Source organism: Adiantum capillus-veneris, chromosome 13, assembly GCF_014529385.1.
Source record: "Adiantum capillus-veneris isolate H3 chromosome 13, ASM1452938v2, whole genome shotgun sequence".
NCBI classification, from domain to species: Eukaryota; Viridiplantae; Streptophyta; class Polypodiopsida; order Polypodiales; family Pteridaceae; genus Adiantum; species Adiantum capillus-veneris.
Window position 1 is genome coordinate 115,857,118 of NC_140943.1, and position 144,179 is coordinate 116,001,296.

At 43.5% G+C, this 144,179-nt stretch overlaps 1 protein-coding gene and 1 pseudogene across 5 annotated transcripts; one reads left to right on the forward strand and one right to left on the reverse strand.

Moving 5' to 3' along the window:
* Positions 1–58,263: 58,263 nt before the first annotated feature.
* LOC147444707 (bidirectional sugar transporter SWEET7b-like) lies at positions 58,264–107,393 on the forward strand. 5 transcript variants are annotated; one of them, XM_086527925.1, is made up of 7 exons: positions 58,264–58,379; positions 58,695–58,802; positions 58,893–58,929; positions 59,855–60,086; positions 106,437–106,598; positions 106,683–106,802; positions 106,894–107,392. In XM_086527925.1, exons 2-7 carry the CDS (start codon positions 58,754–58,756, stop codon positions 107,068–107,070), a joined length of 777 nt encoding a protein of 258 aa, XP_086384051.1. In that variant the 5' UTR covers positions 58,264–58,379; positions 58,695–58,753; the 3' UTR covers positions 107,071–107,392. The 5 variants fall into 5 exon arrangements, with proteins under 5 accessions (XP_086384051.1, XP_086384049.1, XP_086384050.1 ...); XM_086527923.1 differs by having other exon boundaries at positions 58,297–58,383; positions 58,589–58,802; XM_086527924.1 differs by having other exon boundaries at positions 58,303–58,383.
* On the reverse strand, positions 84,404–87,065 carry LOC147444708 (uncharacterized; annotated as a pseudogene).
* Positions 107,394–144,179: the final 36,786 nt, after the last annotated feature.

The window sequence follows — 144,179 nt, forward strand, 5'->3', positions numbered from 1 at the left end:
CTATCACTTGTGGGCTCAGATTGCATTGAGACCCCTGGCAAAACAACATATGGAGGATCCATTGGACTTATCGAGGGAGTCTCCATTTGCGATAAGGTTGGTTGTTTAGCCTTCCCTGTATCCAAGAATCTCATTAGACCCGTTGAAGGCCTTTGGATCCCCTTGTTCTGTCTCTCTAGCTCAATAACCCTATGGATGACCTCACAAAGTCTTTGTTGTTGATCCTCCACACTAGTAGCACCCGTTGTGGATTGTAGGACATCTAACCAACCCATGTGATAGATGTGACCTGTCTATCCTACATGGAAAAGCAAACAAAAATCAGATGCGTACTTGGAGGTTGAACATAGTGTTTACTTATCCTATCCAAATTTCTTGCCTACAAAGGCATGGGAACACTAATTAAAAATCAATGAAATTCAAGTAGTATGACACATATAACCCTAGGTGTTGCCGTTGCCATCCAAACCCCTTGGTGAAAATGGACATTATCAAACCCTTTGGTTAAACTTTGTAAGAAAATGCCAGCCCTTGGCCTGTGTCTATGACCCCCCTTGGGTTTTCCCACATGACTTCAAAAGCTTAATGTATCCACTACCCCTTAGCAGTTGGTGGACTTCGTTCCTTGAAACCGCAAGTGTAAAGGGTCCAATAATTTACCATCAACACTTAATAAGTGAATTAGTAATCACGAGCTGGGTCTTACCCCAAAACTGTACTCATATAGACACTCTTAGTGCTATAGATAAAATAGGACAGCCATTGAAGTTGGAATCGTATTCACAACGAGATGTTTTGCAGACCCAAAAATCCATAATCTTGGGTTTTTGTGAACGGGCATGGTGTCTAAAATGTTGACTTCATCTATACACCTTGGTAGATATAAGCCCTTACGAGTTTAAGACTTCCAAAAACTCAACTTGATATTTACACTTAAAGTGTGAAGCGTTAAAACAATAGCCCAAAAAATTGCTAATGGCAAGACTCTTGCTTGTCCATTAGAATCGATGGGTACTCAACTTATAGAATTGTTTGATCACTAATGGATGACAAACAGATGGCTCTTAGCCATTCAAAATAGGTGGTAATAGATGGTGCGTAGCCCTTTATTTTGGCTCTTAGCCCTTCCTATTACCGTATTGACATTAAAAGATGTCAATAATATCATACCTAGTGTCACCTTTCCCGCATAGAAGTTGAAAAGAGAGAGAGAAAGAGAATGCGGGGTGGAGGAAAACTCCTTATTTGAATGTGTTGTATACCCCATACATATGATCCAGTGCAGACCGTGTCTTAGATTATCCTATAAGCATACAACAGGGTCCTTGTACAATGCCCTCGTAGGGAGAGGTACCATAAGTCACATTTTGACCACTTATCGAATATGTGATTGTGACTGTATCAGGGTGCATATGTATGGTACGTTTCCCGTGAATAAACATAAAACAAAATGTTTAAAAACATCAACAACTGAGCTCGTCCTTAACAGAGTAGCTAGTGCTATAGCACTGCATAAACATTTTGTTTTCATCTGTTTTTGCTCTTCTGACAAGGTCATGTAAGTGTGAAGAAATTTGGGCTATAGTGTCCAACATAAGTTTCTGCATTATGTAGTTATAAACCCACTTGTAGGGTTTATTTGGCACATGTTGTCACATGGGATACAACATGGTCTAGGAACTCAAGGAGTTCGGTTTAACCAATGTGGAGTGTTTGGTGGATACGAGCGTACAAGCGTATGCACACCAAACCCGGCGGATACTTTATTTTTTGGCAAAAACCTTGTAATTCAGCATAAAATGAGTTGTAATCATAATGAGGTTAGACCATACTCTTTTTTATTTTCTCTTAGTCTACCCCTTGTAAGAGGCCGGATGGCCATGGGAAAGCCCCCTAACTTTTAAAGTCAAAACCCATAGTTTTGAAAGGAGGATTATCATTAGCTGGGGGAAGAAAATGTGCGCTGCAAAAGCTTCTTGTGACTATAATTTGTAATCATCATTTCTCCTAAACGGGTAATCAAAATTCTATTCCGAATAGTACATTGTGTTCCTTGGCTCTTGCTCTTCAAATTAAGTGTAATCATTTCCAATTCTGTTGTGGTTCACGACGAGTCGTTTGTGAGCTAAATGCATTGATTTGGGAGTTAAAATGGTTGTTTTTTGATGTTTTGGCCATGGATAAGTGTTTCTTTACTTAAGGTGAATCTTTCCAAGTACTTCTGTTTCAGTTTTCTGCACATTTTTTGTAATGGATCATGATTTATGTACCTTCTCAGATGGTGACAGAACTTGGTAGGATTGAGCCCATAAGTGTTGTGATACCTCTCCTTAAGTTTCGTGACATTCCGGATTCGTTTGGATACCGAAACGACGTGATTATGTTGAGTGTTGAGGATGGACGCATATTGATTGTCTGACTAGGAAGTGGTTGATTTGCTTCTGTTGTAAGAACGAGTAGTCTTCGAGTTCACTTTGGTGAGATTGACACTCTCATTAAGTCTTCGTGCCCCACCCCAAGTCGCTTCCTTGCATGTTGACATTATGTTAGTACAAAAGAGCTATGCTGCAGACATCCGTCACGGCGACCCGCTAACATTGGTGTCGCTGCCGAGGAAACCGATCCTTAGGTGGTGAGTGACTCAGTGTACAAAAAAAAAAAGAAAAAAAAAATCTCCCTTCAAGCTTTTGATACCCGTTCAGTTTACCTATAGACAGTGAAGCAGCTAGACGTAGGTTTAGTGCTTAATAGCGACTGGAGTCCGAGACTAGCCAACGCTATTCCTTAAGAGCAAAGGAAGCTGTGAGTGAAGTACAAGATAGTATTTCGTTCTTTGAATTTTCACATGCTTGAAAAGGGGTCTTCCACCACACACATTGTTGTTATTTCTGTACTGTTAAGTTCAGTTATGTTTGCACATTCATTTCAGTTGTAGGAGTAGGTTAGGTAACAAATTACACCATCATTTGTGGCCAAAAGGATCAAGGGAAAAAAATGTCAAAAACCTTATTTCGGTGTTGAAGACCATAACTCGGAAAAATTGAAGAAGTGATGGTCAGAGCTTCAAAACTGAACCAAATCCAGTAAAACTTTCAAGAAGGGGATAAAAACACTTGTTGAAAAAGACTGTGCAAAAACCTGTCAAAAATATTGCCCAACATGGATCGCGATCCATGTACCTTTTTGGCAAAATGTGCTAAAATTATTTCCTCTGCTTAGAACAGGCTCTCAGGCATCAGAACATTGAGTTTGGTGAGAAGAAGAGGACCAGAAGATCATAAAAATCAAGACTGGGGTGAGCAAACCAAAAAACTTGGAAAAAAGGGGAAAACAAGGAAAAATTGAACTTTTAATTGCCCAAACCCAGAAAGAGATGAGAGTTGGGCCCAACTAGAAGCAAGAAATCCACTGAGCCAAATTTCATTCCCACGTGCTTCCCAACATGGATCGCGATCCATGTTCCAGGTAGACATCTGACATCAAGAGTTGACTAGTGTACTCCTAATTATTAGTTGAACAACTTTCCCAAAAGGAGCCATAGATAAAAAGTGAAAAAAGCTGGTCAAAATACCAGAAAGGGAGTGGTTTGCAAAAAACCGCAAAACAGACACAAAACTTTGCTTCTCACTTGGAAAAAATCGACCAAATCCAAAAATACTTGGGGAATAGCATCATCATACCTTGTGTGATCAGCTCACAAAGTGTCAGTCCAAAATCATTCCCAACATGGATTGCGATCCATATACCTTTTTGGAAGTTTGAGCTGATAAAAGACAAGCAGGGAATTGATAACAATTGGAGCACTTTCTCCTAAAGGACCCTTATCAGGAAATCTCAAAAAGAGGGCAAAAGGTGGCAAAAATCAGGTCAAGGGAGGAAACCACTGACATAAACCCTAAAACTGACTTTTGTCTGTCCTAAAAAGCTTTGAAGCATTCAAAAACCATATAGGCAGCATCACTAGGCCAAGGACTAGCTGTGGGACAAAATTCAGTGTATTTTGACACAAAGGAACATGGATCGTGATCGACACAAACTGACACCAAACTAGTACCATAGCTAGAGAGTATCACAGAGAGTCTAGTGGTCCTTCCAGAGTTGAAATTGGGTGCAAGAAACCCTTCCAAAAGCTCTGAACTGACAGGAGCTCAGGCAAAGTGACAAAATCAACTTAGCTTCCAATCCAGAGATTCATTTCTAAATTTTTTGATACCATAAGATCCCTTAACCATGCTGAAGCTGAGGGTATCAACAAAAGTTCAAATAGCTTCACAACATGGATCACGATTCATATACCTCTGAGCCAGAACAGAGACAGAAACTTACCACACAAGGAGCTATGCTATAGCAACCAAGTGCTTCTTTCAAAATTGAAATTGGATCAAATTGTTGAGGTTGTGTAGGGAATTGTGTGCCAAGTTTTGTCGAACAAAAGCAAGAACTAACAAGAACAGTTGTAAGCTTACAACTATCAAGCACATTGTTGACAGGTTACAGGTACTAGAAGATATTTCCAGCAAGCAAGAACAAACGGGAGATTCAAACTATTTAATGAGGTAACTCGGTTTGGATTTTTCTTGTTAACCATTATTCATGAATCTGCGATCAGGAAGATTGTACCAAAATAGGAACCACAACATCTTTGATGAAGGGAGTAATCACTCAACAGAAGAAAGTGTGAATCAGAGGCCACTACTGCCTTTGGAACCCATTTTAGAGGAGAGCTTCTCTGACACTTCGCCTGAGAGATCATACGGCCTCATGACTAAAGATTCTAACAAGTCAAACCCTAAGGGAACAGATTCGATGGGTGCAGGTCCTTCACAGCCCACATCTGATGTGAAGTTGTTGTATCTGAAGTTTCAATTTGAAAATGTGCTTAAAGCCAAAATCTATAAGGATGGAATGGACCGCTACTGTGTTAAGTTGGAAAATAGGCTGAGCGAGTTTAGAGACCTTGTAGATGTTGATTATGACAGGGATAGGTATTTCGACCGAGAGGGAATGATGTACTTAGTGGTTCATAACCCGTATATTGTGGATAAATGGGGAATGATCGGCACCAAGGACAAAGTAGATAATGAACCGGTCGATGCACCACCCAAAATGGAGAAACAAAACGCGGTACTCAGATGCACCAATGAGATTGAGCGCCTTAACATAGACAACACATATGTGGGGCTTTATAAGTTCAAATATGGCGACCAAACACTCTATTACAGATGTGACGAGCCCCGCATCAAAGAATTAACCGACCGAAAAAACTTGTATGTTTACACTTACACGGAGGGTAGAAGTATTCAGGTGGTCATAATGGACAAGTATGGCCGAAAGTACTCCCCAATGGACCAGAAGGAGCTAGAGAGATATACATATTTTGGAGGAGCACTCCACCAGTACTATCTAAATCCGAAAGCTGAAAAAACCACGACTACTCACATCAAACGTGAGACTGTACTTGAGAGTCCTTCGAGAACAAGAGCGAAGGATTCTTATGGACATGAACGAGTTCCGAGAACAGAACCCTTAGGGTCAACAGTGACTAGGGCTTCCATGAACACACATAGGGGCAGCTCTATTCCTGAATTCACTTACACCACTGGAATCCCTCCGACTATCACAAGAGATCGAATTGATGAACGTAGGGCGGATAGGATATCACTGTTAGTACCAAGAGGAGATTACGAACCAAGAGAAGCCATCCCAGGGGGATTAGGAGTTGTTAGAATGGTTGCAGAGGCCAGGCGTATGCAACCGTCCCAAGTGGCAAAATGCTTACCCAAAAAATATAATGGATCTGGTGATCCGTATATGCCCATGTTTCAACCTTCAAACAAGTATTGAGAGCGGAACAGGTGACTGATTTCCACACTCAGTATAAAGGATTTGGGTTGACATTGGAAGGTAATGCCCTGACTTGGTTTCAACCATTAAACAACTTAGAATTCCCAAGTATTGAGCAACTTCTCCGAGAATTCGCTGAGGAATTCTCAAAAAGAGGGATCAAGCATAACACTGTCTCCCAGATTTATGCATTTAGGCAAAAGGAAAAGGAAAAAGTGAAAGAAGTATCGCTTCGTTTCAGGTAGTACATTGAAAGATGCCCTGCTCGAGAACTACCTCAGGATGAAAGACTGTCAGTCCTCTTCGTAGAGGGACTACGAAATGACACGCTCAAGAAGGACTTGCACCTGAAAGCCTGTGTCACCTTTGAGCAAGTCACAAAAGAGGCATTGTATCTTGTAGATAACTGCAAAGCATATGGGGAGGTGACTGAAGACACAGATCAGGGGACTAGTAGCACCTCTTCAACTACGAGTGAGTCCACGACAAAATCGGGAGAGCAAAACCCAACTGTACCGGACATTGATCGAGTGATTGAGGAAGTGATCAAGAGGATGAACCAAGGAAACAAGACGAACCCAAACACACGACAACCGCCCACCCGAAAATGCGATACTTGTGGAGGTGACCATCCAACCTAGTGGTGCAACCTTCAACAAAGGCCAGGAGCTAATGCACAACGGATATTGAAATGGTGTGCTATAGAACAAAAATGGACAAACCATGAAACTCATGAATGTTTCTAAAATTGGAACGATGTTAGAGAGAGACAATACGAACCACCTGGAGGACAACAACTTCCACCCCCTCCAAGGTACCAAGTGGGGCCAAATAACTCAATCTTGGGTCAGGAAAAAGCTCAACCGGTGTTGGGACATCAACCTCCTTTATCCCAGGAAAATAGGGCTATGGTAAGGATTTCTCAACCCATAGAACCACCATCTGATCAAAGTATGATCTAGGTAGTCTCACACCAAGAAGATTCAGACAGTACTTATGAAAGGGAAATTGATAGGAATGCATATGCTCCAGAGGGATATAATCCATGGATAATTCTAGTAGAAATGCCCGAGCCCTCATACATAGCACAACCAACCAAAAATCATTACCTGGTCGATGAGAATATGCTAATGTTTATGGAAAATCAGGGCTACAGTCCTAGAGGCTACCCTCCTAGAATAGGACAATCAATGGGAGCTCCTCAAGCTTCTCCGCCACCTGTAGGACCATGGTATGATTGCGTTGAGGATCAACTGGCTAGAGTGTGTCCAAACAAAGGAGAGTGGGTGAAATTTTTTGTATTCTGCAACGGATGTACGATGGACCATCTTATTCCACACTGCCCAAAAAACCCAGAAAATAAAGGAAAAGCAAACATGAACAAAATAGGGATTGTGGCAAGCTCAAGTGGATCAGAAATAGAATGGAACATTCCAATAAAAGCAGTCACTAGAGCTCAAGCACATGAGGTAGCAAAGAGTGTCCCGGCCAGCCAAACAGAGATAGACAACTTGTCTGTCCGAACCCGTAGAAAATCCTGGAAGGCAAAACAAAACAAGATGAAAGCCAAAAGAGAAAAGAAAGAAATGGCATTGGAGACCAAATTGCGAGAAATGAAGGAACAACTTCAAAGGGAAAGAGGCCTTAAGGGAAACAACGAGACAAAGAAACTGTCGAAACTGCCATCTGGGGGGTCAGTCCTAGTAGACACGGTGGTTGAACCCTTGAACACAATTCTGAAAGCTTACGAAGCAAGGAGAAAGCCTAACCAAACCCAAGAGGATCGATGGTTAACATACCCTCATCTAGGCTATGAGAAAGAGAGGCTAAAGATGTGCAAAGAGCTCATTCAAGCTGCTCAAGCGCTTATGGAACCATCAGTTCCTATGACTCCAAAAATCGAGGTACTCATACGAGAAAAGATTCGGGAGTTAAATGAGAGGGGAATTGAAGTGAATAACCCACCCAATCTGGTCGATGAAACGCCTTTGGATACGAGGGTGGTAGCCAATACAACAGATGGAACGCATTCTCATGTACCACTACCAATTCCAGAGGTAGAAGAAAAATGGTCTCAAGAGCTATGGGAACAGATCAAGAATAGGAAGGACGGAAGTGCCATACTTGTGTCAGCTCCTATCCCGAAAATCCACCTGGAGCATGAGCTCTACCCAAATGACATCCAATCATTGTATGGAGATCCAGGCACATCGATATCGGAAGACAATAAACCACAGCCGTTGAAGACTTTACCTTCATTTATTTGTAACCCTGAAACTCGATCACAGGTAAGGAAAGTTCCATCTCAATGGAAAGCCAATCCAAAGATGATGGACACTAAAACTCTTCACGAGCTGATGTCATCACCTATCCGTTGTACACTGACTTTGTCAAAGTTGCTGAACATTAGACCGCATCTTTGGGATGAGGTCGCAAAAAATTTGGAAAAAATAGGGCTTGTAATTCCTTCAACCGAGGTTTCTCGAAACACGTTAAAAACACAACCCTCGAAGCAAACTAAACATGAGCCAATGAAAGTAAACAAGGTAGGGGACTATTGTGAAGGTGAAGAAGGAAATACTAACCTACCGGTAGAGTACAAGGATGTAAAATCGATAGCGATATTGGATAGTGAAGCCGGAATTGCCATAGCCACCAAAGCAATGTGGAAAAAATGGAGAAAACCTGCTCTAAGAAAAATGAGAATGAAACTTCAACTAGCAGATGGGTACCTGGAGAGACCTATTGGCATCTTGGAGCAGATTGTAGTAACCTCTTGTATGATTGCATACACACCTTTGCTATTATGAATTTCGATTGAGAGTAGCAATTTCGACATCATTCTGGGCAGACCATTCATGCGTCAGCTCAAAATGATCCAAGATTGGGGTTACGACTATATCTATCTTAGGAACAAGGATGTCACTACGAAAATTAGTGTCACAGATCATAGCTATAAGGATGTAGACAGAGCCCCAGGAGAAAACCTGAATTCCACAACTGACCAGGAAGGAGGAATACCGACTTGGCTCCATAACAAAGCTTACCAATGGACATGAGAAGCTTCGAATTCTGGAAGTCTAAAAAATGAAGATTGCATTGTGGATAGGACTGCAAGGATGAAGCATACATACCAGAGCCTTTTTCAGAGGAGATGTTCGAACCGTTTGGATGGCAACAAATACTAGCTACTCTTGATGTTTGTGTCAACGAAATGACCCTCACCAAATTTTGTGACGAGGAAGGGTACGATATCATTCAATTCGAGATGATGAATGTTCGCCTAACTCCGAAGACTCAGGAAGATGTACCTCACAAAGAAAGGGTGACCGAGTGCCGACGCATAGTGGACGAAATCTCTGTAAGGGACCTTGTCCAAACGAATGACGAAGAAGAGTTTCAAGACTCGACTGATAAGACGCTGGAGGATAACGTGGACGATGAGTTGTCCAGTAGCTTGAGCTAGAGCATCAAACGGAAGGATCGCCGAGTGATCGACTATGATTTCCCAAACCAAAACCCTTGAAGACAACGGAGGTATCGAGATAAACGCAGAAACAAACACAACAAGCACCACGAGGACTGAGTAACTCTGTTAACTGACAAAACGCAGTACTTGAGATTAGTCGAAGCGACTGACTGCCTCAAGGACAGGATATCCAAGCGATATATGAAACATGACTCAACCAGAACAACATCAAAACATAAAGCAAAAAAAGAGAAAAATACCGAAAAACCATCTAAATTGTCCAAAATGGAACGCAAAGTCAAATACAATGATTTAAAACGGGCATTGAAAGAAGTTTGGACAACCGAAATGGAAACTGACAAGGAATCAAATGATGATCAATTCGATGCACCATCCCACTATAAGAAGTATACCATTTAGGATAGGAAGATAGTGGTGCAAAAACCCAAACGAGATCCCAAAGAACCAGGAACTTCATATGATGGGCCTGAAAACACAAAACACATCAACTTTGCAGAACCCGAGGAGGAGCCTCAACCGGCCTATATTGCCACGGACCTTAATGAAGAGAAAGAGCAACTTCTAGTCGATACGCTCAGGCAATATAAAAATGTCTTCGTATGGTCTTACAAAGATCTAAAGGGGATAGATCTGGAGATATACAGCACATGATTCCCCTTAAGAGTGATGCAAGACCACGCAGACAACGTCCTTACACATACAATGAAACTTTTGCACAGAAAATCAAGGAGAAAATAGAAAAATTAAAAGATGCCGAGTTTATCTACGAGATTGAGCACACAGAGTGGGTGTCCCTGATTGTGGTGGTACCCAAAAAGAATGGCAAACTGCGGGTTTGTGTAAATCTTAAGCAAGTAAATGCAGCCACCATTAGGGATAACTATCCACTACCAATAACTGATCATGTTATTGAGAGGGTAGCAGGGAAAGAGGCCTATAGTTTCTTGGATGGGTTCTCAGGCTACAACCAGTTGATGACTAAGGCGGAAGATCAGCATATGACCGCTTTTGTGTCAGAGTGGGGTATATTTGCAAATAGGGTAATGCCTTTCGGCTTGACTAATGCCCCAGCCACATTTCAAAGACTAATGACCCACGCATTCAAAGAATATCTCAGACAATTTCTGGAGATCTACATGGATGATCTTTGTGTTCATTTTCAGCGACAAAGTGACCACATCACTCATCTGAGTAAAGTCTTTGAAAAATGCAGAACGTATCTTATTTTCTTAGATTCGAAAAAATGTGCCTTCATGGTGAGACAGGATAGAATTTTGGGCCACATAGTGTCAAAAAATGGCATTTCAACTGATCAAGAAAAGGTGAAGACAATTGCTGCACTACCGAGACCAACAAAGATAAAAGAAGTGCAAGCATTTATGGGGCATTGTGGATACTACTGGCGATTCATATATATGTATGCTGTAATAGCAAAGCCATTGTACGCCCTCATAACTAAGTTTGAATGGACGGAGGAATGTGAGCAGGCTTTCCAAAAATTGAAGCAACATTTGATTTCAGCTCCAATTTTGCAAGCCCCTGACTGGAGCAAAATCTTCCATGTCCATGTGGATGCGTCGGCTTATGCCATTGGGTGCATATTAGCCCAGCCAGGAGAGAAGAAAATGGATTTTCCCATCTGCTACTCCAGTCGACAACTAAAAAACGCAGAGAAAAAATATACCACTACGGAAAGAGAGGGCCTGGGAATGATCTATGCGGTCAAGAAATTTAGACACTACCTTCTAGCAAACAAGTTTGTCTTCTTCGTGGATCACCAAGCACTGCTATATCTAGTAAACAAACCTTGCAACATTGGAAGAATTGTTCACTGGTTTATACTGTTGCTTGAGTTTGACTTCACGGTGATTGTAAAAAAGGGAACCACACACCAGAGAGCAGATCATCTTTCACTACTATTTCATGGGGAAGCACCTGCGGGTGTCGATGATGAACTTCCTGATTCATATCTGTTTAACATAGAAATGGTGCCGGATGGAGGGAAGAGGTCATGCCACTACTCACAATCGGCTCTTTGCAGATAGAAAGACAACTATCAATGATCCATCAAACACGGAATCTCATCCTGTTAGCGAAGAGGTCATGCCACTACTCACAATCGGCTCTTTGCAGATAGAAAGACAACTATCAATGATCCATCAAACACGGAATCTCATCCTGTTAGCAGGACGACTGTACAAACACGGTAAGGATGGAATACTGAGACTATGTGTACAACCTGAAGATACCACCTACTACCTCAAACAAGCTCATATACAAAACACAGGATTTCACACTAGTGAAATACAGATAGGCCAACGGTTACAAAGACTGGGCGTTTACTGGCCAAACATGGAATACATTGTCTATAAATATGTAAAATCCTGCGATAAATGTATAATACAGCCACCAATGGAGCATGCCACAATGTTTCGAGTAGTACAAGCATCGAAATGGAGTGCTCACATCATTGAGTACTTAAAAAACAAAACCTTTCCAGAGGAATGAGACAAATCAAGAAGGAAAACTGTTGAGGAAGAGTCCAAACACTATCTACTCATTGCCAACCAATTGTACAGGCGGGGGAAAGACGAACAGTTACGGCTGTGTGCTACAAAAACCGAATATTACGTCATCCTAGATCAAGCACATGCAGGACAACCCGGAGGACACTTCTTCGCTGATAAAACGGCAAAGCTAGTGATAAACTCAGGTATATGGTGGCTGACCCTATTCATGGATGCAACAACATACATCAAACGATGTGACGAATGTCAACGCACGAAACCACCCCTGTGGAGAGATGACATGCCACTCAGGCCGATGATGGGAGTTCGTGCTTTTGCCAAATGGGGCATTGACTTCATTGGTCCCATCAACCCTCCAGGATACAGGACACACACACAATATATTATCGTAGCAACAGATTACATGACGAAGTGGGTGGAAGCCAAAGCAACCCAAAAAAATGATGCAAGGACTACAGCTCAGTTCCTTTTCAAAAAGGTCTTTACAAGGTATGGACTACCAATCGAAATAGTAAGTGATAGAGGAACACACTTTGTGAACGACTTCATTGAAATTCTCCTTGACAAATTCATGGTGGTCCATCGAAAGTCAGCACCCTATCATCCGCAATCCAATGGACAGGCAGAGAGCACCAACAAAATCCTATGCACCGTGCTCACCAAAATAGTCAGTGACTCAAGAAATGATTGGGATCAAAAATTACACACTGCTTTATGGGCTTACCGCGTAGCTTTTAAAACTTCCATTGGCACGACTCCCTTGAACCTGGTCTTCGGAATTAATGCGATACTACCATTGGAATTCCTAGTCAAATCCCTCAGGGTGGCAACACAATTAGGATGGACGGGCCATGAGCTATCGGAGAGACTAGACACCCTAGAACAGGTAGATGAAATTAGACTCAAAGCGATAGCTGGGATATATGCTTAGAAAAAGCAAATGAAAGCTTTTCATGATCAACATGTGATTGGTAAGGAGTTCCAGAAAGGGGATTACGTTCTCATGTACACCCTGAAACAACACTCCAAAAAACTCAAAAAGCGAGGAGTGGGGCCATTTGTGATCCATGATATATCGCAAAGTGGTGCCGTTAAACTTGGAACATTGGCAAGAGAGGAGATGCCTAATTGGACGAGTGGTTGCAGGTTAAAGAAATATCCTCTTCCGCTGACACCAGATGAACTCGCAACACTCCATGCAACAGCTCAACGCAGATGTCAAGCACAGAACATTCGGGAACAAGCACAACAAGAGGCCAAACTCAGACTATTGAAATGCAGGGAAAAATCAAACTTCCAGAGGAAATAACAACAGGTAGTGGGTAATCAGCATGCTTCGATAGCGTCCATACAAACGACAACTACATGGTTAGGAGGAATGGATCTACTTATTCAGTTATAACTTGCCGAGGGCACCACCGAAAGAGCGTTAGTGGATACAGGGGCCAGAGCTAATGTGGTTAACTACTCCACTTTCAGAAAAATCACACAGGAACCTATAATGCCAAACACTATGGGGTTCAAGGTCGCCAACAGAGGTACTATGGACAGTCTAGGCCACATAAATTTGCAAATCAACATTGATGGAACAGTGTATCCACATCAATTTCATGTGGTCGAAGATCATCAGCTAAATGAAGCAGTTATTTTGGGAGTGCCATGGATGTGCACTTATCAGGCGACACCAAACTGGCAGGACAACACTTTACGCATCGAGCATGAAGGCCAATCTTTAGCCATGCCATTCGTACAAACGGACTATGAATGGGAACCTCTACCTTCGCCACATGCGACAGCCCAACAATCATCCATCACCAAGGTTACAAAAATATGGGTCAAGAAATCAATCATGAAAACCAAGCCGAGGCAATTGTGGATACCTAAATGCCAAATCAATACCCGTAAACCTACATTGCCTACAAAAAAATTAAACCATCCCAAATTGCTCACCTCTGTTGTCAAACGGCCTAAACTGATGGACCACTCTCTTCGTCATCCAACCACACTCAAATGAGTATGGAAACCAAAAAAACATCGCGTTCACGATGCCTCTTCTAGTGGATCCACACCTCGGGAATTTTGATGGCAACCCAAAAAATACCAACAACCGACACCATCGGCAACATCAAAACTTTTGTAGTTCACAGTCAAACATAGAGCATGCCTTCTACAATTACTATTGTTCGGGCCACACAACTTCCAAGGAACCTCGCCAACAACAGCCACTGAATATATTGTTCAGCACCTATCTCTTGCATAGCAATTTGTTTTCCCATGCATATCCTCCATGAGCATCATAGAGCCACACTATACGGCTATGCATAGACACGTGCTTTATTCCCATGCACTCTAACACATGCTTGTCACGGATGACTCACTTTAGGAAGGGGGGAAAAGCGATTGGAGTACCACTTGTATATACCATTATTATCATCCTATTTCCTTTCTTTCTCGTTTCCTTAAAAAGCACAAGTTTTTGGAGCCTGACAGACTCTTAGTTGGCGTAATCATGAGCCATACCGTCACGATCTAATACCAGAATAAGAGTATGTATATAAGGGAGGTGACACTCATTTTGGTCAATTTTTGGCCGACTAATAATCATTGTAAATAATTTTCTTTTACAAAAATGTAAAAAATGACAGGTGATCAACAAAAAATTGATAAGTCGAGCCAAGAAAGTCAGAATCGACTTTTGAAAGCAAACGCCGAAACTTCAAATCAAGGACTACAAACATGGCAAATATGGAAAAATTCAACACAAAATGAATTTTGGACCAACTTCTGAAGGATCAAAACTGCAGATCGGACGCCATTTGTAAACCGAGCGTCAGAATGATGAACGGTTCGAACCGCAGGTGATGTGCCCAACAAGATATGAGCAATGAAGGTAAGTATAAATGGGGCAGTCTGGGTAGACTGGGATCATATAGTCAAAAAAGGGCAAATAAGCTCATTTGCATTCAGAAAGAGAGAGAGAGAGAGAGAGAGAGAGAGAGAGAGAGAGAGAGAGAGCCACATGAGCATAGGGTTTTTGGATTTGATTCTACCTACTGCGATCACCTCGGTGGATCGCACTACACCAGATTTGACAGGTATGATCATTAACCTTGCAAGAGCATGTGTGTGTGACCCATACTACATCAACAGTACCAAAACAACAAATCAAAGCAGTACAAGGTCACAAAATCGGCAAACTCACAGGGCCAATGTGGGAGTCCAAAACCCATCAAAAACAAGAAAAACTTCATCAGTAGACCCCAACTACTTGGCAGAATCAGCCAAACTAAGAACAGTAGGAAAAGGTGTTGAAACATGGATCGCAATCCATGTTCCCAAAACCCTAAAATCAAGGAAACTTCTACAGGAGCAACTATAGAGGCCCGGAAACAAAGCCCCATGACTATTTTTGCAAAAAGCTTCCCAACATGGATCGCGATCCATTTACCTTTTTGCCAAAATCAGGATCAAAGAGGTTCACTAGCTGGACAATGTACCAATAGTCTTGGGGTTGCAAAATGATCACAAACAATGCTCTAAAGATTATCAGATCCACCTGGATTGCTACAGTCAGTTTGTAAATAGTCTTTTGGTCAAAAGTACTGCTAAAGTAATTTGAAAAACTTCAAACTTTCCTCGAAGTCTATCATCAAGCAATTGTAACCTAAGAATGGTGATGGGATCAAAACCAAGCAAAAGTATACTTGCAACATGGTGAAGCTTGCAAGATTCAGTTTGCCTTCCCAAAAGAATTCAAAGTCTGGGGAAACTTGCCAGGGAACCAAGCAAAGCTATGACTTACAGACCTCAACCAGCAGAAATCAATGCAAGGAGAGATTTCAGGCAAAACATGACTCCAAAAGTGGTGGCCAGAAACAGATTTGGTCAAAACGGAAAAAATATGGCCATAAACTAAGAGTGGGGAAAACTATGGAAAAACATGTCCAAAGTTGAAAAAAATTCACCAGTGTACTAGGAAAACCTATAGGAACCAATGTGCACAAGAATTGTGTTCAAATGCTTCCCAACATGGATTGCGATCCATATACCTTTTTAGCCAAAATAAGTAAAACCCATGCCAGCTGATTCAGGATGATCAAGAAAGCCGAGCCATGAAGTGTCAAGCCATTTGAATCCCAAAAATCCACTTCCAAAAGCCAAAATTTCTGAATCTGTACATGATTTTCAAAATTTAGCCCAAGTGTCAAACCATTGATCCAAATCCCAAACTTTTTGGACCAAGTCATAATCAAGATGAACCCTACCAAATGGTATCATCAGTTTTTCAAAATATTTCCCAACGTGGATCGCGATCCATGTACCTTTAGCTCTAAATCCAGAAAAATTTGCTCAGTAGCATCCACTTATGCCCAGGGACAACTTCCCAAAGTTAGAATCTTAAAATGCTTTCCAACATGGATCGTGATCCATGTTCCCTTTTGCCAAAATCTATCTGTTTCATTACAGTTTTGCGCCTATAGTAATCCTAGGTGCACTTGTGAAATTTGGTCAAATTTGGAGTAGTTTTGACAGAGTTAAGGTCACTTTTTTATTTTATGGTCAAGTTTACACTTTTCGACAATTTTGATCAATGGCTAAAACGTGATTTCACTTGCAAACTGGAAACAGGATGCCTCGAAGGAAAGCACAGAAGGAGTGGCATGTGGCACCCTATGAGATAACCGATATCTCATCCAATGAGAAATCTCATCTCACCGAACAAGTACTTGAAGCGATTCCAACAAACATTTTCATTGGAAAGTTCCAAGCCGCAGACGGATAAATTGTCAAGGCCACCATCTTTTCCTAGGAAATGTGGACTTTGCACCAGAAACCAGAAGTGCAAGCACAGGTGAGGTGTGTACAGCTCGACAATTTCTTAAGGCTGCCTCCTTGGGGAACGGATTTCAGACGGGCTCACGAGCTCATAAGCACAATTCAGTACAATGGGGAAGCAACTCTAACAGACAAGGACAAGGCAATCGTTAAGGTAAAAATTACAGTTGAAATCATCAATGAAGCCCTCCATCTGCCGCAAGAGACGCACAACCTCTTGCAAAAAACAAAGGCAATCGACAATGATAAGGCCTTTTTGAAGCAACGCGGTCACAAGCTGACATATTAGGACCTGATCTACTCAGAGACGGAACTGCCCTTGCATCTTATATCACAACATTTAAGGTGCAGAAGCCACCCAGATATACTGAACCCTTGTTGCATATGGCAATGGTGATGGCGATGGGTTTAGCTGAAGGCAAAGTGGTCAGTTGCGACATCGGCAACTACCTTCTTGACACAATTGTGGAAGAAAACCTAAAGGGCGGTCAATGAAGTAAAGCTTACATGAACGGAGGACCCATGCTCACACGAATAGCCTATCAAGCATTGGGCATGATTGATGATCTACCACCTGACCAAGCGCAAATAGATCTAATCCACAGGTCCAAAAGAGTTGTGAGACCAGTGGTGGGACCTTCTACAAGACCGAATCCTGGAGTCAAACAAACTAGGCAAAGTGCACCTCTAAGGGATTCTGACAGTGAGAAAACAGATTCGGATGCTCGGAGCAGCCAGGAGGAGGGATCCAATCCACGAGATACTCCTTCTAAGTATCAGTCTTTGGAAGAAGAGAAGGATACCCCTTACACCCTGGGATACACTCGATTAAAGAAAAAGGCTACACATTTGGCAGAAGCTATCACCATCACTCATGCTAGGAGGACAATGGAAGAGGCACAGGCATTGAGGGAAAAGCTTCGCCAACAAAAGAAATATCACCAGCAAACCCAAGAGACAGAAGCGGATGACAAGAAAGAAGATGATGAAGTCGAGGATGTTCCGCTGATACCCAGGCAGACAGAGGCCTTGGAAAGGATCAAGCAACAAAAGAGGAAGGAAGCTGAAGAGAAACAAGAAATTGCTAGTGCCATGCGGCAAAGAATTCACAATGAGCTCAAACGAAAGATGGAGCAGCGGAAGCAAGAAGAATCAAAGAAGCAACGCGTTGATGATTTAGAATCATTTGACGAATCTGGAAAAAGTAAAGAGGAGAAAAGTATCTTGCAAGGAGAGGGACAACACGAGACACAGGAAGGACAAGACCAAGACCTCAGTTTGCCCAAGGATGCTGAGACAGCTTCAGAGAGGTCAGAACAAGAGAAAGGGGAAAGTGCAGGACAATCGGAGCAAAGAGTCGACGAAAAGCAGACGGAACAGCAAGGCAATCAACAAACAGAATCACAGACAAAGCCTGCCACGACCTCTGACACAATAGAGGGTTTAAAACAAAGGAAAAGCAAGCTGAAGTGGTCGAGCATTCAGATCAGCAAGGGCCAAGAACGCAACGCACTCAAGCGGCCATAAAAGAAGGAGCGGAGATGGTTAGCTCCTTTGATATTCATAGTCACCTAGATCATATCAAACTGCAATTCCAATGTCAAAGAGCTCTGTATAACCTCAAGGAGTTGGAATTAGAAGATAAAAAAAGGAGGTATATCAAGCAACAACAGAATTCGAGCAATTGAAGCAACAAATAGAGGCACTGAAGAACGCACAAGTCCAGGCGCAATTAGAGCTGCAGAGAGAAAGAGAGAATGCAAGCTACTATTATAAAGAAGTGCAACAATTCAATGGGGTGAACTCAGCTTTACAGATCGAACAACAACGCCTCGAGGAGGAGCTAACCAGGGAAAAGGAACAAAATGAGAAGCTACAAGGCTCGTATGCCGTGGTTACCAGGTCTCTCACTCAACTCTTGGCAATACAGAAGACACCATCCTCTTCGACTATGCTTGCAGGCTCTACTTCCTTGAGCCAGGAGATCAAAGAGTTAAAAGAAGCCCTAAAACAATAAAAATATGATAGACAGATCATGACAGCAGGTCATAGGGCCCTACAACAGGCAAAGGATGAGGAAATTGAAGACTTGAAAAAGCAGCTGACTGAGGCAAGAAAGGAAGTAGAGGATCTGAAAGCAAATCAAACAAAGGATCAGCAGGACATAGGAGAATGTGAGCAGGGAGATAGATTCTATCACTTCGATTTTGAAACTTAACAAACGGAGATGGCAACTTCAGGCACTGAAAAAGGCACTCAAGAGTCTGCAGATTCAACCACGACATCCTTCTCGAAGTCGGCAAAAGATGAAATTCAGCGTTGGATCTCAGAAGTCAAAGACTCGTCACACAAGGCATATCTGCAATATGAGTTAAAAGTGCTGGAATCAGCTGCCCTCCTCATGATCACTCCAGATGAGGTTAAAAAATTTAGGGTACGAAACGATGGCACTACCGTTGATGCGGCAAGAAGTTCGATTATGGCAGCAAAAAATGCTCCCAGAAATTGAACCAAATAGCAGAGGGGATTATAGAGAGGTTCCAATTACAGCTCTTCAGATTGAAACAATCCTTGACAATCAACCCCTTTGGAGAAAGAAATGATTCGATCAGCGACCTATTGACGAAACATATTACAAGAATGCACCCGCAACATCTCAGGATCGACCCCACTTACTGTCCTATCAACAAGCGGCGATCCTGGGACAGTTTTAACAGTTGGCAAAGCAAAGACCGGCAATGCTAAACTACCCTGTAATAACCAAGCCGATCAATAACAACCCCCCATCAGAGCAATACATGGTTCAAACTCTGAAAGGAGTCATCAATATGATGAAGGAGATCCCAGATCTCGCTTGCCAGATGCTGGTAAAGATTGCCAAAATGCTCATCACGTGCATTACAGCCTTCAGAGACATTGAAGCGGTAGAGCATCCATGGCAGGTGTTTGTCGAGGGCACACGGGGTATCTGTTGGAACATGGAGACTGAAATCCCCAATAGAAATATTATCATGGGATTATATGCAAGAGTCATGTTTCTGCCATCTCAATACATGCAAACCTTCGAAGAAGCTTTCATGATAGGTTTGTTCCAAGTGGACTCTTCCATATTCAATCCAATGACAAAAGATCTAACACCCCGTCACATCGCTTATCAAAGCACCATCGCAAATAATCCCTTCAGAGAATTGGCAACCAAAGTCAAGATCAAAGCCAGAGCACAAAAGTTCATAAATCTCACTGCAACACTCAAAAGAAGGCACTAAAGTGAACTCCCTTAGCTGCAGCTTGCACGAGGGCGTGCAATGAATAGGAAGGGGGGAATGTTTGGTGGATATGAGCGAACATGCGTATGCAGACCAAACCCGGCGGATACTCTATTTTTTCAACAAAAACCCTGTAATTCAGCCTAAAATGAGTTGTAATCATAATGAGGTTAGACCATACTCTTTTTTATTTTTTCTGAGTCTACCCCTTGTAAGAGGCCGGATGGCCATGGGAAAGCCCCCTAACTTTTAAAGTCAAAACCCTTAGTTTTGAAAAGAGGATTATCATTAGCTGGGGGAAGAAAATGTGCACTGCAAAAGCTTCTTGTGACTACAATTTGTAATCATCATTTCTCCTGAATGGGTAATCAAAATTCTATTCCGAATAGTACATTGTGTTCCTTGTCTCTTGCTCTTCAAATTAAGTGTAATCATTTCCAATTCTGTTGTGGTTCACGACGAGTCGTTTGTGAGCTAAATGCATTGATTTGGGAGTTAAAATGTTTGTTTTTTGATGTTTTGACCATGGATAAGTGTTTCTATACTTAAGGTGGATCTTTCCATTACTTCTGTTTCAGTTTTTTGCACATTTTTTGTGATGGATTGTGATTTATGTACCTTCCCAGATGGTGACATAACTTGGTAGGATTAAGCCCATAAGTGTTGTGATACCTCTCCTTAAGTTTCAGACATTCCGGATTCGTTTGGATACCGGAACGGCGTGATTATGTTGAGTGTTGAGAATGGATGCATACTGATTGTCTGACTAGGAAGTGGTTGATTTGCTTTTGTTATAAGAAAGAGTAGTCTTTGAGTTCACTTTGGTGAGATTGACACTCTCATTAAGTCTCCGTGCCCCACCCCGAGTCGCTTCCTTGCATATTGACATTATGTTATACAAAAGAGCTATGCTGCGAACGTCCATCGCGGCGACTTGCTAACATGGAGCAAGGCTAATGAGGGTCCCTCTCACTCCCATCGTATGGTGTTTGCAATTACCTCCATGCACAAGTACATTTTTTTCTTGAAGGATGTTCTTTTTTCACACATTCTTACATGAGACATATTCCACATGTGGAGAATATGAGTCTTTGGGACTGACACTGACGCCCACTATTTCAAGTTTGTGTCACCGCAAAGTCCCTAGGTGTTGATTCAATCCGTTTTATAAATCATTTTCAGCATGATGTGTCAGGAACAATTTCAGTGCCAGAACTTGTCGAATACTCAGAATGACTTGTTAAACGTACAAGTGCTGCTAAACAACCTTAATAGATGGTTGTTTATACATATAGCAAGGCTATGAGTTGTTCATGAAAAAGTTTCATTTTTTGTACCTAGACGTGACTTTTGTTTCACCTTCTATTATGGTTCTAACATTTCAACAAGGCTTGCAAATGGTTGCAATAGCAAGTACTTAGTTTCTTTTCAAAACTATTTACACTTCTCTTTCTTGTGTGCTAGGAGCATCACATTTGCCATAAGTATTGGCAAGTATGATCATGGATTCACAACTTCAAATATATTTTTGCTAAATGCATGGACACTAGGTGTTATGGGCCCTAGTGTTTAGCAAAGGCTGATTTGGAGCGGCATGCATATTCATCACATTAGTGCTATGAATCATTCTGCACTCTGTGTGCAGTATTTGAGATTACCTTTGGATCTACCAATCACCAATAGAGGTCATGGCTCAGTTTAGGTGCTTGTGGATCTTTCAAATTACCAAGATGATTATTTATAATATTGCTGATTTCAGCAATGTTGTGAGGAACTATGGTCCCTATTTTACTAGTTCTTTTGGAAGACTATCTGTAAACCGTGGGAAAACACACCTCATTAATGTCGGTATCCAAGGGGATAGGTAGATTACAAAGTGTAATGTTGGCCAAGCAATCCAATTAGTAAGAATTTATTGCTCTAGTTGGAGCTTCATGTATAATTTGGGTTCTCAACTTTGAACACTAGTTATGGTGGGGTTGTTTATTGATACGAGAAGCTAACAAGTGAAAGACTTGAACTTAGTTGATGAATTACGTTAGCAAGTTACTTTCATGGAAAGTGAAAAGTGGTACTCTTTCAGGTCCATCTTAGTTGTGACAACTCATTTTGCATACTCAAGTGAGTTCTAAATGGAGTCTACACGCTATGTTGTATATGAGCCGGTTCCACCAAGACGGTTGCAAAGGGACAACAATGTGGATAATTCGGATGTTATTCATGATTTCATTGAACCTCCTGCTGAACCATGTTCCAGTCAAATGAACAATTGGATCCATGAAGGATGCCACTATGGAACACATTAGTGTATCACCACTCTTGTTTTTAGGGATGATAATTCTGTTGTAATGAATCAAGCTTCTTGCTTTCAAATACAATTGGCCTCCCCTCCTATAGAAGGATTGATCCAATAGCACAGTTACTAGCATCTGTTTCCAAAATGAAGGAAACGTTTGAACCATAATAGAAGGTGAAACGTGAATCACTTCTAATTACAAAAAATGAAACCTTTTCATTAACAACTTATAGCCTTGCTATATACATAAACAACCATCTGGTAATGTCGTTTAGCAGAACTTGTAGCTTAACAAGTCATTCTAAGTATCTGACAATTTTTGGCCACGGAAATTATTCCTGATACAACGTGCTGAAAACGATCTAGGGACTTTGTCGTGATACATAATTGAAATAGTGGGCGCTAGCGTCAGTCCCAGAGACTCATATTCCCCACATGTGGAATATGTCTCATGTAAGGGTGTCTGAAAAAAGAACATCCTTCAAGTACGAGATGTACTTGTGCATGGAGGTAACTGCAAACACTCTACGATGGGAGTGAGAGAGACCCGCATTAGCCTTGCTCCACACTAGCTAAACCAAAATCCTTGAGTTCCTAGACCATGTTGCATCCCATGTGACAATATGTGCCAAATAAACCCTGCAAGTGGGTCTATAACTGCATAATGCAGAAACTTATTTTGGAGACCATAGCCGAAATTGCTCGGCTCTTACATGACCTTGTCATTTCTCTGAAGAGAGAAAATGGATGACAACAGAGTTTATGTATCCTACGTAGAAAAGCAAACCAAAAAGAAACAAAACCGTATCAGATGCATACCTATAGGTTAAACAAAGTGTTCACTTAGCCGGAGTGAAAGGCACCTGCCCAAATTTCCCACATGCAAAGGCCTAGGAACACCAATTGAAAATTAGTGAAATGCAAGTATTATTGCACATGTAGCCTTGGGTTTTCCCTTTGCAATCCAGACCCCTTGGTGAAAATCAACATTGTCTAACCCCTTGGTTAAACTTTGCAAGAAAACTGCTCAATGAGCAGCCGACCCTTTGGCCTATGGCGCGACCCCCCGTGGGTTTGCCCTTGGCATGTCATGGATGTGGAAGTTGAAATTGTTCACTACCCCTTGGCAACTTGTGGACTTCCTTCCGTGAAAAGTGCAAGTGTGAAAGTTCCAAGATTGAACCATCAACATTTTAATAAGTGATGTAGTAATCACGAGTTGGGTTTTATACGCACTCTTGGTGCTGGAGATAAAATAGAAGATCCACGTAAATTGGAATCGTATTCACAATACTCCTATACACACTCTTAGTGCCGGAGATAAAATAGAAGATCCACGCAAATTGGAATCGTATTCACAATGGGATCTTGATGAAACTCAATAATCCATAATCTAGGAGGGTTGTGAACAATCGTGCTGGCTGAATTGCTTTCTTCATCTATACACCTTGAAAGAGAGAGAGACATTTTTGAGTTTGAGAGTGGCAAAAACTCAACTTGATCTTCACACTCAAAGTGTGTAGTGTGCAAATAACACCTAAAAATTAGTAATGGCAAGATGCTTGCTTGTTCATTAGATTTGTTCGATCTTGAAAGCAATCACTGATAAATTACCAACAAATGGTTGCTAGCCATTCCAAAATAGGTGGCTCTTAGCCCTGCAAAAATAGATGGCTCTTAGCTCGACCTGTTACCATATCGACATAGAAAGATTATAGAAAAATCATTCCAACGAAATGTCTCGTGCATATGATCCCATGCATACCATGTCTATGTCGTAGCTTAGCCTATAAGCGTAAAACTACATGCCCTCGTAGAGAGAGACTTAGCTTATCCTATAAGCGTACAACTGTGTACTTGGACCAGGCCCGCATAGAGAGAGGTACCATCAGTCACATCTTGACCCACTGACCTTGTATGTGATCGTGATTATATCAGGGTAACTTTAAATACGACACTTTGCCTGTGAATAACATAAAAAATGTTAAGATAGAAGTTACTTACCTTGTCCTTGATATTGTATTTAGTGTTATAGTGGAAGCATATACAATGATGGAGTGTCATACATCCAACGGACTAGTACGCCCTTGCATACATAGCAAAAAATAGAATAATAAGCCCATGGCTTCAATGACAGTCTCAACCTTGTGAACCGTTGGTATACATGCCGTGCACGATTACATTGGCATGGATACATCACAGTGCACCGTTGCATACTATGAGCTTATATCCACATAGTGCCAAAAATGTGTGCCATTATCATTGATCTAAAATCAATTGATAATACCTTGGCACATAAGAGAAGCCGTAATTCACATGAAGGAAGGCAAAGCACTTTGCTTTATACAGTGGCTTCTTATGGAGTCGGCCCAAGCACTTTGCTTTGCACAACAGAGAGGTCCTTCCCAAAAAGGAAAGTAAAAATCGAGATAAAAACAAACATAACTTGAAAATTGCCTAACCTTGTTGCCCACTTGTGGCAAACTTTTTGGTAATTCTGTCGAATCCAGCTCATAGCCATATGTACCGCTTGAGTGAGCTAGCATATGTATCATATACACCCTCTTGTGATGTAAAAAATTACAGACATCTAGGAAAGTTTCCCTAAGTTTGGATGCTCCTAGCATATTCCAAACGTGGAAGTCTTGTTGTCTTTGCATGATATTTCTCAGTAGACCCACGTTGGATGCTACCAGTGCTCATAGCTACAGATACTCTTGCTCATAGACAAATGTCATAGCAAAAGAAAGTTGACCTTGTTGAGCATACACAGATAATCAACCTTGTTGAATTGTGCAATGTGTTGAAAATAGAGAAATACTTGCAAGAGATGTACCGCGTACCTGCTTGGCTTGATTGTTGTTATCGTGAGGATTTGTAGACAGAGCCGTGCTCCCATGATGTCTGTCATAGCATTGGAATACACAAGACTGGGAAAGGAAAAGAAACTATGGATTATGTAGTGCTGCTTTGCATGCAGCCATTGCCAATTACCTTAGAAAACTCATCGGATCATGCTTGTCGAGAATGGGTTGGATCTTGTCAATGACAGACAACTGGCCTAGGAGCCATGTGCTAGCAAACTTTGTGTTAGAGCTTCTTGAAATGGTAATGAATAATTGGCCTTGCCAAATTCTTTTGCCTTACATGTCACAGACCTTGCATGTACCTAAAGATCGTACCGAGTTGAGATACTCATTACAAAGTGTTTCCTAGGGAGAAGCCATGCTTCTTTCACGAAAACAAGTGCAAAGTCAAGCCTTGTGTGACTACTAGCGTCATACTAATCTTACATGTACCTAAAGATCGTACCGAGTTGAGATACTCAGTACTAAGTGTTTCCTGGGGAGAAGCCATGCTTCTTTCACGAAAACAAGTGCAAAGTCAAGCCTTGCGTGACTACTAGCGTCATACTAATCTTGAGTTGTTGCAAATACTAAAATTGCACAATCAAGTACGAACCTTATTAAGTTCTCTTGCATATTGGACTTGCCATCGTACGAAGCAAATAAGTTACAATCAAGAACAAACACAAGGAATGATTTGCCAAATATCATCATGGGGGTTCCATAGGAGCTCCACTTCTTGCTGTCGAGGGCCTTGCCCAAATTGCAATCGCATTGATAGCTTGGGAAAACGTCAATGCTTTAAAAAAATCACAGTCGTAATCATGATCCTACCATGTCGGCTCGTAGGGGTTGTTTAGTGATACGAGAACATAACAAGTCAAGGTCTTAAACCTGGCCTCAAGCAAGGTTCAAGGCAGCGGTATCAAAAATTTGACAAATTCATGCAGTCTCAGGGTTACATAAGAAGCCAAGAGGATCATTGCTTATACACAGAGGTTGAGCGATGGTTCTTTAATCATCTTGATCTTGTATGTAGATGATATGCTTATCGCAGGCAAATCAATTGATGAGATCAATCAATTGAAAAAGATGCTAAGCACTTAGTTTTCCATGAAATATTTGGGAAATGCCAATCACTTTCTTGGTATGCCCATCAAGAGAGATAGGCAACGTGGAATTCTTGAATTATCTCAAGAAAAGTACATCCACAAAGTCTTGCAATGTTTTAGTATGCAGGGGGGAAAGTCACTAAGTACCCCAATGCAAGCATACTCCAAACTTATCAAGGAAGATTACGTTGCAGACAGTTGCTGAGAAATAGGAAATGGAAAAAGTTCCATATGCTTCAGCAGTTTGGCAGTTTGATGTACGCTATGGTAGCCACAAGACCAGACATTGCACATGCAGTGGGAGTGGTTAGTAGGTACATGGAAAACCCTGGCAAGAAGCATTGGAAAGCAGTGAAGAAAATCCTCAGATACTTGATGGGTACAACTAGCAAGTGTTTACGCTTCAGAAACAATGATGCATCTATTGTAGGTTACATGGATGCGGATTATGCGGGTTGTGTGGATCGTAGAAGATCCACATCTGGCTATGTGTTCATGTTTGCTGGAGTAGCTATGTCTTGGAGATCGTGTCTCCAAGACTGCACCTCTTCATCTACCACTGAGGCAAAATATGTTGCTACATTCTGATGCAAGCAAGGAAGCAATTTGGTCAGCTCGTCTAATGGGAGATTTGGGCATTCACGAGGTTCCATGACTGCATTGTGATAGTCAGAGTGCCATTGCTTTGGCAAAGAATCTGGTGTTTCACTCAAAGTCAAAACACATAGAGGTCAAATACCATGTCATACAAGATGCATTGGCTGGCAAGTGCATCAAGCTTGTCAAGGTTCACACTGACGACAATCCCACAGATGCTCTCACAAAGATCCTAGTCTTAGAGTGATTTACACATTGCATAGAACTTATGGGTATGGGTGTAGATGAAGCCTATGTGATGCTTCATCAGACTAACTATACTGATGCCACTATTGGTCACCATGACCTTCAAGTGGGAGGTTGTTGGGAGAAAGTGAGAGAGTTGACTCTCTCTCACTTTCCTCTCCACTAACCCAACTCCCTGTCTGTGCTTCATCCCCTTCCCCAATCCTCTTCTCCTTCCCTCTCTTGCACACTCCACACAAGCACCAACATAGGATTGGAGTGCTCAAGTTCTAAGCATGCCTATCTTCTCAGATCGCTAATCAGAGCTCTAGATTACAAGTTATGGCCATCAGAAGATTTGCCTGGGCCAGTTATGGACCGGATTGACTGCATTGGGGGAGGTTCCATCTGGAATTTTTTGGGCCTTGACCAAGTTCAAGAAGGTAGTACATGACATATGAAGTCCGTAGGAGTCAACCACTTGTCAATCAGATTCCTGATCAGCAAGATACCGCTTCAAGAAATCAGCATCAGTTGCAGACGGTGCGACATCAGATGCTTTTTGTGTTCTTTTGCGGCCTCGGTTTGTGAGCTCAGGGGAGTCGAGGTAAGGCAAGCACGGAAGGGATTGAAGTCAAGGACCACCTCTACCGACCTAGCTTTGCGGCTTGGGAATCTGATCTCAAAGCAGAATATAGCAGGCCTTTGAAGGTGGGAGCAAAATTTGATCCTCAGAGAGGGTTTTTTTGGAATTTTGGGAGCATGGAGGGGGGGGGGGGTGTCAGTTGCCCAGGTGTTGCCACGTGGCATAGGTTTATCCCATATGCACAAGACTAGCTTAGTAGCATGGAGTATGAGACCTACCTCGCGACCTTGTGTGGGGTGTAGATGTGATGAGGGAGCTCCCCCTTTCGTGAGCCATGGAGTCGGTGTTGCTGGTTCTGTGCACGGTGGCACGACCGGGAGAGGCGACGGTTTTGGCCAAGGTAAGTGATGCACGATGGTGGCCGGCAGCTCTGAGCGGGTGATTGCAAGATGATGTGGCAAGCCAGTGATGGCGTGGGTCCCACGACCCGATAGGGGCCCATCTTTTTAAATGTAGCCAAGGGAGGGTGCACTAGCAACCTCGCTAGTGCCCCCCTGGGTGGTTCCTCTGAGAGAGGGTGAGAGAGAGAAAGAGAGAGAGAAATACGAGGGCTCCACATGGCCATTCCAAGGGCGGACCAAAGGGGCAATTCAAAGGCAGACCATGCCGGTCAAAGGGGCAAATTGGGAGGCGGTCAAAGCTAACCAAGTGGACAATTCCAAGGGCCATTCAAAGAGGGCAAACAAGCAACTCCAAGAAGCAGTCCAGATAAGGTCAAGGGGTAAGTTCCAAGGTGAAAGGAGAAGAGTAAAATAAAAATGAAAAATAAAAAAATACCAAAACTAGCAACATCGCTAGTTTGGATGTGTGTGCCCCCCTAGACCAACAGTGCTTTGTGTGAGAGAGTGAGATTGAGCAGGCATGTGCAAGGGTAGAGACGGACTAAGGTAGTAGGTATGTGTTGTGTGGTGGTCTTGTGGAGTATACAAGCATTGGAAAATAAGCAAGCAGTGGTCTGCTAATGTAGAGTGTGTTTTTTGAAGGTGTTTTTGAGAGGATAGGGGTGTTGTGGATGCCCTGAGCTATAGAGAGGCCTTTGTTTTTGTGCCGGATGTGTTCCCCCATTCCCCCTCTCCAACGTGAAACATTGGCTATCAAGTGCATCGAGCTAGTCAAGGTCATACGGATGACAACCTTGTAGATGCTCTCATGAAGGGAGTACCCTCTCAAAGATTTTCACATTGCATGGAGATGATGGGTGTAGGGTGAAGCCACAACATTGCTTCAAGGTTGTACATTGGCCTTCAAATAGGAGATTTTTAGGGTTCAAGCCAACTAGTCGGGCACCCATCACACTGATCGTAGTAACCTTACCTATTCTTTTGATCATATAGAACAATAAGGAGTAGTAGGCACTCTAATCCTCACTGAGAGCTCTTGTGTTTTCTCTTCCTCTCCCTTGCACTCTGCATGCACCACACACTCTTCAAGTCACACTTGGATTTTTTTGTGTATAATTTGTCTTGCTACACTGAATCAAACACATGCTTTATATGCTATAAGATCTCTTCCTCAGAGGCACTGTACACTAGAATGTCATCGAGAAAAACAATGACAAATTTGCCCAAATATGGTTTCAAGGCACTTTCCATGAGCATCATGAAAGTAGCTAGTGCATTGGTTAACACGATCGGCATAACCAAAAACTCGTAAAGTCCAAACCTTGTTTGAAAAGCAATTTTAGGTATATCAACAAGTCTTAATTTGTACTTGATGATACATTGACCGCATACCTATTTTTGTAAAAATATGAGCATGGGTGAGTTTATCAAATAAATCATCCACTTGTGGCAATAAGTACTTCTTTTTCATAGTAAACATGTTTAAACATAATAATCTATGCACATGCGCATACTACTATCTTTTTTCTTCACCAACAAAATGAGAGATACCCATGGTGAAGAACTAGGTCGAATAAACCCTCTACTAAGGTAGTCAGCAAGTTGACATTCAACCTCATGATAGCCTCAAAATGACTCATTCTATAGGGTGGTTTACTAATGAACTTACTACCTACAACCACATCTATGTTGTGTTGCACTGAACATGTCGAAGGTAACTCTGGTGGCAAGTGTTCTGGAAACACATCTTTGTATTCCATTTAATTTTTTACTAGCAAGAGATGGAAGAGAAGAGAGTGTGAGACAGAGGGGATTGGGGACCATGCAATTCTCCACCTAGCCTTGCTATAAATAGGCTCCAATCCATCCAAACATAGCACCCCTTGATCACATGTCCATCCTAGCCCTTGGCCTGCCCGATCTTACCTTAGGCATGACACTATCAATCACCAATAGAGGTCATAGCTCGGTTTGGGTGCTTGTCAATCAACTCACTAAAGTTAACCAAGATGGTTGTTCTTAACACTGATGATTAATCAACACTATTGCAAATAATTGTGATCCCTATTTACCAGTCATTTTGGCATACTGTTTGTAAACGATGGGGAAATACATCTCAATACTATCAGTCATCCAGAGAGGATAGGCAGATTACAAGTGTTAATCTTGTGGTAAAGGATATGCTAAGCACGTATGTTAGCACCAAGCACTACTATTGGAATTTTTATTTCTCTAGTTGAATTTTCTTTCCATGAGGCAAAGCATGTTGCGAGGCTAAGTTTAGTCTCTTCATGTTTACATCAGGCTCTCAACCTTGATCAACTATTACTATGGGGTTATTTATTGCTACAAAGTAATAATAAGTCAAGTAATTATACTTTGTTGATGAGTTACATCAACCAGTTACTTTCATGGAAAGTGAAAAGAGGTACTTTTTGAGGTACATGTTGGTTCTGATAACTCGTTTAGCATGCTCAAGTGAGTTCTACATGGAGTCTACAAGCTATGTTGGATATGAGCCGGTTACACAAGATGGTTGCAAAAGGACAACAATGTGGAAAATCAAGATGCTCTTCTTGATTTCATTGAACCTCCTATTGAACCATGTTTCATTCAAATGGACAATTGGATCCATGAGGAATGCCACTGTAGAAAATATTAGTGTTCTTTATGAAGATATCACCACTTTTGTTTTGGAGGACAAAAACACTTCTCCAAGGGGGGAGTAAGCCTAGGGTAAGACCAGCTAGGCTAAGGGCCATGACGGACATGTGGTCAAAGGGTGCTATGCTTGGATGGCTATGAGCCTATATTTAGTGAGGCTGGGTGGAGATTGCATGGTCCAATACCCTCTGTCTCACACTGATCATAGCTTAGGGAAAAGGGGAGATATGGAGGAGGGGGAAAGCAGGGAGTAGCTTTGCATGGGGAATGCCTCTCTCTCTCTCTCTCTCTCTCTCTCTCTCTCTCTCTCTCTCTCTCTCTCTCTCTCTCTCTCTCTCTCTCTTCTGTGTGTGTATGTGTGTGTGTGTGTGTGTGTGTGGAGATGGAGGTGGGAGGCATGATTTTGGGCAAGGCAAGGAAGATCGAGAGGGGCGTGAGACCAGTGGCTTGCAAGAACTTGGCCCGATGGCAATGGTTGCAGGAGTGTTCACCTACAAGGAGGAATATGAATTTGTGAACCTGCACCATTTGCAATAGGCCTTGCACCAAAAAGGAGCACCTCAGCAGGCTCAACAATTTTTGCTTTTGTATGCAGGGCCAAAAGGGATCGACATGGGAGCCATCTTCTTCTTCCACGTTGCCGCCATTGATCTCTTCCTATAGAACTTGTTGAGTTCCCATTGGGGACGCCCAACGTCACCCAATTACAGAACTGCAACTCAAAATTCTTATGCAAGGGTAGGTGCTCACGGTGCCCAAACCCTCCCACTTTCTCTCTACAAAAAACACAATGCAAGCTAACAAAGGGCGAGCATAATTGGAGCAACACCTTGCCAAGTTTCTGCTACAGGATTTAGAAAACTTTTTTAAAAAAAATTAGAGAATTTCTCGTACGACCCTCAATGCTGTAATAGTTGGCAATTTTGGGGCTCATGCTAAGGCAATAGTGATCAAGGAGGCCATGGCATGCATAGCTTTGCAAGGCAGGACCATTGCTATCGAATGGTGAGTTGAATAGACGACACAAAGTCCATGCATGGGCGACAAACAAACCTAGGCATTGGCAACCCGCATTTGTACTTCTCCTTCGTTAGCCATAAGGGCAAGGCTCCTATGCAAGCTCGAACACTCGGAACATGCGATCGCCAAGGCAAGTTGCTTGAGGACATTTATGAGGTAAGCAATCAATTTCAATTTTGTTTGTTACTTTCCTCAAGAACATGTTGCATCAAGGCACAAGCAAGGCTTGTGCAAACAGTGTTGTTATCAAATTCACGTACAAGCATGGCTTGTCAAAAGCGTAAAGAGCCAGCAAGGTTGGACCATGCTCAGGTTTTTGTTTAGTAAAATTTTGCTTTCCAAAGATGAATTATTGATTTGAAGACCTAAATCGAGCACAACTTGAGTACAAAATGGTCTCAATTTGAAACACGGCCTCAAGTACACCATAATCAATCTGCCCCCATCAAAGAGATATGCTTGTGGTTTGCATTGAGCAAGAAATTGGGGGATAGACTCAAATGCCTTTTGCAAATTGGGTATGACACAATTGGGCCAGATTCCTTTCGCCTATATCCAAGGTATTTATTGGAGATTTTTTGACGTATGACAAAGCATATTGGTGTATCCGACAAGATTCTAGGTACTCATTTTCTAGTTTAAGTTTCAATTTCAAATTGTTTCTGCATGGATTTGCCCACAGGAATGATCGTTACTTGCAATTGCACATGCATATGAATTACGCCAAGATGCATTCAGTTACATCAAGGCTATAAGTAAATTGGACCACAGGAGAATGGCTCCATATTTATGCATATGCATTGGGTCCATAATTACTCGAAATCAATTACAGCTTGCCATAGTGAAGGCAACATAAGTACATAAAGTACATTGAAAGCACAACCATGCCACATGATGCTATGATTTGCGATGACAAGGGTAATGGTCATAGAAAATTGATAAGTGCCTTAAATTTAAGTTTCAAATTTTGAACGTCTTATTTTTACAGCATTGAAGATTCCAGCTTGATAAACAATTGTTGCTTCAATCAAGCGGACTTTGATAGTTTGATGATATTTGATAGCTAAGCTTCACAGGCTATCTCTTTCAATATTGGGCAATCTCATGATTCTTAATAACATGTAAAATTTGGCGAGGCCGACTCTCTATGACAACTTGACAAGGTTGATTCTCTTCTACTTTGATATGGGTGACTGTTAGCAAAGAGCAATTACACTCATTCTATCTTATCTTGTTGATGAACTTATGCAAAGCAAGGCTTCAATTTGGGGCATTTTTCTTAAAAACTTCCAAAGTTTGGAATATGCTCATAGCATACGAACTTGGAAAATTTTGGCAACATGTCTACCTATTTTATATTGAAAGTCGGTATGAACCAAGCCACAAGGGCATAGAAGGTACATTCGTTGATAGCACTAACTTTATCAGTATGCATGGCTACAAGCCAGCCTCAAGTGTGAGACAAAGGGGACTAAGCCATGAAATTCTCCACCAAGCCTCACTATATATAGGCTCCTAGCCGTCCAAACATAGCACCCCTTGATGGCATATCCGTCCTAGACCTTGACTTGCCCAATCTTACCCTAGGCATGAGAGAGAGAAGAATGTGGTGTCAAGGAATCATCATTTATTAAACTATTATCCACATTTGACAAGGACACATAGAGTAACACAAAAAAGAGCTTCTATTTCATCTTTAGAAGAGAGATTCATAAGCTCATTTGTACAAATAAGTGGTGAGAAAGGCACATCCTTTTCCCCCAATAGCAACACATGCACACCATTGGATTTGCTCATAGCTACGATTTAGTGAGGACCCTAGCCCGTATAACCAGTCCATATTTAGTACCACATTTTCCCTATCCATATTCATTATTTGAAAATACAAGGATATATGATACCCTTGATTCTCTTAAGGTACATCTGTTACTTGTGCATCCGACACTCCTGCATTATGGTTGTTAATCATGGCTACCTTATAGCGGTGGAAACTAGGTGTCTGAGGCAAATTGAGTTGCTTCACTAACTAGCACCACTGTCTACCAAGATTCTCACATTGTGACCTTGGATAAACCCATGCATACACACCAAGCCATGTAGATCAAAGTTCAGATGCCACATAGAGGCCGTAAGAAAACACTTCCACATTGGAAAAACAAGAAGAAGACTCTAGGGAAAGCAATTGCACCATGTGCAATGCTTTCTCTTTACCATGGCAAGGGATTTCCCTTGAGACAATCCTTTTCCGTGTCCACTTCTTATTAGTTAAAACATAACTTATCTTTTTTTTCTTTCTCAAAATCTTCACTTGATAGATGGACCCTATTCCCTTTGGGCTTTTTGGATGCATCATATGCAATTACAATAGAGTTTTACTTATTATGACAATGAGATGCATGTGCATTTGAAGTGTCAGGCATGTGAGTGTTATGCAATTATTTCATCTGGATCATCATGGATATGAGGCTGCATTATAGCTTCCTCAAGTGTCTTGGGATCCTAAGTTTTAACGGGATTCATAAGCTATGGTGTTAACCCACATATGAACCCACACACCTACTAGAAGGCATCCAGACCCTCCAGCCTGAGGATCACATTGAGATAGTGCGAGATATATTGAAAAAGTGTCATATGCTAATGCATAGAGCACTTGTCCCATGCAGTCCAATTTCTATCTATCTCATTAGTGGGCATAAATTCTTTTTGAAACACAACTAAAAGCATGCCCTTGTATGTGGTATGATGCCTTTCTCCTTAAGCAGCATCCACCATTTATAGGCTTTACCCTCTAGTGTTAGATTTGTTTGCAATGCCTTGATTGCATTTGGAGCTCGTCTAAAATCATGAATTCCATCCCATTTTCTCAAAAATATATTCATTGTATCTTTGTTGTGCTCCTTTTCCTCACCTCGCAAGGTCGGTGACTTAGTATTTTTCAACAAATCATCCACCTCTTTCTGAGAGAGAAGGGGCAACATATTCGGATTGGAACCTTGCTCCTACGAACCAAGGGTGTTTATTCCAGTCACACAAGCCAAAGAAACCCAAGACTACTTATAAACTGGCCCTTAGCTAATTGTTGCATGAATTGCACAAGTGAATCAGATATTTTACTCACATTTGCACATTCAATTGTGCAAAATTAGACTCCAAAATAGACATGAGTATTTGTACTACTCTAAATTCTTGCATATCAAGAAATTATATGCTATCTTCATGGCTAATTATCCTGTGGGCACCCTCCGCGAGAGTAGCTGACTATGGGGATACAATAGGCTGAAAGGATGTAGGGGTTTCAAAATCAAAATATGATGCATGTCTATGTCTGAATCCACGGAGCCACCACGTTATGTAAGGAGGCAATAAAAGGAATACCTTGTTCCACCAATTGCATGGTATAATGCACCTTGGCCCAAGGGATATTCCCCACACCGCGTAGTCAAGATTCTTCTTCCTCTTCTCCATAGTTGCATGCATACAAAGATCATGCCCAAGTTAGCCTGTAACTTAAGCTTTGATACCAGTATAAGGCCTGGGTTGTAAAGCATGGCTCTCCACCAATTGTATACCCATTTATAGGCAACTCTTGAGCCACTTCACATTGGCCCAAGTTTCCCAACCATTAGCTCATTCACAATGCGTTTCATGTGAGCCTACTCAAGCCTTACAAAGGTGAACCACCAAAAGAGCCAATAATTGAGGACCCACCAGAGATCGAAGATCAAGAAGACGTGTTGCAACCCGAATCGATTCTTTGACACAAAGACAAGGTACTAAGACATGGTATGATTATCCGACAATATCTTATTAAATTTAAAAACTATCCTTTTATAGATGCTAGATGGATGCAAGGGACACAACTTAAGGATAGTATGAGTCTTAAAGGCAGAGTCTCATGTAGGAGTCGTACATGTGCGGGTGTATGAGGTGCACATCAAGGATGAGCCCTCCTGCACATGCCCTGATTTCATCAATAGGGAGACCAATAAAAAATCTTATTTGGCTTGCAAGCACTTGTATTTCATTCTCTTGAGAGTGCTTGGATTGAGCCAAAATGAAAACATGTTTTACATCAGCCTGTGCTAGGCAAGGTAGATGTCTACAATGCTCACACATATCGAAACTTAGAGTAAAGCCCAATGACTAGATAATTTTGTGACTTCTTTTTCCCCCCATGTATTGACTCTGGCGAAGTTGGTTTGGATTATTTGGTGGTTTAAAAATACTTAAATTTATCTTGGTGTGAACAATAATCTTGGTGTTAAATGATTTGGTGTATACTTGCCCTTGTCTGTGTGTGTGTGTGTGAGAGAGAGAGAGAGAAGAGTGGATCCTCAACTATCAAGTGTTGAGAGAGAGAAAGAATCATTTTGGGAAATTTGCTCACCGAATTCCAAAACAGCGCTCGCAAGAAAATGCTCACCACAAAAAACCCCCCTCTACCTGTTATGATGATGAACCCAATGATAGTTTGGGCCCCCATGACTAGAAGACCCCAAACCCAAATTCTTAGAGAAAATGTTTGTTTCAATGTGGAGGCATCCATTGGATGAGAGACTCCTCCTACAATAAGCAAACTACCTAGTGTGTAAGTGAAGAGATATTGTGGGGAGTGCCATGTCACCCATTTGAACCAAAATTTCCCACATAAACCAAACGAGGACAACCCTTCCAAGGCCACCTTAACCTAGTACAAGTGATATGATCTCCATGTTTGTTGGAAGTGGAAGAGGAAGTTCACCCGCTATGCTCACAAAGTAATCTCACAAAAGTGCTTCATTTAATTTCCTAATTCCGCTACTCCCAAAATTCATAGGCCATTTTCATTACATTGGTATCAGAGCATTTGGTTTCTCTTTTCTTGCTTAAGAAGCGAGGTCCTTAAGTAGCCTATTAATGGTTGTTTTTGTTAATTATGTTAGGGTAAGTGGGATTGGCATCTATTATCGGTTTTGTTGAGCCCACTATGTGGGATATGGTGCACACCTTGGGAGCTTTGGTCTTAATAATGGAGTCTTTTTAGACTTGCCTACGGCTTTATCACTATTGAGCCATAAAAAGTCCGAAAGGAGCTATCCCTCGGCAACTTCGCTATGTTAGACTCACTCCACTACTCTCTATAATTAACCAATTCGAGCCGTGGGTGTAGATACTTAAGTGCCTATTTTCACAGGCTAAGAGGAGTAGCAACTAAGGTTTTGAATTGCCAAAGCATACACTAAGTGAACACATAAGTTTAATTAGCATGGCTGGCAATAACCAAGAGAGTAGAATGAACATTGATAACTTTGATTTTACACATGAAGGTGCCAATGATGATGCCCCCATGTTTGTTAATTATCTTGTCACTAGGTTACAACAAGCTATGGGCAACCCTGCTTTGCAAGACGAAGCTACTCAACAACTTTGTGCTTATGGAATTTCTTTTCCTCTCCAAGGGGAGAGAGAGCTTACGAGGCCTCTTGATGAGACCCCCAAAATAATCTCTCTCCCATACGAGAGGAGGAATCCAAAGATCAAGAAAGCAATGAATCCCTAAATTCCTCCGAAGGTGTGGCTCCATGAAGAAGGCGGACTAAATGATCGCCAACTCCTCCCAAGAGGAATGGTTAACCCATAGTCCTTCTCCTCGTTACTCCAAAAGGGAAGAGAGGAAACAAGGAAGAAAAGGGCAAGAAAGAGGTCACCCTCTTCTCCTTCTTCTTCACCTTCCTCCTCTACCGATGAAAGCTATGGTTATTCTCCTAGAGAATATAAGAGGGGAGGACATCGCAAATCTTATCTTGCATGGCAAAGGTCACAAAAGCTCAAGAAGTTCAAAGAGGGAGGAAAGAGTATCTCTTTTTTCACCTATGATGGCACCTTTGGTGCTATCGACAAAGTATTGGCCTTCATCCAACAACTTGATGCGGCCTTTGGAGACGAGGGCTTCACGGAGTCCTCCAAGCTACGCCATGTAGCTATGCACTTCCAAAAAAAATCGGCTCGTCAATGGTGGTTAGCCTTCGTAGCAATGGCGAAGCCCCAAAGACATGGAAAACTCTACGAGTTTCCATCATGAAGCAATTCCTTGCAAGCAATGTAAAGGACAAAGTGCTCACCGAATGGCGGAGTTTGAGGCTTCTCTCTCATGAGTCTATCCGCAAATATGTGGACAAGTTTTGGGATTTACATCTCAAGGCTACTAGTAGGTCTTTCAAAAGATAGACTTTGCTGAGCAAAAGCAACAATTCTGTGTGGGATTACTTGAAGAGATGGGATGTTGTTAAGTATGGAGCCTGATTTACCCCTGTAATTTTCTGTGGTAAAAGCGTACATTTGTAAGGCCCCCATTATGAGGAGAAGCCATCGTGCGTGAAGGAAAATCACTCACCGGAAACCAAAATTTTCATGGACAAGAATCAGGGGCAACTTTAAAGGCCTCCGCCCCCGAGACTTTTTTTTTTTCGCTGAAATATTCTTTTTCGCCGGAATATTATGGCCGGACGGCGGCCGGAAAGTGGTCGGAAAACAACCGATCGGTTGGCCGGTGGCCGGTAGTCAATGGCCGATGGCCGGTGGTCGGAAGTCAATGGCCGGTGGCCGGTGGTCGTAAGTCAATGGCCGGTGTTCGAATTCAATGGCCGGTGGCCGAATTCAAAAGCGGATTTGTCTTCTCAAGGGCGGCCACACATGGGCGGATTGGAGGGTCCGATTTGGACTTATTCGCACAAGGGCGGCTACACATGGCTGTCTCTCATAAGGAGGGCAGCCCTTTTTGCCTATAAAAGGAGGCCATTTCTACACACATTTCATAGTGTGAAGTTGATGCAACAAGGTGAGTGTGAGGTGGTGAGAGTGAAGCAAGGCGGGAGCTCCATTAAGGGTATAATCCCTTTGTAAACTACTTCTTGTTTTGAAGTACTAAAGCCATTGAGTGGCTGCTTTCTCGTGGACGTAGCCCACATTGGGTGAACCACGTATATCGTGTGTACTCTCTCTCTCTCTCTACTCTATAATCTCGTGTATATAAATCTGTCTCTCTCCATTAAGTAGTCTACTCAATTATCTATTTAGCTACGTCTTATTTCCTAACAACTGGTATCAGAGCAAGGTTTGCTCGTAGCTAAATTATCTCAAGGAAAGGATTCCTTGAATTGAGTGGGAGTTATGGCGGAGGAAGGGAAGCTCAAGATTGAGAAGTTCAACGGCAAAAACTACCAACATTGGAAGATGCAGATTGCAGACTATCTCTACCAGAAGGACCTCTATTTGCCACTAGGCGGTCTTGCGAAGAAGCCCGCAACAATGACAGATGAAGCATGGATTGTCCTTGATCGAAAGGCACTGGGAACAATCCGGTTAAGCTTGGCGTCAACGGTGGCCTTCAATGTTTTGGAGATGAAGACCACGGAGGACTTGATGAAGTCACTTGACGACTTCTACGAGAAACCATCGGCATCCAATAAGGTATTTCTTATGAAGCGCTTGTTCAATCTAAAGATGGCAGAGAATGGTTCAGTTGCAGAACACCTAAATGACTTTAACACAAACATAAGTCAACTTCGATCAGTGAAAATCAATTTCGATGACGAAGTGCGAGCTCTCCTTATACTATCATCTCTACCGGATAGTTGGGACAGCCTTGTGATGGCTGTAAGTAATTCTATCTCTGGCACAAATACTCTTAAGTTTGATGATGTTGTGGGTGTTCTCCTAAGCGAGGAAATGCGAAGGAGAAGCACAGGAGAATCATCAAGTGCTGCACTATCAGTGGAAACAAGAGGAAGGCTTAAGGAGAGGTTCAAAAACCAAAAGGGTCGTGATCGCTCAAGGCGGAGCAAGTCACGCACAAAGTCAGTTCTTTAATGTTGGAACTGCGGCAAGAAGGGCCACGTCAAGAAGGATTGCTGGTCCAAGAAGAAGAAGGAGACAGAGTCTCAACACAACAAGCCAACATCGGAGGCCAATGTGGCAGGTAAAGTAGAGCAAGATGCTCTAATTCTCTCATTAGACAATGTGTCTAATTCCTGGATAGTAGATTCCGGGGCTTCATTCCATGCGACACCACACAAGCAACATTTCCAAGACTACACCAAAGGTAATTTTGGGTATGTATACTTGGGAGATGATAAAGCTTGTGAGATTGTCGGTAAAGGTACAGTTTCTGTCAAAACTGCTAACGGAAATGAATGGAAGCTTAAAGATGTTAGGCATGTTCCTTCTCTTCGCAAAAATTTGATCTCTACAGGACAATTGGACGATGAAGGTCACAACATTGCATTCGGAAACAAACGGTGGAAGATCTCAAAGGGATCTTTGGTGGTTGCCAAGGGTGAAAAAGTCAGTACACTTTACTTGTGTACTGTTAGCACGCAACCTTCAGCTTGTGCAGCAACTACAGAAAATGACAGTGCGGTGTGGCACTACCGACTTGGGCATATGAGTGCCAAAGGAATGCAAATCCTTCAAACAAAGAAGCTTCTACCAGGTTTGAAAGAAGTGGACTTAGAGTTCTGTGAAGATTGTGTTTATGGTAAACAAAAGAGGGTAAAATTTCAAAAATCAGGAAATGAAAGAAAAAATAAAAAACTTGAGTTGGTTCATTCTGATGTTTGGGGTCCTGCAAGTACACCATCACTTGGTGGCTCATTGTACTATGTAACATTTATAGACGATGCGACTAGAAAAACATGGGTTTATGTCATGAAGAATAAATCCGATGTATTTTCCATATTTCAAAGGTGGAAAGCCTTTGTGGAGAATGAAACAGGTACCAAGGTTAAATGCCTCAGATCCGACAATGGAGGCGAATATTGCAGCCAAGCTTTTGAAAGCTTTTGTGCTATCAATGGCATTCGGAGGCAAAGGACAACCCCAAGGACACCTCAACAAAATGGGATTTCGGAAAGGATGAACAGGACAATCATGGAACGAGCACGAAGCATGCGGCTACATGCACGCCTACCGCTTGAGCTTTGGGCAGAAGCTGTAAGTACGTCTGTGTACTTAATCAATCGGTCACCCTCAACGGCATTGGATGGGGGAGTTCCAGAAGAGGCATGGACAAGTAAATCGGTGAATTATGCATTTCTCAAAGTGTTTGGGTGTGAGGCTTTCATGCACATAGATAGAAGCCTAAGATCAAAGTTAGATGCAAAGTCCAAAAAGTGTTTCTTCATTGGCTATGGAGAAGGAGACTTTGGGTATCGCCTATGGAATCCTGAAGATGGTAAAATCTTAAGGAGTAGGGATGTAATTTTTAACGAACAAAATATGTACAAAGATTACTTGGAAAGAAAACAAACAAAAGAAGCAGGTGATGAGTACATGGAGCTTGAGGACGGTGAAGACTCAATGACTGCAAACGATGACAATGTGCAACAACGTCAACCAAATGAGAAGCCTCAACCTATTCCCCGAAGATCTACAAGAGCAAGTAGACCTCCAAAAAGGTTTGTTCCTTCTTTCAACCATCTCTTGATCTCAGATTCTGGAGAGCCGGAATCATACGAAGAAGCTATGCAACATGAATCCAAAGAAGAATGGACGAAGAGCATGCAAGTGGAGATGGACTCACTACATCGCAACCAAACATGGGAGTTGGTTGAGTTGCCTAAAGGTAAGCGGGCACTTCAAAACAAATGGGTGTACAAGCTAAAGGAAGAAGAAGGTGGGAAGAAAAGGTACAAGTCTAGGCTTGTGGTAAAAGGTTTTTCTCAAAAGAAAGGTATTGACTTCAATGAAATATTTTCTCCTGTTGTAAAAATGAACTCAATTAGGATTGTCTTAAGCCTTGTGGCTGCTCATGATCTAAATCGCCAGCAAATGGATGTAAATACGACATTCCCTCACGGTGACTTAGAGGAGGAAATCTACATGCTTCAACCAAAGGGGTATGAAGTAAAAGGTAAGGAGAAAATGGTTTGCAGATTAAAGAAGAGCTTGTATGGTTTAAAGCAAGCATCAAGACAATGGTACTTGATGTTTGATCGATGGATGTTGGATCATGGATTCACAAGATGCAACTCGGATCACTGCGTCTACACGGAGAATTTGGGAGATGGGAAATTCATCATCCTAATGTTGTATGTTGATGACATGTTGATTGCAAGTGCTAACATGCAGGACATCAAAGACCTAAAAGAGGAGCTGTCCAAATCTTTTTCAATGAAAGATTTAGGTGCTGCAAAGAGGATACTTGGTATGAAAATATCAAGGGACAGGACGAAGAAGACAATAAAGCTATCTCAAGAAGATTACATCAAGAAGGTACTAGAAAGGTTTGCAATGCAAAATGCAAAACCAGTTTCTACACCTTTGGCTGGTCATTTTAAACTAACGAAGGATATGTGTCCAAAGACACAAGAGGAGATAGCCTATATGTCTAAAGTTCCATATGCTGTAGCGATAGGTTCTCTAATGTATGCTATGGTCTGGACAAGGCCAGACATTGCACATGCAGTGGGAGTTGTGAGTAGGTTCATGGACAACCCAGGTAAAGAGCATTGGCAAGCTGTGAAGTGGATACTTAGGTATCTAAAAGGGACAACAACAAATGCCTTGTATTTTGGAGGAACTGATATTTTTCTAGAAGGGTATGCTGATGCAGATATGGCAGGTGACAAAGATACTCGAAGGAGCACTACTGGCTATGTGTTCACGGTTGGAGGCACAGCAGTAAGCTGGGCTTCAAAGCTGTAGAAAGTGGTTTCACTTTCTACCACGGAAGCAGAGTATGTAGCAATGATGGAGGCAAGCAAAGAAATTCTGTGGCTTCACAGATTCTTAGAAGAGCTTGGATTCAAACAAAACAATTGTGTCTTGTACAGTGATAGCCAAAGTGCTATCCATCTTGCGAAGAACTCAGCCTTTTATTCAAGGACAAAGCACATTGAGGTGAGATATCACTTCATACGCACTCTTTTGGAAGAGGGACAACTAAAGCTAGGAAAGGTGCATACAAGTGAAAATCCTACAGACATGTTTACAAAGGTGGTCAACAAGGAGAAGTTGAGCTTTTGCTCATCTTCAATCGGCATTCAAGGATAAGAAGCCAGAATGGAAAGCAGTCACAGGTTTGGTTTGTAGATCAGTCTCCAAGTGGGAGATTGTTAAGTATGGAGCCTGATTTACCCTTGTAATTTTTTGTGGTAAAAGCGTATATTTGTAAGGCCCCCATTATGAGGAGAAGCCATCGTGCGTGAAGGAAAATCACTCACCGGAAACCAAAATTTTCACGAACAAGAATCAGGGGCAACTTTAAAGGCCTCGGGGCCGGAGGCCCCCGAGACTTTTTTTTTCGTCGGAATATTATGGCCGGACGGCGGCCGGAAAGTGGTCGGAAAACAACCGATCGGTTGGCCGGTGGCCGGTAGTCAATGGCCGATGGCCGGTGGTCGGAAGTCAATGGCCGGTGGCCGGTGGTCGGAAGTCAATGGCCGGTGGCCGGTGGTCGAATTCAATGGCCGGTGGCCGAATTCAAAAGCGGACTTGTCTTCTCAAGGGCGGCCACACATGGGCGGATTGGAGGGTCCGATTTGGACTTATTCGCACAAGGGCGGCTACACATGGCTGTCTCTCATAAGAGAGGGCAGCCCTTTTGGCCTATAAAAGGAGGCCATTTCTACACACATTTCATAGTGTGAAGTTGATGCAACAAGGTGAGTGTGAGGTGGTGAGAGTGAAGCAAGGCGGGAGCTCCATTAAGGGTATAATCCCTTTGTAAACTACTTCTTGTTTTGAAGTACTAAAGCCATTGAGTGGCTGCTTTCCCGTGGACGTAGCCCACATTGGGTGAACCACGTATATCGTGTGTACTCTCTCTCTCTCTCTACTCTATAATCTCGTGTATATAAATCTGTCTCTCTCCATTAAGTAATCTACTCAATTATCTATTTAGCTACGTCTTATTTCCTAACATATGTCAACTCTCAACGGCCTGGTTCTATCAGCAAAGTAATCCACCATACCATGGTTGCTTCACGCATCAATTTCCAACAAGGGGTTAGACAGAATGTCAAGCCCATGGAAAATAAAGACAAAAGTGATGCAAAGGGAAAAATTAATGCCCAATTTTTTTTCCCAAGGCCATTCCAACAACAACAACAACAATCGGTCCAAAGAGAAAGGAGTTTACAAAGGTAAAAATGAACTCTCTCCTGTAGAGCTTGAAACTTTTCGCAAGGATCACAAATGTTTTAAGTGTGGGGAGCAAGGACATGGTTATCGTTCTTGCCCCAAAGAAATGCTCGCAATGAGACTCCTAGAGCTTCCACTATCGAAGCTCCAAAAGAGGATGCTCATTGTAAAGGATCACCTCTCTCCTATGCTTGGGGAAAGGTAAGGGAGCATGATGCCTTCATCTTGTTTGACCCTGGTTCTACTCACAACTTCGTATCAAAGGAGTTGGCCACCAAGTTGGGCATTCAAGCTTTTGAGATGGGAGATGCTGTAACTACCGATACCGCTTTCAAGGGACAGCAAGCCTCCGTTACTCCCTTGATTGGGAAGTTGAGGCTTCATGTCCAAAGCTATGTCGACAAAGAAGATTTCTTTATCTCTCCTCTCCAACATGAGGATGCTATCCTAGGGGTACCATGGTTCAACCGCATGGCTACCAACATGAAGTTCCCTGAAAGGAGAATCTACTTCACCTACAGGGGAAAGAATATGTATATAGATGCTAATGAGTTTGGACGTACTATACCACTTGTAAATCCTCTTGCACTTGATAAATCAATGAAAAGCTCAGTTTCTGTGTACATGATTTTGTCAAAGAATCCCTAAAAGGTCCTAATGTTTCATCAAAGGTGAATGGTAGGAATCAAGAAGAGTTAGACTTGTCTAACTTTCTAAAAGGATTGAAAGATGTGTTCATCAATGATATCCCTATGGGCTTACCTCCAAAACAAGGGGATGATGACCATCGATTGAGCTCCTATCAGGAAGCTCACCGCCTAACAAACCTCCCTATCGAGTTTCACAAGCTCAACAAGAGGAGATCATGAGGCAAGTACAAGAATTGGTAGACAAAGGGATGGTGAGGCCTAGCTCCTCTCCCTTTTGTTTTCCAGTCCTTTTAGTGCAAAAGAAAGATGGTACATACCGCATGTGTGTGGACTATCGCACACTAAACCATATCACTATCAAAAATAGATTCCCCGTACCTCGGATAGAAGATATGTTTTATAAGATACAAGGCTCTACCTACTTCAGTAGGATTCACCTTAAAAGTGGCTACCATCAAAGGATAGTGAATGAAGACATCCTAAAGACCGTGTTTCGTACAACATTTGGCCTTTATGAATATCTAGTCATGCCTTTTGGTTTGGCTAATGCACCAGCTACATTCAATCGATTGATGGAGAAAATTTTTAGACCTTATCGCAAATTCATTGGAGTGTTCTTTGATGATATCATCATCTACTCCAATTCCTTGGAGGAACAAGCAACATCTCCAAGTGATTTTTCAAGCATTAAGGGAGAATAAGCTTTTTCTCAATCAAAAGAAAAGCGAATTTTTCCTTCAAGAGATTCAATACTTAGGTCATATTATCTCTCGAGATGGTATCCATAGATCCATCAAAGTTGGAGGTAATAAAAGCATGGCCTAATCCAAGAAATCTACATGAGCTAAGAAGCTTTATTGATATGTGTGCATACTATAGACGCTTCATATATAGCAAAATTCTCTCAAATAGCAGGACTATTACATGACTTAACAAAGAAAATTGTTAAGTATTCATGGACAGCTAAGGAGAAAAGTGCTTTTGACAAGCTCAAAGAGAAGCTTACCTCCCAACCAGTCCTTATGCTTCCGGACCTCTCATAGCCATTTGAGGTCCAATGTGATGCTTGTGGTTAGCAGTCTTGCTTCAAGAAGGGCATGCCATAGCATATGAGAGCCGAAGGCTCAACACGGATAAACGGGTCTTAGGCATTTATGAGAAAGAGCTGTTAGCGGTTCTACATGCCCTTGAAACATGGAAGCACTATCTATTGGAGACTCCATTCATTTTATGAACAGACCATCAAAGTCTCAAGTACTTCATGACGCAAATAAAGCTTTCCGACAAACAAATGAGGTGGGAAAATTTTATTTCGCAATTTAATTTCCACATTGCTCACATTGCTGGTAAGCACAATCACTTTCACGACGACCAAAAGTTAATGTTGTGTCAATAACATTTCACAATGATCTATTTTCTATGATAGATGAGTATGCTACTGACCCTGACTTTAAAGACATAATGTGAGCCCTTGCTTTGGGGAAGAAAGAGGAACCATTCACCTTGCAGGATGGTTATCTTCTCCATGGCAACAGGCTATGTGTTACCCACTCCCTTCGTGAGAAAGTCATGTATGAATCCCATGATCCTCCCTATGCGGGGCATAGAGGCATTCAACCTACTCTTCGAGGAGTAGAAACGTACTTTTATTGGCCTACCATGATAGTGGACATACAAGAGTATGTTTCAAAATGTGTGGTATGCCAAAAGACCAAGTATGATAGAGGGAAGCAACCTGGATTACTCTAGCCATTGCCAATTCCTAATTCACCGTGGGAGAGTATATCGATGGATTTTATCTTTGGATTACCCAAGTCTATCCATGGGAATATGGGAATATAGACAATAGTCGACAAGTTTAGCAAGCAAGCACACTTTATCCATGTCAAGAAGACTATTAAGGCACACCAAATGGCAACTCTCTTCATATCCTAGATTTTCAAACACCATGGATTGCCAACATCCATCGTGTCAGATAGAGATCTTAGAATGACCAGTAATTTCTGGAAAGTTCTCTTCGAAAATCTAGGTACAAGACTGAATTTCTCTTCAGCCTATCACCCACAAACGGATGGCCAAAGTGAGATAGCTAACCTTATGATTCTTGATCTACGAAAAGACCTATGTTACAGAAGTAGATCAATGCTCACAATGGGAAAAGTACTTACCTCTTGTAGAGTATGCGTATAATAATCCTATCCATACTTCTATGGAAAAAGCGCCTTTTGAAATCATAGAGGGAAGACCTAAAAGTCCCTTGCTACTTAAAGTACATGGGAAGATCTTCGCTGCCGATGACTATAGTCGTGACTTGCAAGCATCTTTTCAAAAGATTAAAGAGGCTATATCCATCTCCCAACTAGGGCAAAAAGCTGCTGCTGACAAGCACAGAAGGGCCTTAACTTTCAAAGAAAATGATTAGGTCTTACTTAAATTTCCTAAGGCTCGATTGAGGCAAACAACGGGCAAAAATCCTACGGGCCATCCAAAATATTATGCTAAACTAGCAAAAAGATACTACGGTCCTTTTCAAATTTTGAAGCCAATCAATGAGGTGGCTTATTAGCTCAAGTTGCCTAACCATTGGCTCATACACAATGCTTTTCATGTGAGCCTACTTAAGCCCTACAAAGGAGAGCCTCCAAATGAACCATTATTGAAGACCCTCCCGAAATCGAAGACCAAGAAGAGGTGCTACAACCCGAAGCTATCCTTCGGCATGAAGACAAGGTACTACGACATGGTAAGATTATCCGATGGTATCTTATTAAGTTCAAAAATTATCCTTTTGAAGATGCTAGATGGATGCAAGGAATCCAACTTAAGGATAGTATGAACCTTGTCAATGCTTACAATGCTACATTAGAGAAAGCAAATGTACATGTTTCTTTTAAATGATCAATGTTTTTGTCTTATAATACTAGTTCTCTCTTTATTGTGCACAAATTTAAGTAGTATGCATACTAAGAATCATGTTTGGGATGACGACGTCTCTCAAACACCATGTAGAATTTGTCACTCTACTTGGGAGGATGAAATGGACTAAAGAGCAGACATGCTTGCGGCAGCTATGTCTCCCAAGAACCAAATGAATTAGTCATCCATCTTGGAATGATGTCGTAGGATAAAAAGGGATCCTCTACCCGCTAAGACAAATTGACTAATGACTATGGCTTTATCTCTTTTACCTCATATTCGAGGACGACTATGATTTCAAGAGAGAGTTAATGTCATTAAATCTAATATCTAACCAACCCAAATGATTTTCTCATATTAAATTGATCATTTAATGTGGGATAATAAACAGGAACAAGGGTTAGAATATAGACATGTGCTTACGGATCTATCTCAACACGGGGCCAATGGTAAAGGGGCCCAAATGAGAGATGGTCTGTCAAAGAGTAAGGTTAACTAATGGAGCTTAAAGGACCTTAGGGTTAGCTTCATTAAAGACCTCCAATGGTTAGTGTTAAAAGTCCTTTGACCTTAGGCAAGCTAGGGCCGAGATTGAGGTGGGAACCCGACCTAAACTTACCTTTGACCTTAGGCCAAGCCAGGGCTGAGCTTGAGGTGGGAACCCGACCTAAACTTGCCTTTGACCTTAGGCAAGCTAGGACTGAGCTTGAGGTGGGAACTCCACCTAAGGTGCTTGTCATGCTTGATGACTAAGGTACTTGAGGTACTTATCATACTTAATGAGGAAGGTGCTTGAGAAGCTTCCCATGCATGGGGGGTAAGGTGCTTGAGTCAAAAAGAGACCCTACAAAATTAATGAGGAAGGTGCTTGAGAAGCTTCATATGCATGAAAGTCCCAAAGTTAGGGGAATCTTTGACCTAACCTTCCACTCACCCAAAGGGCACCCGTTTTCTCAAAGGGCACATAGGACACATGTCAGACTCTCCCTAAGCTTAACCACATGGTGTGCTTGAATGCTATTGGTTGGGCTAAAGAGGCGTCCAATGAGATTCTAGTTCCATTCAAAAAATATCTAGATATTTTCAAGCTCTCTCTCTCTCTCTCTAAGGGGTAAGGAGTACATTTGTCAAAAGACTACCCATGTACTTGAGTGCATGTTGCATGTGATTGGCTAGGGGAGAGGGGTCCAATGAGCTTGAAGCATGTGGAAAAGCAACAACTCACCCCAAGCAAGCAAGGGGGGTGCTAGGGGGGTATACACCACACACACACTCGTTTTGTGCAACGATTCTCACTTGGAAAAAGTTGAGGAACTCCACCTCCTTCTCCAAGCTTGTGAGAAGTGAGAGCCTACACCAACACTCTTGGCTATGGAATGCAAATCCAACCAAGAGCCATGTTTCAATGCTTAAGCTTGCCAACTTCTCCATCTTCATTACTATGCTATTATGTATGCTAGCAAGAAAAGTAATGATAAGTGAGAAACTATTTCTTTCTCCTATGGAATGTTTCTTCCTTCTCTTTCCTATCCTCATTCCCCACTAGCTCTCTCCACCGTCGAAGGTGTTTGAGGCCTTGGGACCGAGGCTTGGGATAGTTAATGCTTTCTACAAAGTTTATGTTATGCTTGTGATGCATGAAGCTTTCCATCTTCATTGCATCACCTAGGTCACAAGGAACACAAAGATTGTATTGTAAAAAGTCTCTATTGATGGGAGAAACTATAATACAAATGCCTATTGGAGGGGGGATCGGCTCCGTATGAATCCGGTCCTCAACTATTGTCATGTTCTTTAAACTCTCTCTCTCTCTCTCTCTCTCTCTCTCTCTCTCTCTCTCTCTCTCGCAAAAGTGTTGTTCATGCCAAGTAACTAAGTACCATGTTTATGTTGCTACCATAAATTAAGTTCACCCGCTATGCTCACAAAGTAATCTCACAAAAGTGCTTCGTTTAATTTCCTAATTCTGCTACTCTCAAAATTCATAGGCCATTTTCATTACAGATCTCGAGACCCGAGATTGCATTTGCAGTAGGTGCATTGCAGTGGGAGGAGTTAGTCGTGCAGTGACTGACATTGGCCTTGAGCATAGGGGTACTTTTCAGCGTATGGTGAGATACCTGTAGGATGTGTGCGGCTTTGGTGAGGAGTATGGTGTCGATTGCTCTATACTTTCTCTATGATTAGATCTGGATGCACACAGATTCAGTGAGCCAGTGGGCGTTGGCTGAGGTCATACTTGTGATGGCCTTGTACATGTTTTGTACGGTTTTCTTGTCTCTCTCACGGCCACATTGGCCTTTACGTGGGAGGTTGTTGGGGTAAAGCCCCATGTGGCCGGTTAGGCCAGGTGCCCGCCCACTATACTTATTCATTATGTACATAATAGAATAAGGGGTCTCACATATTGTGGGTGAGTTTTAGCCCCTGCAGATGCAAGGTCTCCATGGTTTGTGGAGTATGTTGACGGGTACTTTCATTCCAACGAGGAAAAGGCACACAATGACGCTGTAAAGGATAGGGAAGAAAGAGCACATGGAGGTGCACAAATGTCCATAGTGATAGAATCTAGTGTGTGAATGTCTCAGAGAGAGGAGTTTGCTACAACATCTCGGGTAGTGTTGTTGGTAGTTTTTGCAATATAATTTTTTTCCCGTTTCTTCATACCAGTTACTTTTCGATGTCCATTTTGATTGTTATGCAGATTATGCAGATGGAGCATTCCGGAGAAGCTTTAGGCTCGCAACAAGGACCTGCTTATAACAAGGAAAAACGTGGACCGTGTTGCCGTTAATGGAATAAAAAAGCACGATTCACTTCTTTATTGCTATCTTTGTGGTGTTCAACAAAAAGGAGTTGAATGTCTGCAAAGGAAGTAATTGACTTTGCAACGAGTTTGGAAACAGTAATATTGCATGTTTCGGACCTAGCATTAGTTACGTACTCATCAATTGGTAAGTGGCCTTCATAAATGGTAGTTGTCGTGTGGATTAGGATCTTGCTTGATCTGTTGACGTGGCATGCTCTTGTTTGATGATTTTTGTCGACAGTAATGGCAGTCGCATTCAGATTGCGCATTTCAACTCAAAAAAGTCAAAGGATGACTTGAAGAATGCTTTGCTAAGAACAGTGAAGTCACACATTGTGGAAAAATGCCTTCGTCCGTTTCGTGATGGGTCAATCGTTGAGTCTGCACTGAACTCTTCTATTTTATCTTTTCCATCCAATACTCCTGTGTAAGGGCTTTTTTATTCTGATATGCTATATTGGAACAAAATGGAAGTATGCCAATTTGGACAACTCGCTCAACTCCTGTTTGCAATAGCCGATGACAAAGGCGTGTTTGTAGTGGTTTGCAAGTCAGATAATTATGGCATGGTTCGTGATATCGCTATTGTTGTTGGATGGCATGAAGACCATCTAAACGTAGTTGTGTGTAAGGAACCAATCTACAAGAAAGAAAGTAGGACTGTGCGCATGTTATTGGTGTCTACAATGAGTAAAGAGCACACTGGGACATCGCAAGCCATTGAGATATTGGAGGACAATGCCTGGTTCAATTCAATAGAGGAGGAGGATTGGACGAAAAAGGAAGATGGGACACCTTTGCGAGGTACACTTTGGCATCTTCTATCTAAAAATAATGTTTCATTGCTTGGTTTAACTTTTGTTTGCTACGCAAGAGGTATGGAACGTGGGCATTGGTTTGTTGGCAATTGCTCACACAGTATACAAACGAGCACGATGTTTGTTGTCTAGTACGGAGGAAATTGTGGGCGTTGGCATTGTTGGGGAGTCAGATGGGTCATGTGGTGATCATATTCGAGAGCAATAAAGAATTCTCCACCAAACTACACACCATTTTGGAAATGCAAGCGCGTCGGCTTAGAAAGATGCAGGAGAGAGACAAGAGGCATGCAAATTAGGTGGATCGTGCGCTAAAGGCAGCATCTTTGGTGGGGCCAATTCCAAACATTGTAGAATTAGATCCACCAGCCCATGACTTAGAGTAGATATTTCAGGTTGCGCCTCGCATTATGTAGACAATTATCTTTTTTGTAAACTGTTATGAACGATCGCTTTTAACATGCTTTTGAATAGAGATATGTTTATTGTCAAATGGTATGATCTCGTAATTATGTGGATTTATTCTTTCATGTAATCCTTACGTGAACTATGAGAGAGATATAGATACTTTATGTGTGCTAGAGAGAGAGAGAGAGAGAGAGAGAGAGAGAGAGAGAGAGAGAGAGAGAGAGAGAGAGAGAGAGAGAGAGAGAGAGTAATGGAATTGGCCTATTTAACTTGAGAGTAGCGGAAATTAATGAGAGTACTTTTGAGAAATGACTTTGTGAGCATAGCAGGTGAACATATTTGAAGATAGCAACATAATCATAGCAATTAGTTAACTTGGCATGAACAATAGTTTTGCAAGAGAGAGAATTTAGAAAACATGATAACAGTTGAGGACCGGATTTATGTGGAGCCGGTCCCCCCTCCAATAGGCATTTGTCTTATGATTTCTCCCATTAAGAGAGACTTGTTACAACACAATCTTTGTGTTCCTTGTGACCTAGGTGATGCAATGAAGATGGAAAGCTTCATGCATCACAAGCATAACATAAACTTGAAGAAAGCTTTAACTATCCCAAGCCTTGGTCCCAAGACCTCAAACACCTTCGAAGGTGGAGAGACCTAGCAAGGAGTGAGGGTAGGCAAGAGGAAGAAGAAACATTTCATAGGAGAAAGAATTAGTTCCTCACTTATCATAACTCTTCTTGCTAGCATACATAATAGCATAGTAATAGCACCTAAAGGGAAAAAAGCATGTACATAGATGCTAATGAGTCGGGGAACGCCATATCCCTGGTAAATATGCTTGCTTTTGATAAGTCAATGAAAAGCTCTATTTTTAAATATATGATTTTTGTTAGAGAATCTGTAGATGATTCTAATGTTTTCACCAGTAGCAATAAAGGGAATCAAGAGGAATTAGAGTTGTCTAGTTTCCTAAATGGTTTCCAAGATGTTTTCAATGATGACATCCCTAGTGAGCTACCTCCAAAACGAGGGGATGATGAAACCAAGCAATAGAGCTTCTACTAGGAAGCTCACCTCCTAATAAACCTCCTTATTGAGTTTCACAAGCTCAACAAAAGGAGATCATGAGGCAATTGCATAAATTGGTGGAAAAAGGGATGGTGAGGCCTAGCTCCTCTCTATTATGTTCACTAGTACTTTTAGTGCAAAAGAAAGATGACACATATCACGTATGTCGACTTTAGAGCACTAAATACGATAACTTATAAATGCTCCAGTTGCATTCAAACTTACGATGGACAAAAATATTCAGGACACTCAAATTCTCTTGAGAAGTACAAGTGACACCTCTAGGTAATCTTTCACGTTGTGAGAGAGAATACACTTTTCATTAATCAAAAGAAAAGTGAATTTTTCCTACAAGAGATTCAATATTTAGGTCACATTATCTATCAAGATGGTATATTTATGAATCCATCAAAGTTGGAGGTAATAAAAGCATGGCCTAATCCAAGGAATCTACATGAGCTAAGAAGCTTTATAGGTATGTGTGCTACTATAGACGCTTCACAACAAAATTCTCTCAAATAGCAGGGCCATTGCATGACTTAAAAAGGAAGAACATTAAGTACTCATGGACTGCTAAAGAACAAAATGCTTTTGACAAGCTCAAAGAGAACCTTATCTCTCAACTAGTCCTTATGTTTCCGGATCTCTCAAAGCCATTTGAGGTCCAATGTGATGCTTGGTGGTGATTGCCTTCGAGCAGTCTTGCTTCAAGAAGGGCGTGCCATAGCATATGAGAGTCGAAGGCTCAATGCCGCTGAACGGGTCTTGGGCATATACGAAAAAGAGCTTTTAGCTATTCTACATGCCCTAGACACATGGAAGCACTATCTCTTGGGGGCTCCATTCATCCTATGAATGGATCACAAAGCCTCAAGAACTTCATGACGCAAACCATACTTTTCGACAAAGAAATGAGGTGGGCAAATTTTCTTTCGCAATTTAAATTTCATATTGCTCACATTGCTGGCAAGCACAATCAAGTGGTCGATGCACTTTCACAACGGCCAAGGGTAAATGTGGTGTCTATAGCAACTCACAATTATCTATCTTTTATGATAGATGAGTATGTTACTGACAAAGACTTTAAGTAGGTAATTACAACCTTTGCATTAGGGAAGAAACAAAGAACCATTCACCTTGAAGGATGGTTATCTTCCAAACGGCAATAGGCTATGTGTTACTCACCCATATAATAAGAAAGTCATGTACGAATCCCATGCTTCTCCTTAGGCAGGGCAAAGAGGGATTCCATAATCTACTCTTTGAGGAGTAGAAATGTATTTATGTTGGTCTACCATGAAAAATAAACATACAAGAGTATGTGTCAAAATGCGTGGGATACCAAAAATTGGAATTTGATCGAGGGAAGCAACTTAGATTGTTTTAGTCCACAGGCTTAGCTACAAAACACACTCTATGCCTGTCAAAAAGACTATTAAGGCACATCAAATGGCAACCCTCTTTAGATCGCAAATTTTCAAGTGTCATGGCTTGCCAGCATCCATAGTGTTCGACAAAGATCCTAGAATGACCAGTAATTTCTAGAAGGGTCTCTTTGAGAATCTATTAAATTTCTCTTTCGACCTATCATCCACAAATGGATGACCAAAGTGAAATAACTAATCTAACGATTCTTGAAATTATTAAAAGTCTATGTCATGGAAGTAGATCAACGTTCTCAATTAGAGAAGTACCTACCTCTTATAGAGTATGTGTACAATGACATTGCACATACTTCTATGGCGAAAGCACCTTTCGAGGTTAAAGAGGGAAGATCCAAAAGTCCCTTACTACTTAAAGTATATGGGAAGATCTTCACTGCTAAATATAGCCGAGACTCACAAGAATCTTTTCCAAAGATTAAAAAGGTTATATCCATCTCAAAGCAAAGGCAAAAAGGGTTGCTGCTAATAAGCACAGAAGAGCCTTAGCCTTTAAGGAAAATGATTGGGTCTTGCTAAAGTTTCTCAAGGCTCATCTAAGGCATACTATGGGCAAGAATCCTACGAGCCACCAAGAGTATTATGCTAAACTAGCAAAAAGATACTATGGCCCTTTCTTTTAAAATTATTAAGCCAATCAATGAGATGGCTTATTAGTTAAAGTTGCCCAGCCATTGGCTCATTCACAATGCTAACCATGTGAGCCTACTCAAGCTTTACAAAAGATACCAAAAGAACCAGTAATGGAGGACCCGCCAGAGATCGAAGATCAAGAAGAGGTGTTGTAGCCCGAATTGATTCCTCGACACGAAGACAAGGTACTAAGAAATGGTAAGATTATTCAATGATATCTTGTTAAGTTTAAGAATTATCCTTTTGAAGATGCTAGATGGATGCAAGGAACCTAGCTTAAGGATAATATGAACCTTGTCAATGCTTACAATGCTAAACTAGAGTAAGCAAATGAAAATGCATTTTAAATGAACAACTTTTTGTCTTATAAGACTCATTCTCTTTCTTTTATTGTGCACAAAATTTAAGAAGTATACATGCTTAGGATCATGTTTGTGGAGACGACGTCTCCCAAACACCAAGTAGAACTTGTCACTCTACTTTGGAAGTATGATATGGACTAAAGAGCAGACATGCTTGTGGTAGCTAAGTCTCTCGAGCACCAAATGGATTAATCCATTCTGGAATGATGTCGTAGGGTAAAAAGGGATCCTCTACCCGCTAAGAAACATGGACTAATGATTAGGCTTTATCTTCTCTACCTCATAGTCAAGGACGAGTATGATTTCAAGAGAGAGGTAATGTCATAAAATATAATATCTAGATTTACCAAATGATTTTCTCATATTAAACTGATCACTTAATATGGGAAGATAAAAGGGGAACTATAGTTAGTATATATATATGTGCTTCTAGACCTATCTCAACAGGGGACCGAAAGGAGAAATGGTTGCATCTCAATAGGGGTCCAAAAGAAGACGGTCTACCAAAGAGCAATGTGCAATAAGTGCTTCTACATTTACCTCAACAAAGGGACCAAGAGGAGGGATGATTACATCTCAAAAGGGGTCCAAACGAAGGTAGTCTATAAAAGAGCAACGTGCATCTAATGGAGCTTAAAAGACCTTAGGGTTAGCTTCATTAAAGACCTCCAAAAGTTAGTTTTCAAAAGTCCTTTGACCTTACGCAAGCTAGGGCTAACCTCGAGGTGGGAATCGTACCCAAGCATGAGGTGCTAAGACGCTTAAAGTGGTTGTGGGAACCTTGCCCAAAGCTTGAGGTGATTTTTATGCTTAAATGACTAAGGTTTTTGAAATGTTAAATTCAAAGATAAATTCTCAAGAGGCATGAAAGTCCATGCTTGATTGACTAAGGCTTGAAGTATTCAATTCAAAACAAATGACTTGAGAAGCATAAAAGACACATGCTTGCTTGATTGATTAAGTCCTTGAAGTATTCAATTCAACCAAATGACTTAATAAGCATAACAAACATATGTTCAAATGATCCTCCACATGTGGCCCTCATGATGTGCTTGAATGCTATTGGTTAGGTTTTAAAGGGGTCCAATGAGAATTTAAATACATAAAAATAAATAATTAAGTTCTTTCTCTCAAAGAGGAAAAAGAGGACACATGTCCAAATGAAATAATAAAATAATACGAGAGAGAGAGAGAGGGAGAGAGAGGTGTGAACCAAGCATGAGAGGGGGAGTATACTCTCCCACACACACACACACACACATTCTCTCATTGTGTGGAGTGCAAAATGCAAGAGCTCCATCTCCTTCTCCAAGCTTGTGGAGAAGTGGAGAGCCTACACTAGCACTCTTGGCTATGGAAAGCAAATCCAACCAAGAGCCATGCTTCAATGCTTAAGCTTACCATCTTCTTCATCTTCATTACTATGCTATCATGCTATGCTAAGCAAGAAGAGTGATGATAAGTGAGGAACTATTTCTTTCTCCTATGGAATGTTTCTTCTTCCTCTTCCCTATCCTCATTCCCCGCTAGCTCTCTCCACCTTCGAAGGTGTTTGAGGCCTTGGGATAGTTAATGCTTTTTGCAAAGTTTATGTTAAGCTCGTGATGCATGAAGCTTTCCATCTTCATAGCATCACCAAGGTCACAAGGAACACAAAGATTATATTGTAACAAAGTCTCTCTTGATGGGAGAAACTATAATACAAATGCCTGTTGGAGGGAGGACCTGCTCCAAGTAAATCCGGTCCTTAACTATTGTCATGTTCTCTAATACTCTCTCTCTTGCAAAAGTATTGTTCATGCCAAGTTAATTAAGTTGCTGCCATCAATTAAGTTCACCCTCTATGTTCTCAAAGTGATCTCACAAAAATGCTCACCTCAATTCTCTTAATTCCGCTATTCTCAAAGTTCATAGGCCATTCCCATTACAGTTCTCCTATAGAACTAGTCTTCATGACCACTCTTTCGGTTACAAATGAGGCATTCTTGAGATGCTCCACCCACTATGCACTACTTAAATCTACGTCCACAAGATGAATATTAATGAAGATATACCGCATTACATTATGGACTATGTGGAACGCTTGGTATGCTCACATCATGGGCTTACAGCCTAAGGCACTATGCATCGCCTCGATGGTTTTTTTACGTTTCATTCTTCTTATATGCCATCATGATGTATAACTAACACTCACAATGTACTCCTCTAGTTCGTACTTCCTATGGGAGACAAGCCCCTTGAGCATCTCCAAAGGTCCCTTGTAGAAAGTTGATTGGGTTGAATGAGAGAAAGAGATAAACATTGGCCTAAGTGGGTGAGAACTAGGCGAAGAAAGTCTCGCAAGTTGAATGCCTCAGTGAGGCAAGCAATGGTTTCGTCTGACATTGACAAACCCCAGTTTCTAGAAGCTCTTACTAGAGCCATTACAAAAGGCAAGAGATCGAAAGTCTAGGAGCCATTCCTTGGGTAAGTCAATTGGGCTAAATGAGAGAAAGAGATAAAAGCTGGCTTAAGTTGGTGAGAACCAGTTGGAAAATGGCTCGCAAGGCGAATGCTTCAGTGAGCCATGCAATGTTTTTTTCTGGCATCGAGAAACCCAAGATTCCAAAATCCCTTACAAAGTCGTTACAAAAGGCAAGAGATAGAAGGTCTAAAACGAGGTCTTATAAGGTTGTGGGAAGTAGCATTTATTGCCACCTAGTAGTCGAAATAGCTTTTCCCTTTATAAAACTAGGTATAGACAATGGTGTTGAGAACACCCCCTTCTTGTACTGCTTTTGCTCTGTTGGTTCACAAAAGCCAATGGTAGAGCTCTGTACAACAAGGAAAGAAGAGCAACGATGGCCCTGCAGAGATATAAAGTTAATCTACTACATTCCTACGAAAAAGACAAAGGGGGAGGGGGGACTTAACTGCTTTTGAGGTGGGTATGGAAGTGAGCATGCTAAATCTAACAAATGTCAAAGGCGCATGCCCCTCCCAATCTCCTTGCCTCCAACATATCTTCCACGAGCATGTGCTAATGGGATCTAGGGTGGGATGAATGAGCACCATAGATCCTGAGCAAAGGAATCTTGAGATAAAAGTAATCTTCTCCGTCCCGAGGGTGAAAGTAAAGTAATTCTAGTAGGTACGCGAGATTACTCTCAATAAAAAGTAACCAAGATTACTCTTTATAAAAAGTATCTCGATTACTTTTTATTGAGAGTAATCTCGGTTACTTTTGCAATAGAATCTATGGTGTTGATGCCCCTAAATTGATCCAAGCCGTCGATAGGCCATACTCTCTATTGATTTGCATCACAACCGAAATAGAATCCCAAGCCCCTAAAACATAGTCCATTGATGTCCTTTTAGCCCTTGAACGCCACTCGCGGAGTCTCTGTAGCACGAACAAGCCGCGAGAGAAAAGCAGGAACTAGCAGCGCTGCAGCAGGCGCGTACGTGTGTGTGTGTGTGTGAGAGAGAGAAAGAGGTTTTTGCATGAGCAGCTGGGTATGTCTGAGCGTGTATGTGTGTGTGTGTGTGTGTGAGAGAGAGAGAGAGAGAGAGAGAGAGAGAGAGAGAGAGAGAGAGGGAGGTTTTTGCGTGAGCATGGATACATGATGTGTCGTGAGAGTCGTTAACATAGTTCTGGATTTGCAGTTTTTAATGCGGACGGGTTTTGTAGTAGGACGAGGCAAAAATACGGAGATATGTCATGAGAGTTGTTAACATAGTTCTGAATTTGTTTTTGCTGACACCGCTAAAGGTTTTGTTGTATGAGGAGGCGAAAGTACCAAGATATTTACTGTTGATACTCCGATTGGAATGGGTGTCGGTGGAGGTTCGACAACACATACGATGTTAGGAGTCTCAGGCGAGGGTTCTCACACTTCTCTTCTTTCAAAGCCGCAACTCATGCATTCAATATTACTATGACTCAATGGTTTGTCTGGTTGTTTATCAGGAAATATTGTCACAATTGCCTTTTTCGTCTCCTCCACGTAAGCATCGACAATCTATGTTTTTTTCTAAAAAACTGTATGTTTGGGTGTGGTCCGTGGGATTCATCAAATCCAATTGTTTGTGTTATCTATTAGGAAAATCACTTTTGTGTAAAAGTGAATAATAAGACTCACTTATGTAGTAAAAGGACGTGGATTCTTGAAATTTTCTGACATCATGTTGTCACCATTGTGGTGTGTTGTGCACTGATAGATGGTGATGGCCAACTTCCACTTGGTCAGATTATTGTAGATTTCAAGGTAGAGGAGTCGAGTATTGATGTAGCAGCTGATCGTTTTGAGTGTGCTAACAGGTTAAATCTAGAGAGAGTGTTGCTTCACTGAAAAACAGTCTATTATGGTAAGGTTTAGAAGACTTTAGTATGCCAGCGATTAGAATTTCTACAGCGAGAGGGATATACAGTTCGTCTCTTTTGTTTTGTATGAACAATGAGCAGACAAAGATTAATCATTATATTATGTAAGAGTTGACAAATTCTAGTTTAACGGTCCCTTTTTTAATTTGGAGGACACAATAAGTTTGAATGTGATGCTGCTTTCTTGGTTCATTTTCTTTTGGACTGACACAAACACGGTGGCCACAAGGCTAATGATACAAGTCTCAACCTAGCAATCTTTCAGGTGGCATAGTTTCACTTTAGTCCACATGTTTTTCCTGAAGACTCTTCTTGTGTACAGCATACAAACAATGATCTCTCTCTCTCTCTCTCTCTCTCTCACACACACACACACACACACACACACACACACACACAAGCTCACATGGAGTACAAATACCCATACTATGCGTGCCTAGTTTGCCTGATCACTTGCAAAATATGGAAATGATCAGTTTTGTTTTGCCTAGTTTGCCTTAATCACTTGCGAAGTATGGAAATGATCGGTTTTGTTTTGCTCTATGCAGGTTAAGATCAGCATATTTAATTGTGAGGCAGAAAGGGACAAGCAATATAGTGAGCTGCTGGGGCAACCAACTCTTCCTCTTCATGCTGTTCAATTGTTTACTTTGGGTGTTTTATGGCCTCCCTGTTAACCGTCCTAACAACTTCTGGGTCATTCTCACCAACAGCATTGGTGCTGTCCTTGCTCTTATTGCGGTTGGTGCATATTACCACTATAGCTCTTCCAAAGAAAGGGTCTTGCTTCTTACCTCTTCCTCTATTTTTTTATTGCATGCTTGCACATGGATTCTTGCATGCACGGGCTTGCACACACTGATATGTTGCACAAGAAAATTGCACAATGTCAAACATATGCATTGTTTCTTGGCAAGTATTATACATTATGTGCAAATGAAATGTACATTTGTGCGTAATTTTGGGCACATAATTGAACATTTGCATGGGTACACTCTAGTTAAGTGTAATAAGCAATGGAAGTGATTGACGGTGAATGCATAGGATGAGTGCTCAATGCGTACTCAAGGTTCCTTTTACATGTGCAAAGACGAGACAGAGAAGAGAGAATGATACCGAGTGAAGGTTCTGTGAGTGATAGAGGGAGAAAGAAGACTAACACCAGATCGGGTTCCAGACCTCCCTCTCTATCACTAGAGAGGTATTTGCATTTGATTGCACAAATGCTGATACAATGGTAATAGATGCTGAGATGTTGGTGGGATCTTGTGGTAGATGCTTGGATTTGCGAGGCTAGGGGCGAAGATTGAAAATGCTAGGGGACCTGACGATGAAATCTGCAATCGCCGGTACAAGCGATGGGGTGATGGCTGAAAATGCTGGTGCTAATGGGGTGTTGTAGGCGAAACTGATGCTGTATGTTGAAAATGCAAGGATGGGGACTGTGGTGCAGGTGGTGTTGGTGCTTGTATTGGGGTTCTCGAATTATCCTTCAGAATTGATCCCTAGAGTCACTTATATATATGGAATCAAAGTTGGGTTGGGCAACTATATGGGAACACTTTCCAGTGCCTACACCTAGCAGACATTGGTTGGGCTCATGTGCAATTAGAGGGTATGCAACTAATCTAAGTGCTTGGACATGCACGTCTTGCGTATAGTCTCACAACGGTGCCATAACACTTCCTCATGTCCATAGGATCTTGATAAATTCTTAAAGATTAACAATGTTTCCTTTGGCTTGAGTTACCACTTGGAGATTCACAATGCTTTTTATGTGAGGAAATTCTTATCCTTGAGGAAATTCTAGTACATAAGGAAAGTGAAGGGTGAGCTACTCTAAAAATACTTGATCAAGTTCAAGAACTAATCTGCTCTTGATACGTAGTAGATGGATGTGGATATGACAATCCTCTTTAGTTGTTAGAGCTTTATTTTAAGGCTGCGACCATTCAAAGAGTGCGCATTGATTGAATATTTGAGCGTGGTGCAATGGCAAGCCACTCCACAAATCAACATAGATTGATAGTAGAGTCAATTATTTTGTCTCTTAACATTTGGGGAGTACTCAGCTGCCGATATTAGGCCTGGTGATCACTTTATGCTATGTACATATGTTATGCCATGATATGTGGTCTTATGGTTTGATTTCCAGTGCGCGATTGATTTGATCAAACAAATAATTTTCTTTCAAATTGTCTTCGTTTGAGTATATGTGAGGAATGTCTATAACATTGTCTCTCTCTGCATCAACAGAGGTGATATCGATGTTTGATGATGAGGGTAGTGAGGCCTCAATGTGATGGCTAAATGATTCATTTTGTTATTGCAATGGTCAAGGGCACATTTGCATGGAGTTAATGTCTACTGAATTCTGTTTTTTTGTCTATATTGCACGCATAATCAAGGGTAATTACTCTTATCATAATCGTGAAAGGTGTTTCAATAGCCCTAAAATGCGAAATGGCAGAAACGTTTGAGGTACTCATTGAAACGTCTGCAAGTAAAATGCCTGAACGGAACTTTTTTTTAATGAAATATGAATAACCACCATGTATATTTATTCTTAGCGGCAGCCAATCTTCTTACCTTTTGTCACACGTGGCATGTCCACTTATAAGTTGTTCCAACTTATTGGGTACTCGTTCGATGGGGCCCTAGTGACACCGGAGAAAAATAAAAGAGAGATGGCTGATTTGCTGACGTGGCAATCGTTGTTTGGACAACACATGTTTTACGCTGACTGTTGACGTGGCAGCGTACGGAATTCCGCAAATCACGCTAGCAATTTGAAGTGCCAGCTTTTGGGCTAGGAAGATTTTAAGAACTGAGGCTTTTCATGTACTGCTTTTGAGAAGCCATGGGCCTATAAATATGTATCTAGAGGGTCTCTTGCACTCAGATTTACTGACGAGCACTGAGCAGAGAGGATCCTCTGTCTTTGTACTTTTGCTCAAGCATTAATATAAAAATAAATACCGAAAGGGGTGCTAGACTTTGGGGCCAATATCTATGGGCACAGAACTACCCTGGGCCGTGTCGTCGCTTATTAAATTGTGATTAGTAGTTCTCTCGTGTGGGGTGTCAGATGCTCGACTTGGGATGTCCAAGTCTGCCATAGTGGTATCAGAGCTTAGTCGATTTTCCTTTCAAGGAGAATCTGATCCATTCTATCGCGACACACATGGATTTAGTCGACAAATCCTACAAGGATCAGAATAACCCACCAGGAGAAAGCACGGAAGATTCAAACGGACGTGGGTCACCTTCTGGATAGTCAGAAGAAGAGTACGTGCCATCGGCCCAGGGAGTATGAACGAATGAAGATGCAGCATCAACAGCAAGTTGATGCTTGTGCTAAGCAGATGCTCCAGTATTCGAAGAATCTCCAGTATGCAAAATTTTTGACCAAGCATCCGATCGACGAAATGCATACTCGGTGGCGTACAACCATCAATACACCTTCAAAGTCAGCATTGAAGAGAATACCTACCCCGCGAGTGTACACTGAAGATGAACGACGAGTCAACCAAATATTGAGGACCACAAAGCATTCAAAGAGACGCAGCCGAGGAGGAGATTAGATCCCATCAAAGATCTCGGAAATCTTTTGACAATTTTAAGGAGGATTCATCCTCTTCTAAGACTTCGGATTGTGGTGACCACAATCATTTTGGAAGAATAGTATTTTTCTTGTCCGTCTACATGGAATAGGTATGTTCATGATTTTGTGTTTTATTTGCGGGGGGAGTGATGAGGTAGTCGTTGAGTATCAAATATCTTATAGGACTTGGAAGCGCCATCTTGCTCCGTCTCCTCTTTGGTAGGATTGGTATGCTTTCAAGAAAGCACACTCAACCTGCGTCGCTTGGAGGTTCCAAGAGTACACGTAAATGTTTCCCAGACCGCAATCAATTCGCTCTTCAATACTCCTCCTCGGAAAGCTTGAGCCATTAGTAAGGCTCATCTTTTCAATCACAGGTTCTTCTTTGAATACTCTTTCCAGGAAAGCTTGAGCCATGTGTATACAAAGGTTTTCCAAAAGTATTGGAACCAACATCAAAACTAGAATGAAGCAATCTCAAATTGGCACCAAAACAAGTTCAAAACAAATCAATTCTATTTCAAACAAAGTCTCAAACAAAGTATCTAATTATAATGAAATGGTAAAATTTATTGAGGTTTGTCTTTGTCAGTCGAACTTTAAGAACATCTGACTTGCCTTTTTGCATCAAAGTGATGGTGCGGTTCTGGATCTTAATGGTCGCATCAATCTTGTCGTGCCAAGGCATGCCCAAAAGATTGCGCAGTTACCTAACTTCATAATCTGCCTTTCCATGGTACTCTTGGATAGTGACTGAAAGAGAATTAATGAGGGGTACGACCTTTTGAGTTTGCCCTGTGGCTAACTTCGCAAACTAAGCTCTTTTAGCCGGAGGTTCTATCTGTTGTTTGAGTAGGAGTTTGCTTTGAGGGTCTTATCTCCTCATTGAGGACATGTATAAAAATTATGTCCTGTTTGAAAACATCTAACACATCGGCTGTCTTACATTAGAGTTTCTCGTGGTTGACAGGTTGTGGGCATCAAACAAGGCCTTTTTGCTTGACTTTCACGAGGATCTCGAACTGGTCCATAAGTCCTTGCATTCTAGCAACTTGTTTGGAAAAACAATACTCTTGCAAAGGTAATGGAAGTCCAATAGTATGACGTTCGCACTGTTCCTCCAAGGTGATGAGCTTGAAGAATGACACCGTAAGATAAATGTTGAGAAACCTTTGATTGTAATCTTCCATGGGTCTATACCTTGCACTTTCCTTCAAGGGTGAATCTGTTACAAGATGGGCACCACGTGCCAATAGAAAAGAACAGACTGAACAGACTTTTAACACTTCAATAAGAGAGACGACATGCGACAAGGAGTGGCGGAATTCCACCCCAAAGTTGTAAGGTGCAGCGGAAGTGAATGTTGAACTTTGCTCAAGATGAGTGCTCCGAACTGTGCTCAAGGTTCCTTTTACTTACGGAAGGTAGAGCCTTCCGTTCTTTAATGAGAGAGTGCAGGTGATCACAAACAAAGTGGATAAACACTGTGAATGAAGGTGCTGAGACTGAGAGATAGAGAGAGAAGAATACGACACCAGACAAGTTGTCAAACCCTGCTCCAAGGGCCCCTCTCTCAATGGCGAGAGAGGTCTATGCTATTGATTGCACAAATCTCGTACAAGATGCTGATGCAAGTCGTGAGGCTATGATGCAATGTGTCTAGGTTGGAGATGATGGTGTGGACGAGGTCGGCGACGGCCACGTCTGGCTGAAATGGCTCTTTCGGGCTGTTCTTTATCTGTTGAGTTCGCTGGTTCTACTGTTGAATTTGCTTCTGGAAAATGCTGAATTGTTGCTGTTGCAAAACGCTAACTTTGTTGGTACAAAAACGTCGTTCTGTTGCTAGCAAAACCGCCGATTTGCTGGTTGGGAACTAGACTTGCTGGGGTTGAAAACGCTGATGTGAGGCCTTCAAAAATGCTAGGCTTCTTGTTGAAAAACGCCAGGCTTTGCAAGGTTCTTGAGAGAGAGAGAGAGAGAGAGAGAGAGAGAGAGAGAGAGAGAGAGAGAGAGAGAGAGAGATGCCTGCTGCAAAGTGACTTGCTTATGCACTCTTCTGCCAGAATGCACTAGCGCTAGGTTTCCTTTTATATTGCCTTGGCTCATTTGCCCTACCCAATTCCCAACAAAAGTCACTTAAAAATAATGATAAAAAATGGCTAAAATAGGAAAAATAGGTTTAATGCACTGGAAAAATGCTACTGATGGGTTCTGATTGTAATCTGATGATCATGCTGTGTGCAACCAGAGGATATGCACTAATCTAAGTGCCTAGACATGCACCGTCTGCGAACAGACTCACAGGCCTCATCGAACCTTCACTGGAGCGAACCTTCACTGGAGTGTTCTTTGATGATATTATCATCTACTCTAATACGTGCGATACTTCATAAAGGTCTGTAACGCTTGCTTCTTTGGGCCGCGACACAAAGTCATCTGTGGCTCCTTCAATGCTTCAACTTCGTCTATAGTCATGCATCTATCTTCTTCAAGAATCTTCGAGGAAGAAACCACTTCCAACACAAAAACATGAACATACAATTCCATGTAAATTGAGTGGAAAAATTATAGTCTTCTTTAAAGATTGTGCATGCAATGTATATGAACATACAGACGGAGTGCCAAACCGTTCATCAAACACACGCAAACAAAGGGGTCGAATCTCGACTTTCCGATTTAAATCAATCAACTGTGGCAAAACACAATGGAAATGCCGATGCTTAATGCTCAATCCTTCTTGTGCTCTTTCGGATACTGTGTCATGCCAAGGAAGAGACATGGAATGTGAATTCCTTGAATGCTAACATTTCATCTTTTCATGAGTAATCCCCATACATCCGTGCTCATTCATGAGTGAATCGTGCTCATCGTACCATATGTCATGCCTATGAAAAGGGGTCACATAAGGACGGTGACTAAAATAAAGGAAAGCATCACGAATGAAACACTCGAACAATGCGTGCTGACTAATCATTCGAACACGTAATACTTCCTGTGAGGGTTCTTTGGACCTAGGCTGGAGAGCCAAGATCGTTTCTTTGTGATCGATCAAATCTTCCTGGTGGGGGTTCTGTGGACCTCGACTCGAGAGCCAAGATAAGTTCTTCGTGATTGATCGAATCTGCAATGAGGTTAGCTTCACTAGAAAAAGCATCAACTAAACCATCATCCTTGTGAACAATCACAGTTTCTTTTGGCAAATCATCATGCTCATAAATAATAAGATCTTGATCATGCAAACCATCATGCTCGTGAATAATCACATCTTGATCATGCAAATCACTATGCTTATCATCATGCAAATCATGTGTGTCATGCTTTGGAAAAGAAGAGACTGAGAGAGTCTATTTTCGGATTCTTCGCTGTCACGTGACAGATCCAACCCTATGTGTCCGTGGACAAGCTACAACACGACAAGGGTTCAATCAGTCCAGTCAGTCTAGATTTAGAAGCGTTCTGGCACTTTTGTGAGTCTATTCGTAGACCGTGCATGCCCAATCACTTAGTATAGATGCATATCCTTTGGTTGCACACAACATGATCATAAGCATTCCCATCAGAATCCATCAGAATCCTTCAGGGGGATTTTCCAGTGCATTTAGCCTATTTTACCTATTTTTGACATTGTTCACTTATTATTTTTAAGTGACTTTTGTTGGAAAGTAGGTAGGGCAATTTTGCTAAGTTTGTATATAAGCAAACTAGAGCTAGCACTATTTGGTAGCAGAGGCAACAGGAGCTCAGCAGGCAACTTCTCAGCAAGACCAAGCCTTGGTGGTTTCCCTCCAAGCAAAGATCCCCATCTCTAGCGTCTCCCAACAAGCATCATAGCCTTGCGTTTTTCCTTCCACAAGCCATCGCCAGCAAGTTCCAGATCCTAGCGTTTGCATCAGTTTTGCCATCGCCAGAAGCCCCCATCAGATAGCGTTTTTGCAGAACCTCAGCCTAGCGTTTTTGCAGAACATCAGCCTAGCATTTTTGACGATTTCAGCCTTTGCATATTTGCAGCGATTTCAGCATTAGAAGACCATCAAGATCAGCCCTAAAAGAGGTAGCAGATTCAGCCCGAAAAGAATAGCAGATTCAGCCCTGAAGAAACCTCTGTTTTCAGCCCTAAGCCTGCAGATTTTCAGCGTCAAAGACCCACAGAAACAGTCCCAGAATCAGCGTTTTACGACTAGCCGCAGATTTCAGCCCATAGCATTTTTGGACAGCAGTAGAAAGATTGCAGATTTCAGCCCTTAGGTTGACTCCGTCATCCTCGTCGTCATCGTCGACATAGCCTAGACCATAGTTACCGGGGAACGCCCCCTAGCCCCCGTTCCGGCGTTCCGGGGGGGGGGGCAGTTCCCTTCCCGAATGTTCCGAAACGTCCCGAAACGTTTGACGTTCTGGGTGGCCAGTGCAAACCGGAACGGCCGTTCCGGAACGTTCCGAACGCCCCCAAAACGTTCCGGAATGCCCCTGGAACGGCCAACGGCTACAAACAAATTTGGCAAAAATTGAAAAAATTGAAGTAAATGTTTGGGCTTCTTTTTGGAGTGTGCAAGGCCTCAAGGACCCCCATTCCCCTTTCTCTCCACAAGCTAATCCTCAAGGCTCAAGCTCTCTCCCTCTCACACTCTCAAGATCTCTCCCTCTCAAGACTCACTCTCTCAAGGCTCAAGGCTTTAAGCCTTCAAGCTCTCTTCCTCTCCCTCCCACTCTCTCAAATCTCTCCCTCTCCCTCTCACTCTCTCGAGTCTCTCTCTCTCTCTCTCACATCATCTAGTCATAGCAAGATTGAATGGTCTTCAAAACGAGTTTTTTGTGAGTATTAGAGTCAAAGCACTCTAATACTCCTTGTATTTAAACACAAGAAGCTAAAAAATGCACTATTTGGGTGTTTTTTATACCTCCTGTTCCGCGCCGTTCCTGTTCCAAACCCCTAGCCGTTCCCCCGTTCTGCGGGGATCTCGTCGCCGTTCCCGTTCCGCGTTCCGGGTAACTATGGCCTAGACTTGCATTAGTCTCATGCATCACCATTGTACCAGATTGTGCAATCATAAGTAGACAACTCTCGCCGACGAGAGTGGGGCCTTCGGAGGAGGGTTTTACAACGTCTCTGGTGTCGTATCTCTTCTCTCTCTATCTCTCAGTTTCATACACTTGCACGCACAGTGTCCACTCACTTTGTTCGTGATCATAGCACTCTCCATTAAGAACGGAAGGCTCTCCCTGCCATAAGAACTAAAAGGAACCTTGAGCAAAATATGGAACACTCATCTTGAGAAAGAACAACATTCATTCCGCTGCACCTAACATTGGTATCAGAGCTTTGGCAGTGTTCTGTATTACTCAAGGAAAGAACCACAAGTTTTTTTTTTTGGCTTGTTGCGGTCGCATGAACCCAAGTTCGCTTGGGCGTGTCGATTCCTAATCGTGTTTTTGAAGAGTGACAGGAATCCCAAGAAAGAAGGGCTTGTCCAGCCTTCCCTTGTGTCTCTTTTCACTCATTGAGAGCGGACCGTGCACTTAGCGGCCGGCCAATCGACTTGAGGTGGGAAGAAGCAACCTTGGTGTGAGCGCAAGGCCGCCAAGGGGTGCGCCCACGGAAAAGAGCAGAACTCGGGTGAAGAGAAGATCCTTCTCAAACACAGATTGCAAGCGAAAGAAAACCCTCAAGAACCTCAAGAACCCCAAGGACCAAGACCCCTAAGAACCCAAGTTCCTCGTGAATTTAAGAACCACAAGACCACAAGAACCCACAAGAACCCAAGACTTCAATGGATGGTCATCACTTGAAGCGGAATGGATACTTCGCTTGGAAGTGATGAGCATGCGAGAGGCGAAGAAGAATTTTCCCCACCAGGAGGTTTTTCCGACCCCCCCTCTTCCCCATCTACGCTACGAGTCGCACCATATCCTATGGAAGCTTGGTGTAGGATGATGATGGACATGATGGTACGACAAGGTAGACAACGAGAAGTGTGGCATGAAGAAAGAATGGCAGCCATAGAGCGTGTGAGTGCGAGCAAGCACGCTTGGCGGCCACAGAAAGAAACGCAGCAGTGGATCGCAAGTCCACAAAAAGACTAGCCGAATTGGCTCGCGAGCGCAAAGAAAGACGGTTAGAGTGTGAAGCGCAGATAGATCAACGCATGCAAGAGTTTGTCCTACTATTCTCTAATGTGCAGGTGCCGATTGAAGAGATTCGGGAAAAGGAGACACTCTCAGTCTCTTCTTCTCCCAAGCATGACACATGTGATTCGAATGATAATGATAAGCATGATGTTTTGGATGATTATGAGAAGCATGATGATGATTTGGAGGACAATGACAAGCATGATGATTTGCATGATCAAGATGTGATTTCTCACAGGCATGATGAGTTGCATGAAGATTATGTGATTGTTCACAAGGATGATGTGTTAGTTGATGCTTTTTCTAGCGAAGCTAACCTCGTTGTAGATTCGATCAATCACGAAGTATCGATCTTGGCTCTCGAGCATAGGTCCAAAGAACCCCCTCAGGAAGAAGCGATCTTGGCTCTCGAGCCTAGGTCTAAAGAACCCTCACAGGAAGTATTGTGTTCGCATGATTGATACGCACGCATTGTTCGAGTGTTTCATTCGTGATCGTTTCCTGTATTTTAGTCAACGTCTTTATGTGATCCCTTTTCCTAGGCATGACATATTGTACGTTGAGCACGTTTCACTCATGAATGAGCATGGATATATGCGGATGATTCATGAAAAGCTGAAAAGTATGCATTTAAGGAATTCACATTTCATGTCTCTTCCTTGGCATGACACATTCGTAGAAAGAGCACATGAAAGTATGAGCACCAAGCATGTGCATTTCCATCGTGAATTGCCACAGTTGATTGCTTTAGATCATAAGAGAAAGATTCGATCTCATTGTTTGCATGTGTGTGGTGAACGGTTTGGCACTCCGTCTCTTTGTTCATCTACATTGCATGCACAGTTTTTGAGGAAGACAAGATTTTTTCCACTCACTTTACATGGAGTAGGTATGTTCATGGTTTTGTGTTGGAAATGGTTTCAAGAATTTTCAGCCATGGAGATTCTTGAAGAAGAAAGAAGCATGACTCCAGATGAAAATGAAGCATTGAAGGAGCCACATAAGACTTTGTGTCGCTTTCGGCGCGGCCCAAAGAAGCAAGCATTGCAGACCTTTATGAAGTTCAAGTACCGCGCGACCCACATATCAGAGTGGACCGGCGAAGAGTCCCTTCGAGGATTATAGATGCTATTGGCAATCTCCCTCGACGCCATACAGTTCGGTACCAGTACCTCCCTTTGAAAAGGAGGGGATGTCACGTGACACATCCAACCCTATGTGTCCGTGGACAAGCTACAACACGACAAGGGTTCAATCAGTCCAATCAGTCTAGATTTAGAAGCGTTCTGGCACTTTTGTGAGTCTATTCGTAGACCGTGCATGCCCAATCACTTAGTATAGATGCATATCCTTTGGTTGCACACAACATGATCATAAGCATTCCCATCAGAATCCATCAGAATCCTTCAGGGGGATTTTCCAGTGCATTTAGCCTATTTTACCTATTTTTGACATTGTTCACTTATTATTTTTAAGTGACTTTTGTTGGAAAGTAGGTAGGGCAATTTTGCTAAGTTTGTATATAAGCAAACTAGAGCTAGCACTATTTGGCAGCAGAGGCAACAGGAGCCAAGCTCAGCAGGCAACTTCTCAGCAAGACCAAGCCTTGGTGGTTTCCCTCCAAGCAAAGACCAGCAGATTCAGCCCTGAAGAAACCTCTGTTTTCAGCCCTAAACCTGCAGATTTTTAGCGTCAAAGACCCACAGAAACAGTCCCAGAATCAGCATTTTTACGACTAACCGCAGATTTCAGCTTATAGCGTTTTTGTGCAGCAGTAGAAAGATTGCAGATTTCAGCCCTTAGGTCGACTCCGTCATCCCCGTCGTCATCGTCGACATAGCCTAGACTTGCATCAATCTCATGCATCACCATTGTACTAGATTGTGCAATCATAAGTAGACCACTCTCGTCGACGAGAGTGGGGTCTTCGGAGGAGGGTTTTACAACATCTCTGGTGTTGTATCTCTTCTCTCTCTATCTCTCAGTCTCATACACTTGCACGCATAGTGTCCACTCACTTTGTTCGTGTTCATAGCACTCTTCATTAAGAACGGAAGGCTCTCCCTTCCATAAGAACTAAAAGGAACCTTGAGCAAAATATGGAACACTCATCTTGAGAAAGAACAACATTCATTCCGCTGCACCTAACATTTGCAATCTTCGCCTGCACATTAGAAATGAGAGATGAAGAATGAACAACTTGCTCTCCACGAATGACAAGGGGAGAGTCATTGTTGGCATTGAAAATGAACGTATTTTCCGCCCAATCAGTGAGAGGGTTATGCTCACAAAACCATCGAATTCCCAAAAGCATATCACATCTTGGAAGAGGAGAGACTACAATTTTTTTGCGGAAGGACACTTGTTGAACAGTGAACAAAACATCAAGGCACTCTTGCATAATGAGAGAGTCTATACCAGGAGAGAAGCCCGACACCTCGAAAGGAGCTGTCTTGCGAACCTCCAAGTGGGCTCTTTCGACAAGAGTCACTAATCAAATCATGCTTACTGCCTGGGTCAAACAATATGACAAAACGCTGACCCTTCACATGACCATAACACTTAATGAGAGACTCATCAATGGGAGGATCATGAGAGACTTGGATCACACTCGTCTTCTCATTTATTGCATTGACAGAGGAAGTGGGTTCTGTGGATTCTTTAGATTCATTAGATTCAAGCTTAGGACATGTTCTTTTTATGTGACCCTTGATGTGACAATGAAAACAACAACCTTTCTTAGAATAAATGCTTTGTTCTTCTGACGTGATGTATCCTCCTAAAATTCCTTGTTCAGCTTTTTCATCTGGAGCGAGCTTAGGCTTAGTAATTGTTATAGCTTTACCCTTAGGTTCATTTGGAGAGTTCTTTTCTGAGAGACTATTGGAAGATTGGTCAGAAGAGTTACCGTTCTTACCGTTCTGAGGAATCTGAGTGGTACTTGGAGAAGTCTTGTTTTCCTTAGGCTTTCCCTTGTTGTGCTTCATCTCCTGTGCGAGAGCAATCGCCACCGCCTTGTAGAGATCGATTGGGTCGAGGACTTCGACATCAAACCTGATATAGTCGTCCAACCCAAAAATGAAAGCCTCCTTGCGCTCATCATCCGATTTGCGTAATTAGGTTCCGAGTTGCAAAACACGATTAGAGAAAAACATAATGGCATACCATTTTGCTTGAGACTGCGCCAATCGTCTTTCAACCGTGCTGCGGTGGCATAAACTGCGCCTTGAGCTTGTCTTGGAAGTCGTCCCAAGAAGGAAAGGGGCGTGCCTTCCTCGGCTTCCTCTAGGTGCGCGGTCAATTGTGCCTCTTGCCATGCGTGGTACCAATTAATGGCATCACCGGCAAGGTACATAGCTGCCGTCAAAACCTTGCTATTTCCTGTTTTCTTATTTGTCGCAAATAAGCATTAAATTGATGTAATTAAGAATGAATAATCGTAGCATCCATCTTACCATCATACTTATTGAACGTTATCTTCTTTGTGACGGGGTTGTTGGAGTTCGAATCTCGGCTTGCGCCACTTGATGAACCACCAACTTCTTTGGTCGGCTCGCGTTTCGAGGTGACAACTTGTCGGACCAATTCTTGCATGCGTTGGTCTCTTTGTACCTCATGCTCGGCCTCCAAGGCCGCTCGTCTTGCTTTGACCGCTTCGCATGCTTGCTCACGCTCAATAGTAACCTTTCTTTCTTCGGTCACTTCCTTTCTTGCGTCGGCTGCCAAGCGCGCTTGCACAAGCTCACGCTCCATAGTAGCCTTTCTTTCTTTGGCTGACAAGCGAGCTTGCTCCAAGTCGGCCTTTCTTGCTGCTTTTCTCTCTTTCCGTTCCTCGTCCACCAAGCGCGCTTGTTCACGCTCCATAGTAGCCTTTCTTTCTTTGGCTGACAAGCGAGCTTGCTCCAAGTCGGCCTTTCTTGCTGCTTTTCTCTCTTTCCGTTCCTCGTCCACCAAGCGCGCTTGTTCACGCTCGCGATCCTGTCTTTCTTGGTGTTCACGCTCCACGGCAACGCGAGTCGCTTCTTGTTGTGCCATCATGTCCATCATCGACTTGACCAAAGCCTCCATAGGATTTGGTGCAATCCGTGGCATAGATGGGGAAGGGGGAGGGTCAGAAAAGCCTCCTGGTGGGGAAAATTCTTCTTCACCTTCTCATGCCCATCACCTGCATGCAAAGTATCCATTCCGCGTCGGGTGATGACCATCCACTGAAGTCTTGGGTTTTTAGTTCACGAGGAACTTGGGTTCTTGCTGGTCTTGGTGCTCGAGTTCTTGAGGTTTTTGAGTCTTGAGGTTCTTGAGGTTCTGAACTCTTGAGGTTCTGAACTCTTGAGGTTCTTGAGAGTCTTGAGGTTCTTCTTTAGCTTGCAATCCGTGTTAGAGAAGGATCTTCTCTTACCCGAGCTATACTCTTCCCTGCAGGTGCACCCCTTGGCGGCCTTGCGCTCACACCAAGGTTGCTTTTTCCCACCTCACGTTGATTGGCCGGCTGCTAAGTGCACGGTCCGCTCGCAATGAGTGAGAAGAGAGCAAGGGGAGGCTGGACAAGCTCTTCTTTCTTGGGTTTCGTGTCACTCTTCAAAAACACGATTAGGAATCGACACGCCCAAGAGGTCTTGGGTTACGTGCGACCGCAACAAGCAAAAAAAAGTTTTGTGGTTCTTGTGGTTCTTTCCTTGAGTGATACAGAACACCGCCAAAGCTCTGATACCAATGTAAGGTGCAGCGGAAGTGAATGTTAGACTTTGCTCAAGATGAGTGCTCCGAACTGAGCTCAAGGTTCCTTTTACTTACGGAAGGGAGAGCTTTCTGTTCTTTAACGAGAGAGTGCAGGTGATCACACAAAGTGGATAAACACTGTGAATGAAGGTGCTGAGATTGAGAGATAGAGAGAGAAGAATACGACACTAGACAAGTTGTCAAACCCTCCTCCAAGGGCCCCTCTCTCGATGGCGAGAGAGGTCTATGCTATTGATTGCACAAATCTAGTACAAGATGCTGATGCAAGTCGTGAGGCTATGATGCAATGTATCTAGGTTGGAGACGACGGTGTCGACGAGGGCGGCGACGTCTGGCTGAAATGTCTCTTTTCGGGCTGTTCTTTATCTGCTGAGTTCTCTTGTTCTACTGCTGAATTTGCTGCTGGAAAACGCTGAACTGCTGCTGTTGCAAAACGCTACCTCTGTTGGTACAAAACGCCATTCTGCTGCTAGCAAAACCGTTGATTTGCAGGTTGGGAAACGCTAGACTTGCTGGGGTTGAAAACGCTGATGTGAGGTCTTCAAACGCTGGTTTTGCTGGCTCCAAAACGTTGATGGGAGGCCTTCAAAGACGCTGGGCTTCCTGCTGAAAAACGCCAGGCTTTGCAAGGTTCTTGCTTGAGAGAGAGAGAGAGAGAGAGAGAGAGAGAGAGAGAGAGAGAGAGAGAGAGAGATGCTTGTTGCAAAGTGACTTGCCAATGCACTTCCTCCTCTTCTGCCAGAATGCACTAGCGCTAGGTTTCCTTTTATATTGCCTTGGCTCATTTGCGCTACCCAGTTCCCAACAAAAGTCACTTAAAAATAATAAGTGAAAAATGGCTAAAATAGGGAAAATAGGTTTAATGCACTGGAAAAATGCTATTGATGGGTTCTGACTGTAATCTGATAATCATGCTGTGTGCAACCAGAGGATATGCATCTAATCTAAGTGCTTGGACATGCACGGTCTGCGAACAGACTCACAAAAAAGCCAGAACACTTCCTAATCTAGGCTGGCTGATTGAACTGAACTGAACCCTTGCCATGAAGTAGCTTGTCCACGTACACATAGGGTTAGATGTGCACGTGACAAAAGTATTCAATATTGGTTCCAAACCTTGGCACCCCTTTTGGTATTTCTTTTTATTGCATCAACACAGTACAAGCTGGTACTCCACGCTCTGCACCTTCTCCCAAAAGAGTATAAGAGAATGAGCCCATGGCCTCATATTTAAAGGCCCTAGGCCCAAAAGCAATTTACATGAAAAGCCTTAAACCCAAAAGCATATGATACAAAAGCATCTTGACCGAAAGTTGCCGGCGCAAATTACAGAAATCCATACAATGCCTGTCAGCACCTGTCAGTGCTGATCACGGAAATCCGTACAATCTGCTACTCCAGGTGTCAACGTTAAACGCGAAATTTTGTACAGTCTGCCACATCATCTTCTTCTAAGACTTCTGCTTCTTAGGGTTTAGGCCCCTCATTCGGTGATCTGCACAATGGCTCTGTTCTTTAGTGGCTTGACACGTCAGCAGTTTGTGACAGAATCTGGACTTATCTTGGATTCATCCAGGTAAATTTTTTAGTTGTATAGCGAACATGCAGACTTCACATTGTGAAGTTTTCGTCTGAGTTATGACCAATTGATATTGTCCTAATTCTTTCTATTTTTTGTGGTGCGTATGCCCTATCAACTACCTCATTTTTGTGCTAATTTTTCCGATTTAATGCTTCTTTTAGTGCTAGGCTTCATTATGGTTGAGTTTGCCCTCAATCTCCGGAGTCATGACAGAAACTCAGTACGCTGAACTTTGTGTTGATGTATGCTCATGTGTGTGCGTGCGCGTGTGGTGTGTGTTGTGTTGGGGAGCATATGTTAGTACCTAGTTCTACACCCACTATTGGGCACTGACGATGTTAGTGGAGATGTCGTGGTATTTATTTAGTCAGTACTATGCATGATGGAGCTGATGGTTATATTGTCTTGTGGGTGACTACCATGTGTCTATACCTTGCACTTTCCTTCAAGGGCGAATTTGGGCTTATCCTGAATTCATCTAGGTATATGTAATCTTCCATGGTTTTTGTGGCAAGCATTTTCGAGTTACCTTGTTCTACCGGAAGTTGTATGTCACGAGGTTGTGGCAACTGCTAACCTTAGTTGTTGGTTTCTTTCCCTTGATTTTTATTTAATTTTTGGGACCCTCTTTTTGAAGTCACAAATGGCCGGACATTGTATGGCCAGCGTGAAACGACCGACGATTGAGAGTTTCACTTGTAGCAATAAAGGCCAATCGCCACGAGTTGGTCGAGCCAATCGGCACTGAAATTTGAGTAGTAAAAGGGTGTCTAGGTCAGCCTTGCGCTACACTTTATAAGTTGGTGGGTACTAGGACTTAAACTCAAAAGAGGCAAATTGGACACATGGTAGTAGGAGAGCTTTTTGCAAGCCTAGTCAGTTCAGGACACCCATTCCAAGAGAGTTCGATTTGGTTGCTCCTTCATTAAGTGAGCCTACTGTGTGTGTGAGTAGTGGGTGCATGTGATCACAACTTTAATGGAAAGCTTGCCTTCTCCCCTGTTCTATGTAGCACGATGATTCCGCTCTCGTGCACCTCTCTCCCCTTCCGAATACAAAATTGTGATGCCCAGCTCAAGGGTTTTCCATCTGTATGTACAGTTGTGTGGGTTCATGCACGTTTGCCGAGGCAAGAGGCTCTTACACAAGTATTGGATTAGCTAATTGCTAATTCCCCATAGGTACAGGTGAATTCGGAGAGATCTCACGCAAGAAATCTCGTCCGACTTAAAGGTCATGTAGCTTTACTAGTGCGGGAGCTCGAGTGCTTGCTACGGATGCGACGAGCGAAACGGAGCTCGGAAAAGTAAATTACAGCCTGTTGTGTATTTTTGCAGGTTCAAGGTTTTGACCCTTTTTGATCCCTATTACCTAATACCCCTAGGAGCTTCGGGGAAGCGAGGGAATCACCTTCATAGGGGATCATTGTGCAGGTGATCTGGTGCATTTTCGGGGCAGAAAACAGAGATTTCAGTATGCTGTAATTTTTTGCCAGTTTTGGGAAAGTGCTCAAATGTGCCGGGAAAGTCACCTTTTGTTTGGGGATTTTGTCTGTGAAGCCTCCTATTGCGGTTATACTGCCGAAATCAAGCATAATAGGTCATTTTTAGCCCGATAAAAACGGGATAGCTTGTAAGAACTTACAGGTTTTTCTCCAAAGTTTTAATTGAGTAAAGAAATACCGAAAGGGGCGCCAGTCTTTGGGGCGGATGCGTTGTCATTGTCTGCTTGGAAGCACTCTAGCTCCCAAGTGGTGTTTCGTTTGAAGTGTAATTTCCAATCGCAGGCTTATTCGTGAAGTCATAAAGTTGACACTGTAAAGATCAGGTGAAAGCTAAAGATACCGCCCTCTAGCGAGTCTACGGGCTGGTTTCACTGTACTTCAAATTTAGGGAGGCCATGTGGTTCCGGGCCAAAATATTCTTGAAAGCCTGCCAAGTCCTTGGGAGACTCCACCAATGCATTGCATTATCTTTTAGAAACCAACGGCTCTCGAGAAATTTTTGATTCTTCAGTATAATTCCCCAAAGGATAGATGTTGAATCGTTGCAGAAACTGTAGGGCTTTCTTTCTATCTTTCACGCCTAAAAGGGTGAAAATTTTTATTGTAGATCCACTATCCTTGAATTCCTTTGGCTGGTTTGGTGCAAATCTAGGATGCGGATAGTAGTAGGGATATCCATATGGGCTCCAACCATTGTATCGAGGTGGTGGTAGTGGGGGAGGTGTTGTCAAAGGTGGAGGTAGAGGCGGTTGCACCGGATCAAGATCAGAGGGCAGAACCGAGAGATTTTGCAGAATATTTGTCACAAACTGCTGACGTGTCAAGTCACAGAAGAACGAAGCCAACCTTCAGATCTCGGCCGAGGGGCCTAAACCCTAGGAGTAGAAGCAGCAGAAGAAGAAGAAGCGGAAGAAGTTCCCACCAACTTATGGGACCCCGTGCGATGAGGCCGAAGTGACATAAAGGCATTAAAATAAAGAAAGCCCACACACCCACACGCGCGCGGAGAAGATGACATGGCAGCTGTACGGATTCTCGAAATTCGTGCTGACAGTTTGTACGGATTTCCAGATTTTATGTTGACATGTTGACGTGGCAGAGTTGTACGAATTTCTGCGTTTTACGCTGACTATTGATGTGGCAGACATGTACGGATTTCTGCTTTTGTGTTGGCAGCTTTTGGGCATCTGCTTTTGAGCCAATTGCTTTTAAGTTTGAAGATTTTCATAGGCCAAGCGCTTTTAAATATGTGCAAAGGGCTCATTTCATTCTCTGCACTCTTCTGGGTGAAGGTGCGGAGCGTGAGTACCAACATTGTATCGAGTTCAAGTAATATAAAGAAATACCAAAAGGGACGCCAAGGTTTGGGGCGAGTACTCTCCGGGATGGAATTCCACAACTCCGTGTCACGTATGCTCTCTCTCTTTCAGTTCAATTGTTATTGAAGTGCTAAAAGTTTGTTCAGTTTGTTCTTTTCCGTTGGCACGTGGTGCTCGTCCTGTGATAGTGGTATCAGAGCATCAGGCGTGTGCTTTTCTGAAAGCATACTGGTCCTAGAAAAGAACAGACAAAGCGAACTGACACTTCCAAAGGCAATTGGAATTTTATTTGAGGAATCTTCGTTCTTCGATCTCGGACTTATTAGCCATTCCCACCCTTACTTCATTGTCCATTGGGTGTGCTCCCGTCTTCATCGCTTTGTCTTACAGGGCATAAGCCATAACGATCACTTGCAAGAGAAGGATCCAAGATTTGTATCGAGCTGTTGTTTTTCTCAGATGCAATGCCATGCAGTGGTGGAAGTCTATAGCTACCAAGCCACATGCTCCAAGGACTTGGCAAGCTTTCAAGATTTTTCTTTTTCCGTCCGAAGTTATATGTTTTCTGGTAGCTTTTGGCAGAGTGGGGTATCCTGAAATGCTTGCCATGGAAACCCTAGCAGATTATAACTTGAAATTTCTTAACATCTCTCATTAGGTGTCTATTTTCGAGCTGATAACCTTGGAGGTCTGGTGTGATTGCTATGTCTTGGGACTACCATCGTCGCCAGAGAAACATTGTCACGAGGACGTGGCAACTGTTAACTATGTCACGAGGAGGTGGCAGCTGCTAACGTTAGTTGTTGGTTTCTTTTCAATGATTTTTGTTTAATTTTTGAGACCCTCTTTTTGAAGTTGCAAGTGGTCGGACATTGTATGGCCAGTGTGAACGGTAGTTTCACCCGCAGACGGAAAGTTGGTCGGCATTGGAACTCGTATAGTAAAAGGATGTCTAGGGTTAGTTCAAAGTCATCTAGGTCTCCTCGCCGCACTTAATAAGTTGGTGGATACTAGGAAATTAACTCCATAGAGACATAGTGACAAGGTAGGGTCACTCAGAGAAAATCACTTGAGAATTGTGCTACATTGCATTCTTGCATGTGGTCCCACCAGTGAGAGTCCAATGGAAGCATCTCCTAAAATTTATAAAACTGCTATTTTGGGTCATGAAATCTGTTCGCGTCATTAGCTCCGGAATGACAAGAGAAACATTTCATTACTCTGCGCTAAGTCAACTGAGCAACCGATTGAGATATTTTTAGACCAGAAGGTCCAAAGCGGGGAATTAATGCATGAGTGCCACTTGGCACATTTTTGGGCATTTTTCCATCTTAAGAGAGAGAGAAGCATTAAAACAAAACGTTGGCTGCGTTTTTCAGCCGTATGGTGGATTGTTGCAAGTACCAAAGCTACTGTGTGTTTGCCTATCCTCTATGTACATGAAGTGCAAGAACTGAAGCCTTGCACAGCATTTACTGCTCTCTCTCCCCCCTCCGATGTGATGCTCCACAAGAGGGCTTTTTATTTGACCTATGTATAGTTGTGTGGGTTCATGCACGATTGCCGAGGCAAGAGCCTCTTGCACAGGTACTGGATTAGCTAGTTGCTAATCCCCCGCAGGTACAAGGTGAATTCGGAGAGATTTCACGTGAGAAATCTCGTTCGATTCAAAGGGCAAGTAGCCCTATAGGTGCTGGAGCTCGAGGACTTGGATGCGACCGGCTTGCGAAACGGAGCCCAAAACAGAAAATATAGCCTACTGTGTATTTTTGCAGGTTTTAGGGTTTCAATCCCAAAACAGTCCCTAATACCTCTAGGAGGTCCGGGGACGCGAGGGGACAGCTGTGCAGGTGTTCTGGCGCATTTTCAGGGCAGAAAACAGAGAATTCAGCGTGCTGCAGATTCTCGCCAGGTTTTGCATAGTGTCCGTATGCGTTGGGAAAGTCGCCTATTGTGTAGGGATACTGTCTTTGAAGCGTCCTAGTACAGTTATGTTGCCGAAATGGGGCCAAATCATGTCATTTTCAGCCCAAATTATGCGAGGCAGCTCGTAGGAAATCATAGTTTTTATTCCCCCTTTGAATACAATAAAGAAATATAGAAAGGGGCGCCAGTCTTTGGGGCCAATAGGTGTCGGCGCCTGCTTGGTAGCACTCTGGCTTTCAAGCCGTGTATGTTAAGTGTTGATTCCCATCACAGGTTTCTTTTGCAAAGTTTCTCTGTGTCCTAAAGTTTAGAGTAAAGTTTCGGGTCAAAGCCTACGCCTACCGCCCTACGGGCCGGTTTCATGGTTGTGATGTGAAGTGGATGGAAGAGCATGAAGTGTCAGATTCACCAAATGTATTGCAAATTTACCTTGAAGCCTTTGGGTTACAACCTACTTGCAAAGGAGGGATAATGATAGAGCTAGCACATCATATGTACATATGAATTCAGTGTAATAGATGGAAATGACAAAAGTATGAAGGTCTCATTAAGTTATTTGTATCTATTTGTTACGACCTTTCTTGCGGATACATGTGATGATAAAAGAGTGCTAACAACACAAGATTATCAGTGGCATGTATTTATGGTATGCAATCGAGGACGTTTGCGATTTCAAGAGGGGGGTATGTCACAAGGACGTGGCAATTGCTAGCGTTAGTTGTTGGTTTCTTTCCAATGATTTTTGTTTAATTTGTGAGACCCTCTTTTTGAAGTTGCAAATGGTCGGACATTGTATGGTCAATGTGAACGGTAGTTTCACCCGCAAACGGAAAGTTGGTCGATACTGGAACTCGTATCGTATAAGGATGTTTAGGCTCAGTTCAAAGTCATCTAGGTACCCTCGCTGCACTTAATAAGTTGGTGGATACTAGGAAATTAATCCCATAGAGGCATAGTGATAAGGTGGGGTCACCTAGAGAAAATCACCCGAAAACTGGGCTACATTGCATTCTTGGATGTGGTCCCAATGGTGAAAAAGATGGTCAGATGACTAGTGAGAGTCCAATGGAAGCATCTCCTAACATTTAGGGAATTGCTATTTTGGGCCATGAAATCTGTTCGCATCATTAGCTCCGGAATGACAAGAGGAACATTTCATTACTCTGCTGCTAAGTCAACTGAGCAACCGATTGATATATTTTTAGACCAAAAGGTCCAAAGTGGGGAATTAATGCATGAGTGCCACTTGACACATTTTTGGGCATTTTTCCAACTTAAGAGAGTGAGAAGCATTAAAGCAAAACGTGGGCTGCATTTTTCAACCGTATGGTGGATTGTTCCAGGTACCAAAGCTCCTGTGTGCTTGCCTACCCTCTATGTACAGTGAAGTGCAAGAACTGAAGCCTTGCACAAGATTCATTGCTCTCTCTCTCCCCTCCGATGTGATGCTCCACAAGAGGGCTTTTCATTTGACCTATGTACAGTTGTGTGGGTTCATGCGCGATTGCCGAGGCAAGAACCTCTTGCACAGGTATTGGATTAGCTAGCTGCTAATCCCTCGCAGGTACAGGTGAATTCGGAGAGATTTCACGCTAGAAATCTCGTTCGATTCAAAGGGCAAGTAGCCCTATAGGTGTTGGAGCTCGAGGACTTACTACGGATGTGACCGGCTTGCGAAACGGAGCCCAAAACAGAAAATACAGCCTGCTGTGTATTTTTGCAGGTTTAGGGTTTCAGTCCCAAAACGGTCCCTAATACCTCTAGGAGGTCCGGGGGCGCGAGGGGACCGCTGTGCAGGTGTTCTGACGCATTTTCAGGGCAGAAAACAAAGAATTCAGCGTGGTGCAGATTCTTGCCAGGTTTTGCAAAGTGTCAGTATGCGTCGAGAAAGTCGCCTATTGTGTAGGGATATTGTCTTTGAAGCATCTTAGTACAGTTATGCTACCGAAATCGGGCCAAATCAAGTCATTTGTAGCCTAGATTATGCGGGGCAGCTTGTAGGAAATCACAGATTTTATTCGCTCTTTGAATACAATAAAGAAATACCGAAAGGGACGCCAGTCTTTAGGGCCAATAGGTGTCGGCGTCTGCTTGGTAGCACTCTAGCTTTCAAGCCGTGTATGTTGAAGTGTTAATTCCCGTCACAGGTTTTATTTGCAAGTTTCTCTGTTTCCTAAAGTCTAGAGTAAAGTTTCAGGTGAAAGCCAAAGTCTACCGCCCTACGGGCCGGTTTCAAACACTGCCTGTCCAAGAGCTAATGGACCATGCTGTGGTTGGCTACGACCTTATGGAAGGAATCTAACACCTACTTTTTGGTGTAGGTTTCAGGATAGAAAGTCAATGGACTTTTCGAGCTCGTCTGATGTCGAGATTTCTTTTTAAGTTTGAATTTTGTCTGAGAATCTGTTTGAGAACTTGTTTGGTGATCTTGCTATTTGAGATGGATGGTATCTGTTTTTGTCACGTCACACGTCCAGCCCTATGTGTCCGTGGACAAGCTACAACATGACCAGGGTTTAGTCAGTCCAGTCAGCAGTCTAGATTAGAAGTGATCTGGCACTTTTGTGAGTCTATTCGTAGACCGTGCATGCCCAGTCACTTAGTGTAGATGCATATCCTTTGGTTGCACACAGCATGATCATAACCATTCCCATCAGAATCCATCAGAATCAGTCAAGGGAATTTTCCAATGCATTTAGCCTATTTTACCTATTTTTGGTATTTTTCACTTATTAATTTAAGTGACTTTCCAACAAAAGTAGGTAGGGCAATTTGGATAAGAAAATATATAAGCAAACCAAAGTTAGTACTAAATGGCAGAAGAGGCAGCAGGAGCTCCGCGCTCAACAGTCAACTTCTCAGCAGAACCCCCCCCCCCCCCCCAAGAGACCTAGCGTTTTTGGAGCAGAGCCATCACCTAGCGTGTTCATCACAGATCAGCCAACGATTTGCTTTTGCAGATTCTGACGACAGCAGAACCTCAGAGTAGCCTAGCGTTTTGCATTTTGCAGAGCAACTGGCGACAGCAGCAGAAATTCAGCCCTAGCGTTTTTGGTTTGTAGATCAGCCCCGGAGTTTTGCAGCTTTACCGCGACGGAACAACAAGGAGCATTAGCGTTTTCAGTTTTCAGCAGTTAACACCCGCAGATAAAGTCCTGAACGTCGCAGATCTCACCTTCCCGCAGCAGTTCCTTGCCGCACGGTCAGTTTCCGCAAGGTTTAAAGTTTCAGCCCGGAAAACGCAGATTTCAGCATCTGCGTTTTCAGCGCATCATCGTCGCATCGACATAGAGTCAGAATTCAGCAAATAGAACATTTTCAGATTTCAGCCCTTTGCGTTTTTGGACAGCAGTAGAAAGATTGCAGATTTCAGCCCTTAGGTCGACTTCGTCATCACCGTCGTCATCGTCGACATAGTCTAGACTTGCATCAGTCTCATGCATACCATTTGTACCAGATTGTGCAATCATAAGTAGACCACTCTCGCCGACGAGAGTGGGGCCTTCGGAGGAGGGTTTTACAACATCTCTGGTGTCGTATCTCTCTTCTATCTATCTCTCAGTCTCATACACTTGCACGCACAGTATCCACTCACTTTGTTTGTGATCACAACATTCTCCATAAAGAACGGAAGGCTCTCTCCCTTCCATAAGAACAAAAGGAACCTTGAGCAGTGTAACCGCGAAACGTTTCACCCCCGAAACGGGGGCGTTTCACCCGAAACGTTTCACCCAAGAGAGAGGCCTCAAGTGAAACGTTTGACCGAAACGCCGATTTTATGTATATATAAAATTATATACATACATAATAGGTGTGCAAGAGAGAGAGATATGATAATGCAAACAATATCAATGACAATTGACATCTACTCTAGTTTCTAAGATATCATTGATCAGACAGTTACATGCTAAGCAAAATTTAAAGCGGAAGCTACGGAACATTCAACAAACTGAAAATGAACAAAATTCATAGTGACAAGAGACTACATCTACTTGCACACTTAAGTTTCATCGAACATTACAAGTAGAAGTTAGAACTTAACAAAACAATGGGCTGAATAGCGAACACATAGAATGACGAGAACATATATCGAATCTGCATGTAAATAAGATGAAACTCGACAAACTACATTGCTCAACTTACAAGACAATAAAGAGTAAAGCCTGGAGTGATCGAGTCAAAGGCTAAAGCCCATATGGCATACACAAAAAAAGATGTCCATGACAAAATGATAAAATATCATAACAAAATACGCAAAGCTGAGCGCTCGTGAGTCGCTACTCTAGACTCAAAAAGAGACTACTGAGATCCATCTGACTGACTCCCCTCATCACTCTCACACTCTGAAGGAGTCGGAGTAAGTCGCGTGGTAGTAGAAGTAAGCTCTGCAACACTACGTCTGGGTCTGGACCTTCGTGCTCGGGTAGCTCTCTCAGGCCGAGCACTAGTAGTAGCAATCGTGGTCTCCCCACGTAGGCGACGTGTAGTCGAACGAGTCTGTCGTGAGAATCTCATCATGTCCTCACGGATGAAATCATACACATCATCCTTAGGTGTATGTGGCTGAAGATGCGAGCTATCAGCTGCCTCAACTATGATCTGTCGATGATCCACTTGCTTAGGTAGCCAACTGACAGGGCCTGCGCTATCCAATCCACCCGCCTTCTCCAATACTCGGAGATTGGCATTAACAAATGCCAACCTATCAAGCTGGGGAGTATTGAGCCTACGAAAAAGTTAAAACACAACAAGTTAGAAAAAATGTGTAGACTTGTGAACCATAGATTGTATGACCAAAGCTAAATTCTAATTGAGAAGCTCACCTATTTCGATCTTTTGTGTGTATGTCTCCCATTATGCTCCATAGCCTCTCCGCTCCGGATGAGCTTACCTCTTGGGAGAGGACCCGCAAAGCCAAAGACTGCAACATGGGTGTAAGACCCCCAAATTTTTCCCACCATGAAACTGGAAGTGCTTGATTTTCAACATCTTTGGCAATTGCACGAGAAAAATTTCCCCTGCCACCTATATGTCCCACAAGAATCAAGAGACAAATGTCAAGACGGTAAATGTGCTCTTTATGATTGTGCTTTGAAGCCTACAGAGATCTTTACCTCTAAACTCCAAAAGATCCTCTTCTAGTTGATTCTGCGCATGGCCATTGTTTCGATAGATTCTCTCCACATATTCATTCCATCTAGTCAAGAGCACATGATCGGATCTTTGAGCCTCACATCTCCAAGCAGGATGCAATATGTGGGCTACACAATGAATTGGACGGCGAAACCAATTCCATCTTACATCAAATATGTTGAGCATGATGCTCACCCTACATGTCACAAATTCACATTATCACATGTGAACAACGATATGTATAATGTCATAAGACTCAAGAGTTAAGACTTGACAGAAAAAGCGTTTCAAAAACCTTACGTGTCTGGGCTCAATGATGTGCAATCATGTATGGCTATCCTCAACTTTGTCATGAACTCATAGAGGAGACCGAGAGTGGATCCCTCACTATCAGATAAGCGTAAAACGCAAACAATCGGTTGGAGAGCAGCTTGAAGGCCATCAATCTCTCTCCAAAATGTATTGTTGCAAATCACCCCATCAAGGACTGCCACAGCAGTAGGAGTGGTAGAATCTGGCCAATTTAACCACCTTTCATCTACCACCATTCGGCGCCAGTTATCTTTGCATTTTACCAAGCTTTACATAAAACAATGAATATTTGCACTTAACATAACTTGTAAAAATGGAGATTCAAAGACTAGAAATAGAAAACCTTTGAGAAACTCACTGGCACAAGACAAGAAAGATGTAGCAAAATCGGGTCTTTGCTGGCTTCTTGAGAGCCCATTTGCAATGTGCAGTGAACAACCCTAGGGCAAATGATTTTCGATGAATGAAGTTGATAAGTTGTAGAGCTTTATCAACTAGTGAAGTCACCCATGGTAGTGCACCAATATCTTCCATCATAAGATCAAGGGAGTGTGCTGCACACGGACTCCATACTATGTGGGGGTATTTTGCTTCGATCATTTCATCCATAAGCTTGCAATTGCTTGCATTGTCTGTTACCACTTGCACTACATGTTGCGGACCGACCTCCTCGATAGCATCTCGAATGTGTCCAAAAATAAGCTCTCCTGCACATTTTGCATTTGAATCTTGTAAGAAGCACTTCTTATGAATCATGATGCATCATGCTCGTAGCTCTATGCTTTGATTATCAAGCGACACAAAAATCAAAATAAGAAACATACCAGTAATGCTTATGCCAGCTCCTGACACATCAATGGCTCTCAAAAATGTTGTGCCAGTACAACAAGACACGAGAATATTGAGCAAGTGACGCTTTCGCACATCTTTCCAGCCATCTGATATGATAGTGCATCCATATACTGCCCAAGACTCTCTATGGCCCTGCAATTGCTATGTACCATGTCTACTTGACGTGTCAGTCTACTAGTACGAAGATTCTCAGATCCGGCTGGAGTGATGGGCGCCCCCGCAGCTGCAGCGGCTGAGACAGCATTCACAAATCTTTTGTAGGCCCCTGTGCGTGCAGCATGGAATGCAATGTTGCATTGGTAGAAAAAACGCTCCTCGGCAATCTCCACCGCCTTCTTCAAGCTAGGAACCCAAACATCATGCAATGTAGAAGAGTGTGCCGATGTGCGAGCCCTCTTCTTGCCAGTACCTACTCCAAGTTGCCCCACTTCGTGCTGGGAAGGAGCTGCCTGTGTGGTGCTAATAGAAGGAGCAACATGGCTCCTGTCCACATCTTGAGTGCTAGCACATGTAGCATCTCCTGCATTGCTATCCTCCACACTAGCGGAAACATTTGGAGCACGACGGATAGGAGGGATATTTGAAGTCGAGGCTCCTGGAGTACCAGAAGCAACAACCGCCATAGGCAAGGGATGGTGAGAAGCAGCCAATTTAGCCCTTTCATCTTGGACTTTTTGTACGAGGGCCTCTTCACCTATTGAGGCTTGAAGATTGGGCACGACACTACTTATGTAGTTTGCCCGCTCACCCCCAAAAGCAAGCCATAACTCTTCAGAGACACATTTGCATGCATCTCTCCCTTTGCTTCCGATCCAAGCATAATGGGCTTTCAAGCGGGTAACACCACCTGTAAGTACATGCCCACAAAGTTTACATATAACCCTGCGAGAGCTAGATTTATGGTATTTGGATATAAAAACTGTAGACTCCCATGGATCCCGCTCAATTACTGGCTGTCTGCCCTGTGAAGATCCTCCTCTCACCATGATTCCAAGCCTTGCAATAGTAAATACACACACGAAAAATTCAGCCATTAAACTTTTTGACTCTTGAGCCATTCACATTTGCGCAGCACTAATGCACACAATTTCACAAAGCATGCTGCTCAGTGCTGCCTGCATGTCGACGACTCGACGCTGGTGCCATTGTCTTGATCAAATTGCATGCGCACAGTGCACACACAATTTGCACTTGTGACGGAAATTGCACTTCTTGACTCTCTCTCTCTCTCTCTCTCTCTCAAGATTCAGCACATGTGAGAGACTACAGTAGACATTTCAATGTCTATTGTCATGAGAGACTACAGTAGACATTTCAATGTCTATTGTCACATGTGCTGAATCTTGAGAGAGAGAGAGAGAGAGAGAGAGAGAGAGAGAGAGAGAGAGAGAGAGAGAGAGAGAGAGAGAGAGAGAGAGAGAGAGAGAGAGAGAGTCACTAAAGCTTGAGAGAGAGTCGGGTTTGTTACCTGCAGACAAGAGAGTCCTCAGTCGAGTAGCGCACGTGAGTTCGCAGAGAGAAGCGGGCAGATTAATTTGAGTCTAAATTAAACCTTAGCAGCCGAATTGGCCTTCTGAAGAGTTCCCAAAGCGTGAAAACGTTGTTCGCCTAAAAACCCCCAAATTTTTTTAAAACGTTTCACCTGGGGCGTTTCACCCGTTTCAGGCGTTTCGCGTTTCACCCTTGGTGAAACACGTTTCGCGGTTACGTTGACCTTGAGCACAGTTCGGAGCACTCATCTTGAGCAAAGCGCAAACATTCATTCCGCTGCACCTAACAGTTTTGAACCTGTCTTGGTGCCAATTTGAATTGTTTGACTCTGGTTTTAATACTGGTTTCAATGATTGGGGATTTTACTCCCAGGTGGAGTAGTGAGAAAGGATGTTTGAGAATGCTTGCACATACTCATGGCCTGGACCCTTGTGGTTATTTGCGGGGGGAGTATTGAATGCTTGAAAAATATTGTTGTTGTTACTCATGGCCCGGATCTGGATGGTTATGCGAGAGGAGTATTAAGTAGACTGAGCACTGGTTACTCTCAGCACCTCCAAACGACGCAGGTTGCAGTCTAGGGGGCATTTGGTTGTGAGATGCGAAACCAATTCCCTTGCTAGAATTCACTTCCACTGATGTATACCCTCTGATTTCTGCCCAAAAACAGTAAATTCAGCACGCTGTATTTACTGGTTTTTGCTTTGTTTTCAGCCCCAAACAGTCCCCTAGCTGTCCTCTGCCAGTGGGGCACGATTCCCAAGGGTTCTGGCGTTCGTATGGCTGAAAACAGTCAATTTACAGCGCATACACGTAACACAACGCTGATTTCGCACCTGTACGGTGAGGTTATGACCCTCACCGGTGCCTGCTTTGGAATAGCAGCTAGCTACCCTTGTTCCTGCTCAAGGAGGCTCTTGCCTCAACACAAAAGCATGAACCCACACAACTGTACATCAATCAAATGAAGAGCCCTCTTGTGGGGCATCACATAACTGCTCGTAGGGGGGAGAGAGAGCAGTGTGTAGCGTGCAGGGCATCACTCCTAGCACCACACTGTACATGAGAGGGAAAGAAAGCACTCCATAGCTCTTAACTCGTGACAAAAAACTAAAAAATGAGCCTCTCAGCTATAAATTCAGCGCCACTTCTTGATGCATGAGGCAAGTGCACAGAAATGTGCCACTTGGCGCATTTACAAGCATTTTCCCGTTTTGGGTTTGTTGCCTAAAAATCTCCCGAATGGTTGCTCGATGTCACGTGACACATCCCAACCCTATGTGTCCGTGGACAAGCTACACCACAGCAGGGTTCAGTCAGTCCGATCAAGTTAGATTAGCAGTGATCTGGCATTTTTGTGAGTCTATCCGTAGACCGTGCATGCCCAGTCACTTAGCATAGATGCATATCCTCAGGTTGCACACAACATGATCATCGGAATTCCCATCAGAATCCATTAGCATTAGTTAGGGGAATTTTCCTGTGCATTTAACCTATTTTCCTATTTATTGGGATTTTCACTTATTATTTTTAAGTGACTTTCCAACAAAAGTAGGTAGGGCAATTTTGCTAAGTTAATATATAGGTGCAAACCCAAGTTAGCACTTTCTGGCAGAAGAGGCAGCAGGAGCACCTTGCTCAACATGCTCTTCTCAACAAGACCAACCCCCGCGACTACTTTGGCGTTTTCTCCACGGAACCCCGGCGACAGAAGGACCAATTTCAGCCCCCGGCGTTTTTGAATTTCAGCAGCAAATTAAGGCCGGCATTATTCACCTAAAGTGTAGCAGATTCAGCGCGTAATGACCGTCAGTTTTCAGCCCTAAGAAATCTCAATTTTCAGCCATAAAAACGCAGCCAAAACGGTCATTTTCAGCCACCAAAACAGTCCCGAAATTCAACGATTAGAAGATCTCAGATTTCAGCCATCAAGTCGTCGTCGTCACCATCATCGTCGTCATCGGCATAGTCCCATTGCATCAGTCCATTGCATACGCATTGTACACCTTTGTGCAATCAAAGAATAGACCACTCTTGCCGACGAGAGTGGGGCCTTCGGAGGAGGGTTTTACAACCTCTCGGTGTCGTATCTCTTCTCTCTCCTCTCAATCTCATTCACTTGCACGCACAATATCCACTCACTTTGTTCGTGACCACAACATTCTACAAGACGGAAAGCTCTCTCTTTCCCTAAGAACTAAAAGGAACCTTGAGCAATAAAGATCACTAATCTTGAGAAAATACAACATTCATTCCGCTGCACCTAACATCAGTTGACTTCGCGGCAGAGTTGTAAAATGTTCCCCTAGTCATACCGGAGGTAATGACGCGAACACATTTCACGGTCCAAAGTAGCAGTTCCCTAAATTTTAGGAGATGCTTCTGTTGGGCTCCCACTGGTCATCTGACCATCTATCCTCATTGGGACCGCATCTAAAAGTGCAATGTGGCCCAAGTGTCGGATACTTTCTGTTGGTAGTCCCACCTTGACTTTATGCCTTTATTGAGTTCACTTCCTAGTATCCACCAACTTGCTAAGTGCGACGGGGGGACCTACATGATCTTGCTCTGAGCCTAGACATCCTCTTACTATACGAATTCCAGTGCCGACCACTTCTCGTCTGCGGGTGAAACTATCGTTCACATTGGCCATACAATGTCCGACCATTTGCAACTTCAAAAAGAGGGTCTCAAAAATAAACAAAAATCATTGGAAAGAAACCAACAACTAAGGTTAGCAGTTGCCACGTCCTCGTGACATACCTCCTTCTTGAAATCGCAAACGTCCTCGATTGCATACCATAAATACACGCCACTGATGATCTTGTGCTATGAAGACTTTTATCATCGCATGTATCCGTAAGAAAGGTCGTACACATAGATACAAATGACTTAATGAGACCTTTATACTTTTGTCATTTCCATCCTTTACACTGAATTCATATGTACATTTGATGTACTAGCTCTATCATTACCTCTCCTTTGCACACGTTTGGTTGGGGCATAAGTAGGTTGTAACCCAAAGGCTTCAAGGTAAAGCTGCAATACATTTGGTGACTCTGACAGTTCATGCTCTTTCATCCACTTTACATCCATAGGCGGATAGTTCTTGAACTTCACCAAATAACGTCTTGTAACTTGTCCTTTAACTTTTCTGTCCTTATGTGCCAAAACTTGCTTAGGTAGCAGGATCTCATCAAGTTCCTCAACTTCTGGTTGATCCTCATCTGGCATATCTTCTGGCACATCACCCACGAAGGGTCTTAGAAGACTACATGAAACGCATTATGAATCTTTCACGCATTAGGCAATTTCAGCCTGTAAGCCACATCCCTGATCTTGTCAAGCACTTGAAAAGGCCCATAGTAACGCATGCTGAGCTTAGGTAACAGCCGTTCCTTGCCCTTCATCTTCTTTAACCTTGCCTCTTCGAACCTTAACAAAACCCAATCACCAGGTGATAACAGCAGTTCACGACGGTAACGATCAGCAGCCTTTTTCTGTTTTGCCCGAGTCTTCTCCAAGGCAACTTTAATTTTCTTATACATCTCATCCATGTTCTCAACATATCGATCTGTCTCAAAGATCTTGTCCTTTGTATGCAAAATGGGAGGAACCTTTTTGCCGCCTTCAACAATCTCAAATGGTGCCTTGCCTGTGGACGAATGCACCGTATTGTTGTACGCATACTCAAGCATAGGCAAATACTGTTCCCACTTGCCCTTATTATCTGACTCATAGCATTTTAGCAGATCTAAGACAGTAGAATTAGCCTCTTCTGAGTGTCCATCAGTTTGTGGATGAAACGAAGACGAGAACTTGAGCGTAGTGCCCATGTTCTCAAACAATCCTCTCCAGAACAAACTGGTCATGCGAGGATCACGATCATTGATAATCGATTGTGGCATACCATGGTACTTAAACACATTGTACATAAACAAGCGTGCCATCTGATCAGATTTTATCTTCTTCTTGACAGGGATAAAATGGGCCTACTTGCTGAACCTGTAGATAATGGTCCATATACCATCATTCCCTGTTGGCGTTCTTGGAAGATCAAAGATAAAGTCCATAGCAATGCTTTCCCATGGCTTATCCGGAATCGGCAGTGGTTGTAACAACCCTGGTGCCTTTTGCCTGTCAAACTTGACCTTTTGGCAAATTATGCTTGTGGCTTCCTTGATAAAGCATCAGCCACAACATTCTTCTTGCCTTCCACATGCATAATGTGGTAGTGGAACATAGAAAGAATGTTTGCCCATTGCATATGTTTTTGGATAACTTTGACTGTGTCAAGAAGTATCACAAAGTCTGACGATCTGTTTGGACAACAAAATCAGCACCTAAGAGGTAGTGCTTCCAGCTAGAAAGCGCATGAATCACGGCCAAGAGCTCTTTCTCGTAGACTTGCATAGTCCTCTCTGGCCCTTGCAAAATTCGGCTTTCATAAGCTACCACCCGTCCATCTTGCATTAGCACTGCTCCGATGCTACTGCCACACGCGTCACAGTGGACCACAAATGACTTCTTGAGGTCTGACAAAACAATTACTGGATCTGAAGTCAAATGTTCCTTTAAGAGACTAAAAGCTGAAATCTCTTTTTGGGTCCATCTGAAAGTGACCTCTTTCTATTGCAATGCGTGAAGAGGTGATCCTATCTCTGCAAAATTCCTGATAAACCTTCTATAGTAGGAACACAATCCCAAGAAGCTTCTGACATCGTGCACAGTCTTCAAGTCTGGCCATGTCTTAATAGCTTCGACCTTTGCGGGATCCATTCTGACACCATCCTTTGAGACTATGTGGCCAAGAAAGTGGATCTCTTCCAAGAAGAATTCACTTTTCTTAGGATTGACAAGTAGCCTGTGACTGCGCAGCTCTTCGGACACAATGGTCAAGTGACGCCTATGCTCCTCTTCATTCTTCGAATAGACTATCATGTCATCAAAGAACGTTCCAACAAAGTGTTGATGCGAGCGAAAAATTTGGTCCATCATTCTGTTGAACGTGGCAGGAGCATTTGTTAGCCCAAACGGCATCACTAGAAACTCATAAAGACCAAATGTCGTTCTAAACGCACTCTTGTGCATATCCTCTGGCCTTACACGAATTTGATGGTAGCCACTCTTAAGGTCTATCCTGTTGAAAATTGCAGCACCCTCTAAACGATCGAGAATATCATCAATTCGAGGAATAGTAAACCTATTGTTGATGGTATTCTTATTCAACGCATGGTAATCAATACACATGCTCCATGAGCCATCCTTCTCCTGCAGTAGGAGCATTGGGGAGCAAAATGGTGAAGAACTAGGATGAATTAGCCCCTTCTCTAATAACTCCTCAACCTGGCGCATAATCTCTTTCTGCTGCGCCGCACTAACTTTGTAGGGAGGTCTATTTAGTGGGCTACACCCTGGCACCAAATCTATTCGATGGTCCTCAGGTCTCTATGACGACAATTGCGACGGTAATGATTCAGAAAAACAGTCACTTAACTTTTGCAAAAATGCTGACCTTTCTTTATCTAACACAGATAAATTTGACTGATCATTATCTCAGACATCAGGTGCAAAAATCAAGTACACAGAAAGATGATTCTTTATTACAGAAGTGATAACTGAAGCAGATACAATAGGGACTGACTCTCCTTTTAGCTTTACATCCAAGATGTGAGTTTTGCCCCTATGCTATACAATGATCTTTTTGTTGTAGTCATCCAAGACTCCATGACTCGGAACATCCACGAGATCCCCAACAAGGCATCACATCCTTCCAGCGGCATGATGCAGAACTCTTCTGTGTCCACATACGACTGAATATATAGACGCAACTTTCCAATAATGGGAGTAACACACTCTGTGTGGCCAAGACATACCAACCCTGCCTCTGCTGTGTACCCCATCTCTTCAGCTCTGATGCCTAGCTTCATAGCTAACTCTGGTGAGATAAAGTTGGCTTTGGCACCTGGATCAATGAAGATGAGTGCCCGATCCCTAACTTTACCCCATGCCTTGCATAGCTCACTGGCATATGTATTGGGCCTATCACCCACCATATCTGGCACCAAACCTGTCGTGGGTTTAGGCTTCTTGCCTTTCTGGTCTTCTTTATCATCTAATTCAGCTGGTCTTTTCCTTTGTGGACAATTGGTAGCAAAATGACCAGGCTGCTCGCAAATAAAGCATTTATTTTCAGCCACTAGGACCTTCTTTTCCTCGAGCGACTGACGCACAAAATGCTTCCTTTTCTGTTTCTTTGCCTGCGCTCCACAAGTTTCGATCGAATCCTTGTCCTTGGTGGCCTTTTCTGACCCTTGTGACGCTTTAGGAGCCGTTTTCACAAAGGGCTTCTTCGCTGAATTTTTCTTTTGCTGCCCCTCCTTTCTCGTTGCTTGAAAACCCACTGTCCTCTCCTTTCAACAAGGCAAGACCAGTGTTCGCAACTTCCATAAGCTGAGTGAGGGTAGCCACTCTGTTCTTGGTACAATAATCACGAAGCCCTTTAGGCAGCCCACAACAATACTTCTCTATGTGTACTGTCAATGGCACAAATCTGTAGGAGGTCACCGAGAGTAACGCTTTACAAAACCTCCGATTATACTCCAGTCTCCAGCAAGCTCTTGCATGTAGCCGAAGTAAGCTGGTGCCAATCTGTCATGACGTCGCCTTCAAATTCATTTGAGAGCCAAGCAGATGCAAACATTTGCTTGAAGTAAACCCAAGTGGCGGGTGCGTGTCCTTGCATTAACAATGTCGTCCACCATGTAAGCGCATTGTCCTTTAAGAAAGTGGCAGCTTTCCTGACTTTTGAGGCCTCTATAAAATTCCCTCCTGCATAAGCTTTATCAAACTGCTGGAGGAAAGTGAGAGCCTTTGCTTTATTCTCAAAGCCATTGAAAGTAATGAACTTTACAGCTGCACCACCTTCTTTGTAAGCTTTCGGCTTCTCCGTTGCCCCCAAATTGTCATAAGGAATAGTCTGCAACATGGGCACTGTAGTAGGCATGATCCGGCACATCTTGGCCATTCACATTTTGCGTCAGAGGTGCGATATCTGGCTACTGTCCAAAAAAACCAGCCATGCCAAAATGACCCTGTGGCACCCCAAACTGGCCCTGGTTGCAGTGAAAACCTTGTTGCATGCCGATACTGCCATACATGGGGTTTGGCATCATGCCTTGCATACCCCCAAACACTGTTCTTGGCATGTACGGTTGACTTCCAGGCGCATAACCAGCCATACTTTGGAACATTGATCCACCCCCAAATACCCAGGATGTACCGTGGGTGGTGGCTGAATTGGCATAACCTGTGGAATAGGCGTTCTAGCCACCTGTTCAAGCACGGGAGGAACCTGTTTTGGAGCCCTTGACTCCGCAACATGCGAGTATTCCCTATCCTATTGAGTCGCATTAAGTACTTGGGCCTGAGCCTCAACAAGTTCCGTATGCGGTGTAGGTTGCGTATTTTGCTGTTGCACTGGTGGCACTTGCAAGAACTTTATAAACCTTGGATTCTGCACTAGCTGCGAAAAGACATCACCGCGGCAACTAACTGAGTCCTGAACACATCATCCTCAAGTTGCCCAACCATAAAGCCTTGTACTATTGGAGGGACATTCACATTAACAGAAGGTACAGATTGACGTGGCCGTGAGCTCTCACCAACTTCGAAAACCATAGGGATTTCCTGTCTATCCTTTGAAGAGGAACCCTCTTCCATAATGCCCTTCCCTTTGTTGGCCATAGTGTAATCCCGCGTTCTTGTACCTTGTGTCTTTACCCAAAACAACCGAGGCCCACTCTTTGAGGAAAAAGTGATTGATATCCCGACAATGGAACCTTGAAACCGGCCCGTGGGGCGGTAGGCGTTGGCTTTCACCTGAAATTCTTTACTTAAACACACATAGAGAGAACGTGCAAAGGAAACTTGCGACGAGAATTAAAACTTAAGTACACACACGGCTCGGAAGCGAAAATGCCTCGAGCAGACGCCGACAATTTGTAGGCCCCAAAATTGGCGCCCCTTTTGGTATTTCTTTATACTTTGAGAGGGTAAATTACAAAGTAGAGTCCTGGGAATCCTTTTACCTGTATCCCGCTAGATACTACCTGATTTGACCAAATTCCGGCAACATAACACCCCAAAACTTGCGCGAAACCAATTCCCCTGCTAGAACTCACTTCCACCAACGTATATCCTCTGATTTCTGCCCAAAAACAGTAAATTCAGCACGCTGTATTTACTGGGTTTTGCTCTGTTTTCAGCCCCAAACAGTCCCCTAGCTGTCCTCTGCTAGTGGGGCATGATTCCTAAGGGTTCTGGCGTCCGTATGACTGAAAAACAGTCAATTTACAGCATATACATACACAACGCTGATTTCGCACCTGTACGGTGAGGTCATGACCCTCACCGGTGCCTGCTTTGGAGTAGCAGCTAGCTACCCCTATTCCTGCTCAAGGAGGCTCTTGCCTCAGCACAAAAGCATGAACCCACACAGCTGTACATTAGTCAAATGAAGAGCCCTCTTGTGGGGCATCACATAACTGCACGTAGGGGAGAGAGAGAGCAGTGTGTAGCGTGCAGGGCATCACTCCTAGCACCACACTGTACATGAGAGGGAAAGAAAGCACTCCATAGCTCTTAACCTGTGTGTGACAGGAAACTCAAAAATGAGCCTCCCAGTTATAAATTCAGCGCCACTTGGCGCATTTACAAGCATTTTCCCGTTTTGGGTTCGCCGCCTAAAAATCTCCCGAATGGTTGCTCAGTTGACTTCGCGGCAGAGTTGTAAAACGTTCCCCTAGTCATACCGGAGGTAATGACGCGAACACATTTCACGGCCCAAAGTAGCAGTTTCCTAAATTTTAGGAGATGCTTCCATTGGGCTCCCACTGGTCATCTGACCATCTATCCTCATTGGGACCGCATCCAAAGGTGCAATGTGGCCCAACTGTCGGATACTTTCTGTTGGTAGTCCCACCTTGACTTTATGCCTTTATTGAGTTCACTTCCTAGTATCCACCAACTTGCTAAGTGCGACAGGGGGGACCTACATGATCTTGCTCTGAGCCTAGACATCCTCTTACTATACGAATTCCAGTGCCGACCACTTCTCGTCTGCGGGTGAAACTACCGTTCACATTGGCCATACAATGTCTGACCATTTGCAACTTCAAAAAGAGGGTCTCAAAAATAAAATGAAAATCATTGGAAAGAAACCAACAACTAAGGTTAGCAGTTGCCACGTCCTCGTGACATAGTTAAACAACTGCCATATCCTTGTGACACCATGTAATATGCATATGTGAGCATTTGTGTTGCATTGTGATGTGCCGTATATTCCTTATTGGATGAGATACTTCCTGAAAGTCAACGACCTAGGATATCAAGAGTTCCGATTTGGAATGAGACTCCTTATTGAATGAGATTCTTTTGGGAAGCCAATGACCAAGGAAATCAAGAGCTCCGATTTGGAACAAGAAAACTGATTGTCCCTCGAAATGTCCCTTGGAATGACCCTCGGAAATTTTTGAGCGAACTTGAGTTGTTTTGTAGGTATGCTGTAATTGCAGACGATCACTTTCTTCAAAGCAGGGGGGATGTCACAAATTGCTGACGTGTCAAGTCACCGAAGAATGAAGCCAACCTTCAAATCTCGACCGAGGGGCCTAAACCCTAAGAAGCAGAAGCAGCAGAAGAAGAAGCGAAAGGAGTTCCCTCTAACTTATGGGACCTCGTGCGATTGGGCCCAAGTGACATAAAAAGACATCAAAATAAAGAAAGCCCCTCCCAACACACACACACACACACACACACACACACACACGGAGAAGATGACGTGGCAGTTGTACGGATTCTCGAAATTTGCACTGACAGCTTGTACAGATTTCCAGATTTTACGTTGACATGCTGACGTGGCAGAGTTGTACAGATTTTCACGTTTTACGCTGATTGTTGATGTTGCAGAGATATACGGATTTTTGCTTTTGCGGTGGCAGCTTTTGGGCATCTGCTTTTCGGCCAATTGCTTTAAAGTTTGAAGGCTTTTCATCTGCTTTTCATAGGCCAAGGGCCTTTCACATGTGCAGAGGGCTCATTCCTTGACACTCTTTTGGGTGAAGGTGCAAAGCGTGAGTACCAGCATTGTACCGAGTTCAAGTAATATAAAGAAAGACCGAAAGGGGTGCCGAGGTTTGGGGCTAGTACTCTCTGAGGTGGAATTTCGCCACTCCCTGTCGCGTGTGCTCTCTCTCTTTCAATTTAGTTGTTATTGAAGTGCTAAAAGTGTGTTCAGTCTTTTGTTTTCCGTTGGCACGTGGTGCCCGTCCTGTGACAATATTCCGCGAAAGTATATTGTGGAGTTGTCGAGGAGAAATTGCAGGTACTCTGTAGAGTCGAAAAACGCCATCTTCCTCTGTCTGTTCTTGGGAGGACTGGTATGCTTTTAGAAAAGCACTCTATTGAGCTCTGATACCACTGTAACGAGACGGACACTGCATACCGGTTGAAAAGAACAGTCTGTGACAAACGTCTAGCACTTCAAAACAAGTGAACAGAATGAAAGAGAGAATCCACACAAGACAAGGAGTGGCGGAGTTTCACTCCGGGACGGTAGTGGCCCCAAATCCCCCCTTTCGGTATTTCTTTATATTGCTTCAACAAGGTACTACTTTTGTGGCTCTGCTTTGTATCTTCCGCGGGTAGAATGCGAGAGAGAGAGAGAGAGAGAGAGAGAGAGAGAGAGAGAGAGAGAGAGAGAGAGAGAGAGAGAGAGAGAGAGAGAGAGAGAGAGAGAGAGAGAGAGAGAGAGAGAGAGAGAGAGAGAGAACCCACAACAAAAGTTTAAAGACCCTGGCCCATCCAAAAGCAGTTACATGAAAAGCAGAAAGTTCTAAAACTTGAACTTAAAGTTGGGGATCCAAAATCAAGTGCCCAATGGGTTGTCTGTATGTTGCTGCCACGTCATCAACCATTAGTGCAAAACGTGGAAATTCCGTACAGTCAGCCACGTCATCAGCCTTCACGTAAAATTGGGGGTGTGAGTGATTCGTGTTTTACTTGAAGGTTTTAGGCCCCTCGGCCAAAATCTGTAGGTTGGCTAGGGTGAGGTTCATGGAGTCTGGGGATTGACATGTCACCAGTTTTTTTTTTTTTTTTGCAGGCACTATGATGAGCCTTTTTTTTTTTCCGAGAAAAAGATCCTTCTATTAGTTAATGAATACTGCCCATAGGGCTACATCCACCTCTGCAAGAGAGGGCTACAACAAGCATGATGGGGAGACTCTCCCAATGAAAAAACAACATATATACAATGAGGCTAATTCAAGAGATGGGAGGAGGGAAGAGCCACACAGGTGGACAGTAGTGCCATTTGAGCACCCCCTGGACTATGGTGTAGAAAGGCCCAGGGCGCCAGAGTCGAAGGAAAACCTCGCGGCGCTCTCGCATGCGGTCGGAGCTACCCTGTAGTCCCTCAAGCTGTCCTCTGAGAGTATGGATCAGCTCTAGCCAAAAGTCACGAACAGTCTCTGCTGGTGGCACAGGGCGAGCCTGAAAGATGCGGAAACAGCGGGCCCGCCAGATGAACCAAAGTGTCCGGCCACTGATGAGCTCCCAACACTCCTCTCTCTCACTGCACCACTCCTGTGGAGTAAGCTCTGTAGCAGGCTGGAGTGTAGGTCGCTCCCACTGCATCACTATCATCCTGCTGGTGGAAGATAGCTCAAACTAAAGTGCCGGGGCCGTGAGTGTGGACCAGGCCGCTGCCCCCCAAGTGTATTGTCGAGCCGTGGAGAGAGCAGGCATCAGCCGAAGAACACGTAGCCACACCTGCTGGGTCGAGGGACAGTCCCAAAGACAATGACGCTGACTCTCCACCAACTGGTCATAGGCTGCACATGCGGCCAAGAGACCACTATGCACAAGCCAACTCCCTACTGCTGTGGCTCTGTGTGCAACCAACCACTGAAACAAAGTGACGCGCCTCGGCTGTCTGGAGTCCTATAGCCTCTGCCGAAAGGCTGCCAAGAACTCGACTGTGAGGCCCTCCTCCTGCCAATGACGTGCTGCAGCGGGGCGGGCCTCTCTCTGTGCTGCAAGTATATGACGTCCAAACCGAACAGTGTACTGAAAGAAGGGGACTCCTGGGCGGTCTGCAGAAGAGAAGGGGTCCCTCCATAGCCACTCACCAGGATCCCACTGCACTCGTGCCAGTGGACAACACTCCCAAGCCCATAGCCTCCAGTGTCCAGTCTCAAGAGCTGCTGGGTCAGGGTCTATGACGCAAGTCCTCCCACAGATGCCCACAACTCGGATCCTCTGGAAACAACACTCTGCTACCTGTAGGGCCTCTACTGCAACTTGCTGTAATCGTCCCCCACCCTGAAGCTCGAAGAACATGGCTGGGATAGTCTCTGAGCAGGCCCTGATTGAAATGAGAACCTCCAGTCGTGTGAAGGCTCCCATCCACCAGGGTGCTACTGGCTCAAGAGGCGTGAGCCACTCAGCTGGAACTGACTCTGAGATGTCCTGACACATGCTTTGCACCCCTCTCATGCCCTGTAGCTGGAAACCCTGCACCTCCTCTGACAAACCTGTGAACTCTAGCCAGTCACCTAGAGAGCGTGCTGGACCTGCTGCCATGGGACCCCAAGAAACATGAGGTTGACTCCCAACCAAGTGACCTCTTTGAGTGCTAACCATGGGGTTCCAGACGAGGGGCTGCCGTAGGCGCTCCTCCGTGCATGTCGGCTGTCTCTGCTCTAGGCCACGCCGTAAGAGCTCCCAAGAACGAAGCAAACTCACAGCGAAGCGGTCCTCCAGTCTCCTGCTCAAACCAACTCGGCGCAACTCTGTAAAGATCCATCTGGTCGAAGGTTGCCAAGGGCCTCCTGACTAAGGCACCCTGGCACGAAGCCTCTGCAGCAAGAACTCCTTCCAGGGCTCCTCGCCTGGAAGAAGTCCTCAGACGACGAACTTCCCAATAAGGGCTCTGCTCTGCTGTGCTGTGTTGGATCAATGATCGCAAGCCCTCCCTGAGAACAAGGAAGTGTGATGACCGACCAAGCCACCTTGGCTCGGGCAATCTGAGTGTCACGACCTGACCAAAGGAAGTTCTTGATCAGCCTCTCTACTTGGCTGATACAAGAACTCGAGAAGATCCAGCAAGAAGTGATGTACCACATAGTCGCCAACAACACCTGGTTGGCAACTACTACTTTACCAGCCAGCGAAAGTCGTCTTGAGCTCCAATGTAACAGCTTTCTCCTGATGGACAGGAGAAGAGGAGCAATCTGCTGCTCGGGGGACAAGTCCAAACCAACCTGACAACCCAAGTACCGAACTGCAGTCCCTGGGGGAATCCACCTGAAACCCTCTCCTGGCATCCAATCTGGCACAGGAGCACTGCCAACCGAGAAAGCCACCGTCTTTCTCCAGGTGATCAGTGCGTCCGATGCACAACAGAAGGTCTCCAAAGCTTGCTCATATCTGTGTAGATTGACCTCCTGGCCCTCTAAGTACAAGGCTGAGTCGTCGGCAAACTCAGCGTCTAGAAGCTCATATCCCCGAATAGGGAGTGCTAAGCCCCTCAGACCAACCTGCTGTGACACCAAAAATCTACTCATCGCCTCCGCATAGAACAGAAAGAGAAAGGGGGCAAGAGGACAACCCTGTCTGACCGATCGTGTGAGCATGAGCGCTCACCTCTACCTTCTGCCAAAATCACTTGACTGTGAGCCTGTCTGTACAAAGCTGACACCCCTCTGATCCAAGCATCTGAGAAGCCCATCCTGCGTAGAGTGCCCTCTAGAAAGTCCCAATCATATGCCTTCTCAAAATCGAGAAGAAGAATCACAAGGTCCTCCCCACGGAGCCGTGCCAGGGTAGAAGCCTCCCAGAAAGTGAAGATGTTGTCAAGGATACTGCATTCCTTGACAAAACCTGTCTGAGTCCCATGTATAAGGCTCTCCAAAAGTGGTTGAATCCTCAAACTCAGAGCCTTGGCAAGAATTTTGTAGGCTGAGTTGAGGATGGTGATGGGACGCCACTATCGAATCTCATCCAAGGAGCCACCCTCCTTTGGAATGAGGTAAATCAGGCCCCCACTCATGCTATCTGGCATCACTCCTGTGTGCAGAATGTACTGAAAGGCACTACAAAGATCTGGGCCAAGCAGGTCCCAGTACTCCAAGAAGAAGCTGGGAGTCAACCCATCCTCACCTGGACAACTACCACGAGGGAGGGCCCTAAGAGCTGCGTGTAGCTCCTCAAGCTGAAGAGGCATCTCTAGCCTTTGGCGCATCTCCTCCGTCACAAGACAAGGCATCTGTGCCCAAACCTGCTCCTTGCATGCATCCTGCCGCTCTGATTGGGGCTCAGCCGACAGTAACTCACGGTAAAAGTCAGTAGCAACTGCACGCATATCCTCGGGCTCACAAACAACTGACCCATCGGGTCTCCTCAACTGATTGACCTTGGCATGCGAGTGCCGAGGTCCCACTGTCTCAAAAAAAGCACTTGTCACTCTGTCACCCACCTGAGTCCACTGAGATGCCTGTCGGTGAAAGGCAAACTCATGATGCCTCTCCTTTGTGCAAGCAAGCTCCTGTCGAGCCTGCTGTAACTTCTCCTCCAACCATGGACTGTCTGGATGGTGCTCCTACATCCTCTGTAGTGAAGCAATGACTCGTCTGAGACGTTGCTGCTCCTCTCTCGTTGCAGCCCGTTGAGCCAGAGACTCCTGGAGAAAAAAAGTGGCTAAGGTGAGCTAGGCCTAAGGCCACTCTGTCTACAGGTAGAGCCTGGCTGTCCATGCCCTCTGTCCAGAGAGCCTCTACCCTCTCTCTGAGTGCTGAGTCCAACAAGACCCGCTCTGGGATGCAAAGCATCGTGCTCCCACTCCTTTGCCCGTCTGCCACTGTGAGGATCATTGGTGCATGGTCCGAGAAGGATCCAGGATGCCCACTGACCCCCCCAAGTCACTGAAGTGGTCACTAGTGTAGAAGCGATCTATCCGCGATAGATTCACTCCTCCCACTCTGCGGTCCGATCTAGAGAAGGCAAGACTCTCTGGAGGCCTCACAAAGCCAGAGTGCTGCCATGTATCCGAGACCCTCAAAGTCATACGCAACCTCTCCCAAGCTGCTAACTCGACTCCATGCACAGTAGCATGGCTGCCTCCAATCGTGTCAGAAGGGTCCTCCAACATGTTGAAGTTCCCTCCTACACACCAATGGTCAGCCTATGGCAAAGACTCAACAATCTGTGACCAAAACTCTGCACGAGCACTCGCCACATTGGGCGCATAGATGTTCAGGAAGCCCACAAGGCCACCCTGAACCTGCATAGTAATCCACTGAGCCCTGCCTGGCACAATAATCCCTCTGCCCACAATGGCGTGCTGCAATGAGTCCGCAATAGTCATACATACCCCACCCTGGATGCCTCCAGGTCCAAAAGCAACTGAGCAAAAGGTATCATATCGTCTACGCAAAATCTGACCACATCGCCGAATGCCGCTCTCAGACAGATGGTGCTCCTGAAGCATAAGGAGATCAATCTCTCCTCCCACAAGGCAACGCTGAAGCTCCTGACGCAATCGGCCCCGTTGTCGCTGAAACTGGGGTCCACCTAGTCCCTGCACGTTCCACGAGACGATCCTCATGGGGAGCGAGAGAGAACAGATGCTGCCGCAGCAGCAAGACGGGCTATCTTCGAGGTTGGCTTGGATGGGGAGTAATCCGCATCCGAGCGTCCTCTAGATAGGCGAGACTGCAATGAGTGCCTAGCCCAAGCCCAAGCAGAGCGAGCCATGCGTAAAGCAACCTCCTCTGTCCAGGAGACCTCATGAATGTATACATAGCAAGGCAAACACTGCGTATTAGCAAAAAAGTACACCACAATGTGCCTACATCCTGCTGAGTCTGGGGGTGTCACCGCAAACTTGGCCAGTGGCCACAAAGTCTACAGCAAATCTGTAACTCCAAGTTCTCCCATGTGGTGAGAGAACTCGAGAACTTGTGTAAGCAACCATCCCACCACTGAGTCGAGGGACCACTCTGTCTCGGCCCTACCACAAAGGGGGAAGGAGAAACCAACTGCTGAGTCCAAGGCCTCTGTCTCCCTAGCCGGCGAGGAACAAAGCATGGACCCTGAAGCAGGCTGCCTCGTGGTCTGCTGCGGAATCGCCGAGAAAGCGAGTGAACCCGTAGTCGAAGAAATCCCAGCGGCGTTGGAGGTCAATGCTCGTCAGACCACGAGGGATAGCTGCAAGGGAAGATGTCTGAATCTGCAAAGGGGGCCGCAAGAAGGGCTGACCCTCTCTCGCTAGGCGACTCGTGGCAAAGGCGCTGCCAAGAGATCTCCTAGCCGCCGGCGAGGGACCAGTCTCCTGAGTCGACTGTGGAATTGGAGCAGGAGGGGGGGGAGAAGGAGCTGGGGGGGGGTGGGGGGGGGGGGGGTGGAGGGGAAGAGGAGCGGGGTGGGGCGACAGAGGTAGATGGGCGAGGTGGGGAGTGGACAGGAGGAGAGGGCGGGGGGGAGGATGAGGAGGAAGAGGGGAACTCTGAAGGGGGGGCGGCTGGTGAGGGTGAAGCGGAGGTGGAGGCTGGCGTAGGGGGCTCCTCCTGCTCAAGAGGACCAAAGCGGTTCCCCGTGGGAACCCACTGCTGTTGAGTAGGCACCTGAGGGCCACTCTTAGTGCCAGGCTGTCGCTGTGGCCCCTGGCGTTGACGGCCACGGGCCTGCTGCCACCCCTCCTCCACTGGAGCCCCAGGCTCGGAGGGTGGCTCTGAATCTGTGCGCTGTGCCGTTGGCTGTGGCTGCGGCCCAGCCTTGGCAGACTGGGGCTAAGGCTGAGGTGCAGGTCGTGGCCTCCTCCGTGGACAGGCCTTCGCTAGGTGGCCCATCTGTCTGCAAATGAAGCACTGGTTCGGGAGACCCCAGTACTCCACTCTGTCTAAACCAACCCCCACTCACCCGAGGTAGAAGGATGACCTTCGGGAGCGTGTGGGTATCTCTGACCAAAACTCGAACTGAGGGGATGCCAGCCGCCTTGGCAGCTACTGATGCTGTCGTACGAGGTGTCTCCAGGACAGTCCCGATGGTGGAGCCAATCCTGGAGAGAAGTGGTAGGTACTCCCTCCGTAAACCCGGAAAGCAGACTGAGATGGGGATGTCTGCCTCCTCTACTAGCACATCCGAAGTCGGGTCAAAACCATGTCGCCACTGTCGAAAGTGGGCGCGTGATGCTCGGATGGCCAGTGGACTCATAGCTATGACCTTGGAAGCCATCTCGGAGGTCTCGAACTCCATCTGGTAGTATCCCCGTCCGAGAATCTGGACATTCAAGATCTTGCCCACCTTTGCGAGAAGGTGGGCTTGGAGAAGGTCTTGCAGCTCTCCTCTGCTAGGACGGGTGCCGAGAATTTTGCAGATGACCGAAGTCGCCTGCAAACGCTCAACCTCAACGGCTAGGCTTGCTTGCTCTGTCGGCGATAGAGCAAGTCGAATGGTGGGCTCAGCGGGGTCGGACGAGGGGCTTCTGGCGAGTCCCTCTGTGGCGAAGCTGGAGCCTCCATCTGTGTCTACTGCTGTGTCGTAAGAAGAGGTCGACGGGCGGACGCTGCAATCAGGCGCAGGAGACACTGCCCCAAAAACGAAGCAATGCCGAGGAGGCCGAACTGCAGCGGATGACGAGGAGAAACCGAGGCGGGGGGGGGGGGGGGTGGGGGAAGGCTGGCGGCAGCAGGAGGAGGGGGTGATGGGGGGGGCGGTGGAGGGCAGGCAGCGGGCGGGCTGGAGGCAGCGTGGGCAGGCAGGGGGCGGCGCAGGAGGACAGGCAGTGGGGCAGTGGGGGAGGGGGGAGAGGCAGCGGGCTGAGGAGGGGGGGGGGCTAGGCGTGCGCAGGCGGGCAGCAGTAGCGAGCTAGACAATTTTCAGGTCTATGATGAGCCTTTTAGAGGTGAGGGAATGTGGTACTTTCCTTTGGAGCTTTTAGTGTTATTGTGATGTTGGTAGCTCTCATTTGTGATGAGTGTCTGATTGTTGAGCAATTATTGGAATCTATTTGAATTGTTTGATGTTCTAAAGGTACAGTCTGTAAATGTCTTTTGAAATTGTTTTAGAATGCCCATAATTGTTAGGTTTTTTTCCAATGGTACATATTTCTATGTACATAACAATTTTTTCAAAACGGAACTATGTACAGTACGTACGGATTTGTATAGTACACATCATACACATCAACCTTGGCACTGGTGATCACACAAGATAAGCCTAGGACCCTATTTTTAGGATTCCTTAGCCGCCCTAACCATAGGGCCATGTTTACACTTGGCCGAACATAACTTAGGCGCTGTCTGGGGACGTAACAGTGCTGGCCAAAGCAACCATGGGTGGTGGTAGACATAGAACATGCAAATTGTGTGTGCACATAATCAACACATTTCATAATACATTGCACTGCCACCTTCACACTTGTATATGAGTCTGGTTTCAGAGTGGTTTTGACCTTACATTGAGACCTCTCTTTTATGTGCAGTTGATCGTAGAATGGGAGCTGGAGAGCTTTGCTGGTTTTTTTATGATAATGATTCTAGTTACCATGTGGCTGAACACGAGCCGTGAAATGCGAGTATTTATCGTGGGAACAATTTGTGTTGTCTTTAGTAGCCTTATGCATTTGGCTTTACTTTCGGAACTGGTAAACATTAGATTTCTGTGCTAATCTCACTGTTATTGAGGTTTACTTCTTTTCATGCTTTTCCCTGGGATTTTGGATTGTCAGACAACAGCATGGACCAACAAAGACCTCAGACGCTTGCATCCTATTCCCTCAATTACCGCTTTTTTAAAGGGAGCTGTGTGGACAGCGTATGGATGGAGCGGGAAAGATGTTTTTATTATGGTGAGACTACCAACAATCTCTACAGGAGGATAGTATACCAGATTTTCTTACATATCTTTATGCATGATGACTAACTAAATTCATTGAGCAGGTTCCCAATGGGATTGGTGTTGCCACAGGGATCATCCAAGTCGTTTTATGTATAGTTATGCGATATACCATACGAGGAACTACTTCCGAAGGACTCGAAACAACGGATGATTTGGAGAAGAACCACTCTCAAGAGCTAACCATTGCAGAGATTAAATCGAACAACCTACGGTTATAGTTAGGCACAGAGATTCAACTACTTACAGATATCTTATTGTGCAGAGATTCAACTGCAAACAAACAAATATCGTATTATTGGAGATCTGTTGGAGATGATGTCGGGAAGATTGAAACGAATCGTGCTCCAGTACATCCGTGAGAGGATTGACAACGTGGAACTATCAAACCTTTTTCCGTTGGATATCGTTCCATGCCACATATAACCACTTTGAATGCGACAAACGAGGCATGTTGTTGGACAAACGCGTAAACACATTATCTGCACAGAAACATTGACACTGCCAGATGGATTTTGATCATTTCATCCCGCTCTTGTGTGTGTGTGTGTGTGTGTGTGTGAGAGAGAGAGAGAGAGAGAGAGAGAGAGAGAGAGAGAGAGAGAGAGAGAGAGAGAGAGAGAGAGAGAGAGAGAAAGCTTCGTGACTTACTGACTCAGAAAGCCCTCAATGCCACCTATTCATCTGCGGGGCAATGATCTAGCGTCGTGGAGGATACTCTAGCTTGTTCTGGCTCTTTGGACTGATGATCCTGCAGGTGTGTGTGTGTGTGTGTGTGTGTGTGACTGTGTGCGCATGTGTGGTGTGTGTATGGGGTGTGTGTGAGTGGTGTGAGAGCGGATATATAAGGGGTATGAGCCTCCCGAAAACGGCCACGGGAGGGGACCCCCCACCTAGACACGCTAGCCTCACTCCACGCACTCGTGCACCGTGGGGACTCCACGCAAGGTTCCCCAGGGCACGTTATGACCCTCCGTGAGTGCGGCGGAGCCTGAGGCTACGTGGGGCTAGGGACCCGGAATGCAAGACCCGCGAAACGCAACACGGCCGTCGACCCATGGAACGCAACCACGCCCGAGCCGGGCCCCCGTGAAGGCAACTCTACCCGAGCCGGTACCGTCCGAGCCGGGCCCTCCCTGAGCCGGTCCTGTCCGAGCCAGGCTCTTGAAGACAAAACACCCCTCCGCCCGAGCCGGTCCCGTCCGAACCGGGCCCTTTGAAAGCAAACGCGCCCACCACAGGGCACGCTATGACCCTCCGTGAGTGCGGCGGAGCCTGAGGCTACGTGGGGCTAGGGACCCGGAACGCAAGACCCGCGAAACGCAACACGGCCGTCGACCCATGGAACGCAACCACGCCCGAGCCGGTCCCGTCCGAGCCGGGCCCTCCTGAGCCGGTGCCGTCCGAGCCAAGACCCCTTGAAGACAACACCTCGACCCGAGCCGGTCCCATCCGAGCCAGGCCCCCTGGAAGACAACACCTCGACCCGAGCCGGTACCGTCCGAGCCGTGCCCTCCCTGAGCCGGTCCCGTCCGAGCCAGGCCCTTGAAGACAAAACACCCCTCCGCCCGAGCCGGTCCCGTCCGAGCCGGGCCCTTTGAAAGCAAACGCGCCCACCACGCACCTCTCCGTGACGCCTGGGGCGTCACACTTGGTATCAGAGCTCCAGGTCCCGTTCCAGAGCTCCAGGAAAAGAAAAACACGCCCCCACCTCTCCGTGACGCCTGGGGCGTCACACTTGGTATCAGAGCTCCAGGTCCCGTTCCAGAGCTCCAGGAAAAGAACTTCACGCCCTCCGTCCCCGTGACGCGTCCAAACCCCGGGCCGTCACCCGTGACCCGCGCTGGCCCCGATCCGAGCCGGGCACCTCCAACACAAAAAGGAAAGATGCGAGCCAGACAGGGCTCTTCATAACAAAAACAGAAAAAGAGAGAACGCGACGGCCAACCCAACTGTGTTCGTCGCGCCCCGGCCACGTTTTGTGCCCCATGCTGAGCTTAAGACCCACTCAAGTCTACAAGAGACCACAGGGCCCCGAGCTAGCTCTCCAAATGACGTCCAAACAGGGACCAACTTCGCAAGTGCTGCATTGCGACGAACTCTCCTTCACATTCGGCTTTCAAGAAGCCTCCGCGCGGGCCAACGCAGCAGGTGGCTCCGTGCACATCGGGTTACCTATTCGGGGAATACACAAGTATGGGGAATTCTACTTGGGTATTCAAAGCATCCATTTTGCAGCCTTCTGCCAAAAATCCAAAAACAGACACTCACTTTATTCAAAAAGTCCAAAAACAAAGCATGCCTACTTACTTGCATTTGGGTACAGTTTTTTGCTCACCTTGCACTTATATGCACTCCTTAGTCCCTTGGCCTCATGCATAGCCAAGCTCTCTTTTCCCCACGTTCGACGAGGACGTCGAACTCTCTTCAACCGGGGGTGTATATAAGGGGTATGAGCCTCCCGAAAACGGCCACGGGAGGGGACCCCCCACTTAGACACGCTAGCCTCACTCCACGCACTTGTGCACCGTGGGGACTCCATGCAAGGTTCCCCAGGGCACGCTATGACCCTCCGTGAGTGCGGCGGAGCCTGAGGCTACGTGGGGCTAGGGACCCGGAACGCAAGACCCGCGAAACGCAACACGGCCGTCGACCCATGGAACGCAACCATGCCCGAGCCGGTCCCGTCCGAGCCGGGCCCCCTTGAAGGCAACTCGACCCGAGCCGGTCCCGTCCGAGCCGGGCCCTCCTGAGCCGGTGCCGTCCGAGCCATGACCCCTTGAAGACAACACCTCGACCCGAGCCGGTCCCGTCCGAGCCGGGCCCACTTGAGCCGGTCCCGTCCGAGCCAGGCCCCCTGGAAGACAACACCTCGACCCGAGCCGGTACCGTTCGAGCCGGGCCCTCCCTGAGCCGGTCCCGTCCGAGCCAGGCCCTTGAAGACAAAACACCCCTCCGCCTGAGCCGGTCCCGTTCGAGCCGGGCCCTTTGAAAGCAAACGCGCCCACCACGCACCTCTCCGTGACGCCTGGGGCGTCACACTTGGTATCAGAGCTCCAGGTCCCGTTCCAGAGCTCCAGGAAAAGAAAAACACGCCCCCACCTCTCCGTGACGCGTGGGGCGTCACAGGATAGGTGAGTGACTGAGTGGTGTGTGTGTGGATGAATTTCTGCCCTTCTGTCGCGTGAACTCCTGCGGCTTGCTGCAGCTCTCTGCGCCTGCCCCAGCGGGTGTGTGTGAGTGTGCGTGTGTGTGTGTGTGTGTGTGGATAACAGAATCAGCGAGAGCGCGCGTAACGAATCTGCACCCTTGTAACCCTGGCAGCGCGATACTGTTTCCTTGTGTGAATCAGTAACCTGCGCGCAGACCGTACGTGGAGACAGACTGTGTATCAACTGCGTGTGCAGTTTTGGCCTCTCTCGCCCACCTGAATCTGCTCATTGCTGTCAGAATTTTGTACAACCTGCTGCATTATCAGTGTCAGACATTTTACAATTAGGGACAGTTTACAATATATATCTCTAAGGTCTCTGTAAATAGATAAATTGTCAAAATAACAAAGGTCTTTTGCTTTAGTTTTCGGTCGTAGTCCAGTTGATGCATGTCAGTTTTGGTGCGTCTTCAAGCGTCGTAAAGCCATGGAAAATGTTTCGGAGAGTGCTTCTGAAATCAAATGTTGTGTGTATGAAGACTTCGAAGAGGCCCGGAAAGCTTGGAATGGTCAGCCACTTGCCCTTGAGGTGCGAATTCCAGTACAGGACCTAATGGATCCGGTAGCGCAGTCTGCCATGAATGTGGTCATTTTGTTTTTCCTTGGCAAAATGTCCGTTGCGTAGGATGTCGGACAGTGGGTTGATGTCTCCCCTCTTTTTTGGCACGCAAATGACCTATGTTCTGTCTTGGGCACTTACGAAGGACTATCAAAGTTTTATTCGTGACAAATGTCTTGTGGGGGTGGAAATTGTTGATTTTTTGTGCTCGTGGAGGCATTTTCTTCTTTTGTTGGCTGCACAACTTGGCAAGGTGATTTGCCCTTCGAAATTGGACGCGGACATTAACAGGTTTTGCATTCTGTGGGATACGGATAAGCATACCCCGGATGGAATTATGGTGGATTCAGGGGATCCTTAAGTGGGCAAGCGTCCTTTTAAACTCAAATGGGTCAAATTTGCTAGCTTTTGTTTTCGATGCGGTAAATTCGGTCACATGCAATATGAATGTCTTGAACCTGTTTTGCAGCCCTCTCTTTCGGCTGTTCCTTCTTCTACCCCAATTCCGTTGGTGAAGCTAAATCGAATGGAATCCCTGCTATGAAGGTGACTTCTAATGCGAATAAAGGGAAAAACAAAAATCCGTCGTCTGCGGATGTTGGGAATGTAAATGCAAAAATGTTGCGTCAATTGATGTTGGCTCGTGGATGATACCTAAAAAGACAGTGAAAATTCGAACTCCTCCTTCCTCTCCTAATTATGTCCCTCTGGTTAACGCCAATAAGAGTATCATTTAAGCAGCTTCCCTGCAATGACAATTGCACGTTGATTGACACTTGGGAAAAAGCGATGCACTTTTATAAGGATGTACTTTTGGGTGAGGCTTCCACTTCTCAGACAGTTTTTATGGACAAGTTTCTTGCTTTGACTCAGCGGATGGGTTTTGGCATGGATGTGAGATGTCTATATGGGCATCTCTTTCCAATGCATAGTCGCATTAAATGTGAGATGTGAGATGTCCATATGGGCATCTCGACTTGATCCTCGTGTTTCTTGCCGTTGTAAATATGGTTTCCAATGCATAGTCGCATTAAATGCATTTCATATAATGTGCATGGGTTATGTAACCTGGATAAATGACGACTGACCTGACACTATGTACATAATGCAAGGCAGATATCGTGGTTTTGCAAGAAGACAATCGGCATGACTTTGCTGGTCAGTGTTCTTCTTTTGCAAGTTACTGGATTGCATATGCTGGTTTGCATGATTACTCAGGTTTATTGATGCTGGTTCGGCATGAGCTTCAGCCAGTTCTCTTGTATAATGATCCGCATGGCCGATGGATGGTGATTCAATGCTTGTTGAATGGTCAGGAGTATGAATTTGGAGGCATTTATGCGTATACATCATCTGGACAAAGGGCTGCTCTATGGCGAGACATCTCTTCTCGCTCATGGACCTCGAGTGCATTTCTTTGCGGTGATTTTAATAATACCCCTGAGATGGATGATAATACCACTGGCAATTCACATATGTTGTTTGCGGAAAGGCAAGAATGGAATAATCTCTTTGCTGCTACTCAGATGACTAATATATGGCGGCATTTACATCCAAATGCCTCTGGTTCTACTTTTCAGCATGTTGCTCATTCTTCTTATCGAGCGCAGTTGGATAGATGGTATTTGCTTAATTTGTAACAATATGAAGAATTTGTATGTGAGGTCAACATTGATTACACCTTGCAGTTATCGGATCATTACCCTGTTTTGTTGGATGTGAGTTTTGGGTAGACTCGTTGTGATCGGGCTCTTCCCAGGAAACGTCTGCTACTTGTTAATAATGCTTATCTCACATATGAGGTTTTTCGGGACATGATTTATGAGGTTATTCCCCCCTTTGCTTGCTCATATGCATCTTGATCTTGATGCCGCCTGGTATTGCTTTGTTATGAGGGTGCAAAGTGTTATTTGTGACTATGGCAAGCATTACATGCAGTGCACTCGAGGGGATGTCAAAGATGTGAAGCATGGTTGTCAACGACTGCAAGAGTTGGCTGATTTGCGGCCTTTGTCTAATTCTGAGATGTTGGAGTTATGTGAATCCTCTGTGTGTATTCAACATAATGACAAGCGAAAGCTTGCTAAATGGTAGACGCGTGCTCGTCAACATGCTTTCATAGACAAAGGCTGTGCTTCGAAGCAATTCTTTAAGTGTTTACATCATTCAATACTCTCACAGGCAATCAAGCGGGTTATGCTTTCCTCGAGTGTCTTCAAAGCAAGAACTTACGGATGCCATGGTTTTGCATTATCGAAAGGTGTTTGCTGCTCCTTCTCAGGCATCTTCGGCTGCTTGCCATGCGCGTCAATTGATGCTTTCCTTTGTTACTCCGATCATATCCCCGCAAGATGCATGTGGCCTTAAGGACCCCTTCACTGCTTTAGAATTGCGTAGTGCGTTGCTTGCTTTGGGCCGCTGGCGGTCTCCCAGCTGGGGGATGGACTTACTGTGGAATTTTTCCTCTCCTTTTGGGAGGCTCTTGAGCATCCACTGCTTTTCATGATTAATGCTGCATGGGAGAAACAAGATTTGCCACTATCTCAGAAATAAGGTTTACTTAAATTGCTGCCTAAGCAAGCGCTTTGTGAGTGATTCTCTCATTGGCGTCCGATTACTTTGATGCCGGTGGTTTATAAGATAGTGGCTAAGATGTTGGTGCACCACATTAAGGACCATCTTTTTGCAGGACTCCATCAGACTCAATATGGTTTCATTCCATGTCGCCAGATTATGGATAATCTGGCTAATGTTTTGATTGGCATGGAGTATGCTAAGTACACTCAACGGGATGTGTTGGTTATGCAAGTTGACATTGAAAAGGCCTTTGACATTGCACAGTGGGACTTCATTGCCGCCACGATGAGGTGCTTAGGGTTTGGTCCTAAATTTGCTAATGTGGTTTATTTTTTGTATGCATGTAGCACGTCTTCAGGGATATTGGAAGGTGAATCAACTGAATCTTGGCCTCTTGGTTGTTACGTCTTCAGGGATATTGGAAGGTGAATCAACTGAATCTTGGCCTCTTGGTTGTTCGGTCATGCAGGACTGCCCCCTTAGTGCTCTGTTGTATGCTATTGCTACTCACTCGCTGTTGCAGACTTATCTTGATCACTTAACCTCTGTTGAGTGTCTTCATGGTCTGCGGTTACCTTCGGGTCGTACATTCGTTGGCCAGGCTTATGTTGATGATTTGTTGTTTATGCCTTGTAATCAGCAGGCGGATGTCAAGGTGATTATGGAAGCCTTGGAACTTTTTGGTATTGCGGCTGGGCTTAGAGTCAACTTTTGTAAATCGAAGCTTCTGCCTATCCCTTCTTGTGATTGGCATAGTCTGTTGTGGCCAGGTGAGATTGTGTCTTCAAATGTGATCACTAGGCATTTAGGTTATCCAATTGGATGGAATGTTATTCTCTCTCAGAAAGTCAATTGGGTTATGGGACGCTTGAATGTCAAATTGCATTACTGGAAGCTATCTACTTGGCCCTTGCATGTTCGTCTGCGAATTGTTCAAAGTATCCTGTTGGCATATGTTCAGTTCTTTTTGCCACTGATGCATTGGCCTTGCTGATGTCTTGATTCTCTTATGCCGGACATTATGTCCCATTTGTGGCGGACTCATGCTCTGAAAAAAGGCTTACGCTTGATGTCGTTGGGGAAGCTTTGCACTCCTAAACGTCTTGGTGGACTTAATATCTTGGATTTGCACAGGCATGTGCTTGCGAAGAAAGCTATGCTGTTGCCTACTCTTGTGCAACAAATTCAGCCTTGGACTCTGATGTTTGCATTCCTCGGTCAGCACGTTGTTGCTTCTGCTTTTGGCCATTGGCAACCCTGTATCTGGAAGGTGGTTATTGGCAAGATGGAAGGGCACATTCCTGGATGTCCTCTTGCTTCCACTTTAGTATCTGCCTAGAAAGAGGTTACAATGCATTTATCGTGGAATCCTCGGCAGGAAGGTGATTTGATCCATTTGGAAAGTCTCCATTGGAGCCGGGCATTCTCTCTTACTTTGGTCGACCTCTCCCCTCGTCAGGCTTACTTTCTCTAAGGACGTGGCATTCGTGTGGTTGCGGATGTGGTTGATGAGGCCGGATATATTTTTGAGTTTCCCTTTGCTGCTCGCCGTTTTGGATTGGACATGCATTACCGTCAGTTTTGGAGAGAGCTTCAAAGCATGCTGCTCGACTTTTTGCCTGTTTCATCTTTGCCTGATGGTGATCACATGTTTGATTGGGCCCTTCGAGAAACGCGTTTTTGAGATATTTCTGCAGGTCGAATTTATGCTCTTCTTCTACCACAACCATGGCTTGATGGTCATTGTAATGCCCTTTGGTGTATGCACAAATCTGACCTCTGGTGGAGGAGGCTCCTCTCTGCGTTGTGGAAAAGCCATTTGCCTTTGAAAGAGCGCCTGTTTCTTTGGTGCTGTTTGCTTGGAGTGCTTCCCATTGGCATTTTTCTTCGGGTGCATCATATTCGTCCTTCTTCTTGCGTTCGTTGCTTGACTGTAGAAGAGGATATTTGTCACTTGTTGTGGGATTGTTGCGTTACTAGAGACTTCCTTCGCCGTGTATCGGCCTGTATGCGGTTCCGTTTTCCTGGGGTTGTCTTTCACAAAAGGTTCTTTTCATTTGGCATTTTCTCACCGACACTACAACGTTTTGCGGTCTTCTTTATGTAGGTCAGATACTTGGCTTACTAGACCTTGTGGAGTCAGCATAATGATTACATGTTCCATCGTACTCATGCGGATCCATTCCCTCTCTTCAAGCTTTCTCTTAGGCAATCGTTACGGTTTGCTTTGGAAGTTGGTGATATCACCTTAGAGATGTATCAGCTAATGTTTTTAGCTACTCTCTACAGCTGAGTAGTTCTGTGCTTTTCCCCTTGTATATGATCCTTTCAGTGGGTTTTCCTCACTTTGAGGTTTCCCACTAGTAAAGTAATCAATCGATTTACAAAAAAGAAAGTGTGTGTGTGTGTGTGTGTGTGTGTGTGTGTGTGTGTGTGTGTGTGAGAGAGAGAGAGAGAGAGAGAGAGAGAGAGAGAGAGAGAGATGAAATGTTAATTTACATACCTATGAGACCGACTAAATCATATCACCGGCATATGATATAAATGTTCTATACAAAAGACTAAGGTAACAATTGCTAGAAATATAAACAAATAATTGAAGTAGAAGAGCCAGCGGGTACCAAATGTGATTTCTTGAGTGCAAGGAACTTCACTTATCAACTTCCTCCTCAATAAAGAACCTCATAGAAGCTTCTCTAGGCCTCTCAATAATCACTCGTCTTCGGTGATCGCAAAAATATAGTTGACATGATCTGCAAGACGGATGAGGGTGTCGAGAGCTACTACTATCTGTGGCTCTATCCATGATTCCCATAGATGGAAAGTGACGTGTCCTGGGGTCCTCCTGAGGGATGCTATTTTGGAATAAATAGGGTGCTCTGCTAGAGTGTGTCGAACTCTATCACAAGAAGATTTAGAAATATTCTCATGTAGGAAAACGGAGCCTTTTTCAATGTTTTTCATACAATGTATAACATCATGAGCTTCTGTGAGGGAGGCACCACATACCTAGCTAGGTACGATTGGAGGCAAGGGACCACCGGCCCAGGGTAGAAATATTCTCATGTAGGAAAACGGAGTCTTTTTCAATGTTTTTCATACAGTGTATAACATCATGAGCTTCTGTGAGGGCAAGGATTTCCGCTCTCTCCTCTTGATTGACATGAGGATATGCAGCCCTTGCACGCTTGGAGCGAATGCGCTCATTGGTAGGACTTCAAAAGCCTTGCACTAAGCTAGTGTTTTTGATGCATTGGTGACATCCACATTATAGTATGAAATACAAATTTAGGCAGGATGGTTAGGATCTACACTGGTTGTGGTTGGCGCAGGCTCGTGGGAGCCATCGTTGTGCTAGATTGGCCCTAGATTCATCCCAACATCTACCCATGGGAAGAGACTCTAGATTTGGGTATGCACAGCTGCATGGCTTTACTAAGGATAGGTTGCCACCCTTTCAATATTGCTTGGATGAACCATCGATCGCATTCACCATAAACGGATACGCCAGCTATGCGGCTAGTGACGGAGGAGCATTACATATGTAAATGCCCATTATATTCTCTCTAAGATATTACATTGTTTAGAGATACCTTTCTTGCTACAGCTACGCATACGCAAACACATTTTATTATATACACAAGAAGTTTTGGACAAATTCTCACAATAATTCCCACGTTGTGACTTACTTCAACGGAGTCCTTTTCAATGTTTTTCATACAATGTATAACATCATGAGCTTCTGTGAGGGAGGCACCGCATACCTAGCTAGGTACGATTGCCCCCTGCCCCCAATCGTACCTAGCTAGGTATGCGCTTCTGTGAGGGAGGCACCGCATACCTAGCTAGGTACGATTGCCCCCTGCCCCCAATCGTACCTAGCTAGGTATGCTCATGATGTTATACATTGTATGAAAAACATTGAAAAAGACTCCGTTTTCCTACATGAGAATATTTCTAAATCTTCTTGTGCTAGATACTATATCAAAAGCTTTGCAAAAATCCACAAAGCAACAATAGATACAAGATTGAGCACATAGATACAACATCGGAGGGCTCGATCCTTGTCAATACTAGCTCGAGTGTTAAGACATATAGAATCCTCACCAGAATCCCTTTCTCTTGGCCTCACAATTGAGCTCATGACGCATGCACACACACAAAGAGAGAATAGGTGGCGACGAGCTGCCCTATTGCCTATGTATGCTCTCCCTTCTCTTGTCATCTGCTTCTGCGTGCCATACCTAGCTCCCTCGTATTCCCTACGTAGTGCCTACATTTGCTTGTCCTCGTGTGCACACACCAATTTTTTTTCTACTTCTCTCATTGTCTAGATTATTTTTACCCTTATTATTTAGAGTTCGCGCATGATAAACTCAATGCTATGGTATTTTTTGAACTTTACCGTATTTATTTTAAACATCCCTATAGGTCGACCATGATAAACTCAATGTTATGGTATTTTTTGAACTTCACCGTAATTACCTATAGGATGAAATACATAAACATGTTTTGTCTGTTGCTTGTGTGAGGTATGGATGAGTGTGTGATGTGTTTGGTTGTTGATTGCTTTTGTTTGTTTTTTCCCTTTACGTAAAGCTTGTCGGTGGTTGCGGATGTTGGGTGGCTACAGTGACTCTCATCCCGAGAGTTTCGTCTTGCTTTGTTGAATACATATATACAAGTCTCCTTCACCATCAACTTGTGCTTTTCCTTGAAGACCTTCATGAAAGTTTCAATGGTTGTCTCTCGGTGTTCTTCATCTAGTTTGTTGGTGGGTAGTGTTACTTAGTCTATTGGATCTTCAATATAGGCTGTTGTTATTAGTATGGATGGTGGCTTAGTCTTGTGTTGTCCTGATGCTGTTTTGTTGTCTTCATACTTTGGCCTATTTTGTAATTCGGAGCGTTACCAAAAGATGACATTTTTGTAGATTTGCACCACATGGGGCCTAGTATGTCTTTGTTAGGATTTTCTCCTCAGCTTTGTGCGATGTGGAGATCTTAGGGACGTTTCGTATCTTGTTATGTGGCTCTGCCAAATGTTGTAAGTGGAAGAGTATGCCGTTTTGTAATATAAAGGGGTGCAAGCCCTATGTTGGAGAGAGAGAGAGAGAGAGAGAGAGAGAGAGAGAGAGAGAGACGTGTCTACAATGCATGAATTGAGCACAACAAACTCACTATAATTAGCTTTTCCAAAATGCATTTATGGAACCATCTGAGAAAAAATGTATTCATATAATTTCTACCCCTTCTTAAACCAGGCTTTAAAGATGTAGCTTCAATGGCATACTTGTTGGAGTTTGGGTTGCAGGAATGCACAACACCTTGGAGATGGAGAAGAAGCTCAAGGCACACAAACACTAGAGAGTGTATTACTTGGTGTGTGCGAATAGAAGATAAGATAGCCCTAGAATGATAGGCATACATAACGAGGAAAAAAACATCCTAGTGAGGAAAAAAAGTGCCTCCGCAGTTCGAAGCATCTTCTCACACACCACTGTCATATATGGTAACAAATCCTCTTGGGAGTGATGCAATGAAAGAGAGCTGGCACATAGAGTATAGGGAAGTTCCATGCCCTATTGACATTATCAATCCACAAAGGGAAGCAAGCCCAAAGCTTTGTGAAAAGATTCTCACTTCTCACGAGGCAATGCCTTTGTGAATAGATCCGCAAGGTTGTCTTGTGTCGGCACATAAGCCAAACCGATCTCTCTAGCTAAGATTCTCTCCCTCACATAGTGGTAATGCACCTCAATGTGATTTATGGGAGCATGAAAGAGTCGGTTCCTTGCAATTGCCAATGGGCTTTGACTTTCAGTGTAGGTGAGAGTGCCAACTCCTATCCAACTCCAAAATCATCCCAGAAGGCATCTGAGCCAAACACACCCAACCACAGTTGTGAAAGTGGCCTTGTACTCAACCTCACAGCTAGAGGTGGCCAAAGTAGGTTGCTTCTTTCTCAACCGAGATATTATTGAACTATCGAGCATAAAACAAAAACCACTCATGGATACTCCTCTATCATAGCAATCACCTTAATTCGAATCTAAAAAAGCATCTAAATCTGGCAACAATGATCCCCCTTGGGATAAAACAACCTAAGGTGTAGAGTGCCACTCAAGTAGCAAAAGATCCTCTTAACTATGTATCAATTGTGACCTTGGGATATGAATGAATTTGATCACTTGTGAGATTGAATATCTGGCCTTGTAATGCATACATAATTGAGGGGACCAACAACTATCTGGTAGAGGGTAACATCTGTAGGATCCCCAGCATTATGTAGACTTAACTTCAAACCTGTTTCCATAGGAGTGGCAATTGGTTTGCAATCATCAAGTTTAAATTTGCTTAACAAATCTTGCACATACTTTGTCTAACATAACACAATACCCTCATCACACCATTTAAACTGAATGCCCAATTGATGATGCAAAAGCCCCAAATCTGATGTCTCAAATGAGGCATTCAAATCAGCCCTGAATGTAGCAATATGTATCACATTCGGACTAGTGAGCAATAAATGATCCATATACACAACAATGATAAAATATACATAATCCATTCGTTTTATATTTAAAATGCTCTTGGTTGGACTCTTTTAAAATCCATATGTAGTCAATTGAGTATTCATCTTCTCATACCAAGCATGAGAAGATTGCTTCAAATAGGCTTTATTACATTTCCACACTTTCTTTCCCTATCCTTTCTATACAAAACCATGATGTTGTATTTCATACACTTTCTCATACAATTGACCATTCTTCGGAGACTGATGAACATCCCATTCAAAATAAGTTTCCAATGCACAAATGAAAAGAATGGTAGTCATACGACAAGTGGGAGCAAAAGTTTCTTCATAGTCAATGCCCCTTTGCTGAGCATAACCTTTTGCAACAAGCCTTACCTTGTAGCGATCAATACTACCATCCATCTTATGTTTCAGATTATAAACCCACTTTGTACCAATGACCTTTTTTCCATGAGGCAAGTGTCCTTCACAAGTGCATCATATTTATCTTGCATCGAATTCTCTGATTTTTGTACATCAAACATAAGAGGTTCATTCTTGTCACACATACTCCACACAGCAATGGCATAACAATCTCATGCACAAGAAGCATGATGAGAGCCAAACGAGTACAACTAAACAAATGTGCATCCAATTTACTATTACACAAAGTATGCACCAACCATTTTGGCACCCGTCTAGCTTCCTCATTTTAAGCCCTATCCTCATTGAAAGCGTGAAGGAGAGGCTACCGGGTGATGCGCGAGGTGAAGGAGTGCAGGAAAGAAGCATGGTGCTGCATATCAAAAGTGGAGAGAGAGAGAGAGAGAGAGAGAGAGAGAGAGAGAGAGAGAGGCTCGTACGTTTTGGGAAAACTCACTTGTGTTGAGTGGTGGGTTTTTCACTTTTATTATAAGTGACCTTAAAAATGTGTCTGGGTTCAATGTGAACCTGAACAGAGTATAAAAAATGTACATGAGGGGTTATTTATGAAGGTTTCGTGGGAAGCGTGTGCGAGTGCAAGAGAGAGAGAGAGAGAGAGAGAGAGAGAGAGAGAGAGAGAGAGAGAGAGAGAGAGAGAGAGAGAGAGAGAGAGAGAGCTGCTTTGGATGGAGCGCACAACGACGTTATCCTATTGTAGCTCCTTATTCTCTCTTGTATTAAAGAATAAGTCTATAATGGTTAAGTCAGTAGATGGGTTAGTAGTAAGTAGGATGTCTAGCCAGTTGGCCTGAATCCCAACAAACTCCCACTTGAAGGCCAACGCAGCCCAAGTGACCTGGTATGTACAACCGTGAAGCAATCTAGTGGCTTCAACCTATACCCATCAACTCACTGCAATTTGTAAATCGCTCCAAAGCTAAGCCTTTCGTCAAAGCATCTGCTGGGTTGTCGTCAGTGTGTACCTTAACCAAATCAATGAGCTTTTTAGCCAAGAAATCTCTCACGAGATGATACCTGACTTCAATGTGTTTCGATTTGGAGTGAAACACGGGATTCCTTGCCAATGCCAGAGCACTTTGACTATCACAATACATCATTGGAGTCTCATCAATGCCAAGATTTCTGACCAAGCGAGATAACCATACAACCTCTTTACTTGCATCTGACAATGCAGACAACGTACAATCTTGAAGACACGACCTCCAAGATACTGCTACTCCAGCAAATATGAAGACATAGCCAGATGTCGATCTCCTATTGTCGACACAACCCGCATAGTCTGCATCCGCATAACCCACGATGGATGCATCATTATTCCTGAAGCGTAAACACCTGCAAACCGTACCTTTGAGGTACCTAAGAATGTGCTTCACTGCTTCCCAATGCTCGCTGCCAGGATTTACCATATATCGGCTCACAACTCCCACTACAAAAGCAATGTCTGGCCTTGTGGCTACCATAGCATACATGACACCGCCCACTGTCGAAGAATATGGTACCTTATCCATTTCAGCTTACTCAGCATCAAATTTGGGTGCATCTTCCTTGCTGAGTTTCAAGAATGCCTGCATTGGGGTACTCAATGCTTCCCCCCTGCATATTGAAACGCTGCAAAACTTTCTCAATGTATGTTTTTTGAGATAATTCAAGAATACATTGGGGTAATCAATGCCTGCATTGAGTTTCAAGAATGCCTGCATTGGGGTACTCAATGCTTCCCCCCTGCATATTGAAACGCTGCAAAACTTTCTCAATGTATGTTTCCTGAGATAACTCAAGAATACAACGTTTGCGATCTCTTTTGATTTGCATGCCAAGAAAGTGTGTAGAATCTCCCAAATATTTCATTGCAAAATTGTTGCTAAGTGTTTTATTCAAGTTGGCAATTTCCGCAATGGATTTCCCAGCTATAAGCATGTCATCAACATACAAAACTAGAATGATCATCGAGCCATCATCTAGCTTTCTTGTGTACAAGCAGTGATCCTCTTCGCTCCTTTCATACCCTTGAGACCTCATACATGCATCAAATTTATGATACCAATGCCTTGAACCCTGCTTTAAGCCATAAAGTGCCTTTTTGAGCTTATATACTAGCTCCTCACGAGATGCGTTCTCCTGAACAAACCCTTCAGGTTGCTGCATGTAAACATCTCATCGAGATCCCCGTGAAGAAATGTTGTCTTCACATCCATTTGGACAAGTTCCATGTCCTCAATCGCTACAAGATCCAGTACGGTTCTAAGTGTTGTCATCTTGACCACAGGCCAGAAGATTATTTCAAAATCGACTCCCTTTTGTTGTTTGAACCCTTTAGCTACAAGTCTAGCCTTGTACTTTGGATCTGGATCACCTGAGGTAAATTTATTCTTGTAAACCCATTTGCAGGGTAAAGCTTTCGCATCATTTGGCGGTTCTACCAAGTCCCAAGTGTCATTAGCCAGAATCGAGTTATACTCAGATTCCATAGCCTGCTCCCACTTCACCACATCATCCGTCATCATGGCTTCTTGGTAGCAGCTTGGCTCACCGCAATCGGTCAACATGATGTAATCAAGACCTGGCTCAAAACGCGTAGGTGGATGAGAGACTCTAGTAGACCGTCTCACTCCTTGACCATTGCTATCCCCTCCCTCTGAAGCATTGCTAGTGGAAGGTACATCACTAGCCCATTGAGTTGATTTCACTGTCTCTGAGGCAACATCCTCAAAAGTGACTCTTCGAATCTCTATTTCCATGATAGGCTATTTATGCATCTTCGACTCATTGAAGATCACATTTGAACTACGGATGACTCGACGAGATTCCAGGTGCCAGAGATGATATCCCATCTCTCCATCTGCACCATATCCAATGAAGATACAATTATGTGACTTTGGCTCTAATTCTATCGAAGTTGTTTAGGCACGTGAGCATAAGTTTCACAATAAAAAACACATAGATGGTCATAGTGGGGCTTACATTTAGACAATAACTCTTCTAGAATCTCATTATTCAATGGTGTACTAGGCGAACGATTTATAATGTGCACTACGGTGAAGACGGCTTCTGCTCAAAAGCCTTGTGTGAGATTTGCCCTAGAAAGCATGGCTGTGACTCTTTTCTGAATTGTACGATTCATGTGCTCAGCAACTCCATTCTGAGATGGTGTGTATGGTGCAGTAAACTGCCTTTTAATCCCTCTTTAGCACAGAAATTGTCAAACTCCTTGAGACATACTCTCTAGCGTTGTTAGTCTACAACCTCTTGAGTTTCTTGCCAGACTGATTTTCAATGAGTTCCAAGAATTTCTGGAACACAGGAAGAACTTGATCCTTATGTTTCAAAGGTTATGCCCACACCTTTGAGTAGAGTCATCTATGAATGTCACAAAATAGCTGCCCCCCCCCTAGAGATTTGGTTGACATAGGACCACAAACATCACTATGTACTAAATCTAGAGGTTCGGCTCGCTTTTGACCCAATGATAAGTGCACGGACCTAGTCTGTTTGCCATAGATACAATGCTCACAAACAGGAAAGTCAACGTAAGACAAGACAGGTAAGTAGCCAAAACGAGTCAGAGTTTTCATTCCTTTTTGGCTAATATGACCTAGCCAACAATGCCACAACTCAGTAGACGGCAGATCGGCCATAGCTATATATGTAATCATGACCAACGTCTGACACATCAATGGAATACAAGGTACCATGCGTTTGACCTTTGAGTACAACAAGATTACCTTTGCGTATTATCCATGAACCATTGCCAAATGTGGTGTTGTAGCTCAAATCATCAAGTTGACCAACAGAAATCAAGCTTTTAGTCAACTTGGGCACATGTCTGACATTACATGCAATTTGACATTTTCGACACCCTCAATGTCTAGTTCATAAGCATCACCAAGTCTCATTTTGCCACAAGAGTGGGAATAAGTAGAGAACCACTCTCTATGTGGTGTCACATGGAAACTCGCACCAAAATCTACTATCCAATTCTGTGCATACTGCGCATCTTCTGTAACAAGAGCCTCGACAGTAGATCTGCTGTGAAGACCAATACGTCAGAGGTAAGTGGCATAACAAACGCTGAAGGAGTCTCTACAATAGGAGCATTTGAAGACTCTAGCACATTGATCTCCCCTAACTTTGCTTTGCCCTTGTTTGAATCATCAGACTTAGAAGTGTCACCGGATTGTTTATCCTTCTTGCTTTGCTGCCATTTCCTGCAATCCTTCTTCACATGCCCTTTTTTATGGCAGTGATAGTACTCGACATTACGCATAGAACCCCGAGATTTACTGAGCCCCCACGCTCCTTGATTTTGGCAAGACTTTGAGTGCGACCCTCTGTCTATCACTAGCAACATACTCATCACCATCCTTCTTGCCTTCGAGATATTTCCTGCGAATCTCCTCGGTAAACAGACTCCCAAGGACGTCATTGTACACTAGACCAGTACCAGGTGTTGAGTTGCTAATCACAGTACAAAACGTATCCCAAGACGAGGGTAAACTGCATAGCAAGCAGATACATTTGATTTCCTCATCGAAGACCAAACCTTGAGTGGTCAACTGAGTGAAAGTGATATTGAACTCATTAATGTGAGTAGAAATAGTGGCCTCTTTCTTCATACGAAGGTCAAACAGCTTCTTCATCAGGAAAACCTTATTAGTGGCACTTTTGTTCTCATAAATGGAGCACAACTTATCCCATACATCTCTAGCAGTCCTTTCTCCAACTATGGTAAAATACACAGATTCGCCCAAATGTAAACGGAGGGTAGATTTGGCCTTAGCATCAAGTCTCTCCCACTCAACATCTGTATACTCTCCCTCTGGGTGCTCCATGATAGGATCCAGCTGGCCTTTTTGCATGAGAACATCTTGAATCTGCTCTTTCTAGATAGCAAACTTTATCCCATCGAATTTTCGGATATTGTAAATATCCTTTTCCCCGCTAGATGACATGGCTGCAAGCTAAAGATAATATGGCGATAAATACTGGTAATTTTAAGAAAAATTCGATAGAGTTTTCCCAAAAAAATTACAAAATCTGAATCTAAACTGTCACAAGAGATCAGTAACGCATCAAAAGTAATGCTCTCAGAGCATAAGACATGCGCATCAACCACTAACTGTACATAAAAAGTCAAAAGCTGACCCAAGACTGCCAACACGGCATCAAATGCACCTAGCTCTCTCTATACATGTCCTATGGAGAGGCCACGAAAAAGGGGTACTCCAACAACCTGTATCACCAAAAGGATCTCAACATTCGAGAATCCCCCAGCTCAAGAAAACCTCACGCTATCGACCCTCATAAAAGGTTATGCAGACAAGAAACCAACCCAGTCTCAGAAAGGGTCTCCGAACCGAGTCTCAGAAATAGTTGAGACTTCCAGAAACAAGCAAAATTGGCTCCACAAAAGGTACATATGGCAGTTTTCGCAACTCAACGTACATCCACTGTCAACAATACTGCAAGGTGCAGTATACGTGCTCAAACAGGCACCAAACGAAATGTGCAAGCAGTAAACAAATCCCTGCGGGGAGTAAAACCGCTCTCGAAAGAGCTTCAAGCACTATCAAAAGTGCCAAAACAATGCATATGCGCATCAAATACTCCCACTGAAATCTGTGCCGATGCTAAACACCGCAACCTGTAAGAAACCTGGAAGTCCTGTATGTATGCAAGAACCTGTGAGGAGATGGATGCTTGAAAAACCCGAGACAATGTCGATGCCAAAAAGTGCTCCTAATCAGCCCATAAACACCATCTCAATAATACATAATAGCCATAAAATGGCTATATACCATCCCAAAATAGTCTCTGAACAACTTGCACCTGTGTCCTGTATCTGTACCTGTAGCAAAAGTATATTCTCCTCCATTGTCCGACCTGAGACATTTAAGCTTAACACTCTTTTGAGTAGTGACAAAAGCATGAAACTTCTTAAAGGCATTAGAAGTCTCACTCTTACTTTTCAATAAATGCACCTACCCTTTCCTAGTACAATCATCAATGAATGTAACAAAATACAATGCACCACCAAAAGATTTAACATGCATAGTGCAAACATCAGTGTGAATAAGATAAAGAGGATTAGCTTTGCGAGAGACACTAGAGTAATAAGAAGATTCTTTTGATTTCCATAAAGACAATCGTTACAAAAATCCAGGTTTTTGTCTTTTACATCAACCCTCTTCAGAGAGGAAAGCACATCAATACCCTTTCGTCTCATATGGCCAAGTTTCTTGTACCACAATTCCGTATGTGAAGCAACTTCAACAACAACAAGAAACTTGCCAGACAAACCTTTGCATCGAAGATAGTAAAAAGCATCTCGTTTAGACCCTTTTGTAACAAGCATAGAGCCCCTAAGAAACTTCCATGAACCCCCAACAAAGATGGTAGTAAAACCATGTGCATCTAATTGGCCAATAGATAACAAAATTTTCTTAATGCCTGGTACGAACCTGACATCATTCAATACAAGCTCTTGACCATTGTTAAGAGCCAATCGCATGGTATCCATTACCTCAATATTGCAAGCAAAATTATCACCAAGGCACACCTTGCCATAATTGCCTGCAACATATGTAGCAAAACACTCCAAAGATGGAGTCACATGGAAAGATGCACTAGAATCTACTATCCAAGACTGGGATAGGCCATCATTAGCACTAAGCAATGCATCAATGACATCTTTCTTTGAGATAAGCATGTCTTCTGCATTAGCTCCATCGCCAAACCTGAGGGGCATGAAGCCGCAACCAAAATTTTCTCAACGTTTGACAACTCCTCATGACCACACTAGAGGACATTTGCATTCTCAGCATCCTTGGATGAATCACCTGCTAATTTTTTCCCTTTCTTCTCATCTTTCTTCTTCTTCTTTTGTGCTTCCTTCTTCCTATCGTACTCTTTCTTGAAAGACCTGTAATCGGGTTTTTTGTGACCCTTTCTGCCACATTGATAGCAAGTGACATCCTTATCTTTTGTCTTGCTCTTACTTCTATTTTGAGTCCTGTTGACCGCATCACCGCCTTTGATTTCTACCTCTTGCATTGTAGGCAGAACTGCCACCTTCCCCACTAGAGTTGCGTCTAATCTCTTCATTGAGAATAGACCCTCTCACATCATCATACGTGAGGCTGGGACTATTACTCAAGGAGACAACCAATGTTTCCCAAGTATCTGGCAATGTCATAAGCAAGAAAATAGCTTTCAGCTTATTATCAAATTGCTGAAGCCCGCTGTCCTGCAACTGACTCAACTCACCTGTAAAAGCACTCAAATTCTCAGAAGCTGACTTTGAGTCATCAAGCTGCATATTCACCAACTTTTGCATCAAATGCACCTGGTTTACAGGCGTGGTGTTCTCATAATTGGCCTTTAGCTTTTGCCATATTGCATAAGCAGAGTCCAAACGCTTGATGTCCATCAAAATGTCATCATTGATAGCCATTTTGATGTAGGCCATGGCTTTCTTACTCAACCTGGCCCACTCTAAGCTAGACAAACCTTGCAGCTTATTCTCTTCCAATGCATCTTCACAATCCTTTAAGAAAATGATACCTTGCATGTGTTCTTGCCAAAGGTTGAAGCCTTGACCATCGAACCATTTGATTTTCATAAAACTTTTAGTGTCAGATGCGGAAGAGGTAGAAGCCATCTTAACTCAACCCAAGTGTGTATACAAGAGAGATGCAATAGGCTGAAAATTTCAGCAAATAGGAGCGACCACAAGACTGTGCATACGATAGACCACAATTTCTTTACTTGAAACTGTCCAAATCTGAATTTTTAGATGAATATGCGATTTAAATCACCTATACTTAGTTTTTCATTCAAATCCTCACACCAAACATCAATACATGTGATCCCACAAATTTGCTACACTTGCGTATTGCTGTTTAACATGTAATAACATGTAAATCATCTGTTTTTACCAAAAAATAGTTTGTTTTGGATTGTTTTGGCAATTTTGGTGACCTCCTTGACCCCGGAAGTGAGGGGCTTCGCGACGGAAGTGAAAATTGTCACGGGAGAGTAAATTTAACTTGCTGTCCAACAAACTGCACAGGTCCTATTTTGAACTCTAATGCTCTGGTACCATTTGTGAAAGCATGAAGGAGAGGCTACCGGGTGATGCGCGAGGTGAAGAAGTGCAGGACTACTGCAAACGTAGCTAGACGTGAGTGTAGAAGAAGCATGGCACTGCAGATCAAAAGTGGAGAGAGAGAGAGAGAGAGAGAGAGAGAGAGAGAGGCTCGTACGTTTTGGGAAAACTCACTTGTGTTGAGTTGTGGGTTTTCCACCTTTATTAAAAGTGACCTTAAAAATGTGTCCAAGTTCAAAAGTATAAAAAATGTACATGAGGGGTTATTTAGGGCCTTCAACCCAACACTCATTAAGTGCAACATTTATATCTGCATCAAAAATAGATCACATGGTATAAAAAAAGGTCTTGAGAGCTTACACTTGTTTCTTTAGAGCGTGACAACAAGGGCTAAATTGTATTCTCCAAAAAAACATCTTGAGAAGTCAAGGTACGTTTTGACTATGGATGGTATAACCTATAACCCTTGACTATGGATGGTATAACATATAACCCTTGCTTTCAACGCTATTACCAACGAAGATGCATTATCAACAAATTTCTTACATTGTTATTGGGACACTAGAGCATAGGCCAAGAAACCAAAACATCCAAAGTGTCCAATAGATGGCTTCTTAGCATGCTATGCCTCATATGAAGTCATTTTTTTGGAGGTGTATAAGGCACTATAAATTGGTGTTTTATCCCATGACCAGTCAGAAATGCATCAAATTCTTTTGACACATATACTCCCCCCTCTCAATAAGAACAGAGGGTGTCAACAGTACAATCGGATACATTTTTAGCCAACAAAAAAATTTGTTTGAAGCACATTAACACTTCAGGCTTTATTTTAAAAGATATACCCATGAGTGCCATGACTAATTAACTTTGAAAGTCATGAAGTGAAAATTGTTACTAAAAGAATGAGGGTGCATCTAGTTGCAAACACCATTGTGAACAAGCTACAACTTGTGAGTAGCCCACACTAAACCATCTTCTAGAAAGCTAGAATACTACGTTTTCTCAGAATACAACCTTTGCAAACATGCTTAGAAGTGCCTCCAAAGGGAGTAGTGAGGAAACCATATCATATTTTTACAAATGTATCAAATTGGAAAAATTTAGATACCCAAGATGTGCATGCCATAGTTTAGCATCCAAAAGAGCTTTAGAATCTGTAACTACATTCGAAAAATTTTCCACACACTAGCGGTAAGAATTGAGCTTGTACAACCAACATGACAAGGTACCTGATGCCACAATAGTATCACCTAAAGTAAGATCATGAACAATTCATTTGTCATCTACAAACTTTAGAGCAAAACCAAGTTTTGCTAATGCAAAAATAGACAATAGATTTTTATTGATCCCAAGCACAAAAAGTACATCAAAAAGTGTGAAGGAATTGCCATTAACTACAGTGAGTTTACATTTTTCAACTCTCTGAACTAGAGAAGAGGCATTGTTGGCACAAGTGACAATATCAAGAGAAGTGAACAAGTCACGATGAGATGTAAAGTGCTTTATAGCACCACTGTAAAAAATTTCACACATGTGAATCTGGAGCCTCAATCATTCATGCATCATGGATAGAAGGGTCATCTTGAAACTGCGTGCTAAAATTCCATTCTACATCAACAAGAGAATTTGTGGATTTTTCAATGGACACAACTTGCTTTGATACCAATTGTTGGAGTTAGGGTTGCAAGAATGCACACACAACTTGCAGATGGAGAAGATGCTCAAGGCACACAACAGAGAGTGTATTACTTGGTGTGCAAATAAGATAGCCCTAGAGTGATAAGAGTATATAAAAAGAACAGGGCGAAAAAATCTCCTAGTGAGGGAAAAAAGTGCCCCGATAGTCCTAAGTGTGTTCATACACATCGCTACCATGTATATGAAAACAATACTTCCATTTTGGTCACACAAGTGGGTGGCCTACATTTGATTCTCAGTGGAGGAAAAGAGTGAAGCTACTCATATTATTCAATGCTTTGTTACTATCCTTCTTAGTGTGGGCCACTAGGTTTCTAGCTTAAGCAGTGCCACCACTATGTACACATCTCGTACGCAACGTGTATAATGTGTAGTGGACTCTCTACAAGCTCTACCTCACTCTTGGACTTGCACATGAGATGAGGGGAATGAGGATGAGGATGAGCATTCTCTGATTTAATGAGAAATACAAAGCCTTGAGAGATATAGACATGCTTTCAAGATTGGCTGGTCTATCACCCCGTGCCTCACTTGAGCAATTGCATCTATATAGATGTTTCCTTCGCTAGCATTTTAGTATCCATATCCATGTAGTCTATGCATCCTAATAACTACGTCTTGATTCTCTTGGCATCCTATTTGCCTCATACTATGTACCTATATCTAACTACTATCTACCTATATCTTCATGTAGTCTATGTATCCTAATATCTACATCTTGATTCTTGTGGCACCCTATTTTCCTCATACTATCTACCTATATGCAACTACTATCTATATATAACGTAACTCTTTCTCATAAAAGAGAAGATGTGCATTCCATATAATACACTTTTGACAAACCAAAGAAATTCAAATAATGAGAAAAACAGAATGACTGTTGGACTACAAAGAAGAAATGTTTTTAAATATCATTTGATAAAAAATTGTAACACAAAATTCTAGCACATGTATACCTTTCCATGCACACAATTATGTGGGCATTGATGTACCATTATGATCCTCAAAGTAGAACCCATACCTCAAGGTGCAACAATCAAATCTAAGTTAAACACCATCAAAGACTAGAACAAGTTCAAAAGTCATGCTGGCATTAACATACCATTATGATCCTCAAAGTAGAACCTATACCTTAAGGTGCAACAATCAAATCGAAGTTAAACACCATCAAAAACTAGAACAAGGTCAACAGTCATGCTGGATTGCTAAGGAATACTATATTGTGGGAAAAGGTTTAGAAAAGAGGGGGTGTCAAGTAAGTGGTGCAATGGTCCAACCAAAAGGGACAGGTTGTTCTAGAAGTAACCATTCACACATTTTTGGTAGTTCAAATGGGGCTTGAAGACGAGTTGTAGATTGTTGTTGTTTTGTAAAATATGTTGCTTCAAGTAATAGAGGAGAAGAATTCAACGAGTGTAATATATTTTAAAGGATTAGCGTCAATATTGAAATCACTAAGAAGAATGATTGCACAGCATTGATTGCAAGCAACTAAGATTGTTGACAAACCTTGTGGTAATGGTGACAATGGCATTGAAAGTTCATAGTATAAAGTGATTACAATTAGAAAGCTTAACATTGTAGCCGCAAAGGCTTGCATTGTTATCTCTATTTCATTGGTCAAACTAAATTTGTGATGTTGCATAGAAAATATGTGCTCGTATGAAGAAAAGCAAGACTTATTGATGATACATAAGCATAATTAGGTAGGTAAATATTGTTTGTTTGTGTTTTTGTTTTTGAAAATCATAGTACATATAAAGCCATCAAGCTAGACGAACATGTTGTAATTTTTTTTTGAGAGAGAATATTTAAAGATTGTATAATGAAGTGTGTGTTAAAGAGCAACTCAAGGTTACATTGCACAAGGATCCACTTTTCATGTGAGGCTATATGGGAGATTTTTGTAGCATCTACTTTTATATGGTCACATTTTAGCTCTTGCAAGAGGTACACATGAGCCGACCTCAGATATCATAAAAGAACAATTTATACTCGTCCATGTGTTATTATCATGTTTGGATTGAAAGCTAAGGTATTCAATGTGAGTCCTTGAGCATGATGAATTGTTTGGGTGGAAATTGGAGTCCAATGTTCATCATTTATTGAATACTGTCATATTAGAGAGTCTGAGACTTTAGAGTCAATTTGGGAATCACAAATGTCTTTAAGATTTAGCCATATGGACCAATCTCAAACTATTTTTAAAGACCAAAGCTTTCCACAAGGTAGTGCTTGAAAAGATCTTTTGATCCATGCTCTTAAAACTTTGGCTAAGATTTAAACATGTGGTATAATCTTAAGCTCTTTTTAAGATGTAGTATTGAGTGAACTCCCTTTGCTGATTTGTAATGATATTGGTTTGGGGAAAATGACTTGGTCAGTATGCCGCACAAATATTGTTGATTCATAGTATTTTACATGTTCATGTCAATTAGAGGGCGGGTCAATTAGCCTTGAGTAATTGACACTTTATCCACGAATCTTGTACTAAACTAGCTTGGCAAAGATCACCACATAAGGTAACATCCAACCCCTGTGAAGGATTTATTGTATGCTTTCTTTATAGCAAAAGTCGATAGTCCACCATTGTAACGACACTATTCCTTATATTAAGGACACATCATCAAATACAACTAATTGAAGATCTCTATAGAGTATTCTATGTTGAGAAAGAGGTATGGGATGTTGTTATTAATTGCCAAGAGAGTGCTTATAATAAATAGTTGTTCCTCTAGTTTACTTTACATGGGAACCAACACGTTCTTAAAAATGACCTCGCAATTGCTCAGTTCAATGAGATAATCAAAGAAAGAAGGGAAGTGATAGTCTCTATTGGAAAAAAGAGGAACTCGGGTGAGTGCATCCAAGCGATGCAAACTATCCCACTCCATTCTAGTCTCGGGGGGTTCATCGTTCATTGCCCCCCTATATAACGTGCATTCGTGGGGTATTAAAAAAACCCCTCTTTTAACATGTCTGAATGAATAAAATAACCTCTTATTTTAGGATTTTTTTCCCAAAATTAAATTTAAAAACCCTTTATTTTAATGTATCTCTGTTAAATTGCCTAAAATTTTGCATTTTAAAAGCCCTCCTTTCGAACTCACGTTATACATTAACATGATTACATAATGCACCCCCTGAGATTCTAGTTGACACCACAAAAAATGATGGCGGTTCTAGCCAAATCGGGGGTGCCACCCTCTCTTGTATCTCTCTCATCTCTCTTATGTCCGTAATGTAGTAATGTTCATCCCTCAAGGCGCAAGCTGTGCTTGAGGTCTTTTATACATTCTTCTATTGAGGTAATATAACATCTCCACTCACAATTGGAGATGGCAATATGGCGGCAACCCTTCCCTCATGTGAAAGTACATGTTGCTTGCCCTGCCCATTAGGTGTGTAGATCCGAGTGGTTAGAGCGCAAGAAGCCTTGTGGTGGTAGGCGGGGTTTCTTAGCGGCTCCCTCTTCTATTGGAGGCCCTACGGTTCATGGTGTTCGTGGTGGTTGTCTAGTTTCTCTGCTGAGTGGTCTGATCTGTTGCAGGCTGGGTGTTTGTGAAGGATGTTGCTCCCTTTTTGGTCTCCCGCACTACAAGAGGTGATTAAGGCTTGTGACGGCCTTAGCCAAGAAAATACATAGGGACAATTTTATCCCTAGCATCATTAAAAACATCGCCATTAGCGTTGCAACACGGTCACCTCTATAAGCATCACTATCGACATCTCTATAATCGTCTCTATATAGCAGTGTCCATAGCAACACTTATAGTGATGGTGCAGGTCCCAATATAGGGACGCTACAAATCCCTAAATAGTGACACCAGAGGATAAATTTTTTTGGTGGCAGGGCATACATGCCTTGCCACCCAATCAACCATATTGAACATATTACAAAAGCATAGAGTGACAAAAGCAAGGTGAATTGACAAAACATAGATTTGACAAAAGCAATATAGAACCAAATTAAATTGTTGTTCAGAATCTACAAAAACTGTAGAACCAAAATCCATTATGAAAAACTGTAGAACCAATTTAGATTGTTGTTCCAATCTACAAAATTGACGTATACATGTCATCTTCTAATATATGCTATATAGAAGTAAGACTAGCTAGTCCTAGCTAGGCTAGTGTGGCGTCAACTAATCAAACGTCTCATCGCGACCCAATGGCGTATCTGTTGGATTTTGAAAAAATAAATAAATTTATAAAACAATCTAAAAACTTATTATTAAAATACAATAAAATTTAGAGCGTAAAATTTCGTTCCAACGTGTGCATATGAGATGACAAAAAGCCACTGGTGAGCTAAGGTCTCTCTACGTCTACCACTCTCTGGAGGGAGGTAGATACCTAATCATCCCTCTCTCTACCTACACCTAATTATCCCTCTCTCTATAGAGAGATAGAGAGGGGTAAGTTGAGCGCAATACGATAGAGAGAGAGGGTAGAGCCTAGAGAGATAGGGTAGAGAGAGAAATATGAGATTTATCTACTATTGCTCTCTCTATTCTCTCTCTCTATCTTCTATGTTTACATTCTATCTAACTTTAAAGCCTAAACATAACCCTAAATCTAAACTCTGATCCTATCCTTAGATTTAAACCATAATCCTAAAGCGAAGCTTATATATAGAAACTAAATCCTAAACCTAAACCCTAATCCTAATCCTAGATTTAAACCCTAATCCAAAAGCTATATATATCCTAGATCGGATTCCTAACCCTAATCCTAGTTCTCTATCCCTCGGGCATTGATAATGATCATGATGATGGATTTAGTCTTTTAGTCTACTTCATTTTTATATTTTTTGTGTACCCAGACATTGGATTAGATCCACCAAGATTGTATCGATTTGGTCTCATAGGTCATTTTGGCCTTTTGAACACGTTAAATATAACATTTCATTTCATTTCATTCTCTCTCTCTCTCTCTCTCTCTCTCTCTCTCTCTAGAGGAGAGGGAGGGAGCATACTTGGCTCTCCCTCCCGTCCTTGTGTGTGTGTGTGTGTGTGTGCATGCGCGCGCGTGTGTGTGCATGAGAGGAAGGTAAGGACACTCTTCTACATTTTTGGCGTCACTTACATGAGAGCGCCAAAACCAGATCTAGATCTGAGTTTTGGCATTCCTGGATTTTTTTTACACACACAATCGACGTCGCTATGATAAAGCGACGCTCAAAGCGATGCTGCTAGTTTCAAGCATTACACAATGAGCGTCCCTAAGCTTAAGCACCTCTTGTAGTGCCAATCTCAGCTTTGATTTGGGTGGTGGTTTGGCAAGTGATGGAGACTAAGGGCTTCCACCTCTTGGGGCAATATGGGGGGGGGGGGGGGGGGGGGGGGGGGGGGATGTTGATATGCCTCGATGAGAGGCGCTAGACTTCCAACTTGTAATCTTCAGCACCTCAAGGCTTGGTCTGAGCTTGAGGTTGGATTGTAATTTTATGTTGGGGGGGGGGGGGGGGGGGGGGGGGGGAGGGATGTTGATATGCCTCGATGAGAGGCGCTAGACTTCCAACTTGTAATCTTCAGCACCTCAAGGCTCGGTCTGAGCTTGAGGTTGGATTGTAATTTTATGCTATCTTTAATACAATTCACTCACATATTGTGAGTTTTGGAAAAAAGAAGAAGTGTTGGATTGGAGATCAAGAAGCAAATCTGTCCCTCCAATATTTTTTCCATTTCTTTTTGTAGGAATCTCAGTAGATCCTCTTGTTGGGGTATAAAGCCCAATGTGGTCGCCCAGGTAAGTGGGCGGGCCGCCAGGTATGTACACATATTCTTTTGTAAAAACCTAATAAGAACTCACTATGCTCTACACATTACAGTAGAGCGAGTTCACCATATCGTCGTGCTCTTCTTCTCGCACTCTCTCTCGCGTCGCACTTTTGCTCGTACTCCTTCAACTGGTATCAGAGCTCAGATCGAGGCTCGGGGCAGCACTACAGGAGGCTAGAGTCACCAGCTCAGATCGGAGTGAAATTCGACAGGCGAAGACACGGCCCCAAATCCTGTGGGCAAGCCCGAAGGGCTTGGTGTTCTCAGAATTTCATTCTGAGGTCATCTTGGCCACTGTTCGGCTTCGACAAAGGTCTGCGCAGGCCATTTTCGACTGCGTGGTCTCGGCGGATGCAGATCCGACACTGCAAATTTAGGGTTTTCGGCCTAGGACTGCAGGTGCTGAGGATATCGACACTCCCAGAGTGTTGATTTGTGGCTGTCTACACATCAAAGGACGACTCACAGTTCTTGGAGGCGTGTCACATACGACACGGGCGCATCTACACACAGACTGTAGGCGACATCCACTAGTTCATCAGGTAGCTTGTGTGTGTTGCTTGATATTCCACATTTCATCCTGACATTGCAGGTACTTCCACATGGGATGTATTGTCAGAGATGATGTATGTCTGTTGAGGGTTTGCTGGCTGTGAGTCACGCAGCAAACAACCGCCGCAGCGGTTACAGCATACAGTGGGAAATTTGTGGATGTATGACTTTGTGGGAAGTCTATGTACTGTCAGATTTACTGCAGCCTTTGTTGAGGGTCGAGTGAGGTTTTATTGAGCTGGGGGATTCTCGAATGTTGAGATCCTTTCGGTGATACAGGTCTTGGAGCGATCCCTCGAGCACCCTTAGATAGGCAGCTAGGATGTATTGACTGTGAGTTAGACAGTTGGGATTGCATCTTTGCTTTACTAACGTTGAGGCCTTGTCGCAGTCTATGCTTACAGGACAATGACAGGACAGTGAGAGACAGTACAGGTGCAGGACAGGTTTACCCGCAGCTTACAGTGTCAGAGAGACAGTGTTTTTTGAGTTGTTTTTGGTCTGTTTATTTTTGTACACCAGAGCCATTTTACAAAGAAGACTCTGCCGAAATTTATGCAGAATCTGAAGCTTTCTTGGTTCATTTGACAGGTTGATATTGGTTCAGAGGTCAGTTTACAGGGGAAACTCTGCTGAATTTTTCCTAGGAAAGTAAACCACTATGAAGCGTAGCTATGGCTGGATCACAGGACACTGCTCTTTACAATATCAAGAAGCTGGATGGAACCAATTTCCCATTGTGGAAGAAGCAGATTTGGCACGTGTTGGTACAAAAGAAGCAGATAAAACCTATAAAGCTCAAGGGGATAAAACCAGAAGATATGGACGAAGATGAATGGAGCGAAATGGATGAATTGGCACTTTCTACCATTATGCTGACTTTGGCAGAAAGCGTTTACTTCAATGTAGCAGACGAGATGTCGGCTTATCAAGCATGGTTAAAGCTAAGTGATCTTTATGAGAAGCAGAGTGCAGCTTCACAGGTATACTGGCTTAAGAAGCTTGTTGACTTGAAGATGAAAGAAGGGACACCTATGTCCAATCATCTGAATGAATTCAACACAATCTATAGTCAGTTGTCAGCTCAAGGTGTCAAGTTTGATGAACCTGTTAGAGCTATGTTCCTGTTGATCACATTGCCGAAAAGTTGGGACACTTTTCGCACAGCTTTGAGTAATTCTGCACCTCCAGATGGTTTGAACATAGCAGGTGTAGAAGGAAGTCTGCTTACTGAAGAAACCGATAGAAAGACAATGGACAAAGGCAAAGGAACAGCCTTAGTTGTCAGGGGAAGGACCAAAGAAAAGTACGAAGGTGGAAAGAGGAATCAGTCTCGTAGCAAGTCCCGCAGTGCTAAAGGCAAGAGTGACATAGAATGCTACCATTGTGGCAAGAAGGGTCACATGAAAAGAGACTGCAGAGAATGGAAAGCAGAAAAAGGCACAGAGAAAGCTGAAGACCATGGTGAGAAGAACAAGTCCTCAGTGAAGATTCAAGAAATAAATGTGACAAACACTGTTGCAGAGGATGACAGTCTAGTGTCAGGAGACATCTACTTCTTGAAGAATACAATGGACTCAGCTCTTCTTACAGCATCTGATGGAAATGACCACTAAAGATCATGTTCGGCTAGGCAATGGGCAGACATGTGAGATCTTAGGTGTTGGAGATGTTCAATTGAAGTTTCAGAATGGCTCTTCTTTCACGCTGAAGAATGTGAGACATGTTCCCGCAATTACAAAGAGCTTGATCAACACAGGTTTACTTGATGATGCTGGCTACGTCACCACTTTTGGACAGAACATGTGGAAGATATCCAAGGGTTCTATGACAGTAGCACATGGAGTAAAGTCTGGAGGACTTTACATGATTTATGTATCAAATGTCTCTAAAAATGTAATCAATGTAACCGAGCAGCCGAACGTTTCTTTGTGGCATAGCCGGTTAGGACATATGTCCAAGAAGGGAATGGAAATCTTGTCTCGTTCTGGTTATTTGCCTGGCTTTTCATTTAATTATTTTGAATTCTGTGAACATTGTCTGTATGGTAAGCAAACACAGCAGCCACATAAGCATAGAAGCAATAGAAGAGATACACAGTTGGCACTTGTTCATAGTGATTTGTGTGGACCTATGCCTAACCTATCTCTAGGGGGAACTTCTTACTTTATGACATTTATTGATGATTACTCGAGGAAAGTATGGGTTTACTTTCTCAAGCACAAGAATGAAGCATTTAGTGTTTTCAAAACGTTTGTGACACTTGTGGAGAATCAGAGTGGCAAGAAGCTTAAATGCTTACGCACTGACAATGGTGGAGAGTATGTTTCAAAGGTCTTTCAGGACCTTTGTGAGTCAAAAGGTATAAAATGTGAACCTACTGCTCCTTACAATCCTCCTCAAAATGGTGTTGCTGAGAGGATGAATAGGACCATACAAGAGAAGGTCAGAAGTATGTTGTCTAATGCACAGCTGCCAAATGGGTTTTGGGCTGAAGCTGTATCAACAGCTGTTCATCTTGTAAATAGATCTCCTAGCAAGGTTTTGCAGAAGGATTCAGTGCCAGAGATGGTATGGTCAGGCAAAATACCCTCATACAAGCATCTCAGAGTCTTTGGCTGTGAGGCATATACTCACGTTCCAAAAGAATTTAGGAACAAACTTGAGCCAAAGAGTAGAAAGTGCATCTTTCTAGGCTATGGTAATTCTGGTGAGATGGGGTACAGACTTTGGGATCTTGAATCCAGAAAGGTTGTCCGCAGCAATGATGTTCACTTTAATGAATCCAAATATCATTCTAAACCAGAGAGGGTTGAGGAGATGAGAAGAGTTGTCTTCCAATAAGATGGACCTGCACGTGCAAGACATAATGGCAGGGCTCAAGAGGAGCAAGGACAGGATAGAGTGGAACCACACGTTGTGGCTGAGCCTGAGCCACCTATTGTGCGTAGATCTGGACGTGTCACGCGACCTCCTGATAGGTTTGTTCCATCTATGAACTATGTCATGTTGACTGATTGCAATGAGCCTTCATGTTACAAGGAAGCAGTGCAAATGAAGGACTCCGGGAATTGGCAATTGGCCATGCAGTCAGAGATGAAATCTCTGCATAAAAACAAGACATGGAAGCTAGTTAAATTACCACAGGGCAAAAAGGCTCTACCTTGTAAATGGGTTTACAGGTATAAGATCACCGCTCATGATAGTCAGCCAAAGTACAAAGCAAGGCTTGTTGCCAAGGGCTTTAAGCAAGAACAAGGCATTGACTTTGATGAAGTCTTCTCTCTGGTGGTCAAGATGACTACATTGAGATGCTTTCTTGCATTGGTTGCCATATTAGATTTGGTGTTGCACCAAATGGATGTCAAGACAACGTTCTTGCATGGTGATTTAGATGTGGAAATTTACATGCAGCAGCCAGAAGGGTTTGTTGAGAAAGGCAAGGAAGATTGGGTATGCCAGTTGTTAAAGAGTCTCTATGGCTTAAAACAATCACCGAGGGCATGGTACCATAAGTTCCACAAGTTTATGCTTTCTCAAGGCTACAAACGTAGTGAGTTCGTTCACTGTCTATATACAAAGAAGGCTAAGGATGGCAGTTGGTTGATCCTTATTTTGTATGTGGATGACATGTTGATTGCTGGCAAGCACTTGGAAGAAATTTCAGCTTTGAAGTCAAAGATGGCAAAATCGTTTGACATGAAAGACATGGGTGAGGCAAGTCATATACTTGGTATGCGCATTGAGAGAGACACATCAAAGAAGTTGATTTGGTTATCTCAAACAGAGTATATTGACAAGGTTTTGCAACGTTTCAATATGGAGAAGGGAAAGGCATTGAGTGTTCCATTGCCACCATATGTGAAACTTAGCAAACAAGATTGTCCTGTGTCTGAGGAAGAACATGCTGAAATGGATAAGATTCCATATGCGTCTGCAGTGGGTAGTTTGATGTATGCAATGATTGCTACTCGCCCAGACATTGCATTTGCAGTGGGAGTAGTAAGTCGATACATGTCAAACCCAGGCAAGAAACATTGGGAGGCAGTGAAAGGAATATTGAGAGACCTGAAAGCTACAAAGAGTATGCGTATATGCTATGGGAGTCAGGAGCTAAGTGTAAAGGGTTTTACAGACTCAGATTATGCAGGTGACTTAGACAACCGAAGGTCTACGTCAGGGTATGTCTTTACATTGGCTGGTGGAGCAGTATCATGGCGTTCTAGATTACAAGATTGTGTTACTCAGTCTACTACAGACGTAGATTGCAGTGCAAGAGTAGCCCAGATTGCAGATTTGAGCTTAGGCATGTGTATTTAGCTTTTATAAAGCTTGTGAAGCAAGCCAATTTCTGATTTTTTCATAGAAGAAGTAGAAACAAGAAGTGATACAACTTGTTTTTGGCTCTCAAAATAGTGCTTTTTACATATCTTCGTCATACGGAGACATGTAGATATGATCCAAGAGTCTATCCTAGGGTTTTGGCATGTTTTAAATGTTCTAGTCATATCACAATTTTGAAACTCCAAGAACTTAATTTTTTGCAAGAATTTGCAGCAATCTCAACATATAGAAGCTTGGCAATTTGGATTCCTACATTGTAGAGCATGATGCGGCTTGCATCTTTGGCTATGTATGTCAGACAATGGTGCTATTTGAGAGAGACTTTACCTTGAATTTTTGTGTGCAAGTAATGCTTTGAGATGTGACTTTTGGATAGTTGCACATCCAAATGCGGTTTCACACGCATTGTGACTGTGTGGATTTTTCTCCAGAGAGTAGTTTCAACACGATTGTGTGCGGTTTAACCTATGTATGCATATGAAGATATTGCGTGAGCTATATATATCTCACAAGTAGAAAGTTCATAGGAGGATACATGTGTTTCAAATAGGTGGAGTTGTCCATATAACTACTCATGCGGGAGTGAGCTCGGTTGCCATGCTTATGGTACATGTATGCCATATGTGGATCTATGATTGAGATGGATTGGTCTCATACAATTTTATGCGTTTTTTATCACGACCCACAGGTTTGGTCTTGCTTCTCTCCATTGTAGTTGGAGAGAGTTCAATCACTTTTGACTTGGTGGATGACATCTATGGATGAGAGACCGAGTCTCTGTTTTTGTGCATTGTCGGAATGGCTTCAATGCATTTTACGCATTGTTTGTGTTACCAATTGTTTATGGATGAGATTATACTCAGTTTTTAGGGAAAACTTTGTTGGATTTTTCCCAGATTCTATTCACATTTTATGTGTATTTGTAGTTTACCCTCTGATGGTTTAGTGGTCGAGTCTGACTCCCACTTTGACTGGTTTTGTTAGCTTGGACATAGTTTAGTGTTCTTGCACCCATTTTTGCAGGAGGGAGAGTTGCATATGCTCTTGTGGCTACAAATTACAGGCAATCACAAATTTCACAGGTCTTTTGTAGATCTTTGCAAGCAGATTTCTTGTGGGATGTGTTTTGAGCTTGTTTGCTCACTACTAGCATATATAGTTATGCGCTTTATGCTCAATTGAGTTGTTGTTTGTCCCGTATTGTATGCCTACAGATAGAAGATTGTGGAGTTGTTTTATGCATATGCAAGCATTGGTTTTGATGCAATTGATCATGGTTTTCATGAATGTGTAGTGGTCAAGTTGATCTCCCACTTTGACATTCACTTATGGTAGCAGGCGTGTGATAGTCCGAGTATACAGTGATGACTCTTGAGATACAATGGTTTCATTCTTAGGTATTGGCATGTTGATTTTTACCCATCCAACTTCCTTACGTAGAGCTTCTTGGCTCAACTCTCAAGACCCCTTGCCATCCGTGGCATACATGTGGCTCCTAGTAACCAACCTTGCCTTTATAGGACCCTTGTACTGACATGAGAATGTCAATTGCCTTTTTGTTGTGACCTTCATTTAATCTAGTGTGTTGAAGGCACATTTAAAACATTGTGTGTAGGTTTCTCAACCTCAAAATTTTACAAATTATAAACTAAGGTTGTTCACACCATGCTTTGCATCAAGCATGTGGACTGATACATGTGGATACATGAAAGACAATAGTGCTCGCTCAGTGTTCCTAAGAAAAGAAGGTACAAGGGTAGGGATGGAGCTTTATATGTTCACACTAATCATGACTAGAAGTTCTTCCCCTCCCTCAAATGCACTCATGCCTGGACTAAGGATATGTCTAAGGCCCCAATGAAAACAAGCTTTCTACAAGGCCAAAGCATTAAACCAAGTAAGCTTAGTGACTCTCTGAAGACATATGACCGATTAGAATTTAGACCCTTCCATGGAAATAAAGATATTAGAAAACTTGTCTCCACTATACCATATGTCTTAGAAGATGACCCAACATTGAGAAATGGCCATGCCACGCTAAGTGTTGTGAAGTCCACAAAATGAGCTTAAAAACGTATCCTAGTAGACTAACCAATTGCACTTACAAATTCAATTATAACAAATAGAAGATTATTTATTACATAGATTCATTGCCTTTGGAACTTACACAACATATCTTGTCCAAATTACACAATCTTGTCATGCACCTGGTTGATTTAAATTGTGCTAGATGAGTGGCCCTTGACAATTTGACGTTCTTCCAGTACCACAAAAACCATAATGTAGGGAAGCTCTCATCATTGAGCATGCAATGCACACCCTTATTCAACTATGGATTTATCATCAAACAAAAATCAAGAAATGCCATTCTTGAATTAAATGATACCATGCACGTTGTGCAACAAGTAAAGAATCTCCAAAAGGTTTAAAAGTATTAAACATTGAGCTAATTCACATACATGTAGGGGTCAGTAGAAATCCTAGTAACCCCTACATGTATGTGAATGAAAGTGAATGCTCCATGTAGTGAGGAAAGCTAATGAGAATCTAGTCCCTCCAATTGAACCTAATTCAAAGTCCATAGGGACACAATCACTACTCTAATGATGTCATTGATAACTTGGGCAATGTCAACAAAATCGCACCTTTTCCCATTCAAGGTAGGCTAAAACCAAAGTTGTAGTCACTAGTTCATGAGGAAGAGTATCATGTCTTTTTCAAGGACTCTTAGCGTGATATTGGTTTCTCGAAGGGATCATGAGGCCTCAACTTGAGAACCCGCTTGTTAACTAGAGAGACAGAGGCATGGCTCTAGTCCCTTCGGAAGAGACACCAAGTCACCTGAAAGGGATCCTAGGAGAGATTTCAAAAGGGTTTACCCCAAGCCTAGACAATGAATAGACAATCAAAGAGGAAATGAGTGGCTAATAATACAAGTAGAATAGTCATAGGTAAAGAATTAGACCAGGAACATATTGATGGCACTTGAGACTTAAGTACCACATAAAAGTACTCAGACATCAATCCTAAAAAGGCGAGGCAGTAGAGTGCGGCTTCGGCGACAACTCCTTCTTCTTCGCAGCATAGGATCTTTCACGACGGAAACATTGACAGGTGAGTGACACACACTGTTCTTTGAGCTTGCTAGGACTCTCTAGCTGTGTGTTTGCAGCCTTTCAAGGCTCACACAGAGTGCACAGGCAAGTTCCCAGCCTTTCAAGGATCACACAGAGTGCACAAGAAAGTTCCTAGCCTTCAACACGTTTGGCAAGTGTGCATTTTTAATGATAACCCTCACGGACACCCTATCACCTTCGATGGACGCATATTATTTATTTGATTGAGTCATGGTTCGGGCTTGCCAGTCCAATAGGTGTGTAGGTGATCACCGATGAGAGACGCACCACTTATCTTATTTTTACAGTAGTTTTGCAACGACCGGCCACTGTGGGCGCCCATGTGTGAATGGGCCAAACTCTTATAAAAGGTCCATTTGACCTAAAAATCCTCATTCTTTGAGATGTAAGCTAAGAAGTACT

Excerpts from the sequence above, each read along its gene's own strand:
- LOC147444707 (XM_086527925.1), top strand. The coding sequence starts at position 58,754 with ATGGGTGTCGGTGGAGGTTCGACAACACATACGATGTTAGGAGTCTCA. Across the intron at positions 58,803-58,892 it reads TACGATGTTAGGAGTCTCAG|GAAATATTGTCACAATTGCC; the intron begins GCGAGGGTTCTC and ends GTTGTTTATCAG. Across the intron at positions 106,803-106,893 it reads GGAAAGATGTTTTTATTATG|GTTCCCAATGGGATTGGTGT; the intron begins GTGAGACTACCA and ends TTCATTGAGCAG.